This window comes from Epinephelus fuscoguttatus, linkage group LG13, assembly GCF_011397635.1.
Source record: "Epinephelus fuscoguttatus linkage group LG13, E.fuscoguttatus.final_Chr_v1".
Classification (NCBI taxonomy): Eukaryota; Metazoa; Chordata; class Actinopteri; order Perciformes; family Serranidae; genus Epinephelus; species Epinephelus fuscoguttatus.
Genome location: NC_064764.1, coordinates 32,277,523 through 32,408,718, shown reverse-complemented (window position 1 = coordinate 32,408,718; position 131,196 = coordinate 32,277,523). Strand labels below are relative to the sequence as shown.

The 131,196-nt window shown below is 41.9% G+C and overlaps 4 protein-coding genes across 6 annotated transcripts; 3 read left to right on the top strand and 1 right to left on the bottom strand.

Moving 5' to 3' along the window:
- Positions 1-27,096: 27,096 nt before the first annotated feature.
- fhip1b (FHF complex subunit HOOK interacting protein 1B) lies at positions 27,097-53,951 on the bottom strand. Of its 3 annotated transcripts, XM_049593699.1 has the most exons (13): positions 51,194-51,274; positions 50,891-50,946; positions 46,662-47,193; positions 40,955-41,359; positions 40,095-40,325; positions 35,462-35,707; positions 34,119-34,286; positions 32,948-33,027; positions 32,191-32,360; positions 30,523-31,914; positions 28,877-29,055; positions 28,287-28,449; positions 27,097-27,409 (listed from the first exon to the last, which is right to left on the bottom strand). In XM_049593699.1, the coding sequence occupies exons 3-13, from the start codon at positions 46,788-46,790 to the stop codon at positions 27,099-27,101; spliced, it is 3,474 nt and encodes a 1,157-aa protein (XP_049449656.1). In that variant the 5' UTR covers positions 46,791-47,193; positions 50,891-50,946; positions 51,194-51,274; the 3' UTR covers positions 27,097-27,098. The 3 variants fall into 3 exon arrangements, with proteins under 3 accessions (XP_049449656.1, XP_049449653.1, XP_049449654.1); XM_049593696.1 differs by lacking the exons at positions 50,891-50,946; positions 51,194-51,274 and adding an exon at positions 53,629-53,951; XM_049593697.1 differs by lacking the exon at positions 50,891-50,946 and having other exon boundaries at positions 51,194-51,377.
- Positions 53,952-56,414: 2,463 nt separating this feature from the next.
- Positions 56,415-66,158, top strand: cnga4 (cyclic nucleotide gated channel subunit alpha 4). Its single transcript, XM_049593708.1, has 8 exons — positions 56,415-56,447; positions 58,440-58,938; positions 60,379-60,480; positions 60,589-60,695; positions 61,483-62,066; positions 62,174-62,419; positions 62,551-62,716; positions 65,152-66,158. Exons 2-8 carry the CDS (start codon positions 58,787-58,789, stop codon positions 65,976-65,978), a joined length of 2,184 nt encoding a protein of 727 aa, XP_049449665.1. The 5' UTR covers positions 56,415-56,447; positions 58,440-58,786; the 3' UTR covers positions 65,979-66,158.
- Positions 66,159-67,608: 1,450 nt separating this feature from the next.
- On the top strand, positions 67,609-101,623 carry trappc10 (trafficking protein particle complex subunit 10). Its single transcript, XM_049593695.1, has 23 exons — positions 67,609-67,780; positions 73,671-73,752; positions 78,760-78,895; positions 82,920-83,119; positions 83,566-83,761; positions 83,912-84,023; positions 84,146-84,393; positions 84,603-84,749; positions 86,002-86,116; positions 87,076-87,152; positions 87,402-87,493; positions 89,110-89,250; positions 89,709-89,818; positions 90,095-90,627; positions 90,749-90,890; positions 92,311-92,469; positions 92,640-92,869; positions 93,424-93,524; positions 93,751-93,874; positions 95,923-96,087; positions 96,366-96,546; positions 97,039-97,233; positions 97,622-101,623. The coding sequence occupies exons 1-23, from the start codon at positions 67,720-67,722 to the stop codon at positions 97,867-97,869; spliced, it is 3,795 nt and encodes a 1,264-aa protein (XP_049449652.1). The 5' UTR covers positions 67,609-67,719; the 3' UTR covers positions 97,870-101,623.
- Positions 101,624-104,568: 2,945 nt separating this feature from the next.
- On the top strand, positions 104,569-106,892 carry gdf3 (growth differentiation factor 3). The gene is made up of 2 exons (XM_049593718.1): positions 104,569-104,927; positions 105,812-106,892. The coding sequence occupies exons 1-2, from the start codon at positions 104,639-104,641 to the stop codon at positions 106,663-106,665; spliced, it is 1,143 nt and encodes a 380-aa protein (XP_049449675.1). The 5' UTR covers positions 104,569-104,638; the 3' UTR covers positions 106,666-106,892.
- Positions 106,893-131,196: the final 24,304 nt, after the last annotated feature.

Genomic DNA, 131,196 nt, shown 5'->3' with positions numbered 1-131,196 from the left:
GTGAGTAATATGAATGTAAAAAAAAAAAAAAAATTCAAACTCACCAAATAGTACTTGATTTATGTGTTTTTTTTATAGCTCAAGGCCTCAAGCACATAACATGGCTCGTTAAAAACCTCTTACAGGTCTAGCTGAGTTATTTTATTTGAGAGAGAGGATAAAAGTTGTTACCACAGAATTTCCCAAAGGCACCAGTGTGGATGATAGGGGGGAAAAAAGTGAAACTGTTTGATCATAGTTGGTGTGAATCGCTCAGATGTGCCGGAAGTCGACTTAAAATGCAAATAAAGCCCTTTATATTACTCCTCACTTGGCAACAGATATGAAGTAAGTGGGTGTTAAACCCAGGAGATAACTCCTTCAGTTCTGTCTGTGTGCCGGTTCATTTGTGGTTATTAATTTTTCAGCAGCATTCAAACTCTAATTGTGGTTGATGTGCGGCAGGAGTTAACTCGTGATTTGTCATTAGTGCAACAGATGGCTCGCATATTGTGTTCAATAAATTAGAAATGATTTATAATTTGATGTCAAACACTTTTGATTTAGTAAGAAATGTGCACCATGTTCTAAATTATTATTTTTCTGCCATCGACAACAAAAAATTCAAAACAGAAATCTGTTGTATTTGTTGCATGAACAAATATTTTTTCAAAAAGTAAATGCAGTTAAATGATATGAGCCCCTCTTTGATATCACTTTAGCAACTCTCTTGTGCATTGAACTTGTAAATCCACGTACTGCTGCCCACCCTCATAGATCGTCCTTTTAAGGATGCTCCACAGATTCTCACTAGGGTCAGGGGATGATGGTGGCAACACCATGATATTTTTCTCCCTGTTTGCCCACAGCAACCAAGGAGTCAGTGGTGTTTTTTGCAGCACGGGATGGTGCATTAGCCTGCATGAAAATAATTTTACTCTAGAAGGTATGATTCTTCCTTTTACACCATGGCAGGAAATAGTCAGTTAGGAACTCCACATATTTTACAGAGGTCATTTTGACACCCTCAAGGGACCTACCATCTCACTTCCCAATATCCCAGCCCAAAAAAATCAATGCGCCACCTTCTTGCTTACGTCGCAGTCTTGTTGGAACAGGGGTGGCCATTCACCAGCCATCCAGAACGCCATCCATTTTAGCCATTCAGGGTGGCACGGTACTCATCAGTGAATAAAACTGCTCATGTAATTCTGAGCCCACTGAAAACTTTTTTCTTTCTAAGAACTAGTTAGGGACGACCGAGATATAGCTTTATGCAAAACTACAAGCCTCTGGAGGATCCTGGGACTCCACACACACCAGCAACTTCACATACCTGTTTGCTGCCCCTTTAATTGCAGTAAGTTTGCTTGACGTAAACTTTCCTTAATCAGCGTTTATCTGGCCGAATTTGTCTGTGTTCTGTATCAAGCACAGATCTTTTAATAGTTTGAATTGTTTAATTTTGTTCACGAAATATCAATTGTATTCATGCCTTTACAAGACATTGCACCACTTTCTTCATTTCCTTGTTGCATTAGGACTGAGCTTGATAATGTGGAACAGCCTCTTTAGGTAGGTTTTCCCTTAATTAAGATCACCTGGCAAACTTATTGAACCTGTCAGAGATTGATACCAGTAGTCTAAAAAAGAATGGAGAAATAAAACAAGAAAAAAACGAAATGTATTTTTTAATGGAAATCCATCTAAGTCACTTGCATAATCATTTGGAACACAGTGTAGAAAATGGCTGAAGTAATTTATTAAAAAGTAATAAAATTCTCTATTGTGTAAATTAAATAATAGATGCAGTATTTGTTTTGACAATGAACTCCATACACGATTTTCTCATATGAAACAAAACAAGCTGTAGGAGGAAAATATCACAACAAACAGAATAAATTTCAACAAACTTTTTTATTTACTTTTAACAAAGAAATCATCACAACGGTTGATTGATAAATATGTCTAACATCATAATCTCTCTTCATTCTATAGTCATAAAAACAAAACAGATGAGACATGCTTGTCTCTGTGACACATCCACAACTGTCCTGGTAAGATATCAGGTCTGTCCTGATATATCACTAGAGAGCATGGGAACATTTGAGCTGTATCTCCAGATGATAGAAAAGCACTCCAGTGTCTCACTTTAGTAAAAGTAGCAGAACCACATTAGAAAAACTTCATTACAAGTAAAAGCCTTGTTTTCAAAATTTGACTTAAGAAAAAGTAAAAAGTATTAGCAGTAAAAAAAAAAAGTACTGTAGTATAAAAAATGGTCTCTTATATGTAAATATTAAGGCATGAATGTATAAACAGTATTAGAGCTACATCTCGCGACTTCATGATACTGTAGGAGGATTTTAAGTACAGCAACATGCCACAATGAGTGTGTTGGACATGACATGAATTACCCATTTATGATCAGAATTTTTGTAGGGCTGCTCCCAGCTAAGAATTTTCCCTGTCAACCAACAGTTGTCATTTAGGGCCATTAGTCGACTAATCACCCACATGTTTATAATATTAATTTGATAATTATAATATATATTTTGGGCGGGACAACACAATGGGTTGAGTTGAAGGTGTGAGAAAGAATAGTATCAGTAACATTGTTAACACTGTGCTACATTACAGAGAAATACAAAACCGTACTAATGAACCTTCATTAATATAGGCCTATATTTTATCTACAAGTGCACGTCACACACTGAGCGAGCCGCCTGTTAATGACGCTGTGGGCTAATGGGCATGTAGCTACTTCCATGTTTCAGATGATACGTCATGTTTGTAGTCGACCAATGAAGATGAGTTTACATATCACCTTGGGTTCGTCCTTCACCTTCTCAAAATGATCCCACTCTTTGGATTTCCAGTGCCATATTCAGTTTGTGAGAAATCCAAATACGTTAGCTGGGTGTGTATGGGGAATATGAATAAACCAATTTCTTTGTGCTCATGTAAACGCTCTACTCCAAATACGATTATAACCGGGATAAGCCCATTAAATGGGTTATTCACGTCAATATAATCGCACCCATTGTTGCTGTCTGGGGAAAAAAACTCATCTCAAGTTTTGAGAATTGTTCTACTTTTAGATCAGTTAAAGGATTAGAGGCTCCTCCAGGAACTCTCTAACCCTTTTTCCATTTTAAAATTAAATGTAAAATCATAATATAAAATGTAAAGAATAGCGGCTGTCAGACATTTGTAGTGGAGTGAGAGTAGACAGAATTCCAAAAATGTACTATTCTAGTGAGGTACCATTACTGCACATATCTACTTTTGTAAATGTTCCTAATAACTTCACAGCTCTGCCTGATCCTAAATAAGCAATGGTCCCCTGATCTGCTATAAAGAGACACATTTCACAGAGAAGAATTTGGATGACAGTCTGGTTTCACCACTGATGATTCACCCACCCTGTACTTTCTGGCATCAGTGCATCCACATGTTAAAAACAGAATCCATCAAAGAGTGGTGGATATACATGACAGACACTGCCGGTGAAAGAATGGAGTGGGAGGACTGGAAAAAGCTACTGAGCTGCGCTTGTCGTCAGTAAAGATCAGTGACAGCGTGAAAAATTGTACAATTTGCAGGAATTACTGAAGCAAATCATGACAAGATGTCAGTGAAACATTGAAACCATTCTGGTTTAACATCAGAAATAAAAACTCCACACTGGAAAAGAAAATACTGTGGTCGTATTTCTCTTGGATCTTGTTAAATCTCTAAATTCCATATACAGTGAAAACTTCTCAGAGCTGACTTGTCGGCATTAATCTCTGCAGGTTAGCAGCTGTGGGTGAAAACTGACAGAATAGTAAAGGCAGCGCACACAGACATACAGACTGTAATTAAACTCTGATCTATAAACTATATGCGGAAAGCAATCAGCAATTCTATTTGACCCTGAACGGAGTAGAGAGCAGTGAAACCAAACTTCTGCTACGCAGAGCACTGTGTTTGCTCAGTGTGGCACCAGCTAATGTTTGTCTTCAGCATAATCATAACTTACTCTATAGCTTTTGCCTTCATGCTAAATGGAGCCTCTGGCTTACAAATTCAGGTGGACACCTGACTTTGCTCTTATGATACAACTAGACCAAACACCAATGCCATATTTGTCAGTGCACAATATCAGCACAGGAGCTGCATCTGATGGCAGTTCTGCAGTATCTTTATAGTTCTATTAAGAATAAATACACACCAGACTACTAAGTGTGATTAGTTACCTTGACTCTTTATTACAAGGGATGTCAGTTTCAGTTAATTTTGCTTTCAATAGTCTGGCAGCTGTTAACTGGGAACTAACATATTCATTTTTCAGGAAAAAAAATGTCTGGTGCTCCATTGACTCAGTGAGCTTTGCCACATTGGCTCCGCAGCAGTGCCACCATGGGTCGTGAAAAAGTGGTGGGCCAGCTAGCTCCCACCTGACCTGGGTGGTGCACAATACAAAGCAGCAACAACTAGCTAACCTGTTGCATAAATTCCCTATTAGCTTTGTGGTTGTACAGCATAGTGCTAGTACTACTACTAAACTGAAGAGTTTAGATTAATGGTTAACCCTTCCCTATTTTCTACATATTGTATCTTTTAACATCAGCTAACTCTTTCTAGTCCTGGATCGCTTTGTACTGGTATATCTTAATGCAATGGTGCATGCTGTCGGACACCGCTAGTTGGCCCTCAGGTAGCAGGGTCAGTCCTCGTGGACTGCTCAAGCCCTGGGTCACTATCGGCCACCCCATTCCTTGTGCTGGGTATAACAGTATTCTGTGCTGTTCCCCCCAGTCCGCTACCAGTACATTACCATCTGTATCTATAGAGATGCCCCAGGGGCAGGCCAGGACTGGTCCCATACCAGCACATACACCCAGAACTCTAACTGTGTTCCAGCCTGGCTCGAGAACTTTGATGCAAGGCACACGACCTGTTTCATTGCCCCTTTCAGACACAGCTATCATGCCTGAGCTCAAGCAAGCTGCCACTAAGTAGGGCCGATGGAATCCAGTCACCACGGTGCGCTCAAGACGGCAGCCTGTCTTTGTGTCAAGCTTTAAGGCAATGAGGGTACCTTTCCGGATATCAGCTACCAAGAACTCATCCAGCCTGGTTACGGTCACGCCCCTTGGAGCCTCAAGTTCATCTTTTGCAGAGCCCAGCCCTGACCCTCCAAAGGTCTGGAGCAGACGACCATGCCTGCTAAACACGAGCAGGGCTCGCTCTGCGGCACAGCTTAGTGCAATCAAACCCTTAGCATTGACAGCAATGTCAAAGTAGTTCCGACATCGTCTGGCAGAGCTGTCAGAAGTTGGGGAGGTCACTTGCTGGAGGACATTGCCGCGAGGGTCAGTTACCTGTTTCAAAGATTAAGTCTTAACATCGGTGGCAACTTAATTTGCTACAGTGCACATACTGTATGTCTGAAAGAGATTAACATCACATACCTGAATGCGTGCATTCCCGCAGTCCACTATAAAGAGTTGGCCCTGTGGTGTGGCATGGATACCACTTGGCAGAGTAAGGTCAGCCCGACCAGAGCCCTGCTTTCCAAACTGCCTGATCAGATGGACACCTATGGGGTTGAATACTGTACAGGATGGGTCTCCCTCCTCTTCCAACTCTACCAGGGCTGGCTCTCCTTTCTCTCCTCTGCCTCTCTTTGGCTCTTGAGAGGAACCATCTATGAAGGACATGGATAAAGATCTAGCCACAGGGGGTTGTTTTAAGCCAGCCACCATGGTTTTCTTATGTGGCTGGTGCAGCATATTCTGACCTCTGTGTGTAGGATATAAGAGCGTATGTCCCATGTCAGAGCCCCTTGAACTCCTACTGAGAGTTGGTGAGGTTGAGCTTGACATGGAGTTAAAGTTGCCACACTTGACACTCCACCCTCCTACATGCTCTTTCGTCCCATCACTGATCATTGGACGTGTCCTGTGTGTTAAATCCACTGCAGATTTTGATAGGCGGCAATTGTAGTTCAAAGAGCCTCTGTTCATGCTGTAGTCATGAGGTGGGCTAACAATAAAAGTATAGCTGGAGTCAAGGCTGTCTGTTGGGGATGGTGCTCGGCCAGAGTCCCCGTGGGTCCCTAGAGAATATTCATCAGAGGACTGGCTGAGGCGAGAGTGAGATCGTCCCTTGGAGGTGAGGTCCAGGCAGCTTTGGCTGGTCACAGGCTCTCTTGGAATCATCCTGGGAGATGTTAGGGTACTGTTGCTGTACCTTGAAAGTCTACTATTGGAATCATGAATCACTTTTCCTTTATTTCCAACCTGGCTGTCTAAACTCGAGCAGTGACTCAGCTTAGCATGTTCCCGTCTTCGTTCAGGTGAGGGGGACAGCTTCCGACCAGAGACCAGTGTAATTGACTTCCTCTGACTCTTGGGAGAATAGTGTCTCCCATTATTGTTCATCTTGTACACCTGCTCCTTGCCTTCACTATCCATGTTTTTAAGTACCGTAGGGACAGCCAGAAATACGTCCTCCCCTTGTGGCTGAAATGAGGCTGACTCCATCTCGTCATCCTGGGATGACTCCCAGTCAGACTGCACACACTTCGGAAGCCAGCGGCATATCTTTGTTGAAGATAGGTTTTGTTCCTCCTCTAATTCCAGATCACTCCGGGTAGAGAGGCTGATCTTTCTTACAACCCTGCCTGTTGGTGAGGTCCATCCCTGTCCTAGAGTGCTTTTCTCTCCTCCAGTACCTTGATGGTTTTTGTCTGCACACTGCATCTCATGTGAATGGATAGCACACAGCTGCCCCTGTGGCCCACAGCCTCCAACATGCAGGCACAGGCTTTGTTCTTGCTCACGAATATCTCCGAAGGTGACAGCATTGGGTTGGGAGCTGGGTTTGAAGCTCACTTTCTTTATGGAAACTGAGACCTCCCAGGGTTGTAGGAACTCTGCAACATCCTTGTGCAGCTGGCTTGGCCTACTTTCCTCAAGACCTGACTGCTGACCCAACTCTTGTATCTGCTGCTTAAGTTGAGCTAGTTTATGGAGCCTTTGGTCCAACAGGGACTGGCTGATCCGTGCTGCTGCCATGTTCTCCCTCTGGACCTGGTCCAGATGCTGCTGAGTGTCTCGATGGTCCTGCTCCACCCTCTCTAGCAAGCGCCGCTCTTCTCTGCGTGCCCCCAAGATGGCCCGCTCTATACCCCGCTTCACAGATTCAGTCCAAGTTGCATGACGCTCTTGTAGGCGACGCAGCTCTGCCTCTGCCTGGGCAAGGTCACACTGCGCCTGTGTTGCCCAGCATGGAGGTGACTGAGGCAGGAGAGCAGGGGAAGGACTGTCTGACTGATGATCTAGGCTTGGGCTGTGGGCTTGGATAGGGGAGGAGGGATTGCTACCCGAAGGAGTTCCTACAAACATCATGATGGATGGATAGATGGATGAATCTTTACTTATTTTCTAGCATTCAATTTCAGTTCCTACAGAAAGACATAACAAAGGGAAAAGGAAGGTAAATGCACACACAAATGATAAAATCATTAACACAATAAATGCCAAATGAACGATGGTATATTTTAACGTGAAGCATGAGAATTAATCTGTACACTAAAATGATTGTGATTTTATGCTGCTACAATATCTAATGTTTTGTTCAGCCCCAACAAATTTTTCAACAGACAGCCATCAACAAAGCCAAAACTGTGTTACCTCAACATGACACATGCCCAATGAATACTTGGTGAATTATGAATTAATCTTAATTTGTAATATGTATTTTGAAGTTCTTTGAATGGTGAGCCATTTTAAAGCCAGTATGCTTGTGTTCTTAACAGGTATGGAGATAGGTAGAGAGCTAGCCAACATAAGCATCAGCAGATCTGTTATGTGAACCCATATAGTCTAAAATTAAATGCTGTTCATGTCTATAGTTTATATAGATTATTTATATAGTCTAAAAAGTTTGCTAGCAATTTATGCTCTTAATTATATATGTTTTATATTAGCAATAGCCTAGCATGCACCAGTGGCAAGTGTGGCCCATATAGACCAATTAAATGCAGTTAAATATAATTTAGTTCATAATGGGTTCTGTAAACTGGTACTTGATGAGGCTATAACTTTGTGGTGTCGTAGTATTGTATGCAGAATATCAACACAATCAACGGAATAAATGTTGGCATTGAATGTTTCAGCAAAATACGCATATGTTACATTTGTACATTTCATATGTAACAGATATGTTGAAACTGTACATTTCTTAATGTTTCAGTTTTATGTTGTGACAGTGCTGTGGTTAATGTGTGGTTAGGTTTAGGCATAACAAGCACGTGGTTAGCATGAGGAAAACACGACCTGGCTTGGTTGCTAAAGATAGCTGAACATGTCCTGACTTCTCGTAAAAAAAAACAAACCTGTTTTTGTCACTAAAGCCCAGTTGGACAGATCCTGACCTTTCGTTAAAAAATACCCGCTTTTGCCACTACAAACACAGCTGGACATGTTCCAACCTGTAGTTAAAAAACATTCTCACTTCTGTTGCTACAAACACAGCTGGAGATGTTCCGACCTGTCGTTAAAAAAAAAACAAAACGCTTTTGTTGCTACAAACACAGCTAGACATGTTCCATCCTGTTGTTAAAAAAAATCTCGCTTCTGTCGCTACAAACACAGCTGGATGTGTTCCGACCTATCCTTAAAAAAAATACCTGCTTTTGCCGCTACACACAGAGTTGGACATGTCACAAGCTCTATTTAAAAAAAATGCCCGCTAGTGTTGTTATATTCACACCTCGACATTTGCTGAATGGTGTTGAACAGTGATCTGCTGCTGTTTGCTGCTCGGCAGATGTCTTGCCTAGGTTCGCCATCCACCAACCCCTCCACCTCTTAATGAGAAACTCAGCTCATGTATGTAATATGATCTATGTCAAACGTATAAAATGTGCAAAGGAGACTAATCTGAGATATTGACTGGTGTGCCTGTGCTAGCCATTGTTGTAATGACATCTTTATACCATTTCACTGCAGTGAATCTTTTGACTGGATTTTCTTTATTGGCAAATGTTTGACAGAAAGTCAAATAATGTAGTTTACAAAATTTGACACACTCTTAATTGAATCTGGCAAAGGTGACTGAGCAACCAGTCTTTTAACAATTTAAACCAGATGGATCTTTTTATCAGAAGCCATTTCTCTGCTGCCAAGTGAACAGATGCTCATGGAAAGGTGATACAGCCACGGAGGAAGGCCTTGAAAGAGATGAGTCTGTGGGCAGAGAGAACTAGCATAGAGGAGGAAGAAAGTTTTACTCTGAGAAATCTATTAGCATTTCAAATGGTGGCAGACAGCCAGAAGCATCCAGAGTGAGGGCGAGAGTGGGAGGTAAAGAGACAGCCCAAGTGTCAACACAACAATACTTCTCAACTCCCCAGTTCTGCAAACAGACTCCGCTTTGATATTTTATTCATAAGAGGAACAAAGTGATGGAGAGAAATGGCGGTGAAAGATGATGTCCTCCTCATGTGATGTATTGTGTTAATACTGAAACCCCAGGGAGCCATCATATAGAGGAGCATTCCTACTGGGTTTACATCAGGAAGTTTATGGCTGCAAACTATTTTTTCATGTGTAGGAATGGGCATGTTGTCAGTACCGTGCATGAATCCATTTTTTATGCTTTCTTATATTTTGACAAGCATTTCTAAAATTGAAGAAACAAGCTACTTTAACAAATCAGAATTAAACACAGCTTTATATGGCTTTGCCTGTAATAAATGCAGTCTGAAATGAACAAAATTATGACTCAGTTGCAAAATACCAATTTATGTATGCAGCGACAACTTTTGGTACTTCACAATGTTTCATAACTCAGTGGTTTGGACACAGTTGTCACACACAGACCCATTCTTACACTGTAGCTTTGGTTTATCCCGTGCTACTAAGGGCTCATGTTTTTTAATCTGTATGTTGAATCTCAATAAGTAGCTTCCATTACTGAAAGTTAAACAACGTATTGTAATTTATGTTTACTCCCTCATAAAGTAGGATTTCTATTTCTACATTGAATCAATGCCATACCCTAAACCATAGCCTGATGTGCACCTCCCCAGAAATGTAACTACACGTCCCAGTGCCGCAGACCTCCTGTCTGTTTTTGTAAGCTGCAACCATTTCACTCAGTGGAAACAAACCTTTCATTTACTTTCATTTCACAGATAAGAAACTACAAATTGTGAAGACAAAAATGGCATTTTAAGTCTTGTGTGTGATTTATCCTGGCTTAATATGAGTAGAGGAAAAGTCTGCTAGCTGCTAGGCTAATTTATACAGTGTAAAATGCCCTAGGCTTGTGCTAATGACATTAGCATGTTGTATTTGTGGGGAAAATATGCCCAGCTAAAGGCAAGTGCTTTGTTTGTGAATCCTACACATTATACTGAAGCTGATTTGTGTACTTGTGTTTGAAATTGTCACTATTAAGCCATGTTTAATGTGTGATTTAGGTGTGTAGAAATCTCAGAAGGTTTAATTTAAAGACAGTCAAAAATACAGACGCTCTTCTTTTCATCAACCTGACTCGGAGAAGCTGTTTGGAGGCGATGGGTTGTAGTACACAGCACATACCGCCAGAAGTCAGTCTACTGTTGGAATTGGCAGCTGAGCTGAGAAAGATGGCAAATGTGAGCGGTGGGGATAACGTTACAGGACTAATACAAATTTTTAAAAAATGAGTATGGAGTATTGGAGTATTGCCACGTATAACTTCAACATGTTTTTTATTCAACACATCGTCTCTGTTCAGACAACTGATGTGTCGCTATCCACTGTGGCTACAAGTGTCATCAGGTCCTCCAGAACGAAGGGTGCTTAGTCCTATTTAATCGATATTCTATGAATGCGGGCAAGACAATAACGTACATACCACAAGGACTTCAAACACCAAAATCTCAGCGTTTACATTTTTTTTTAACACAAATACCATCATATACCGTATACCCCAGTGAAGTGTCAGGAAGGTATAAACCATAGATACTGCTGAGGCCAATATAGAAGTACACTTAGTGGTTCGTCTATAAAATGAAGTGATATTTCTACAGTTTTCAGTGTCGGGTTATAAATACAGTCAAAGGTTATTTGATGATTATTTTTTGCTTCCCCTCTTTCACTGACTAAATATGAAACTCTTGTAGAAATAGAGTAGCTGTGCAGCTGTGCAGGTTAACACACAGATCAGACTGTGTGAGCTTTGGTACATTTGTTTGAGCGTTTCTTTGTGTTATGGTGCACCCTTTTGGCTGAGAACAGAGTGCTTTCCCACGCATGAAACCATTTTCAACCAAATAGTACCAAATACTGAACAACAGGTCTGAATTAAAACAATAGTGACTTTCAGTAGTTTTGCCAAAAGGAAACGAGTTCAGAGAAGAAGAAAAAAGGTGGGAGGAAGCCATTATTTTCTCTGTAGTTAAAATGCCTTAAATTAGAGTGCAAAAATAGGACACCAGTACAGATGCAAAATACTAGTGGAACCCTTTAATTAGCTGTTAATCCTAAACTTGACCCTGTTTTTAAACTTAAACATAAACTTCAATGGTAGATGCACTCTTAATTGCCATCTTGATCCTGGCTTTATTTCCCATCTGAACCCAACCTTAACCCTAACCCTAATCTAATTGTGCAAGGCTCTAAGGGTAATTATTTTCCTTGGCTTTGTTTCTTGTGCTTTGATTGACATAACCCACGTGCTGCAAATTGTATTAACTTTTCAGTGATATACATCGTAACCCTGATATCCTGAGTTAATTAACTACACCATCACAGAAAATAATGTCGCTGGTGTTGGATAACCTGATGGTGTGACTGTGCTGATGTTGATTACTGAAAGTCTGGACCTTTTAGTGTTTTTCGTTTTTAGCTCATTGTGTAACTCTGTTTTTGTTGATTCAGTTTATAGTTAAGAAGGCTGAAGGGCATTTTAAAAGGGGTAATGGTTGTTTGAAGCGTGGGAAACCTCCCGAGTTGGGTGTGAGCTTGGTTACCTGAATCTTGGGTGTTTCCTGGGAATGTTCAGGGGCGGGATGAGCCATGAGCTCCCCGAGGCTCTGCCTGTACAGACTGGAGCAGTGTCACCGAGTCCAAACTGGTGTGTTTCACTTTGGCGGTGAATAAAGGTTATTTATTTTCCCTCACTAGATTTATGTCATACTAAGAAGCTGTCGATGTAGTTGTTGAGGGAGTGTGCTCAACACATTTGACTCAGTGTGGCATTTGTATCAGGGGTATGAATAGTTTAAGGAGCCTACTGTAAGTTTACTTGCTGTGGTAAATGTTATGTAAAGGAATACTTCACCTCCCCCAAAGACCATTTGTATATCAATTACTCACCCTGTGTTATGTTGAATTTGTGAAGAGAACATTATTTTTCTCACATGCCTCCACAGATAATGAGGAAACCAAGAACTGCGAATATTCTTGATGAACTGAAGTCACAGTCGACCGTGTGTAACAACAGCAGAACTATATTTTAAAACTTAAACTTAAAACTTTAAAACTATATTTTAACTTTTAAAACAAACTGAACTCAGTCCTCTTAAAGTGGACCAAAAAGTCAACCAACAGAAAAGGGACTCAGTTCTTTTTGTGTTCACATTGAGTGCGTTTACATGGACAGTTTAATTCCCTTTTCATTTGGAATGAAAGTTCATTCCTATTAAAAGTGATCTTGTAAACACCTAATTCGGATTGAAAATGGCCAATGTGATTGAAAATTCAATCCGATGTAAGGGGCTGGAATATTCTATTTCTAATTCCGAATTAAAGAATTTCTCGCACTTGTATACACTCATTCCTTTTAAAGTTCATTCCGGTCTTTCTGCACATGCTCGTTTCCTTGCCCTTCTGGCGCGATGACGTATACAGCGTACATAGCAACGGGCTGAGATAGAGCAGTCGGACTCGTTGCACTCACCGGTTTCCGTACGCCACAGCACGGTCATCCATCTCCCTTCTTCGACCTTCTACCTCCCTTCTCCTCCTCAACAGACGAAGCATTAGCAGAACAAGGTAGTTGTCGTACTGCTACTTTAAGAATATAAGAAAAACAAGCCTGAAAAAGAAAAGAACAGCGTCGTCAAGCATCTTGTTATCCGGAGCAAGGACTACAGTGTTTTGTTCCGGTAAATGTAAACACGTAACATCTGCCCCGCCTCCTATCCAATCAGAAACCTTCCCTGCCCCAAACCTTGCGCGGACCCGAATACAGGTGATTAAACTGATCTCCCGTGTAAACCCTCATTCGGAATGAATATTTCTCATGTAAACTACCTGGAAAAACTTTAATTCTGAATCATTTCATTCAGATTTATTTCATTCTGAATGAGAAGCCATGATGTAACCGCACCCATTGTCAGTTCATTTGAAAGAGGACTCAGTTCGATTACTGGTGAACTTGAGCTCCAATGGGGCCTCAGTCCTTTTTCTGTTCACACTATGTATGATATATATTGACATAGTTTTGATTTTACTTTGACGTGGCACTGCAGTGCAGTTATAAAGCTCCTGGCTTTCAGATGAACTTAAAATTGGTGGAGAACATTAGTGTTTCTGTGCTGTAGATGGTTGCTGTTTGATGTATTCTACATTCCACATCTGGGGATGTGCAGTATCTTCCGTGGACCAAACTACTCCTCGTCCTGTGTCCTTGTAAGCGTTAAGGCCAACATGGTTTCATCCGTTTTTTCAAGTGTCCCCGTGCAACAGCATGTGATCTAGAGGGCTAAATACAGTGGCAGAGAGCAGAGTGAACCTGGAGCGCTTTGTGTTGACAAGGCACAGGTTAAGTGAACAGCACTTTTAAAGGGCTAAAAGGAACCTTAGTTCAGTTCAGTTCAGTTGGAACAGGCTGTCTTTTCAGTAAGTACTGAGCATACAGCTGGATGAATGAGACCTGGATTGTACAGCACAACTTGTGAGAGTCTGTAAACAGATGTTTTGATATAGTTCTGCTGTCGTTAAATGTGGTTGCCTATGACTTAAATTCATCAAGAATTTATTCAGATTTTGAATTTTTCATCCCCAGATGGAGCTACTTGCATTTAAGGAATGTATTTTGAGTTTTCCTTCCACCACCAGTGCCAGCAAAGTAATTTATGTTAGGAATAAGTGATGTGTGAGGCACTGTGCCAGTCCCATCTCTTTGTGTCACTAGACCATGTTTCTACTCACATTACCAAACTACATTATTGATGAGGAGGCTCCAGTTGCTCATCTTGTGAGTGCCTTGGGATAACTGGGTCACATTAGCTAAACAGTCAGTCTTAAAACTCGAGTTAATGCTACGTGCTGTCTCAAAAAATAAGACTAAACTTAAGAAGTACTCAGAAGATGTTGTAATATTGTTTAAAAAAACTCCAATCTTTTCATTTTTGCATTTACACACAAAATACAGATGAAATCAATAATGACTCAGTCAAATTGTACTTAATAATAAAACTACTGAAACTAGATTAATGTTAAACAAAAATAATAAACAAGTTGATCACTGTGTCTTACCTGTAGTCAGGTACCAACACTGCTACAACCCCATGCTTTGCTCCTCTTCACCACATCTCCCCACATCCACCTCTGGTCCTCCTTCTGTGCTGCTTCCTCTTTTGTTGCCTGTTGCTAGGAGACCACCAAGCCGACTCCAGTTTCCTCTGTATGCAAAGTCAGTATGTGCATCTTTTCTTGGTCCTCATGCTGTGTACTTTATGGTTTACACGGCGTCCTGCTGTTGTGTTTTAGAGAATACCACTGTGAATAATACAGATTCAGAGCAGGGAGCGAATGTATTTATCACAAACCACTTAAAGAACGAGTACTTCTTTGTAGTGAAACACGAAGATGAGCTTTTGTGTAGATGTGCTGTATGATGAAGTTTTCCAGCGGTGGTTGATTGTAGATGTTTACTTGACCATCCGTATTATAGGTTGAGTTTGTGGGCCTGTTAGTATGCTGTCTTTGTGTTTGGCACAAACTCAGCTCTGGATTTGAGCCAGTTATTTCTGCTCTGACTTCATAAGCTCTCAGCCATGTTTCTGTAATGTTTTGACCAGGGCTGCAACTGACAGTCATTTGCACTATCAGCTAATCTACAGCTTGTTGTCTCAGTTTAACAGTGAAAAATGGCCATCATAAATTCCCAGACTCTGGGTTTTTGGGATATTTTGAGGCATCACGACATCAAGACTTTTAGTTTACCGTCAAAGAACACCAGCAAATATTCACATTTGAGAGGCTGGAAACAGTAAACTTTAAGAATTACTTTTATGATTACCGGATTATCAGAATTGTTGCAGATTAATTTCCATTGACTTGGCTAATTGGTTCATTATTTCAGCTCCACTGGCGACCAGTCCAAGGTGTCTTACTCAGTATGTTTTTGTGCACATTTTCATGCTGATCATGAGTCTTAGGGTGCGTTTGGAATCACATACTTTTTCTTTTTACTGCTAGTAGGTCTTGCAGCTGCCCTTAAAGTACGTACTGTTGCATGCAGTATGCACACAATCAGGACGTAGCCTGCTACCGTCTCATAACATGACACCCTGAACTTTGACCCTCTTGCTTTAGTATCTGTTACCTTGGAGATAAAAGAAAAACGGCATTTACCGAGTTAGTCAGAGAGGGAGATAAACCAGAGGATATTCACCACAGTGAAATTACATCTGCAGTTCTCTTTCATTTTTATAGTTATTTCCTGTTGTTGTTGTTTGTAATATTTATGATTATTTTGTTCATGTAAACGTTTAATATTCCGACTACTATTTGACAGGTTACTTGTGCTTGTGACATGTGCTGTTACCCGTCATTACGACTTCTGACAGCTGTCAGTCAACTGTCATCTGTGTGCGGCGCAGTCGATGTGACGTAGGCTCAGAATGGGTTGTAGGTCAGAATAGCTAAAAATCAGACCGGATATATTAGAACATCCTGGTATTTTTGGCATACTGCATTTGACATATTATGTATTGAAACATACTTAATTCTTCATCTGGCATACTGTCTTGTATAATAGTATTGGTATTGGAATGCACAGTCAGTTTAAATATAATCCTGTAAACATGATTCTGACATGAGGCTACAGATAATGATTATTATTATCAATTAATCTCCTAATTATTACCTTCATTAATCATTTGATCTGTACAGTTTCAGAAAATGAAGAGAAACCCAGTTATGATTTTGCAGTACCCTTGGTGATGATATGAATTTGCTTTTTGTTTTATAAGACCAACAGTCTAAAACACAAAGACATTAAATTTACGATATATAACACAGAAAAGCACCAAATCCTCTCATTGGAGAAGCCGTAATTAAAAATGTCATGAAACGTTTATCAAAGTGGTTGCAAGTTTTTTGGTAATTGGTTTCTCCAGGGTTTCCGTTGTAATTAGTACAAGTAATTAACAGTGTTTGACAGGGGAAAACTGTTAAAGTCAGAAATATTTAAATTTCTCCAGCCAGAAAGTACCGTGAAAATAATTCCAACACAATTTGAATTGTATTAAAATAGGCTGAAATTAAATTTCCACATATCCCTCTGTGAAAAAAAATTAATGTTCATTTGTAGGAGGAAAAGCCTGCAGTGAACAGAACTTATTTCATTTCAAGACAGCAGCAGTACACTGTAATTAAAATGTTATGAGCCAGATAGGTCTACACATTTATTTTTTTTTGTGAATAGTTTTTATTCTATTTTGTCTGAGAATATGTAGGCTGGAAGCGGAAGAAATACACCCTGCCTATCAGTTGTTTTTAAGCTCAATAAAAACACATTCGACCAAAATTGCTTCCATTTGTCCAGGACATTGAAATGCTCCAAGTACATGTGGACCATCATCATTTTTTTTCTAACTCAACCCTGGAGGACTTAGAGTTTCCGTTGTAGACATTCTCCAGGTTTCTGATTGTAAGTGCATGAGTGCAAGTGTGTTTTCTTCGACTCCTCGACATCCAGCATCTCTGACATTTCTGTACAGACTCTCTCAGCAGTTGAGGATGAACTCACTCTGGTTTACCGTTGCCTGGACACTGCTGCAATTTATCACTCTGCTGTTTTCTTCCCCATCTCTTCACCAGTAATGGAAGAGGAGAACAAGAGTGATGAGAATTATTAATTCATCACCACATTACCGGTGTCAAGACGTCATTACATCGTCTATTATTATATATTTTGCTGAATTTGAAAACTGGAGTCAAAAAAAAATCGCCTGCTCATGCAGCAGACAAAGAATGGCAATATGGACTTCTTCTTCAGGGCTCTGAAACCAGGGTGTGTAAATGTATAAACATGATACTACAAAAACCTGAAATTGAGATACTAGTGTGCAGGTAAACATGCACGATACACGCTGGGATGAGCTCCAGCTCCCCAAATGGATAAATAATAAATGTGCACTGCTAAGTGTTTGTGCAGTGAGCATGTCAACAAGCTTACTGGTTAGGAATGTTATCCTGTCTTTTTTCACAGTGGTTCCCAACATCAACAGACAATAAACACAATAAACACAATGATGTTTATTTCTGTTAGACTGTCTATTTTTTCTGTTTTTCTTGTTAAATACTGAATAGTTTCATCTCACTATGCCTCAAAATATCATTAAAATTTAACAATTCAACAAGGATTATCTGTCTTTGTTTGAACTTCTGTCTATGTTAATGCCATACATATTCTGTGGTGAGTGGTCACAAGAAGCCATTATTTACTGCACAAGCCACACAGGTTGGGAACCACTGTTTGACACTACTGGAGTAGTCTTGGGTTGTTTTTTTTTTTGTTTTTTTTTCTATCCTCATACCTTTTGTTCATTAGTCCGCCGTTCCAACAATCACCAACTCTGGTTCGGTTGAAATAAACCCTTAATTGGCTTTTCGCTAAGCCCCGCCCCTTTGTGATGGTCCGACAAGCTGTCAGAGTAAGCATGGAGCCCACACTGTAACTAACTGCACTCCCTGAAATATGATCATGTTTTTGTAAAAGTGAACCAGTGATTCCAGAGAGAAGCAGACAGAGGGATCTACAGTCTGTGTTTGAAGGATATATCCAGGATGTCAAACTGACTCAGCAGCAACAACAGGTTAAAAAGACAAAGATAGTTAGAAGCTAAAGCTGAACTATAGGCTACAGATCACAGTGTAAAAGTGAACCACCACATCACTGCTGATCGCCACACAAGACAATGAATATAAAGGGAAGCTTTGCTGATATTGAACCAGCTGTGTGGCATCGCAGTGGGTGCAGATGAACCGTGTTTGGCTTCACCCCCGTGCTGCTGCCAGCACCTGGACCAGGGATCTCCTGGGGAAGTCAAACAACGTTCATCTGCGCACAATGCGATGATACACAGCTGGTTGAATATCAGCAAAGTTTCCCTGCTTCCCTTCACTGGTTCCTGTACAGCAGGGTCAGTCTTTGTTTCATAATCATTAAAAAACAAAAGCAGCATGTGTATACATTCAGTAGGCTATATCTTCAGTAGCTAGCTAGCTAACCCTACACTTTTCAGGGTCTGATTTTGGTTTTGGAACAGGGAAGAAACGTATATCTTTTTCCAACCTCTCCAGGTAACGAGTATCATTAATACACGACGTGCCCCAGGCACAACATTTAGCTCCAAATCCACAAAACCAGCCTGAAAATGAAGGAAATCTGAAACGACTGCATTAGAGTCAATGGAGCACAGCTGTGGTGTTGTCGGACACTGGTCTGAGCCGGCCTGATGCTACGTTATGATGGGCCAGTCTGCATCCAGGGGCCGGGCTTAGCGAAGGGTCAATTCATAGTCAGATGTGAAAACCTGCTGTTTTCCCTGCTGTATTTTATAGGCCTTTAACTTCATTCCCACTCAGTGCAGTCGCCATGTTTCCCCAGCTCAGCTGCTTGTTTCACCAGGTGACTGACCTCTGGTGGTGCATGATGTGGACTACATACAATAGATCCCCAGCAGAGTATCTCCTAATGAGTTTAATCCAGTTCACACAGTCACAAGATGACAAAGAAAAGACACCAGGACAAATGCAATATTGCTAGGCAAAGAATTTATAAATTAATAAAAACATTCCCTTTGTAGTGTTCTTCTGACAGCTTTTCCCACTTTGTATTTTTGTCCTTTTTTTCTAATGATTTCAAAATATAGAAAAATATTTCTGACAACATTCATCATTACATTATTTTTAGCATGATTTTCATTCTTTCCTGTTGGTTATTTCACATACCTCTGCATTTTTGACCCATTGCTTCTTTTGTACAGTATTTACACATTAAATCAGTCCACATCACCTTTCAGCCTCAAACGGGGGACACCAGAGCATGTTTTGCATAGATCACAGGGGAGAAATCCGTCAGGGAGGAAAAGTCGTAGCTTTTCAAATAAAGAAGTAAGTGTGAGAGTAATAAGCATTACAAATCAACACATGAAAATCAATTTCAAACATGTACAGTTTGTGTTAAGAAATCAGCTGTGAAAACAAATTCTAATCGGCAACCGAGTCCCTTCAGGCGAACAATATATTTTCAAAGCTAAACAGCCAAAAGTGTTTCACGTATTTAAAAGTCGTACAGTACAAATCAATTGCAGAAATAAACTGTTGCCATAGGCGCATCTGAAACTGGAATATGTTGCAAAGTTGTAACCTTGTTCGGGCGAAGAACAGCCAGTCATAACCCATCCTGAAGCAACATAATGTGCTACAACTCCAATTAAAATTAAAGTCTTTGTGACACTTTGGCTTGCTGTTTGCAGTGTGTTTGTATTAACCCTTTAATATATAAAACAGAACATGCTCTGAATTTAACCACAGCTAAACAACAGTGAATTTGAAGCAAAGGAAAGATTCTATTTTAAACTCGTTGACAGATTAATTGTAGTGTTCAAGTACAAATAATAAAAGAAACAAAACAACCAAAAAACAAAAACCCCACAACATGTTCTCAAGCTTAGCTTTGGGTTTACCACTCACCACCGTGTTTGTCAGTTAACATAGTCAGATAATCAAAATTTTTATCAAGCAAATAAACTGAGTAGAGCTGAGGTGAGACGAGGAAACAGCAACCACCACTGCCGAGACCCCTGTTTATCAAGCCAACACATTCACAAGACCTTTACTAATTAACCTAAGCCAGGCTCAGACTACAGGAGTTTTTAAATCCTAACCATTTTTTTTAAAATCAGGTTGTTTCACACCTTCACAACTTTACAATGTTCTTCTCTCTAATCTCACGGGAAAGCAGGTGTAAACAAAATGGCGTGACTTGGTGCGATTGCTTTGCATCGAGAAAAACAAAAGCTGAACATTAAATGAGTCTGGGTGAGAAAAAGGTTTGAGAGACGCGGTCAACATGGATCGTCTATTCTTTAGTGGGAACTGAAGGTGACTGACTTTCAACTGTCAGTTTTAATATCTAACAGTAGTATGTTAGCTAACATTAGCCTCAAGGGTTTCAATGTTTTTTGTTGCTTGGCAACACTGTCAGCCGCTTTTTTAAATCCTAATTATCAAACATGTTACAGATTATTAAGGCGGCCACAATGAGTCTGTGAGCAGTTCAAACTGGATCTCTAAACGTCTCACATCACCAGCTAATCTGAGCTGAGCATCGGTACCGACCAAGGTCCCAGACCAGATTTCTCCTGTGAGTGTCGCGGAGGGTGAATCTGGGATAAATCAGCCCAAACTCCTGCAGTCTGAGCCCTGCTAACTGTTTTTAAGAGAGTTCTTTAATCTCCGTCACTTCATTACAGTCTTTGTTGGCCATTAAAGGAACTGCAGTCAGACACATTTCTGTGTTGGCTTCAGCGTCCAGCCATGGTTGTTGCTGCATATCAAAAACCAAAATCCCTTTCCCAAATGTCAGTTTAAATAATTGAAAACAGTACTGGTGTGTGTCTTTAACAGGCTGTCCCCCTGTCCACGATCCCTACTGGTGCCTGAACAGTTGGAGGGCTCACCTTCCTACCAGCACAGGAAGCCATTTGCTGCCGTTCATTCTCTTGGAGTGTGAAAAACAACTTCCATAAAGCTAGGTTATCCATCACAGAAGAAATAAGCAAAAAGAGCTGCGCACTTAACATCAGTCCAAAAACTTCTTAATTCTGGTGCGGTAGTCAGAGATGAAAGTCAAAAAGTTTCAGTCCTCAAGGGACTATCGTCAGTGCATATGCACTGACGATAGTCCCTTGAGGACTGAAATGTTTGCTGCTTGTTTGTCTGTGAAGATCCCCAGTAAAATGATCTTTCATTAAGACTCTCAGTCTACATTTGTTTTCTGTGTGCGAGTCCTTTTCCATTTTTTGACTATCCATCACAGTAACCACACAGCCTCCATTATATCTGACTAACTCGAGATGTGTTTCTCCAAATCCGTGCTGCACTAAATTAAGCTCTGCTTATGGTCTGTCATCTGACAACGCCAGGAAGAAGTCAAAGTCCCTGGTAGGAAATAATCCCTCATAAAAACGCCCCGTTACAAACTCTGTCACATCTATGTCTTTGTATACTTAAAAATGAAATACAAGTAAATATTGGGGGAAAAAATACGAACACTAAGCAGTGACAAATGACTGCAGGAAGTGTGGACAGGTGCATGGGCTAAAATCCCAGATCAGGAAAAAATGCAGTCACATAGGACCAATGCCAAGTTTTGCATCTCAGGGTTACTGAGCAGCTCCCTTTTTTAATTACAGCTGAGTCTCAGAAACACACCTGGTCCTGTCCAATAAGCTCTAGCTGGTAAACATCTCCAGTTTGCTACAGCCTTGGTCTCATTTTTACAGGTTATCAGGTTTTCTGTTCTTTAACTTTTTCCTTGTATTTCGCTTTTACTGTAACTGTGTTACCATAGGTATTGGCACCTTTTTTGTGGGGTTATTTGCAAGTACTTTCAACATTTAAAAAGTACTATATGAATTAAAATCCCTGACACACCAAACCCATTGTCAGCCGTTGTCAATGTCGAGCTATTGGTGAGTGTCTGTCACCTTGGTGTTTGCAGTGTGTCCAGCGCCATTGGCACTAGTCGGCCCTTGTTGCCTTTTTTTTGTTTGTTTGTTTGTTTTTTTTGTTTGGCAGATTCAGCATGTTGATTCAGTGTCGGACCCATTGGAGCCCAATGGGGAGAGAAATCACTGTGATTGGCAGTTTTGCTCAGTGCACGTGAAGAGAAACTAAGCCAGGAAAGCTAACAGCTAAAGTCAAGATGTTGTAGCGTTTTAGCCATTGAACTCTTTAGCAGGCACTGTTTGTAACTGTTTGTGTAGTTGTTCGCTAGGGCCTGGTAAATATAATTTGTTCCTTCAAGAGGGGTTGTGTTGTTAATGTGCTAACTGGCTAACTAGCGTCTTGAATTCATCGTGTCTGTCTTCCTGTTTCCCTTTTTGAATGACGACTACAGACTACCACTGCCTGCTGGTATGAAGAATTATTTCCTTTCACGCAGGCGCAGACTGTACATACAAGTTGGCTGTAGTCTTTATGGTGTGTTTAAGTGCAGTTTTTTGGCCGAGACACAGGCAACACGAGGTGACGCAACAGTCGGCCTACGTCACCGCTAGTTCTTGGATGTCGGTTTGGTGTGTCCGAGCTTTTATTGTTGTTAATTATAGATTGCGTGCCATGAAACTGCCTGATTGCTTCAACAGAGACACTGGGAGTTTCAGTATTGTCAGAGAGAGATTTTCTTTGGTGTCATGAATGTATCACAGAAATACAGATAACTGACTCAAACTGCTGAGTTACAATGAGACTGACCAAGTAAGTGAACGTACTGAGAAAATACGACCTATCTTCAACTGAACTGTTTATAAAAATAGTTAAAAAACACAATCTTGAGTGTAAAAGCACAGGAACCTGGTGTGGAATGAACCCCTCTGGCCTTTTTTGTTTTTACTGTGCAAGGGAAACATTAATCAGACTAGGTGAACAGAAGGATGGACAGATGGCAGTGGGTAAAATACAGAAGTGCCTTTTCTACCAATTAAATTAACTTAGAGCAAACATTCAGTGTGAAATGTCTTCTTTGCCGTCGCTGACCTCAGGCACCGGGATGACTCACTAACCACTAAAACCTACTGCATGGAAGCTAATTTAAGCTCAGCACTATTGCACAAACCAAAGAAAACTTACTCTACACTATTTATTATTTAATTATAAACCTGGCCTAAATTGGCATGCAGAAACTCTTAACTAATGGTATTAAAAGTGGGGGTGTTACGAAATGTGTCTAGAAATTCCATAGAAAAGTGATTTACAGCAGTGATGACGTACTACATTTACAAATGTGACGACCATGGATATGGCTTTGACAAGTTGAAAAGGCCTTAACTTGTTTGGATGAAACGGTTGTCAAAAAAATGATGTGGTGTTCAATTCCAAAGATTAAGACTTTACAAGATGGCAGGCACTTTTAGCAGCTTCTCCACTGCTAAAAGTTGAGAGAGAATGGCTAGTATGTGCAGAAAACCACATGGATTCACAAAAAGCTGGGTCATAACTTCACAAGCAGTCATACAAGTAGTGCTTCATTTTACGGACTCTTAATTTCCTAATAATTTTCCTCATATTTTCCTGAGGTGTTTACAGAAAAGAACTACAAAATAATTAAGAAACTATGGGCCTGTAAAATAAAGTATTACCATCCTATAAAATAAACTACTAACACGGAACAATTCAGGCCTTGTCCACACAGACACGTGTATTTTTGTGAACAGGGTTTTTCCCTCCTTCATTCTCAAAAAAACGCCAAACAATTAAGGTGGCGTCAAGAGCATGCCAAACCAACAGGCGACAATATTAACGTAACCCTAAAGCCACACAAAGAAGAAAATGAAGAAGATGACAATGAAGAAGAAGGCAACAAAAAACATGACAACAGTGAAGAAGATGACAAAGAGGAGGACAACAAAGAAGACAATGAGGAAGAAGACGATGACAACAAAGAATCTTTGTCCAAATTAAAACGCAAAACAAAATGGAGGCGCTGTCAAGAGCATGCCAAAACCAACAGACAGTGATATAACCATAACTGTAAAGCCATGCAAAGAAGAAAATGAATAAGATGATGAAGGAGACCATAACAACGAAGAAGCAGAAGACAATAACAAACAAGACAACAAAAAAGACCAAGAGGACAACAAAGGAGAAAATGACAAAGAGGAAGACGACAACTAAGAAGATTACATCAAAGATGACAACAAAGAGGATGAGGAAGAAGACACAAACAACAAAGAAGACAATGAAGAAGACGACGACAGCAAAGAAAAAGACAAAGAAGAAAGACAACAACGAGGATAATCAGGAAGAACACAAAGAATATAACGACAACAAAGAAGACGACGACAACAAAGACGACAAAGATGACGACAAAGATGACAACAGGAAAGAAGACAACAAAGTAGACAACGACAACAAAGAAGACAATGAAGAAGACGACAATGAAGAAGACGACAAAGACGACAACAACAACAAAGACAAAGTAGACGACAACAACAAAGAAGACAACAAAGACAACGACAACAAAGAAGACGACGACAACAAAGAAGACAATGAAGAAGACAAAGAAAACGAAGATGAAGAAACTGCGAAGTAGCAAAAGACGAAGAAAACAATTAAGACAATCAGGAAGAAGACAACAAAAAAAAAAAAAACAAAGAAAAAGATACTTCTGGAAGGCCATCCTGAGCAGTGTCCTCCTAGTCCTACTATTTGATCACCCCCGCCATTGAATGAAATACCGCTTCATTTGTGACACCTCACAAAGGCAAAAGCTTACCCTGCTATCTCAAGCCAAAAATTCCCTCCGTTTCCTGTCTACTCGATGACAACGAAAATGACGATTCTGAAAATCTTCACCCTGGACGGAGTTTTGCAAAAGATGAGGTTTCAGACAGTTTGTGTGTGGACACATAGGAAAAGCTACATTTTCAAATATACTGGTGCTGATGTGGACAAGGCCATGAAGCCTCAAAAGGTTGCTGATCATTAAGGAAAAAATCAAAATGTTGAAAGAGAATTTCATCTCGGCAAATGCTTTTAACACTGTGTGGCCATGACTTCATTCAACCTCAGACACAATAAAATAAACAAACGCCGATCACAACACTGGCACTGATTCTGGCACATCCTCACATGCACATTTATACTTGGTACCTAACAATGAAATGAGATAGTAGCTAAGACACTAATAAAAATGGGTGTTAGTGTTATAAAATAGCAGCATGTTAAGTTCCAAGATGAACATTTCTATGTTCAGTTTGGCCTGTCTCACCTGAAAGAGACGATGTTTTGAAGCTAACTAAAACAAAAAAATGGAAAAACTGAAATTGACTTGCTTCCACAAGCTTCAATTTTAGCTCACAAACAAAGGTCTGTTTAAATAAAAGTCAGTGAATGCCTCACGAGGACCTTTCTTCAAAATGTCAGTTCAGAGTAAATGGAAATCATGCCAACGCTCCCTAGGAAAAAAAAAAAATCCTTCCCTTCTTGCCTTTTTCTGGCAGACTCTCAGGTCTTTTAAAGACTAAGTGACACACAAAAGGTATGAATTGTAAAGCAGTGCTGCCTGTTCAATCCCACAGCCTCTTTCATGGCAACAGGTGAATGGCTTACTGATGGCCTAAAGAGTTGGCGTCACCTTTTTGGAAAAGGAGTCATTCGTTAAAATAAACCTCATATACAAATCGACACACCTGCTCCCACGCACTGCTGATATGTCTAGAAAATGGTGCAAATGCAAAACACAAACACGTTTAAAACAAAATATAGTAAAAAAATGGCATTCGTTACCCAAAGTTTCTTCCAGTACGTTTGCGGTGGCCGTGCTGATTCACAGGAGAGAAAGTGGCACGCTCCCTCACCTGTGTGTTCCAGTTTTCATCACGTTCATTGATGACTAGTCTTTGCAGCCTTTTCAAAAATAAAATGGACACTTGAGACGCTCCTCAGAACGCTTACTGTTTCTCTGTGAGCTTTCTCTTTTGGCCAGCCCTTGATAGAGGACTAAACCAACATGAGCTTGTCGTACAGAGGCGACCAAAGCTGATTGGATCACTTGGTAGTTGCCTACACCTTAAAATGTTTTCCTGCCAAACTATTTTTGGTGTTTGTCACGGCTGAAATACACGGGGCACGGATGCCACGTGTCACGTAGGCGGAGCACAGTGGGGTTTCTTACCTGCTACACAGACTCCATTTTTGTGGCGTGTGGTTGCTGCCAGCTTTACTGAGTTTTGCCAAGTGATAATGCAGTTGGTTATGGAGGGTCTGGAAAGCGTAGGCTAAATCAACTGGTGCTGAAAAAATGAACTGGATCGTTTTCATTACAAGATGAATTGATTCGACTTACTTGAATGTGAAATGTAAAAACACCCACAAGGTTGCCCTGCTGGGTCACACTGCCTCAGATACAATGAGGTATGATCATTTTTAAACAGATTGTTTACACAGTTCTGTGTAGTTTTTACCTGTTGGAGGGCCGTGGAGTCGTGCATTGGGGAAAAAAAAAAAAAGACATGCCATGTAAGAATTAAGATGAGCAGCACGTGGTCAGTGTAGCAGCTTCAGTTGATTATAACAGACGCACTTTGCTGCAGCAGACGTGTCACCCTGCGTCCATGCCCCATGTATTTCATCCATTAAAATTTTGTTGGGATAAAACCTTCTTCTCCTCTGTGCCGCCTGAGAGCACCCTTTCAACTTAAAACATAAGAGACTAGCACCAACATGTGCACCTAACTGTGGCTTTACTGTGTCACGTTATACCATGACATGGTATGTGTATGTACAAGCTCCTAAATCTCAAGCGTTTACTGAGATCTTCTGTGTATAGAATGTAAATATAATACATGATATGCACAATATCATATAAGTTTACAGATGAGGAAAATTCTTCCAGTCCTATAGGTATCCTATAATGATTTTGGTACAAAAATGACACCGTTTTCATCTCGCTTGTTGTCTGTGTCATTGCAGACGACACACTTAAGAGACAGAAAAGTCTCAGTGCTCCAGTCTGTCCTCTGGTGATGGGGGAATCCTACAGAACTCTTTTTACAGCCTAATCAAAAAGAAACAGAGGCTAAGAGCTAGATTTGAGGAGTTCGCCGTCTATTCCTCTGCCTCCTGGCTTTGAGGGAAAGGCAGTGAGACAGCGTGCTCTTGAGCCAGCGCAGCCAGCTCCTTGAGGAACTCACAGAAGATAACGGAACAGTAGACGGCGTTCTTCACTCGCAGTGCCTCAGCTTGCTTCTCCAGGCCAGAGGCCCCTCCGCCTCCACCGCCCCTGAACAGAGCGCTGTGCAGTGATTGGCCGCCGTCTCGTACGTGTGCAAGGGCCAGCTGAGCAGCGTGTCGAGCCCGGGTCGGGCTGTTGGTGTGGCGAAGGATCAGGTCTCCGAGAGATGGCTTACGACTCTTCACTGGAAAAAAAAAATGTCAAGTTTACAGGTCAGCACAGTGCTAACAAGAATTATTTCTGAACTCAGGGTCAATTAAGTAGATCTTTCCAGGGTTTAAAAACTTGGCTGACAGTTCTATTAAAATAAAAAAAAAGGGCAACTGAGTGGACCTTAAATTTGAGTTTTAAATAATTTGTTACATGAATATTTTCCAGTGGAAATAAAGAGAGCGAATTATCAAGTCAAATTTTGAGGAGATACTTTGCCAATATCTTAACAATATGGGGTAATGTGTGTAAATTAACTATTTTACATTTCCCACCATCTTGCCAGTGCCCATATCTCCCTGCTCATCTTTCAGCTCACATATTTTTGATGGCTATCCGGCTGTTGCTCAAACTACAGATTGTACTTCTGCAATTTCATATGTATGCCACTGCAGAAGCAGATCAAGAGAGAGAGACCTGTCCTGTCAAACTCCGATCAAATTGTAAAAACTAGCAGTGCTGATCAAATATAAACCGAGATTCTGTGACTGTATTGCCTATTTCTCACCTAAAATGTCTTCAGAAAAATACATTTCAGCTTCCTGTTTAACTGTAATTTTATATCATATTGTTTCCTGCTTGAAACAGACAGTCTCGCATTACGTCACCTGCCAGCGGGCGTGTTTATTGGTCTGGTGTGTCATAGTGCATTCTGGTTGTTGTCAGTTTTCTACCTCTTGAGCAAAAACGATTGCCACAAGCCTTACTCTCCGTTTTCTCTGGTTATAAAGCACCAATTTCAAAAGTATTTCCGTCTTTCTGCTCCACAGACGACCTAGATTTCTGACGAGACCATCTTTCAACCAGTGAAATACTTGTTTCACTAACTCTCCTCCTGTGTCCATGCTCACCTAATGAATCAGAGCGCCGCAGGGGAGGAACTGCCGCAGGCAAGTCTGACCAGTCCACTTTGCCTCGGGCCACCAGGTACTGCTGAGCTTTCTTCAGCATGGCAGGGAAGTCTTCATGAGAGGCTGCAAATGCCTCAATGCGGTTCTTCACAGAACCTAGAACCTGAGGTGACCCGGAGGGTGGAAAGCTTCATTAATCTTCAAAGGCAGCTTGTATTTGTTGATTACTTGATCAGAAAAAGAGGGAAGTGCTGTTACTTGGTAATGCCTAACACAGTATTAGTCATTCATTTACAGTATTTTAGAATGTGGACAGAAATGGAGTATGAAAAAGAAACTATGCAAATGCGCTGTGGGCCTGAAGCTTTTGGAACAGAAGCTATCACAGAAGTGTGGTGGGCTGGAAATGGACAACTATGCCTACAGACAGGAGACGAAAAACTGTCACCACTTCAGTAGAAATACAGACACTGTCTTCTCAAGTATGTGCTGAGCTGCTGGATCAGATTTATAATTCACTTCAGTTCAGGAGAGAGCATTGAGAGCATTCCTGGGTCAACATATGACAAGTTTCGTATGGCGCAGTGTACCTGGATCAGTGACTTGATGCTGGGCTGGAAGACCATGTTGGTGTTGAGCAGGAAGGAGCGTAGGAGCGGCTGAGGATAGCAGGCCAGCTGGGCCACGATGCCCGTGAGCAGGATGTTGACGTACAGCGAGTTTTGGAGCATGTTCTCCAGCTTGGCAAACAGAACCACCATGAACGGACCTGCACAGAGAAAGACTGACGGATCATCGGATGTAAAGATGCAACACACAACTGAAGCTCAGCTGCGTGCGAATGAACCAGGGATGAAATCAGAGGTGTCTTTGACAGCTTTTTTAAATAAGAGATGTGGCGTAGAGGCTGATAAGCTGTGAAAAAATAGGCAGCAGGGTGCTTTAACAGCTTGTAGAGGTTAGATGGGGACAGTAAACCTGCCACTGATGCGAGAATAAACTAACTAATCTATTCCCTATGAACTGAGTACTGATTTATTGAAAAACTGTGCACATACAGAAATGTTATCACAAAGAAGAGCAACTGTTCAGTCTTGGTGTCGATACTGCTGCTAGAGATGTTATTCAGGTGCTTTTGAGGCATGAAGCTGGTACTCAGGAGGACTACCTTTTATAAGTGTAAGCTGCTTAAGCAGTGGGGTGATAAAATCTGCCGGTGGCACCACACTCACCACGACTTATTTAAGAGGTCAACGTGTGTGCTGACAGTTGCCAAGATAAGCAGGTAACCCAAGGCAAGCAGCACTATTGTCAGCAGCTGTTGTTACTTACAACAAGGGCTGCTCAATATATTGTTTTTTATTGACATCGCAATGTCAAGTTGCGTGATAAACACATTGCGAGAGACAGCAATACTGCACTCAGGCATTATTTGAGTCAGCTGAAACAGAGTATAGGTAGTAAACTGCACTGTAAAATAAGCCTGTACCTGACTCAGAATTATGTGAATTGAAACAGATGTTGTCGTTTACTATGCATACAACGTTTTTTAAACCTTTATAGTGTTTTAAAGTTTGAATGCGGCTCAGCAGGACATTCAGTGTGACAGTGGCATTCATGTAGTATAGTGAACAAGCTAACTATGGATTGGAAACGCACAGCATTTCTTGCCGAAATTAGATATCAAACAAAAGTCAGAGACTGTGGCTGTAGTTGCGGTAAGCTGTATGAGAAAAGATAATGTTATGTGAAAGCCTTATGGTGCAAAGTTGGTCCTCCCCCGTGCCACTGCATCAATTCTGCAGCTGTCTGTACCAAGGAGTAGTGTGAAAATTAAGAGTTCCTACTCCACAACAAAATCTGGGGACCAAAACATCCCCAGAAGTACACTAAACAGCACACAGACCAGTGGAGAAAAAAAAAAAGAAAGGTGACTTGAGGGGTCTCCGACTGACAATTAAAATCTTTCAAGGGGAAGCCCTAGTTTAAAATGATACTATCAAGTTTTTGGTGCCTTTTATTATCCCACCTGAGACGAACCTCCACACCACCTGGTCTGTCATCTGCACCAGCCCCTCACCATCACCCACTGCACAGCAACACCCTCATGCGCTTAAAGGTTTTTAAGTTATTTATTATTACTGTTATACCTTCAAGAAAATACAACCAATACAGCCATCGCACTTTTTACACTGCCCCTCTGCAAATAACTGTCTAGCAACAGTGTGAGTCTCACCTGTGTATGGCTGACAGGCGGGCTGATTCAGTGGTCTGGCAGGACTGCAGAGGCCCACCACAGGCCCGTCTCCCTTTGCGTCACCTGTCTGCTTCATCTCCAGGGCCGAGGACAGCTGCTGTTCCTCGTCCTGCTGCTCAGAGGACATGGACTCTCTGGCGGTGTCCTCCTGCTGGCAGGCTGTTCTGCTGCGCTCCTTCACCCGGTCCTCCAGCTCCCTCAGCTCCTGTGTGAAGGCCTCGATGCTGATGCCCTGACCATTGGCGTCTCCGGGGAGCTGTGGCTCTCCTGGCGCCTGCTCCAGTAGCTCCTGGATGAGACTCTCTACAGATTGTTGCGTCTGATTGGCTTCTGGAAGATCTGAGGATGCACTGTGTGGGTTTGAGGTGTCGCTGGTCAGCAGTTTGGTGTCAGACGTTGGCTGGGGGACAGGGCTCTGAGAGGAGATCTGGTTAGAGCAAAGTGATTTTGCATCACTTATTTCACTGTTGCTAAAAATGGACTGTGGGAGAGCGCTGCAGCTTTGGGAAGGACAGGTGACGAGGGATCCATTTTGATTTGCATTTTCATCCAAATACTGCTGCTCCCCCAAGTCTCTCTTTACTTTCTTTACCTCCAGCCCTCTGTCTTGATTGTCTGAGCACCCGTCCCCCTGCCCCATTGTTCCATTGTACATGGCCTGGTAGCTAACAGTGATGGCCGAGGTGGGATTGTGAGGAGCTGGGGACGAGGCGGGGTGGGATGTTGATAAAGGTGTGGCTGAAGAAGAGGAGGAGGGGACGAGATGAGGTACAGGCTTTGGCAGGAGCTCCTCTCTCTGCAGGCTTCGTTTCTTGGAGCGTGGCGTGAGGCTGATGCAGTTGTTTTTGCCGATCGTAACATCCCACTCTCCGCTGTCCCGCTCCGAGCTGCTCCACTCGGATCGTGCCGCAGCCACGATGGCCGCCCTCTGCTGGCCTGGAGGGGTGTTACTGCTTCCTCCCTGCTGGAAAGAGAAGTGCTCAGGGAACATGGCCATGGAAGGGTTGGAGGTAGGGGGAGGTGGGGGTGGAGGGGCCGCGTTTGGGGAGGGGTTTTCTCCATCATAGGGCGCCGACCAGTCGCGGCAGGCCCAGGAGCAAAGCTCGATGCCCCGCCGGGCGTCTTTGAGGTACTCCAGGTAACCCGAATCCCAGTCCAGACACTCTGTGCTAGTCTGCTGCTGGTGCATCGGGCTGTCAGGGGACAGAGGGTGGGAGCCGGAAGGACCCGACTGCAGCGGCTCCATACTGGTGGGGGTAGAGGGACCCCCTCCTCCTGATCCGCTGCTCTGTTGGCGCATGAAGAAGGCTAAGCGGGATGGGGTGCTGGGTCTGGGTGGGGCTGGAGACTCTGTACTGGGACTATTCAGTACTGCAGGATGACAAAATACAGTCGCAAACACTGATTAATTCACATGCTGTCATGATTTACTGGCTTTAGATGTCATAGACAGATAGTCATAGATAGACATGACTATAAAAAACTGGAGCCCAGCAGGTGTCTTGAGGGGAAAAGTGCACTTAAATTGATATTTTTGCTCTTGAATTATTAATTTCTGCCACCCAACAGATTAAGAAGTGTTCACATATCCAAACTGCACGTAATGATTACAAACAGAGTGAATTGTTTACTTGATTTGTTGCTCACCTTTACCCCAGAATGCACCATCCTCGTCCCGCTCAGCAGAGGACGCTGGGTTCAGTCGGCAGCACTCTGGGATCAGAGATAGGAACTTGTCTGCCGACTTTCCGTACAGGTCAGTCTCCCTGATGGCACGACGCTGACTCAGCATTACATGGGTACAGGGCAGTAGATACCTGGGAGCAAACGCGCGCACACACACACACACACACACACACACACACACAAAATTTAAAAATTCAGTCATTGTAAATCTCACAATGTTGACTATTCTATCATGCTGTGACACTTGGCAGTTACAACCATACTGGTTATAAAGTACCAAGAAATACAAAGTTGTCGGCAGCAGAACAAGTTGTTTCAGTCCTGGAGACAAAAAGGCAAAGCTGGCCTTGGAAGTTCACAAAAATGCTTAAAAAATATAAAAATCTGAGCACAACAGGTTCCCTATCTGTATTTGTATGATTTTTCCAACAATCTGAAAGGACACACTGGTGTGTTGCTTTGCCAATATGTTAATGGTCTTCACAGAAAAATAAAATCGCTCATTCGAAGAACCCAATTAGTTAATCTGAAAACAGATGAAGGACAGAAATATAAGACAAACTGTCTTTGTGACACACAAGCTAACCTTCAGTTAACCTGAATAGTGTGTTTGTGAGTATGGAGGAAAATATTTACTACTCAATTAATATTTTGCATTTTAGACAAGCCTATTAAAAATATAACACTTTGGAGGAGACGCTGAGATGTGAAGACAAACCTGAGAATGAGCTGCAGCATGATGTCTTCACAGTTCAGAGACAGAAGAGTCCTGAAGAGACTCAGTGATACCATGCAGAGCTGCAACACACACACAGACACGGAAACTAGTTAGAAAACTGTGATCTGGAGAGACGGTATACATGAAAGCCAATTTGCACAAGATAAAGTCAAGAAGATGGATTTTTTTTTTAAATTAAATAACCAGCAGTGTATTACACCAATTATACATAACTTAAGGGTAAAGTCCACACTTAACGATTCATCAAAACTGCCTCAGATGCAGGTGCGTTGGAAAATATCAGTCAAGTCTTTGAACAGAACACTCTTGTAGGACCGAAACGTTAGTGTTACTAATAAACTGTGAAGCTGAACAAGAGCTGGTGCAAGAAGGACGTTTTTGCTGTTTTGCCGACCGGATACGGCAAGAGTCTAATCTACCAGTTAGCTCCGCTGGTAGCTAAGCGTATACGTCACCCCGTGTATTGTTCTGATTGGTCGTAGTGTTATCCAATTGCGTGCAATGATATTTACAAATGCATGCTTGGTGTTGCCCCTCAAGTTGGGCCATTTTCATTACTCATGGCCAAACCCTAAATCTTTCTAGATTTGGGTCTGGATTTCCAGGCTAACAATCTACCAAAAATGTGACAAATTTAATTTTTCCTCTCATTCTCCAGGTGTGTTCCTGTATTAAAACAGTGCCAAACAATCTTCCAGGACGTGGCAATCCTGTGCTCGGTAGCTTTGTCATATTAAATGTTACCATGTGAGTGAGTGATGGCCAAATTTACAAAAATAAGACTGAAATTGTAAAAAAAAACAACAACACAGCTTTCCTTTAAAACTGAAATCCTATTTTCTGTTTTGTTTCCATTGTTGCCCTCAACAGCAGTAAGGGTTGTCTCTCAGCAACTGAAATTTAAGATTATTTACACTCATTGTTTTCTGAACCACAAACAACACAACACAACACAATACATCAACCGATAGATGCAGCAGACTTAATGACATTTACTCTTCATGTTTGTTCTGGAAAAAACAGATACTTCTGTATTCTGCCGGATTCACTTTCAATCAATTTTTGTTCTCAGCCCACGCACTGCCCACACAACCGAGTTCATACAATGGCCTTGAGGCTCTATCACACGAACACACATATATTTTTATACCCTTGAATTGCTGCTGATGCGTGTGAGCAGCGTGTCCAGGATGGTGTCGTTGTCGTGGCGATGCAGCAGGATGAAGCGCAGGAAGGTTTTAAGGAGGGATGTCTCCGACACACTGCGCAGGAAAAGGTCCAGGTAGGCGGTGCTGGCAATCATCTCGTCCACCGACGACTACAAACACACACGGAAATATATATCAAAACTGCAAAAGAGGACAGTGAGACAACTGTCCTGTGAAGAAGAAGTCTAAGATTAAAAACAGGCGATGAGATCATTTCTTCAAATATTGTGAGACCCTTTTTTTTTTTTTTTTTGCTTTGACTCACACTCTGACTCATCTGTGGAAGAAAGTCCCGCAAACAAGTTCACACAATTGTTCTTTTGCTTATTCACTTAAGACACAATAAAAATGTCTTCCAGTAAGTGAAGAGGAGCCAAAAACAAGTGGTCAGTTTCCATCTGTGCGGTCCAACAATCGTGCTTTTCTTTGAGGGTAAGTTTACCCAAATTACTAAAAACTTTCTTTTACAGCTTTCCCAGATATCCTTAAAGGAATCTGGCCTTGCCAAAGCTTTGAGTTTGTGATGCTCAAAGCTCTGTGAAAAAGAACCGTGGAAACTTTGCAAACTGGGCCCTGTTGTTCAGAAGTATTCTGATGGATTTAACGGCTTGGATAAAACCTCTAAAATGGGTTGTTCAAAACAAACAACAAAGGATTCTGAAATCAGATTAGATCAAAAAATTCAGTTTTGGGTTTAATCTGTATCAAACCATCAGTATGTGGTGTCCAAAACTTTTTCAATAGGACTGAGACTCCTTTGATCCAAAAAAAGGAAATCAGGATTATCCTGATTCCAACAGAAAGCTGGATTCGGGGATGATATCAGGACCAAAATACACCTTTTAAATTGGTCAAATATAAAAGATTTTGTCACACAAATTACAATGAAACGGTCAAATACAGTTTCAAACAACTACATCTTCCATGCTGTTCTCTGTCTCTTTAATTAAAAACATTTAAAGAGACCCCATCTTGTATTCTGCCTGTTGTTCTTCACACAGCTAGGAGCCTACATTGTGACTTGTAGTCCCATTTAGACCACTGCTTATCTGGATTTGGTATCTTGAGAAGTTTGTATCTGGATCAGGGTGATCCAATCCAATATTGCTTTGAAAAACTGGCACCAAACTAAGATGGACAAGCTGATCCTGAATAGTAAAACGTGAGATTCTCAAATCTGGACCACTCTGATTCAGATTCAGTTTTTCTTTAAACAACTGGGCTCAGGTGATTCAGACAGTCTGTGATTATCAGAAATAACGCTAATCTTCTATCCCCTTCCTACCTTATGCAGTGCGGGGCCCATGACGGGTACGAGGAAGCCGTTGTGGAGGTAGTCCAAGAGCTGGCAGCGGACCAGGGGATGAGCGACCTGCACCACAGCGTTGCAGAACTCCAGTGAGTTCATGAACAGCACGAGCGACGACACGCCCATCCAGTCCTCCCGACGCAGGGCATGCCAGTCATCTCCCCGAACCTCAATCTTCCTGGGCAGCGAGGAGTAGAGGGCACTGAGGCCCGTCGCCAACACCTGAGAGGAGATAGAGAGGCTTCAGGTAAGACAGCTGTGGGTCAGAAGGTGACAGAGGTGCTAGACAGCCCTCAGGCACAAATGTGTCTTCCTGTATCTTTACAGCACCGTGTCTTTTTTGCAGGTTCTCACAGACACGTTAGTTGATTTTTTTTTTTTTTTTTTTTTAACAGGACTCAGGGCCCACGTGTACAGTCGTGCTCATACAATTTGAGCTGTGGGACTCAAGCGATTCGTACTTTTCAACACTCTCAGTGCAAGGAATAACAACTAACACTGCGATGTGAAAAGAGGACACTGACGCACTGAACGCACAGACAGACAAGAACACAGCGCTACAGCAGCACTTAAAAGTTCCCCTCCCAGCCCTGAATTTAACTGCTGGGAGCTGACTCAGGGATCATCAATGTACTACTGTTTAAATAACACAAAACCAATGTCTTTTTCAACACCTTCATGCTCTCTTGCCAATATAATATTTAAATAGAAAATAATGGCATTTTTTTTCACTAGCTTGCCAATATTTGTCAAAATTATCATAAAACAATTTACTAAATTAGTCTCATGTAGCACACCTTTCTTTTTGGATTATTAATGTGTAGGTTATTTATTTTATATTAATATTTTGAAATAAAGGCATTTTTTTCAAAAACATCCATGTAATGTGTCCCAGTGACTCAAATTTAATATCAATTTCACTACACAGGACACCCCTTGTCATATGGGATTTTAGTGATTCTTCTTTTTTATATAAATAAATTAAATATTATATTAATTGAAGAAAAAAAAAGTCCTGATTTTTTTTCAATAACTAAAAAAATTTGGTGCATGAAATTAAAAACAACAACAGTATTTTAAACCCTGTGGGGGATAAAAATAACTTGATTACAAACGAGAGCTGAAACAGAAGGACAATTAACTGATGAGCAGACTGACGGAAAATTAATTGGCCTCCATTTGATAATAGACGAATCGCTTCAATCAATTTTCAGCTAAAATATTTTTGGTTTCGGACTGTGTGTCTGACAAAGAAAGTTATTTTAAGATTTCATTTTGGGCTTTGAGAACACATATCACAGCATTTATCACTTCATCGAGAAAATAATCATCTTAGTAAATCACAGATCTGTAATAAATCCTTCAGTCTGCAAACAGAACTATAACTCCTGTTATAATCCCAGAGATGGTGTGTTTATACTGTACACAACACTTGGCAGTGTTCTCTTGTATCTTGGCTGAAACACATCATATTTCCATAACAGCACTAATGACCCTTCGGATATGTACAACAGCTCACCTACCTATTGCTGTGTTGAGAGGGGAGCTTGATAAGCAAAATGAATTCACTGTATGTAAAGGCATTTAGGAAAAGCCCTCATGTAACTTGGTGTTTTGACAACAGCTGATACATTTGCCTGTTACGAAATGTATTGGAGAAACCTCAATCCTTTTGTCTGACTCAGCAAGTGCAAACAATTCACTGATCAAAATGAATCAAAAGGAGCCACGCACTGAGGTTGTAGGATGTGTTTGTAACAGTACCACTTACAGTACCACACAGTAAAGGGCTGATACAGCTGTCACAGAATCTGTCGCCACATCTAAAAATGTCAAACAAAGCTGACTAGGATGTGTGAGCGTGCACAGACAGAAAATAGTGAGACTGAGCGGAGAGGAGCATTTGGTCCTTGATGCCACCTCCACTGGTACTTCTAGCCTGTAAGTAGGTCAGACTGAAGCTGCTGGAAGGAGGGCATGCACAGAGTAGCTGAGGCAGCTCTTTAACAGCAGAGTGAACAGGCAGAGGAAAAGATAAGAACACTGACCACAGCATTAAAATATGATACACATCACGCAACACCGTTGACGCCCATAAAGCAGTTTTGAAGTTGAAATGCAGCTCAGTTGCTGTCACTTGGGACCAGATTTCTAGTCTGTTGATATTCAGAATGATGGTCCTGGTGTTCAAATTAAATCCAGCAAGTCAGTCCACTCTAGTTAAACAGAGTGCAATCAGCAAATATGGCTCTTTATTAACACCTAGTGGCAGCTGGAAGAAACTACAATAACACAGGAAGACAGCTTCTTGTTCTTCCTCCTCACAATCCTCATTTCATGTTCTAAATAATCATGATTCATTTAAAATGTGATCACGAATTGATAAAGGATAATTTATGTTTTCTTCTACATTGTTGAAGTCGAGTTTCAGTTAATTTGTTGATTAGACATCCTGATAGTTTAGACTTTGGTTTACACAAAGCAACAACAGCATTGAGGAGTGTGTGTGTGACACGGAGGATTTATCGATTTATCCGTTACCGCTGGGTGAGCTGGGTATTTTATTTTAAGAGGACCAGAGGAAGCCATTGTAGTCCAGATAAAGCTGATAGGATGTAGATAAGGACCAACAGTCTGTCAGAGTGCAGAGTCACGTCCTTCCCCTTCCACCATTACACACCATCACCGATGCATCAGAATTACACAGCACACGCACACGCACACGCACACGCACACACACACACACACACACACACACACACACACATTCACACACAACTCTTTCTAAAAGCTGTGTCAAAAGGCAAGCCATGATCCTACATTATAAGTGGTCCTCAACTCTCCCATCATTCAAGAGTACTGTAGGTCATATTCATGTGTATATAATACTGATGGGCCTCTTCTCTTAGAGCTGAAGCTGACTATAAATAACAGAGTTCAGTTTGATATCATTGCATGGGAATGTGAACTACGGTTGGGTCAGCTAAGAGTGGAATAAAAAGGCTTTAGACTGTGTACATATAACATAGAATAACATAGAAGAAAATTAAAAACTACATGTTTCTACATTTTCAAGTGTTTCTCCTTAAACGGAACTCGGTGAAATTTTTTACTTAGTGGATAAACTTGATATTCATAAACCATCAAACCCACATGATCGGATCGCTGCCCTACTTTTGGGATTATTAACAATTGAACAAGAGCATTAATGAAGGCTTGAATATGAGTAGAGACTTTCTACCTCGCTGGCTGTCTAAAGGGTTTGGGTTAAAGTTAGATTTGAAGGTTCAGCTATCAACAGTATGCCAAAACAGTGACACCCAAACCAGGTGGGAAATAAGGTTGCAATAATAAATGACATGTTGTGTCGTTTGTCTTAAAAAAGAAAAATAGACAACAACCTTGAACCTCATCACTGTGGCCATGGTAAAGTAGAATCATCCTTAAACTTAACTTCCAAGTTCAGACTGAATATACTATACACTATAGTTACAGCCTGATATCACAGACAATATCTTAAACCCAGCACAAGGCGGGCTGCTAACTGTTATTGCTAGTTTCAGACTGACACAGTTGTCCTTTTCACAGCCAGCGCCCATGTTGTGTAAGCAGCAAATGTACTTGTGCCCATCTGTTTGCCCACGGGTGTGTAGGTCTTAAAATGAGGTGTGGTCAGGCACATTGTTGGTGTGTTGCTATTCTGACACAGCAGAAAGTGACTGCACTATTGACCAACAGAGATCTGGTCAGTATGACACGGTATTTTCCTGCTATTAAAAGGGCTCATTATTTAGATAGTAAGATGCGCCAACAAAGGCGGGTTCACAAACTCTGCTTGTTACACATTCAGGGACAAGCGGATGGGTTGCAGTTGGGCGAAACAGTACATCATTATTGAGGACGAATGGCATTCTCTAAATTGTGAACGTAGCAGAGAGCAGAGAAGAGCTGCTGTACGACTCCCAATTACGAGAGACGCTATTCGCATTTACACTTAAGGAGCTGCATACCTCTATTGATTATTTAGAAGCTGGAGGTTTAGTTCTGTTTCCCCTGTCAAATATACAACTACAGTTTTTAGTTTTGCTGCTTAAATGTCCCACGATATTTTGCTGTAGTGACATAACTGCTCCTACTGTATTACTCTACATAGAAAACTGTATGCTTTTCCAATTTGCTGAATCCACCATGTAAATAGCAATGCGCCAGGATAACACTCACAAAACCAACCAATGATTAATTGAGGGACCCTTGTGCCTTTATTTGCACCCAGATTCTGAACCATTTAGCTGGCAAAATGGAGTTGGACACTCCCTAAATGCGCTTGTGCTATGCACTTTAGATCATGAGCTACAGATCCCATATGTCAACAGTCAGACCCAGAAAACCAACAGATGTGAGTTAGAGTGATAAAAATCCCCCCAAAAACCTTAACACATAACAAAATGTAAGAAACCTCAGGACAGGAAGAAAACCTGCATAAGCACGAGACAGACGCAGGTCCAAATTCAGTACCATCTGTAACCACATCCTCTACCAAAACCCCCCTCAATGTCTAAAACACAACATGTTCCACAATGACATAGTTTTCATGGGCACCATCACTCACCGGGCAGAAGTAGGAGTTCTCAGCGATGTAACGTGCCACGGCCTCGTTGCTCGCCGAGGTCGCCATGACCAGCAGCAGCGCGTCTCGGGCCTGCTGTCCGATGGCTCCGTCTCGGTGGATGAACGGCACGAGGAGGGAGAAGATGAGGAGATTGGTGGAGCCCTGCTGAGCCGGTGCCGCCCGGAACAACATCTCCAGAACCACAGGCTGCCGGGCCATGGACACACAGACCTGGAGGGGAGTAACAGAAATACAAGACAGGATATTAAACATAAACATAGGGCACACATTTCGATTGCTGAGCCAAAGTTGAGTCTTCTCCACTCTGGGCGAGTTAGTTTTAACAGTCAGGAGATAAAACTCATAGAATGAAGTGTTTAATCACTCTAATAGGTTGCCGTCTGTTCTCGGGGATACTTTTCACCCTTAAAAGAATAATTTTACACAAGTTTAATTTTAAGACAGAAACCGGGAAAAAGAAAAATTGTCCAAAACTGACATGCAGACAGTAAAACTGTGTGGTGTGCAGTGAAAGAGAATTATTCCATAATTCAGGTAATGACATTTTACTGCAGAGCTCATATAAAATTAACAACTTATCTACCATTTCATCCAAATTTAAGACGTTCCTTCCTTTTGCCTTTTATATGCATATTGCAGCTAAATTAATAAGGTAAACTTCCTGCCTTGAAAATGTCCCTCTGAAGTGTGCGACGGGAATTTCTGGAGTTGCCTAGCGACACGACTCAAATCAAAGTCGAGCTCCTTTCTGACTGACAAGACAAAAAAATCTGTGTAATGTTGATCTAATCAGATAACTGTACAAATTCGAGAAGTCTACAGACTGCAGGTGACTCTACCTGGTTGAGCAGCAGCACCAGGCTGTTTTCCAGAGCTGAAGGACACCCAAGTTCTGGGTCGGCGCAGGCTCCCAGCAGCCTCAGCAGAGGGTGGAGGACGGCTGTGTGCTGCAGCAGAGGCTGCTGGGACTGGCCGATGAGCATCTCAAACAGCTTGAGCAGCGCCCCCTGGCTGTCTGGGTCCAGGCCGCGGCGGAGGTGCCACTGAACCAGGCACTCCAGAATGTTCTCGGTGACCACCAGCTCCAGTATGGGGCCCATGGGTGCCACGCCTGCGCCACCCTCCGGGCTCTCTGCAGGCCGCTCCTCTGCCAGTAGACATAACATCTGGTCGGTGTGATTCCTCACTGCTGTCAGGTCATCGCTGGAGGATGAAGGCTCGTGCTGCTCCAGCACCCAAGAGACCTGGATGGAAGGGACAGTGTTTTCATGTAATGTTTAACTAACACTCATGTCCTCGTATGAGGGGTTAAAAAGTTACAAAGGTGTGTGTTGGGCTTAATCGGGTTGGTGCAGAGAATCAAAGCTCGACCACCGACAGACATTTCAGCCCATCTCCGAATGAGTTTGGAATTCAGTATGCATATGACAGTGGGGTTATTGGACTGGTTGATTAATCTGGATGTTTTGACATGTCACAGTCGGAAATGCGAAGGTGTAAATAATGGCAGGATTCCACTTAGCTGCTTCAGTTTCAGGGTATCCTTTGTGGCTTACTGTTACATTGGCTGCGTTCAAAACCACTTTATTTACTGTCTGCCATTTTATTCAAGAGTCAAGTGTCTGAGTGTGAAATCTATACTCTATGTAGTGCCCTCACACATTCAAACAGTGGCAGGAAGAAATGATTTCCATGGCATGTGCACTATTTTTGCTAACATACCCATAATGCAATGTGAAAATTACAGTTGTGCCATACTCCACCTGTCAGAGATGACCCCAAAATGATGATTCATAATCTCACTTTAATGCTCACTATTGAGTAAACTCATAAGTGTTTGTTCTACAGCGAGTATGCTTGGGTGGTATCCAGGTATTACAGTATACCAGGGTATTTAGAAATCCCAAAAGGTATGATTTTCACTACTGTCAAAAACACAGGTGCTCCTCTTTCTATTAAACCGATACGGAGATGCTGTCTTGAGGTGTTGTAGTGCACAGCACCTGCCACCAGAGGTCAGTCTCTACTGGTGGACCAGGTAGCTGAGCTTAGAAAGATGGCGACTGCAAGTGGTGGGCATAACGTTACAGGACAGGGTCAAAGAAAAAAAAAAAGTACACCTATTCGGAGTATTATCACAAGATGACTTAAAACTTCAAAAGCAGTTAATTAGCCACGTGATTTTATTCAATATGTCATCTCTGTTCAGCCCACTGATGTGTCGGTATCTGCTGTGGCAACACAAATGCTGTCATATACCGTACACCCTGGTGAAATGTCAAGAAGGTATGCATATAGCAATACTTCCCAAACCTGATAGGGAGGAGTGAATGAGTGAATAAGGGAGTGATTTCTGACACAGTGTCATAGCAAACTGGGCCTCGTGCTGATAATGCAGCCATTGCTAATGTTAATAGTGACACCTGTGTTTTCCTTCCATGACAAGTCAAAATGGTTGCTGTGAAGACAGCCTGTTTTCATGGAGGTTGGACATGATGCACTGTCACGTCTGAAAATATTTACTTCTTTTAATGTGCAGAAGATGTGTTAAATAGGTTTTATATGAACATTTACTGTTAAAATAATTGTATGTAATCTACTAAAATCTAAAATAAGTAAAATAAAAGTAACTCCTGGAACTGCAACACGTATTTCTTGAAGATAAAATGTAACAAAGCTGTAACTGTGGTGTAAAATTTGAACTGACAATTGAGAGGTTTCCCAACATGTATCAGTCAGCATGACTGCTGCAGATCTGTGAGCAGCGTGTGCAGATAAGAGATGTTCTTCTTTGTCTTTCAGTAGCTTGAACTTTGTGGTAAATGTATGAGTTGGAAGTCAGAACCAATTCTGTGAAAGTTGCACAACACATTTGTTTTTTATAAAAACACACTTTCCTACAAAATCACTCGAGATGTAAACCTCTACCCTCGTCTTGAAAACTCTAAAAACATGGAGAATTTATATTGTAGACAATTGTCAGGTGGCTTCAGGTCTCCCTAACCCCAACTTGTGTATGTTATGTACAGTCTAAGAGTCGTGTAGCGGCATGTAGGAGTGCTTTAACATGCTGCAATACAGTTGCAACATATCCACCTATTATACTCCTGTCTGCTTCCTCTATAATGGACTTCTCCTTGATCATTTAGCAAGCCTCGATGCAAAATGCAGAATGTCTAGACAGAGTTCAATTGCAGAGCTTACACACACACACACACACACACACACACACACACACACACACACACACACACACACACACACACACACACACACATCATGAGCCTCCCACAACAAACCAATAAGTATCACTCAGATGTCTAACATTGCCTCCAAGAAAACTCAATGATCAGGCAGTGGCAAGGTTCTGTAACCTATAAAAGGCTCAGTCAGTGATTGGACAGAAGCCAGTCACACTGTTAAAGTACACACACTGACCACTCTCATCAGCAGCACTGGCACAGCCAACTAAACGTGTGAACGTCCACATTTGCTGTCAGATAATCATTCACTGAGACAAAGTAGGAGCCTTGACTTTATAACTGATCTCACCATCGTTTACTGTTAACTACAAGTGAACATTTACTTTGTGTCTGTGCTGATACACACAGAACATGAGAAGGTTCTGCCAACCACTCCTAAGTAACTTACTGATAGTGCAGGGTGTAACCCTAATAATAATAATTGTAAACAGAATATCTTTGGATTGTTGGTTGAAGGAAACAAGCAATTTTAAGAGGTCACATTGAACTCTGGGTTCTGGGATAGATTAAATGATCATTTAAAACAGTAAAATAATGTTAGTTGCAGCCCTAAACAGGTTACATAAGAGGTTCTGAAAGTCTGACACTGTGGACGTGTCTTTTTCCTCAACATCAGATGTGGTGATACCACCGGAAAGTGTCGCACTGAATCTAATCTGTTTATCGTGGCTGTGTTTTCAGATGTAACTGAGTTATGACACAGAGGAGGAGGAGTGAGAAGTGGACGACTCACCCAGAGGAGGTACGCCTCACAGTTTGAAAACATCTAAATTAAATGGACATTCTGTTCATTGTAACCTTAGTGTTATAAAAAAAATCCACTCAAGTCACTTCAGTCTGGGGATACATTTACATAAGTTGTTTAAAAAAAATCTAAACCACCTCAGTACTTTAAAATAAGTGGTTTGGATAATATTGTAATTTGGGACTTGTTAAAAAACCTTCCTGATGGCCTGGGTGTGGTTTTTAATAGGGATGAATCCACTGCAAAATTCTGGGCTGATACCAGGACCAATGTTTAAAATAACAATTTGGCTTACAGCAGATACTGATAGGATTTTATTTGTTTGTTTTTGTTGGTATTTGTCCCCCCTTTTGTAGCAGGGAAACAAAAAAAACTTCATTATAAAAGAATAACTGAACTGTATTAATGTCATTCAGCATGAGACAATCTTAAATGAACACAAATTCAATTTGCTTCAAAAGCTTTTTTACTGTGTATATCATAATTCCCCCTCTAATATTGTTTTAACATATTTTAACCAGGGGTCGCGTTAACTGGATATTCTCCGTCATTGACCGTTTTTTTTTTCAACAATGACCGGAAAATCTGAAGGCTGTCGGTCATTTTGACCGGTTGCAATTACCACCCCTGCCCACTTGGCAGCGGAGTGCACAGTCAGTGGTTTAAGTGGCTGCCTTTTCACACTACAGAGAAAAAGTCATTCATCTGCTTCATGTAGCATTGTTGACATAATGCCCTGGATACACCAGATGCAGGACCGAGGCATGGTGCCCAGCAGCGGAGGCAGTTTTCAGTCAGTGCCCATGTTAACCTATCTGGTAACCTATCCATAGGCCGCTGAGCAGAGCGGAGCGCCTGCGGAGGCAGCACTTCAGTTCGGCGTCTGGTCTATTTTTCACAGGAGCCGCGAGTGCTTCTGTCAAGCTGGATCGAGCAGATCGTACCAAACAGGAAGTCGGACACAGAAAAGACGAGAGAATCCGGCCTATTTTCAAAATAAAATAACAACAGCACGCACTGAGGAACGTGTGGAGAAAATACCGTGTTTATAATTTAAAAAAACACAACAGTGCATAACCGAACACATTTTTCAATACCATAATCACTTCATTACAATTTTAATTTTGTGTCACCGAGCCTACAGGCATAACGCCCTGGACACACTGGACGCGTTAGTGACGCGTTAGTGCCGTCCAGTGTGTCCAAGGTGAAGCCTAATGGCACGGGTGTGTGGATGTTTGTTCATCTTTTCGTTCATGTCCTTATTAATACACACTTTATAACTTGCTTGTTGGATTTATTAAAAACGAATGAATGAAAACTAAATTTCTCTGAATATCTTTATTATCATTTAAAAATGAAAATTAAAATGACGGGTAAAAATAGATTATGACCGGATTTTTATGACCCTGTCGGTCAAAATGACCAGCGACGAAAAAGTCTAGGTCAATGTCTGATTTTAACATATTTTTACTTCACCAAAAATTCAGTTTTACAAGATTACATTTGAACACATCATAAGAAAATTATAATTTACCTCTGCTGAATAGCGCCTGAATGCATAAGGGGCTGTAGACATGTTTTTTGCACCCTCAGATTCATTGTTTTCAATGTAAATGTGTGGCAGGTGCGATCAAACACCAGAGCGACACCGTCATGATAAATATGGAAAAGTTGATCATTTTGTTGCAGGGCTACCCAGAGCACTACATCTGTTACACAGACAATAGGCCTACACCCTTATAAACAGCACCAGGAAGAAGATCAGCTCAGCACTCACTATTTCAGGTACATAGGCTCTGGTACAGTACAATGTTCTTGAAAGCTGGCACAAAAAAAGCACAAGAATAGCGCCCAGTACCCGACCTTGTGTTTTCAAGGTGGTATAAGACATGGCATGTGTACAGGCCCTAATACAGTAACTTCATGCAACCTCTGTCAGTTGTTAGTTGCGGCCACCAGCTGATAACGGCTAACAGCTAGCGTTAACTAGCTGTCATCCTGCTGAGTTCAACACAGATTCACTGTTCACACTGCAGCGGTTTCAGGAAAAAATAGAGTGCATGCCCTGGCACGCCAATAGTGCGTTTACTGCGTCCTTTCATCTGGCCACCTTCCCAGGGAAGATCTCCGTTTAACCACAAACATTTTTTCTATTGTCCCTGGGACATCAAGGCACTGTCAGTCTCAAGCTCTGCTTTTTAGCCTGCCCAAAACTGATGCCAAACAATGGACAAACGTGAGCCACTGCCATCGGTGAGTGTCATTTTATGTGCCAATAGGACGCTGGCAGTCAACAAGGAGAATATCTGCTGATACTGATGTTCGAGCCGATAAATCGGTGCATCCCTACTTTTACAGTAAAGGTGAGTATAGCAAATATGCTGTATCTCCTCACACTTGTGCGGAGTTGGTGGGTAAAATATTACTCGGCGAAACTACTATCCAGGTTGAGGCCACAAAGTGTACAATACATTCATCCAAACAAAATATTTAATGGCATCAAAATTCAAGTAACGAGACGTGTCTCCAGCTCACCTGTCTCCAGTGGTTCTCAAACACCATGAGGCATGTCTCTGGGTCAGCAGTGCAGGGGCTGGAGGGGGCGGCACTCCGGCCGGACCGGCTCCCTGGACCCCGCGGGTTCAACCTGCTCAACCAGCTCATGCTGGACTCAGTGAGAGGCAGGTCACAGGAACTCAAAGACGAGAGAGGAAGTTCCAGTAAAAAAAAAAAAAAAAAGTTGGAGTTTTGAAGCAACCGAGGGCAAAAAGAAATTAAGAGGGAAGAAAAGGAAAAGATGTGGGAGGGAGGAGGTGGAGGAGGAGGAGGAGGAGGAGGGAGAGGGGGGAGAAGAGGGGGAGGAAGGGGAGGGAAAGTGTATCCGAATACAGAGAAGGAGGGGAAGGAGGTCGGCTGAAAATGTGCTGTCACTGCCAGTCAGTGTACATCGAGGAAAAAGCCCACTGCTGCTGCGTTAGAATCTGTGTGACCCTGTCCGCCCTGTAGACCCTGTCATCCAGTCTGAAGCCAACTCCACTCCATAGCCAGTCAGGACGGCCACTCTGCGCTGTGGACACAAACACAACAACGCAACACATACATTAACATGTAAACCAAAAAACAAATGTCACATATTTTCACGACCTTTTAAAACTTTATTTTAAAGCTACAAAATATAAATATGCAGTTGTCTTTTCTCACGTGTATGTATCTTGAATATCTTTATGCATTTATGTTAGTTTGGCTCTGAGAATGTAATGTGCTTAATAGCCTTTACATAATTAATCACATCCTCCAATAACCAAGTCATACTTTGCCACTCATATGTGTGGCCATTACGAACACTGCACAATATTCTTTAGGAAAATATATCTGATTATTACAACAGCATTTACATTGGGTGAACACAGTCGCATAAAATAATATTAATTTTAAGAACAGGATTTCTGGTGCTGACTAGCAAGTGCTGGAATAATTAATCATGTGGTCAACTCATCGGGTGCATCCCTGGGTTGCACAATAAAATGTCGTCTCTTTTAGCAACATGAGAAAAACAAACAGTCATAGATTCCGGTTTTCTCAAAACTTAACAAGGAACATTTCTTCAGATGAAATAACCACCAGTGTTTCAGCTGATCCAGTGAATCATAAGTCAGTGGAGACACAAAGAAAACTGAATTCAGTATTTTCAAAAGGCAGTCCTACTTATTCATTCAGTAATATATCATTCGTGCTGAAGAGCATCTGTATTTTTTTCTGTGTTTTCCCAAACAAACATAAGTCAGCCTCTACAGTATGTTGTTGCCAGGGAAACCATTCAGTCCTCCTGTGGAAAAGCTACAGCCAGTCCACCTCCTGCTTAACATGGGAGTAGCTGTCCGTCCTGAATTATGGATGCAAATGTAAAGCATCGTCCTTGCGTTGACGTTAACGGGAGATTAATCATTGAAGATCATAAAAATACAACATCCATGCTTTTCTTCTGTCACTTTTTGTCCCACAAACATATTAAAATAAGTATTTAAATAGAAAACATGGCCGCCCACTCAAAATTGCAGCTCCGGCTCCAACCAACAAACTGGTCAAAAAACAAGTGAGGTTAAAGAAAACATTTTTCACTGCTCTACATGCACGGTGCCTAAAAAGAAAAGCAATCCATACTTAAAATGTTGCTAACAAACTCTGATATCACATGTAAACATAAAACAGGCTGCCATTATCTCGTGACAACAGATTTCAGTCTTATGAGAGAATTTACATGACCAGAGCAGAGTTGTGTGTAAAGTGAGCTCTGCACCTCGGTTGGTAAAACATCTGGTTGATCAGTTTTGCATATTATTGCACAGGAGCAAAGATTAAAAAGAAAGGAAGCCATCACACTGATGAAGCGTTGCAGGCAACAGGTGCTCACTTCTATTTGGGCACACTCAAACCTCCAACGTGTTATTTTAATCAGTGACAACTTGACAGCAAACACCTGCATGGAGCCAATGTCCAGGGGATGCACAAACCCTCTTGCTCCACCTTTGCACATTGCCAGTTACTGTATTCTTGATCCGATGATCATTATTAACATTCCTAAACCCTTTATGTTAATGCTCTGATGGCTCATCCAATAGCGAGGTGCATCTGTGTTTAAATGCATTTAAACAACGGGGTTACTGTCGTCTTTCTTAACAAGAAATTAAATGAGTATCAAATATTCTTAGGCTGATAAACATTCAGACTGTTTCCATAATATACTGAAGCTAAACACACTAATACCTCTATCACATCCTAAAAGCTCCCAAAATATCTGCCGGAAGTCGTGTATTTAGTGATTTATTGTGAGGATTATTTGGAAAGGACTGAACAGATGGATCAACAGAGGAGAAGTGGATTATGCTGTAGGAGTGGTTTTGATGTTTTGATGCCTTTTTATGCTGTGACCCTCCATCTGATACCTCCCCTTTGAGCCAGCAGGCCTATTTGATACTTAAAAGAAAAGGCTTTTCCTGGAGTATTCCTATCAGAGAAACTCATTTATCAAAGTTAGATTTCTGCTGGAGAAACCTGATTTCACTTTAATTCAGTACTGCGTTTAGTTCAAAGTTGATGTCACAAGCATTGGTTAATGGAGCTTGAAAGATGTTTCTGTGAATGTGTTTGCTTTCATCTCCAAAGTGTTTGAATAAAAGATCATTCGTAAAACCACTATGGTTGGTCTAGCTGGGTTCAAAAGGGGCAAAGGGACAGTCCGGTATTTTTCAACTTGGGCCTTACTTTGCCATGTTTTGTATCCAGGTGACTAATGGGAACAAGAATTTTTGAAACTGGTCCAGTATTGAGCGAGAGAACTGCAGGTTGGGGCTGGTCAGTCCTTCGGCAATTCTCTCGTAAGTCGGCCCATCCTTCACCGTCCCCGTCATCTGATGATTAATGGCCTCTTCGTTTGCGAGGGCAAGGAGGGCGCGCAATTCCTTGTCTCCCCAGTTGCTCATCTTTACAGTGTCTGTCAGGTTTGTGTTTCCCTCTTGCTACTAGCTGCTCGCTAATTCCTGCTATCAGCTGTTTCCTGTTTATCCACCGCCAATAGGTAGCACATGCGGTGTCATCAACAGCCCCTCCCGCTGCGGAAGGCCGCCTCGCTCTGTTTAAACTAAAAGGGTTCCACCAATATGACTACCCTACGAGGCGGAAAACTGGGCACCTTGGATCAACTCACCAATCTGGCTCTGTGTGTCTAAATGCTCGCAGCTTGCCTGCAAAATGGCCCAACATTCGCAGAAAATCTGGCAGTGTAAAAGGGGCTAACGTCTTACTTTTTGCCACTAACTCAGATTGTTACACAGAGTGTCTGACAACATGATGGAATGGATCCCTACAGAGATAGACCTTGTTATTAAAGAGTAAGATCTATTTGTCTAACCAAATACAGCCTTGAAATCACTATTGCCAAACACACCAGACCCCATTTACATAAACAGTAATTTTAGAATCGTAAAACACGCTTCATTCAAAGTTGACAGTAACAAAATAAAAACACAAAAACCACCTTGGCGTGTTTTTCCACTGCTCCAACACTCACCAGCTTTCGTTTTGTTTACATATACCCTTGATTCAACCAGTCAGATGTGACAATATGCCGGCTCTATACATGCTAAAATTACTGTTTATTTAAATGGAGTCTGGTGGCTTTGGCGATGGTGATGTCGGGGCTGCTTCTGGTGAAACAAAAAGGATCTTGCTCTTTAATACCAAAGTCTATCTCTGTAGGGATCCTTTCCATAACAATGTCAGACAGAATGGTAATCGGAGCCTGTCAGTGGCAAAACAAGCACTTACATTACAGCCTGCCAGCTGCAGTGGTCTGGCTCAACACTGGACCAATTCAAAAACTGTAGTCACAATTAGCCACTTAGACACAAAAACATGAAAACACAAACACGAGTAACAAATTTACACTCTTACATACTTTTCCTTATTGAATTTTTCATACAGCAGCTGTATGACTATCTCAACAAAACCAGCATTGAAAAGGCAAGTAAATGTGACATCCACACTTCTTTTAATGATTCACCAGCTCTCAGCAGGTGAGTCAAAGTTAATGATAGTCACGCTGCTTGGAGAAAATCCAATCTTTTCTTTAAATGCACTAAATGAATTTATACGCAGGCATGAAAGCGGAAAGAATGTCAACCCACAAAGAGTCAAAACAGAGCCGTCTACAGCAAAATAAGCGCTGAAATACAGTCTGACCTATGATTCACTAAAAAGACTGTTACCTTAAATGCATATCAGCCAGTCTGTGTCAGCAGTAAAGACCTCTGACCTCTCTGACCTACATACGGAAATTCAAAATGTGTTTTATTTTCATGTCACACACACAGCGCCATAAAGAACACCCATAAAATGAGTTCAAAGTTCAACTAGATTCCACTGAAGGGAGGCTGCCTTGATAAAGACAAGGATTTGCCAATGGTTAGTGATCAAACACAGCTTGTTTATAATCTTACACCACAGTGTCTAAAAGCCAAGATATAGGCTACTCTCTCAAAAGTTCAGATTAAAAAAGGAGAAAAGCTTACTTAGTTTCCAAGACCTACTACAGCAGACAGCCTGACAGCCACGCCTGCTTTCTGTAGGAATTGTCCAGGTGTGCACAAGTGTGAGAACAGGCAGCGCTCCAAGGTCTCTGCAAATTCTCTCCCGCACGTTCCTCGCACTTCTGTCCCCGTCTGTTTTTACTGTTAAACTTCACAGATCACTTCTGTGTTTGCAGTCGCAGAGAGCTTTCATAGCAGCAGCTGCGACAGATACGAGCTGATACAGACTCCCACTTCACCTAATGGCCAAGTCAATAGTAAAGCCGATCTTAAAACACATACCAGGGAATGTAGCTACCTGACTGACGGTGTGCTCCTTGTTAATGCAGTAATGTACTTCCTGCAGCCTGTGTACTGATCTCTTGTACCAACAGATGTTTCCGCTCGGAAAAACCACCTTCAAAAGTTGTCTCTAAACTTGCTTTTTTCTGATGTCATAGACAATTCATAATCCAAATTTACTCTGAGACAAGATTTCAGCCTTAACAGTGAATGGATCAGGTACAACACTGTTTAACATACATTTACACTGAGAAAATGTTTTACTAAAATATTGTCATACTCTGCTTAAAAGGGTCACTCTCAATGAGAGACGACAGTGACTGTGCCCAAGTGAAACAGAACAATCTTCAGATGCATCAGACTGTCATTTTCTCAACTCTCTCTCTTACAAATTATTATGCATCATGTTTTCTAGATTGTTTGGTATATAAAACATCAGAAAATAGTGAAAAATGTCCATCACAGTTCCTTAAATTATATATCTTAATCACTCATTTAGTCTGACCAACACTCTGAAACCCAAAGATATGTAATGTACCATCATCAAGACTTATGAAAATAGCAAATACTCACATTGGAGAAGCTGAAACCAGTGATTCTTTTGGCATTTTTGCTCATAGAGAGACTGAATCAATTATCACATTTGTTGCTGATTAACTTTCTGTTGATCGTTTTATAATACCAGCTCTAATAACCAAACTTTAGCTTCACTATTGACCTTGCTAATGACAGCCGTGAGATGTGGAGAAAGCTCTGAAAAAGCTAGCAAGAGGACCCTGGGTTCAGTTTGTCAAAATAGAAAAATGATTATTTAAAGCAGAAGTGTCAAACATGCGACACATGGGCCAGAACCAGCCCACGAAGGGGTCCAATCTGGCCCACTACATGACTAGACCAAGAGGTGCTACGTTTCAGAAGCAAGTTAAACAATGCGTTGCCAGTTTCACGTAAAATCCTGCTGCAGAGGCTTTGCCACACTGACCAGAATACAGTTCTCTGATATAACAATGAATACATACTGTGACTATGTTTAAAGATATTGAACATTGTGCAAAATGTTGTCAGTCAGCAGCTTAAGTTGAGAGGACTCTGTATCAGGAAATGTGTGGATAAGTAGACTAACTGAATGTGGAAAAACTGAGACCCTGTTGAAACCGCACTTATTTTTCTTAAGACATCTCAGGCTGTTCATCTGTGTTGTACAAAGATGGATGTCTACAGAATATACTTGCAGTTCTTTACACAAAAAAGAGGAAGATATTGGTGCTGATGTAACTTATAGGTTATTGTGCGATGGTTTTATTGCTCTGGCCCATGTGAGATTAAATCGAGCTGTATGCAGCCCCTGAACTAAAATGAGTTTGACACCCCTGATTTAAAGCAAGAATTGTAAAGACTAAGTTAAAACAAATCAAGCATCTGTTGCTCTCCATACCTTAAGTTTTCAACACTGTGTGCAACAGACCCATTTCAATCAATACTTACGGTGTATTGATATCCAAAACCAACTTGAGATGACCCAAATCCATATGATGATATCATCAGTTTAAGTACTGGAGTGCAACTCTATGTAAATGTGCCTTTGATTAAGAGACGTGATCGAGTCAATCTTAAGGTGAATTCACATGCATGAATAATTAAGTGCTTTTGCTATTGTTGACAATGGAACAGCTGACGCCCAAAACAACCCCTCTGATTGAATTTACAGATCCACAGATGTTATCCGTGGAGGTATGATCCTGTCATGCAGAGTCAGCCATCAGTCACTGCAGTGTTTGGGTCATGTGTCCCCTTCAGCCTGACTCTTAGCGCACCTACTTCCCAACCATCAAACAGGACGACCTTGCCTTTAAACTGATTGCTTAATTAACGTTACCGTAATAGCGCTGGGGCTTTACACCTGATCCTGTAGTCATCACCCTGCGCCAGATCTCACATTAGCCAACCGAAGCGGCTTACGCTCGGGTCCGCCGGAAAACAACAATCAATGCATTTCAATAGCGAGATGATGTAGCAGGCTAGTTGGTGCTGCAAAGATAATTAGCTAGCTTAGAAATGACAGCCATGTATGTGCTTAGTTTGTCACGTTAGCGTGTTCGAGCACTGTAGCAGTCAGTAATAAGACAGTTACTCACCTTTGATAGCTGTAGGAGTCTCAACAGTTGTTGCGAGCTCCTGATTTCCACGGATACCTGCTAGCTGGTTGCTAGTAAGTTAGCGCTCGTAGGTTGCTAACGGCTAGCTGCTAATGAATTCCACAATGTCAGAGCAGTAAACGGGTGAACAGCGCGCGAGTTAGCCGGAGACAACTGGCGAGCTAGACCATAGTGAGCCGGGGGAGCTGACACATTAACCACTCCTTCATTCGGGCTGCTGTGCATCCTGTTAGAGACAGATAAACATCCCATTTGATGATTTCTCAAACACTCTTCCCTTTCCCGCAGCCATCTTACTTGGACTCCTCCCACACGACTTCTCTGACTCACACCCACAGCGACGCTGCTCCCCTCCGCGGTATGAGGGGTTTCAAGTGCCAGCAGTCAGGAGACAACTATGTGACCCAGTTCTGGTTTCATGCTGATAAATGGACACTGCGTACTGACCACTCTGTTATAAAGAAACTGATGGAGAATGAGAGATCAGTTCTTAAATTAGCTCATGTTGAAAATAATTAGTTTGACAAACCAACTCAAAGTCCTTTACCTGCTCTTTCAGCCATCCATCTTTTTCCTCAGTTTGCATAGTTGTCATAGTGATTGATACTGACATGTCTTTGCTCATCATATGTTGGCTTAAAGGGGCACTCCATTGTAGTAACCTTCAAATAAAGCTGCATCCTATATTTCGGCTAAGGCAGGGGTCAGCAACCTTTACTATCAAAAGAGCCATTGCGAAAAAAAAATTCTGGCTGGAGCTGCAAAACGTATTTGAATAAAGGTAACAGCCTGTTAAGTCTTAATTAGCCCATCAACATTACGAACCGGTCTAAAGCCCCATTTCCACCAAACACTTTCAATATGGTACCTTTGGAACCAAAATTAACCCTTCAGACATGGTACCTAGACCCAGAGTTTTGACTCTTAAATGTGGGCGGGGTTGTTGTCACTCACTGCTCTGTCCAGCACTCACTGTATTTCCTCCTTTCTATTTTGTCCTGAAAATGTCAATGTGCAGCCTCGTTCTGTGGACGATAAACGAGGTGCACACTGACATTTTCAGGACAAAATAGAACAGGCTGCAGTGAGAGTCTCTACCAGGTTCCTCTCAGGCAAGCTCAGGGTTTTAGTGTTGCTGTAGCCCACAGGAACAAAGCTCCACAATGCTTTTTTTTTTCTCAGAATGAGGATTTGAATATATGCAGTTCACATAATCCATACGAAATTAATATATATTTTTAAACACTTGAAGATCCACTAGGGCATTAACAGAGTCCACTCCGCTAATAGTACGCCCGAGTATGTTCGGGCCTTGAGAGTGACAGACACACATCACATTTGTGGAGATACTTCACTTTCCTCCGCCATGTCAATGTGATGACGTCATCAAATGACTTGTCGACTCGACTTAGACTTTATTGACAGATAAGTTGACCTGAAAAAAATCAAAGTCGTTAATACCCTAAGATCCAGTCATTACTGAGAGTGTCTGTCATATAAAACTAAAGTAATGATCAAAGTTGTCACAGTGAAATTTAAGGTGTGTTGATGGATTCACGTCGTCAACTCACACATTGAGTAACATTCCACCTAAAAGTCACCAGCAGTCGGCCCAGTGAATTAGGTTACTTTTTCTCAGACTCCAGCTGCTGTGAGAGGCAGCAAAACATCCTTTCATTTTATAGTTACAGTTTACTAATAAAATTCTCCACAGTATGAACAGTGGTTACATGAGCCTCAAAACCAGACACAACTCAGCCCTGAGCAGAGTGACCGTCCTCTATTGACCAAATTGTGTCAAGAGACCGTGTCCAACCCTTGTTTGCATAAAGTCGAGTCAAGGCTACTTAATGCAAATCAGCTTCTAAACTAACTGTTGTTGATCTGAAGACAGGTTTAGCAACTGCATGGCTGATCTCTTGCCTCATATGTTTTCAGAAACACATGTCGAGAAAATATTATCTTAATATAAGAGAAAGTTTCCAAATGACCCGACATTTTGGTTTGGTTTTAAAGGGCCAGTGTGTAAAATGGGTTGAAAACAGTGACATCAGTGGTCAAATTCTAGATTGCAGGGCTCACTCGCTCACCCCTTCCGTCGGGTAAATGACAGCAGCCTCGTAGGGACAAAAAGACTTGCGCACGAGTTTTTCAGGAGTAGGTCTATCTTGAGACGAGGTGAATATTTATTTAGAAATCTAAACCATGTTACGATATTGTAATGAATCCCTCACGAGCAGGAGACCAGAGGAGCGTTCGGGAAAAAGGCCCGTTTATTTGAGCACTCCAAAAACTCCGGTAACACTCCAGGGGGTAAAAGACTCCGTCCCAAACTCTGACTCTTCTGGCGTAACAGACACACTTCATACACACATATTCTTTTACTATACAGAGTGGGGACCCCCTCCCCTCTCTGCTCCGCCAATCTCCAGCCCGCACACTGACTGACAGCGTAGCCTGTAAACAGAGCTCAGCTTAGCCTAGCAATATCTCCAGACTATAGTAGCTGCAATGGACGACTTTGAACGCGATTTTGAAGAGTTTCTTGTAGCGGACACAGACCCAGAGCCATACCTGTTTGAGCCGGAGCACACAGATGAGGAACTCCATGTGTTTGATGCTGAGCGGGCGAGAAGAGAGGCTGAATGCACAGAATGGGATTCGGTGCTACTGCTGCCATTGTTGGGGAGATATATCACCAGGAGGAAAAGCGCCGCAGAGAGTGCATCACAAGGAGTGAAGTTGCGTCTTCTTTTCCTCGCAGATGACGGTTTGGGTTCATTCTCTCCTGTTGTGTGGTCCATTCACAAACTTTATAACTAAAAAAACTTTTCACTACTCTATCGACGAACTACTAACACTCTGCTGTTTCCTCCTCCTTCTTCCTTCCTTCCGCTGTCTTCGTTGGTTCATTTATACACGCGAAACGCGTTCTCTGGCTGGCTGGATTGTCCGTTCGGTCTGCCGAACATACATTGCGGCGCAAGATGGCGACCGCTCTAAAGCAAGGCCCTTGCTATATATATATATCTATATATATCTATATATATATATATATATATATATATATATATATATATATATATATATATATATATAAAAGCATAATTATAAGGCTACGAAAACCAAACGAATTTTATTCATTTTTTATTTTATTATACACTTGTATAAACATATTAATGGGTAGAATATTCAGATTCAGACTGACAATAAACCATGCCAAATATTACACACTGGCCATTTACAGAGAGCAGACTGCCCATGTACCTGGTGGCACGCCCATCAAGCATCCAATGCTGGGAAGCAGCGTGACCCCCCATGTCCAGAAACGCCTCTGTGGACAAAAACAAAGACCTCCCTGCCTCCAAAATGCCCTCTCATTAAAGTCAAACCCCACACTCAGTTTATGACACAAGCTTTATGCTAAAAACTTTCCCTTAATATGGCCGATCACAGTGATAAACACAAAAACACTATAGGAAAGGATCCATGTTTGTTATAACATTTTCATTTTAGCATTGAATGACAGCAGCAGATATATACTGTCAAAGGAGTAAAATATGGCAAACTCTTAACTAACTCTAGAGAGCTAAAACACCAAACCAGGGCTAAAACACTACATAATACTGAACTGGGCGAGGGCTAAAACAGCAGCAAATATTGCACCAAAGTAGGGATGAAACACTGGCAAATATTGGATCAAACTCAGCCCAGTCACCAGAATAAATTGTTCATATTGTACATTATTGCAAACTACAAATATGTACACAAATACATGTGCATGTTTCATACATATCATATCAGCACTTCTAAAGTGACATAATACATATGGTGATTTTGTCACTGGGAGGTGACAGTATGTGAAGCAGGCGAGACTCTGCTCAAAACCTACAACACAGGTTTTTTTGGTGACCCTTTGCGGCACTTCCACAGGTGTCTGTGGCACTGAACTTGGGTGCTTTTCACTTTCACATTGCAGCATTTCCCAGCACAATCTGAGCCACCAAACCTGGGCATTGTAAGACAAATATAATCTTTTCCCAACCATTATGAAATGATTTTTGTGCTTAAACCTTACAGGACTTTCACCACAGTGTTGTGGAGAAACATTAAGTTTCAATGTATCCACCACAAAACAATATAACAAACCCTTGGTTTACAAATTGTACAGTATGAACATTTTTTCTACCTATGGGTTCGTCAAAACACCACAAAATGTTGGAGTCTCATACTCAAGCTGAGATAATGACATATGACATCATCTGGGTTACTATTTCAGTTTAAGAAAACTCCCTCCAGAGAAACAAGACGTCACACAGGATGATTCGTAGGCCACTCCTTGTGACAAATTAATTTAACTAATGTGTAAAATAGGTGGAGTGCCCCTTTAAAAGTTTGACATAAAAATTAACTCGACCTCAGAAACAAAAGCGTCTTCGTCAGTTGATGAAGGCTGTGTGATGTGCATGAAAGCTTTCAAAAAATAGCAAGTAGACCTTGAGTTTGGATTGTTCTGTCAAAATGCTGCCAATGGTTTCGTAATGTTCTGTCAGTGTGTGAAACTTCAGTCTTTCTTTGGTCGAGGCAGGTCACCTGGGCAGTCAATAAATAAAAGATTTTCTTTTACTTAATTATCTATATATTTTATTTTATGTTTATACGTTTTATTATTTTATTTTTTGCAACATTTAATTTTGCCCAGATTTTCTGTGGTTAAAAATCTAAGAAGACATACTTAGAGTATCTATAACTCAATACACAGTGCGCTCTGTATTATTTTTTATTTACAGTGAAACATCCTCTGTAGTTCGGACTCTCCACTCCAGTTACTGTTTGTCATCTCTGTCAGTCTCGGGGATGTACAGAGGAAGACCTCTCTGGTTTTCTAGGGGAAGGAAGAATTCCCAGAGGACACGTGACATCTGTTGTGGTTTGTCTTCCATGGAGACCTGCATCACCAAGCAGTGCTCAGGTAGATCTGATCTGTTGTCAGGTGAACCATGTAGTGCTGCTTGATGCAACAAGGTCATTTTAAGTGTTGTTCAAAAAGATGCAGCGCTCATACAGGAGGAGACGAGAGCAAAACAGAAGGCCATGCTTACGAAAAATGTGTTAGTCTGAAGCTTCACTTTTGAGAATGGATAAAACAGGTGATGTTGGTATCAGACGGAACCAATGGCAGAGACTGTTCAGGTGGCAGCGGGGGCAGAAAGTAACTGAGGAAGGAGAAGATGGAGTCAAGGATGAAGGGAAACAGAATGCCAGTGTGGATTCCAAGTTGAAAGTTAAGTGAGTAATTAATGGATCATAATCATGGAGTTAATTAGATATCTGGTTTGAGTAATTTAAGGTAATTAGGATTAATGTGAGGACATTTATTCATTTATTCAGACTTCATCGCCTCTGAGTTGGTCAAAAACTAACAAGCCTCTACGATGAGAAAATAACGTCCTAAACTGTGCATGCTAATGTGCTCTACTAGAGAGCACTAAGAGCATTTTTAAAGAAGTGATTTTGTTGTTGCATCTGTCTTTATCAGTAGATTTTAAAAAGCGTAATCAAATCATAGTTTGAAAATTACAGGCAGATGTTTATGTTTATGTGTATGATGGACAAAATTAAATGTTGTAATAACTACTTTATGATGTACGTAAGAAAGCATTCAGAACCACTTGATGAAAAGTTTAAATCATATTCATCCTATTTATACAGATGTCTTTCACGAACATGGACTATAATTTTTGTGTGTTTGCCTGTGTGTGTGTATGTTGTTTTCTTTTTTAAAGAGACAGTTCACCCCAAAATCAAAAATACATATTTTTCCTTTTACCTGTAGCATTAATTATGAATCTAAATAGTTTTGGTGTGATATCAGCCATAGAGATGTCTGCCTACTCTCCAATATGATGGAACTAGATGGCAAAAAAATTAGGTTTTAAAAGCTCAACAGCAATGTCTCTTTCCAGCAAATCTTGACCTGGTTACTCAAGATAATCCACAGACCTTGTTGTGAGCAGTTTCATGTAGGAACTATTTTCTTTCTACCATAATAAAATCCCCAACCCTTTCACCGAGCAGGGTGAAGCGTGCATGGACAAGAGGCTCGTGCTAGTAACAGGGCGAGATGTAAACATTGATGTCGTCCTCCTCAGCTGAGCTATGACGTTAGCTAGCTCAGTGGTGTTAGGTGAGCTAGCAGTAGATACACGCTTCCTTCTGCATGGTGCTATGGTTGGCGGGTGTCGGTCAGTGGAAAGAAAATAGTTCCTCCATGAAACTGCTCACAACAAGGTCTGTGGATTATTTTGATTAACCAGGTCATGATTTCTGGAAAGAGACATTGCTGTTGAGTTTTTAGGACATACTATTTTGGTGCTTTGAGCACCCGAAGCTGAGTGCCATCTAGTTCCATTATATTGGAGAGAAGGCAGACATCTCTACAGCAGATATCTCCAACATTCAGCAACTCACACCAAAACAGTCTAGATTGATAAATAGCATTTTGGGTAAAATCAAAAACATGTATTTTTGATTTTGGGGTGAACTGTCCCTTTAAGTGTTTAAGATGTCATCCTGTGACCGATTTTGTTCACATTTAGCTTATTATTCATGTAGACATGAGATCTATGAACCACAGTTTCTCTGTCACAGTTCTCCTCATGTCACACCGACACCATTATGACTGATCATCTTCGTTTTCCTCTCCCTTAATCATCATTTCCCTCTCAGCTGGAAAGAGTGGGTGGTTGATCCGGCAGACCAGTTTTATTACGTCTGGCTACAGATTATGATCTTTCCCATCGTGTACAACTGGGTGATCATCATTCTGAGGTACAAACATTATGAACATGATGAATATCAAACAGTCATAAAATATCTGAGCATATAACCTGTAATCATGTGACATACTCTGTCTCATTATTGGCTGTGTTTCCTCAGGACATGTTTCACTACAATTGCAATGAGCTACCTGCCTGTGTGGCTCACACTGGACTATCTGGCAGACCTCATGTATATGATTGACATGGTCATCATTGTTCACACAGGTAACTTTTATTTTGAGACGCTGAAATTAAAATTATGTTTGTCACATATGCAGTCACATAAAATGGAAGTCATAATGAAACTCTAGAACAATCATACCACAGACAATAAAGACTATTCTTTCAGCTCCTCCCTCATGTCTTCATGAAAAGAAAGTCGGAAATCACTCATGTCGCTTTTAAAATCAAATCTTAGCGCCTGAATCTCATTGTACATGGCCTGCATGCTTGAGTTAGCCAAAACTTCATTAGCCTTCCCCCAATGTAGTGCCTTTTAGTTTTTGTGTAACTGTTCAGTAAACTACGTCTTGTCTCACCCAATATACGTCACCTTCACCAGGTAGCTAGATGATGATGTTTTATCAGGCAACAGCAGGTCTTTTTATCAGCTGGGAAGCAAAAGAACAAGCAACGCCCGTTGCCCGTGTGAAGACATCCCGGTACAAAACAAGCAGGCATTGTAGCTTTAGCAAAGAGAAAGTTGTGATTTCACTTATGCAACTTGTGTGGTCTTCTAATTACATATTTTTGCAGTCTTATACTTCAACAGTTTCTTCACAGTCACTTTGACAAACTGAGACTTATTTTGACTTCTCAATTGACAAATATGTGTAATCCATGAAAACATATTTGTCTCTTGCTGTTGACAAGCGTACATATTTTTTCTGACTTCAAGTCCCATGGTGGTCCACCAGAAGGGGAGGGACTCTGCCTCTCAATAGTTGCCAACCTTGCACCTGTGTATGAAGTGTACTCTGTGCATTGTTAAACCTTGTTCTTCCCTCTTCAGGTTACTTGGATCAGGGCATCCTGATCAAGGACCTAACTCAGCTGAAGAAGCACTACCTGCACTCCAAACGTTTCCTAAGGGACCTTGTTTCCTTGCTGCCCACTGACTTCCTCTACTTTGTCTTTGGCATCCAAACTCCGCTGGTAAGGATCAACCGCTTCCTGCGCCTGCCACGACTCAACGAGGCTCTGGATCGCATGGAGACGAGGACCTCCTACCCCAACACCTTCCGCATCTCCAAACTCATGATCTACATCTTTGTGTTGATCCACTGGAACGCCTGTCTTTACTTTGCTCTGTCCAACTACATCGGCTTTGGAAGTGATCGTTGGGTTTACCCCAACATCACCAACCCAAAGTTTGCCTCCATGCGTCGGCAGTACTTTTACTGCTTCTGGTTCTCTGCTCAGATTTTCACCACAGTGGGAGACACCCCTTTGCCAAAAAGGGAAGAGGAGTACTTGTTTATGATTGCAGACCTGCTCATTGCCGTGTTGGTGTTTGCATCGATTGTTGGCAATGTTGGTAATGTCATCACGAGTCTGAGGGACCGTGATAATGTCTTCTTCCCTAATCATGAGCTGGTAAGTGGAAATACCTCAGTTTCTGAAATATATCTCCCTTCTAAGAGTTTCTATAATATATATGATATGATGAAGCAGATGACTCCATGGCTCCTTTCCTCTCTCAGGTGAAGGCTTACCTGCGTAGCCATCACATTAGCAAGGAACTTCGACAGCGTATCGACAACTGGTACCAGCATCTTCACATCAACAAGAAGATCATGCGAGAGAATGAAATCCTGCAGCAGCTGCCCGTACACCTGAGGACAGAGATCGCTGTCAGCGTTCATCTCCCCACACTCTCCAAAGTCACCATCTTCCAGAGCTGTGAGAAGAGTCTGTTGGAGGAGCTGGTGCTCAAACTAACACCTCAGGTCAGGGGGAAGAAGGTGGCAGTCTGAGAATAGAGAGTTAGGCCATGCAATATTATCTAATGCGTCACAAATGCTTTCAGAGAAGAATTGTTTAAGGATAAAGTGGTTTCTGACGCCTTTTGTCTCTGCAGGTGTTCAGTCCAGGAGAGTACGTTTGCAGGAAAGGAGACGTGGGCCATGAAATGTATATCATCAAAGAAGGGAAACTTGCAGTTGTAGCAGATGATGGGGTCACAGAGTATGCTGTGCTGAGTGAATCAAATTTCTTTGGGGAAATTAGTATCCTCAATATCAAAGGTAAGTCAAGCCTCATTGTAATACAGCATTTATTCAAGGAATACTTCACCCCTGCATTTAACGATAATAAAACTATATCAAAACATCAATTTACAAACTCTCACACAACTCGTGCAGGGTAATCCAAGTCTCATTTATCCAGATGTATGTTCAGTACTTCCTAAATGGACAGCCCTCTCCAAAGAGGGAACTGAATAGAACTAAAAGTGAAATTTATCTTCGCTCTCTTCAAAGCCAGACTCTACTGACCAAAACAGAAATTTCTCCTTGCTGATTGGTCTACCACACAGACTGTATAATAAAGATGGACAACCTGACAGCTCCTCAAAGGTGAAGCCAAAACATCTCCATCGCCCCCTGGTGGCTGGCTGCAGTATAGGTCATTAACTCCAGCCCGTCTATGTTAGTGGATGGGACATAAAAGATCAAAGTTGTAGGTCAAATCATTTTTCCAAAGATGGTTTGTAATCAGGTGTTCATTTTTCTTATAGGTTTGGTTGTAAGTAGTTATTTAATGCTATAAAAAGAGGGCTTGGCATCATGACTGACAGCTGTGTGCCACTCCAATGCCAGTTGCTCGTGATTGTTCCGATGGCAGGATGACGTCTACAGACTCTGGCTCCAAATGACGAAGATAGGAGCTAATATATTTGCGATATTTGGACTTTTGTACAGTAGGAGGAAGTGGAGATGTGTTGTCCATGTTTATACAATCATTGATCTACCACTGCCTTGACCGGTAGTTTGTTTGTTTTTAGTACAAGTATTATTATCTAACCAAAGATGACATTAGATGTATCATGTTGAGTTCTGAAATCATAAGTTCACAGATGCAGGAAAACATGAACACGAACATGGAAACAAGACAAAATGTAGGTGCATTAAATGTGCATAATGTTAATAAAGGGGAAAAAAGAAATAAATTAAAAAAAGGAAACTAAGTCTAAGTACAGGATTTCTTTAAACTCTGCTATTTCTCTATCTGTTACCCTTGTCTCACTCATTAACTCATATTCAAAAGAGTGGGTTTCAACTCAACAGCGGACCAAAAAGATGCAACCCAAAGGCACGATACAAAGCTATGAGAAAGGGTAGCTTGACATGGTGGTGACACATTTGGATAGATGTTGTGTACTCTTGCCTTGGAGCAGTGGAGTCTGTGTAGTGTTTTAAAATATACAAGACGGTGTCTGGCGTTAGTTGAGCGTTTGTGTATATGCTCGAGGCTCTCTTCCCATACGTCATCTAGTCAGCTAGTATTTGAATACCTATTTTTTTTCCCTATTATATTTAATTTTCTATTTATTTGTGAGCTATTGAACTTTCAGAAGATGGAGAGACTAATGATATAGATGATATATAGATGATGATAGGTAGGAGATGAAGTTATCTCAGTGTGGTCACGTTTTGAGACAGTTGTCTATTGTTGATTGTCTCAATTTCAAATCCTATTAGATGGTTTAGTGTGTAATCTGTAATCTGTAAGTGCCTGAAAAAAAATATAGTAGTAAAATATGTAGTTGTGCAAAGGTGGCAAATGTACCTTTTATATTGAGATCTTTGACACTATGTATTCCAAAGTCCCTCCATGTACAGAGGGTTTTATAGTTGTTTGTTAATGTGTGACTTTGGTGTTTTAAATGGTTTTAAACTCACACAATAACACTGTAAAATCACTGTTGTTGTCAATGTAGTCTGGCTTTGAAGAAATAGATTCACTTTCAGTTCAGTTCCCCGTCAGAAAGGGCTGTCTGGGATGTACTGAGCATCCGACTGGATATATTAAGACTCGGATTATACTGCACAAGCTGTGTGAGAGCTTGTAAACAGATGTTTTGATTAATTTTTGCTGTTGTTAAATGCGGTCGCCTTTGACTTAAATTCATCACAAATGTTCTCAATTTCTGGATTGTTCGTTCACTGCAGAGACATGCAAGAGAAACATTTTTTTCTCAATTAATTCAACTAAACATGAGGGCAGTAACTTAATGCTCTTCTGGGAGGGTGAATTACTCCTTTAATGCCTGTACAGTAGGTGGTGAATAGACCTTTACTAGACTGGTATAGATGGTTCAAGCAGACTTGAATGATTTGGTACCAAGAGGAAAGACATCTCTCTGTGCTGCTTTTGGACCTTGCTATTGCATTCAGCCCTGCACTCCTGAAGTGAAGGATCCAACGGTCAGGAATGAAGCACTTACTGTGTTAAAACTGCTCAAGACTGGAAAGTTTGATTGTAGTTGAGCTTAAAATTAAAGGTCAGTTGTGTAACTGTGGTTAGAGTTACAGAGAAAGAGCATGGGAAGATTCTGTGGATGGGGCTAATAAAAAAGGAATCTGCAGTGAGGCTGGAAAGCACAGATCAGAGGGACACGACTGTAAAATGTTTATTTTTTTTTATTTTAAATCTCACAGAAATTACATTTTCCTTTCAGGTAACAGGTCAGGCAACCGTCGCACTGCCAACATCCGAAGCATCGGCTACTCTGACCTCTTCAGCCTGTCCAAAGAAGACCTGACAGACGTGTTATCTGAGTTCCCCGCAGCCAAACGTCACCTGGAAGAGAAAGGCAGACAGATCCTCACCAAGATGGGCATGTTGGAGGACAGCGGAGAGGCGGAGGAGGGGGAGGCAGAGGAAGTGGAAATCAAGATAAACAGGCTCGAGAGCAACCTGGAAGTCCTGCAGACAAAACTAGCTCGACTCATGGTGGAATTAGAGTCGAGCCACCGCAAGATGCAGGCCAGGGTGGAGCAGCTGGAGTGGGAGGTGGCAGCACTGGTGACACAGCCGCCAGAGGATGGAGAGGACGGAGAAAGAGCACAGGGAAGAGGTGAAGGGGTGGGAGGGGAGGTCGGATGGGAACGGGAAGAGGCAGAGGGAGAGGAGGAGGAGGGCTCAGATGCAAAGGTGAAAAAACAGGGACAGGGAGAGGATGTTAACGATGTGACCAAAGAGGGAGACGGAGAGAGCACTAAAAGCACAAAGGAAGATGTGGAGAGGATGGTGGAGGGAGATAAATCTGGGCTGAAAGACCCCGATAATCAGGAGAAGAAAAAAGAAGATGGTGGAGAGAAAAACAGAGAGAAAGGAGACGACCGGCCTGGGAAGGGAGACGGGGCTGAGATCGAACCTGAAGATAAGAAAGAAGAGACAAGTGGAGAGAAAGAATCTGGGAGAGAAAAGGCTGAAGAAGACTCAGAGATGAAGCAGAAAGATGAAGGGCAGAAAAACAGCAAAAACAACCAAAAAGGAGAATAATTAAGAAATAAAACTGTGTATTTTTGTCTGTTTAATTATAATAAAAATATTGAAAGCCTCAACATCTCATTGACACACTTTCCACAATCACCTTTGTACCCCTAGATGGCAGCATTGTATCCCCCACTACTGATAGATATGACTCATTCAAACACAACATGGTGTCGAAACTAGAACATTAATATTACATATCAAGACTGGGACAATAACAACAATGAAATCATCACGTATGACATTATCTAACAGAGAAATGTAACAGTAATTAAAACATGAAACAAAAATTATAAAGAACAAAATTACAGGGGACTTCTGGATGAAGCAAACTATGAAAATTTAATACACTGATTAAACGATAATTAGCAAGACACATCCTGAGCAATGACATCTTGCATGTCATAACATTTTTGTTTAATTTTTACAAATTTGAAAGAGTTGATGAATTATCCTATTTAGTTAATAAAAACAAAATGAATTAGGCTTTCTGTTTTTTTCTCCCTTACATACATCACTCTGCCATTAGAATGACTGTATTAATTACAGAGGATATGTGATTGTTAATAGTTTCCATATATCTGTATGACTAAATATGGGAATACTAGGTTTTTTATTTGTTGTTACACACATTTCTTTTATAACATAACACTTAATAGCTTCTTGTTGTAGGTTGAATGCTAATTTATTGAACTTTTATTTTAATGAACAAACTGTCTGTTTTAAGCTTAGAAAAATCTAAGAACATCTAGGCTATGTAGGTCATTGCAGGCAGATTAAATTAGTGTACTACAGTGAAGTAGTAATAGTTTTACTTTTAAGTAAAGGATCTGACTTCTTCCTCCTTAAAGGAATACTTCCCACAAAATTACCTCTTGTGTATCAGTTAGTTGTGCTGTGTTACCTTGAATTAGTGAAGAAAACTTTGCTTTGCATCTCACCATGCAAAACAGCATACGTATAAATGTATTTATTGATTGATTGGGACCAGATTTAACAGCAGCAAAACTATATCAAAACATCTGTTTACAAACCCTCACACAGTTTGTGCAGTATAAACCAGATCTCACACTCAGTACTTCCCAAACACATGCATTTTTGCTCAAAAAATATCATTTAAAACTGAATAGAAAGTGAAATGTGTCTATGCTCTCCTCCAAACCAGATTCCAGTACCATTTGTTTTTCTTCTTTTAATGAAATGCATGTGTCTGGGAAGTACACAGCACATGACTGGATAAATGAGACTTGAATTATCGGCCTACTGCAAGAGTTATGTAATGGTTTTTAAAGGGATGTTTTTCCCAACAGTATTTTTAATGATTTTAACAATAGTAAACACCCAGTGTGTGTATATATACATCCACAATCACACAAAAGAAAAGGACACCTGAACAAAATCTTGGTGTAACTGCTGAGCATTTAAAACACATGTAATCCACTCCCACCATCCCCAACCCCAAATGTATGAATATAAAGGAAAAATAAATAAACAAAGTATTCCTTTAAGTAAATAACACAAACATAGTATCTTACGCTTCACCTCTGAGTCAGTCTCCTAAATAAAACACCTGTGCCGGCTGTCACATAAAAGCACAGGCTGGCCCTTTAATGACGCACAATTACGCACTTCCCGGAAGTGCAGTGGGGACACAGGCCCCATCGATTCAACACAACTGCATACATAAGCATTTACTAATAATAAAGCTCGGTTTGTATATAATTTTCATGGAGTGCTACCGCTAACACATATGGAGTGTCAAGAGGAAAAGCCGATCATCTATACTATGGAAAACAAGCCGATTGTGACATGTGAGTGTTTTTAAAAGGAGACGTGCAGTCTTATTTTTCTGCTCTTGACAGTTAGCCAGGTGGCTACATTCATTAGCTCGTTTAGCTAAGCTAGCTGGTGCCTTCATGTTAACCAGCTCACAGACGCTTCGTGTGTGTGTGTGTGGCGATGTGCGGCTTAATTTGTCACGGCTATAATAGTTTATTTAACATGCTGCAGTGCTGTGTGTGATAAATGTTCACATGGGAAATGGTGTCTCTCTTAGCTAGCTATTAGCTACACTGATTAACAGGCCTGACGTTAGCTAACGATGTAACGTCACGGCTAGTTGCTGCAGTTTTGGGAAGGATATCACCTTGTTCCCCGGTGGACAGCCACGGTCTCCTCCGTTAGCAGCTCACACTGCAGCCGCCTCATGATGTCGAGGCGGTTTGGTCAGTTTGCCATTCATAAATCGCCAGGAATCTTAGGGTAGCTTCTTGGAGGGGTTATTTTAGGAGCCGACTCTGGCAGCGGGAGCCAGGTTCATCTCACACCGCAGGCTGCTCCATTTTTAGGACAGAGACGTCCAAAGGTGTCCAAGTACAGGAGTGGACAGAGGCACAGAGAGGAGGGAATATTAAAGACAGGCATAGGTGTGACCTTTGCCAGGTGGGATTGAGTCGTGGATTCAAAGTCACAGGTTGTCCCAAGTTACCTTAGGGGTTGTCAGGGGTCCTAACTCAGGTGTGTGCCTCAGAGCTCATTCATGTAGCCATGGGCGAATTAGAAGATATTGGGCCCCTGGGTGCAGATATGCAAAAGGCCCCACTGTTTCTGCCACACATGAGTCATACACAGGCTTTGAAGTGGTTTGCCTCCTTTGTGTAGCGGTTTTGTGTCTCTGTGAGGTCATGTTGTGTTTTAGTGGTCATTTTGAGTCTCTCCCTGGTGGGTACGAGTTAATTTTACAGGTGAAGCACTTGCGGCCCCTGGGCTTGTGCACAGTAGGCCTGTTCAGTACTACGGCCATGGTTGTAACATATGTGACTTTTGCATCAGTGATTAGATTCAGAAATAATTCGCAATTATGTCAGATTTACAAGTAACACCTGCGAGTTGCATAACAAAAAAGCGATTTATAGGGCACGCCAAATTCCCCAAAGAATCTGTATCCATGGTGTTCAGTGATGTAGAAGTTTTGTCCATTTCTCCAAATTATCCATAATCTGATCTGAACAAAGATGGTAACCAGAAGCCAACTTCATTTGGTTAAGGAATGAGAAAAATTGTTATTTTGTGGAGAGATTAAAAAAAATAGGATTATGCACATAAACACAAAGTGAGTTTTATGAAAAATCTGCCAGGTCTTTTACACACTGGTTTATTTTTGAGAGTCCGTTGTAATTATTAAAGGATTTAATGTAAAATTAATTACTACACGAGAGACATAATCTAACAGGGTGTCTGCAGGTCCTTAAAACATCTTCAGATGTCTTAAATTCATAAATATCATGCATATTAAATAGTCTTAAATTTGAATTTAGTAGGTCTCAATTGCCACAAACATTTTATCTAATTTAATTCATCTGTCTTTTTATTTCCTTTTTGTCAAAGTGAGCCAAACTCTCCTGAGTAAAAGACCAAATTTCTGAAGTCACAAATCTTTAAACCTACCACTGAGCCTAAAACTGTCTATAAACCTTACACTTGGACTTGTCTTTTGGCAAAATGTAGATTAATCTTACACACTCTAATAACCATATTCTTGCCAAAAAACTACTTCTGCACAGAACCACAAATATACGATATACTTACCTGCAATGCTTGAATAAGAAAAAGATGATTTGCCCAAAAATTCAGTCTTAAATTTAGTTGAAAAAGCATTAGATTTTAGTGTCTGATACATGTAGACACACTCTCTAAGGCTGAGGTAGAAAAGTGCACTTGCAAATCAGAAATATGTAAAAAATATATTGTTTTATTTACTTAATCATTGATATAAATCACCTGCAGAATGTATTGTACGTAACACTCAGACCAAGTGTAGTTTTGTCCTAAAATACGTAGCATGTGCTGAAATATTGATTTATATATCTATGAATTAAACGCTTGCATCTGAGTGTGCAAGTCTGCTCCCTCCTTCTGTTTTTTACTGGTGTCCTCAGCAGGATGAGCAGTTGTACTTTCACTAATATCTGACCCAGTGTGTGTGAGACTGACTCACACAGTCACAGGGATTATACTAGTGTTTGCTCTGCAGGGTTGTATTTGATAACAGTTTTTGATAGGCTTTGTGAACATTCAAAGTTCAGTTTTGTTTGGACTATACTGCTGGAGATTTAATATCCTGGAAAAATGATTGACATCAACTAACGCACACAGACGCATTAGTTAAATGTGTGTACTGCTGCACTTTAAAAATGAGATTTGGCTTCCAGTTTCAGACGTGAACTCTGACTGACATCAAGCTGTAAGATTGAGCAGTTTATAGTTTATGTGTATTGTACATGCAGATATTTTTACATATAGCATATTGCACATAGCAATACTCCACATCCAGTGAGGTCTTGTATCTGTTCAGGTGTTAAACAGTGGGAAAGAACGCTTACTAATTGGTTTACAGTGCAGTCAAACTGTCAGCACAGGGAAATGTGTTGGCTGAACTCCAGCACACTGGATTCACATAGACCTCACTATAAGGTTGAAGTGCTGACGTTCATCTTTCAGGATGTTTGAGCGTGTTTACATTAACACAGGGTGAACAGTGCAGGAGTAGTGCTGTTTCCCGTTGAGGGAGGAGGGATTATAAATAGGGCTTTTTTACGTGGTTCATTGGAAGTGGCCCAGTTCCAGTGTAGCTTGAATTGTTACCTCAGCCCTACGAGTCACTGTTTATCAGAACACACACAGCTAACCATAAATGACAGTTTGGGCTTTTCTGAAATGGGGCAGCAGCGATGACATTGAAGTCACTTTATTGTTGAGCTGACTGAGGATTCTTGCATACACCTTCTCCACCACATTCTTGGAACCTTGCTTGGTGCTATCTTGTGAACCAGCCTGCGTTTCCACCAGTTTTGAGCCCAAATATCATAATCAAGGATGCATCATCAACGGAGGGCTTTGCAAAAGGCAACACTGCTCTGATACACCTGCTGAAGTCATCATGGTTCACCCTTCAGGTCAAGGAATGCCTTGTATTTTTGGGTTTCAGCTGGGAACCAATTTTTCAGGTTCAATACCAATTTATTTTTATTTATTTTTTAAAGATATTTTTAGGGCATTGTTTGCCTTTAATTGACAGGACAGTGAAGTGTGAAGGGGAGAGAGAGGGGGAGAGACATGCAGCAAAGGGCCACAGGGTGAACTCAAACCCGGGCCGCTGCGGCAACAGCCTTGTACATGGGGCGCCTGCTCTACCACTAAGCCACCGACGCCCCAAATACCAGTTTATTTTTGATCAAAATGCTCCAAATGGTTCAAACTTAGGTGTATGAACTGGAGGGGAACTCCTTCCATGTTGGTGGACAAACGGTACCAGTGGTGGTACCTGGTCCACAGGACTGGTGGTGATTTTGAGGATGGACCGACCTGAAAATTGGATCTACACAGCTTAAAGGCTGTATGTCTGTCAGTGGGATTGCTCTACCAACTAGTAACCGCCATGCACCATCACCCACAGAATCGAGAAAAAGATATCAATCTGTCCATCCTTTCCATGTCCGGGCCAAGGACGTTTCCCGTGTTGAGTCGAATTAAGCCACAGGCTGCACTCCTGGTGGTGCCCTCCCATCAGTTCCTTTAAGCTAAGTCTCAGCTTTGCAACCATTCTACCCCCAGAACCCAAAGACTCTTACCCTACTGGATCGGTAGTTGGCATTGTTAATGGTCAGAACTACAACGGTATCAGGTCATCCACTAATCAGGAGATTGGTGGTTCGATCCCCTGGTTCTCCAGTCAGCATGTCAAAGTATCCTTGAGCAAGATCCTGAACCCCAACTTGCTCCCAATGGCTGTTCCATCAGTGTGTGAGGGTGTTAAAAACCGAGTAGCAGGTTGCATCTTGTATGGTAACCTTGGTCACCACTGTGTGAATGTGTGTGTGTGAATGGGTGAATGTGACTCGTGGTGTAAAAAGCGCTTTGAGTGATCACAAGACCAGAAAGGCGCTATACAAGTCCTGGTCCATTTACCATTTAGAAGTTCGACAGCTGAGCTACTACAACGTAAAACCCTCAAACCTCAAATTAAAGCTGAACATCAGCATCTTTATTCTCATCATTGTATTTTCATTTAAAATTCAATACTTGAATGTAGTGCCACATCACAGCTGTTGCAGTACTAATGGATTGCTCCCCATATGGAGAATTAGAAGATGATCTGAGGGGTGGATTTTTACTCAAAAGTCATGATGAGGTGTGAGCAGCTAGTTATGGTAGAAATGACCAAATGTTTATCTTTCCAGTAGGAGTAACTGATGTATTTTATTTGTTGCAGGCTTCTATGTAGGGTAGGCTCAGTCAGACTGTGCACTGATATTACACTGTGATGAAATAGTGTCTAAGGATAGAGCATATTGTAGGCTGTGCAGATTGCAAAGGCCTCTGGGACAAACTGTGACGAACTTGATGGTTTTAAACCGCTCTGCAGAAAACTGTGTTTGTCAGTTCAGCGACACGTTTTCAACTTGAAGCTCCCTAAAGCACAATAACAGTAGAAAGCATGAAATGTGCACGGACGTCTGAATCAAATGTAACACAGACAGAAATGACAGCTTTAAATATGAGTGAATAATCAGTTACACAATTACAATTCTAACTGTATTGTGCTATGATGACAGAAGGAATTGATTCCCCAAAATATGGGCACATGTCCTCACTGTCATTTAGATAGTCAGTCTGGAGCCTTTATTATGTTTTAAATGCCAAAACAAGTACATCAGAAAGTCATATCCATCCATTGCCTTCAAGACATTCACACAAAACAGAAGTAGAAAGTTCAACAGAGTTTAATGGGAAAAGTATCGTGTGTTTTGAAATAGATGAGAATTATGCAAACCCTGACGTAGACCTCCATCAGCCTCCGTCAGACCCTTTTACTGTCGATCCACAGCGCTGTTAAACAGGAGGGAGCAGGTAAAGAGACAGAGAGCACCACAGGACGTTGACCCCTCCAGGGTCTAATGGACTCTGGGCTTGAGATGAGACGTTTGCAGCAAATCAGATCGTCCTGGGAAAAGCTCAAAGTCCTTTATTACATTCTCAAAAGTGAAAATCATACCTCGCCCTCTGCTTGTTTGTGGAGAAGCGGTTCATCTTAACTAAGTGGTACCCAACTGGTGGGTCGCGGTTCAAAAATGGGTCGTGGGTCCGTTCTGAATGGACCGCAAGTGACTCACAAACGTGACTAAAGAACATTATTTTTAAGTGTGGTGAATTTTCGGCACAGAGCTTTCATTTTGAAGTGCCATTTCCTGCTGTGGAGTGAGTGACTAATGGAGAGCTACTCGATAGAGACAGCAAACTAGCTCGACAACATGGCCAAACGCAAGTATGACGCTGACTGAATTAAACTGTGTGGACCTTGAACTTATGACTAAGGAGAAATTTGGACCAGGTGGCTCAACCTGTTGGGAACTGCTGCCTTAACTTGTTCTTGAGAAGGCTGTTGAATAGAAAGATGCCTCACAATCCCATAATTGCTTCAAGGCTCACTGTTATTTTGGAACTTAACTGTGTTGAGTGTGAAAACATCTGGATAAAGATCCCATGTCCCTCGACAGGGCAGCCTTGAGTATTGAGAGTTTGGGGCACCGTATATTTTGCCTGCAGTTATTTTTATAAGTGCATAAGAATGGGTAGATATTAGATATCAATTTCTATGACCCACCATTTTAAATGCTCTCTGATCTGCCCCTTTCTTCACAGGTGCTGGAGACCAGGGCTTGTTTACGTCTCTCTATACCTCATTGGCCCAACAACTTCCCAGGGAGCCAATGGAATGGAGGAGGTGAGTACTGCCCTGCTGAATGGAGAATGCTAAATTATTGTAAAGCTTTAAAGTTTTCTTGACATTGTGTCCGAGAGGTCTATTTGGGAGGATGTGGTTGATGAGCATCTCTTGAATTTCTGTCCGCTCTTGTTAATGTCAGTACTTTCTGTACAGGTGGTCCTTTCTCGCAACAATAACCACACAAGATCACATGCATGAAACATTCACTAAAAAGACAAGAAGTATGTAGGAAGTAATGAGTGCAGGCTGACACAAATATAGAACAGTATGAATAGTAGTGGTAGTGAGCAAGAAATCATGATGTACAGGGCGTTTCACTCGCATTTGCGACTAAAAATAGGAGTGTTCGAACTGTAGAAAATATTTAGGGGCACGTGCGCATAAAAAAATCAGCCGAAGCAGCCTATATTTTTGTCAATAAAAAAATATGATAATCTAACCGCAAATGTTGGATGAACTCCAGCCGCCTTCCCTCTCCCCTCTTCCCCGTGTGACACGGTTATGGGCGGTTTTCCAAGCCACTGTCAGCATAATGAATATAACGGCCGGGGTCCACAGCGTAGCGTCGCAGCGTATTCATATGGGCTCCACTGACTGCGTATGGAAGCGACACGAAGAGAGGCCGAGCCGAGAGGCTGCATGAAATGTTAAAGCATTTTCCATCTAAGTTATTACATATATTCGAGTTATCTACAAGTTTACTGTACTGTTTGTCATCTACTCGCTTTCAAATTTCCGCCACGGACATTTACACAATGTCACGGATAAACGTGGGTAAATGCATGAAAAAAAATCATCACATATCACCTCTGATAATGGTTTATTCATTTAAAAACACATTGTGCTTGTTTAGCACACTATTTCATGTAGTTTTTATCTGCTGGAGGGTCGTGTAGGGGAGCGTAGCGCGACAAAAATAGAAGAGCATCCTAAAATAGAGAGTTGTCGCGCCGCTCGCGTTGCCGGTGGAGTCGCTGTAATTGATTAACGGGGGGATGAAGGGACTGTCAGGGGAGGAGGTTGGCTGGTAGATTTTTATCTTATTTATTTATTTTATTTTGATCCCCCCTATGTTAATCACTTATTGATGCAGTTAGGGACCGTTCTCCACAGCCAGGCTGTCGGCTGGGTGGGAATAAGTCAAAGTGTGGCGGAGAAGAGGGACCGGGAAAAGGGGCTCCGTTCTCCCCATAGTTAGGGACCGTTCGCCACAGTACCGCTGCAGAGTTTCAGAGGACCTGGAGAATGTTTTAGGATAGTAATAACATTATATAAGATAATCATATTGCAAAGATAATATATATAAGATAATAACATTAAAGACAAAATTAAATTGCAATACTTTTTCAAAACTTGACGATTTTACCTTTCTGTACATTTTGTATACAAATTCATTAAATAATTTTGCTTGTAAATGTCTATTTGCATCATGTTTATTACGGATAACACATTATTTGATCAATTTACATTGTGCCCCTAAAGTTCTTTGTGCGCTCCTTACTTTTTCAACTTAGGAGCACATGTGCTCCTTGGGAAAAAAGTTAGCGTCAAGCCCTGATGTACCCGGGTGTGCACAGTCAGAGACTCACTCTCTTCACCATCCTCTTGACTTTATAATAGAGACATTGAATGATAGGATGGGAGCGCAGGTGGTTTTGGATGACTTATTGATAATGTGCCGGAGTTTAATGCAGGTCAGAGAATCCAGGCTGCAATAATACCCTGCTGTGTATGATGTAAGAACGTTTTTTATGAGCAGGAGAAACTGTCCAACCTTGAATTTTATGAGTTGAAATAAGTCAAGTGTTTGAGCTTTTTTATACGATGTCCGTATTGATATTCCATTGAAGGTTATTATTCAGCGCAGTAAGAAATTTGAGTGAGTCAGTGAGGCATATCCGAAATGAATATTAGAGTTTTGATAAATGACATGCTTGAAGGAGATTATTGACCAGGGTCAGGTATAGTTAATTTGGACACTGTTGGTCACCTGTGTTCTGTGATGTGTTTTTTTGAAGAGAAAGATTAACAGCAGTGAGTAAACGCAGCCCCGGGGGTTCTTGTGCTGAAGGTTAAAGTGGACCTATTATGCTCATTTTCAGGTTCATACTTGTATTTTCGGATCCTGCCAGAACACGTTCACACGCTTTTCTTGTCAAAAACACTTTCTTTTCCTCATACTGTCTGTGCTGGAAGGCTCTCTCTGTCTGTGTCTGTGTGACAAGGCTCCTTTTTAGCGCCTGTGTCACTTTAAGCAACCCTCCTGAAAAAGCATGGTCTGCTCTGATAGGTCCTTCAGTACGTTTACATGCACAGTTAAGTCGAGCTATGGTTACAGCTTGACTAGGCCATTTAATGGGACTACTCTCCTTGTCCCAGTGTACAAGCATGGGAGGGGAATCAATTTATTGACCGTAATATGTCCGACTCTGCTACATTCGATGGCGATATACCCCCTCTTAGCTTGTTAGTGTTGGACCTTTTTCTAGTTAAACTATCATGTCAAAAATCAGACAATCGCCATTCCGAAATTTCCTCCCATCCATATATTTTAAAATGCAGCTGACACAGCATGACTTGTCTTCTCGTCTGTCCAAAAATGCACGGCTCTAGATGTCGATTTCACCATGTTGTTACTGTCGTCTTCTTCTTCTTCTTCTTCTTCTTCTGTTACGCATTTAATGCTATTCAACTTCTGGGTCAAAGCCCAGGGCAGACACTGTTGAACATGGGCAGAGCGTCTTTGGGCCTGATTGTCTGTATAATGCAGGATTAATTTGACTTCCAATTGCATTATCTGTGTGTGTTAGTCAGACTTTGAGAAATTCAATTTATCACCACTAGTCCATACCCACTGGTAGCTTTGTCACCTTCTACCTATGCCAATCCTCAATGCCTACTGTATGTGCAGTTTCACATAGATTGACCACGTCAGTGAGTAGAAAAACGTGGGACAGACGGAATGACTGACTGACAGAATGACACACTGACAGTTTCCGTGATTATGTACAGCATACCATACCATGACTTAGTCATACCAAAAATTAGAAAAAACAACAACATTGGTCCACAGGGGGAGCCACAGCGATCTGTCATGTTTTAGCCATTTTTAAGCATTTTTCTGTTGTTTATAGCGCCACCCAGTTGCCAATTAGAGTTACATTTCTCCAGTCACCTTGAGGCGTCCTGTTCTACACATCTACCAAGTTTAGTAAAAATCCATATGGCAGTTAGGCCTAGATAAGAAATTAGCTCTCTAGCGCCCCCATTTTGTTTGATGGGGTCAATAATGGAGGGGTCCCCTCAGATTATGTGTGGTCATATGCCTACAAAGTTGCGTGGTGATGGGTGAAACCCTTGAGATGTTATACACCTTTATGTGATGAGCCACGGCCTCTGCAATATTCATTGCCTTATAGAAGCTCAGTTTTAGTAAGTTTTCCAGCTTTTGCCAAGAGGGAACTTTAGATATTGGTCCCTAGATTATGTTCACCCAGTTTCATGCAGATCGCTCAAACTTCCTAGGAAGAGATCGATTTGAAGTGTTTTTCAAAAAATTCAAAATGGCGGAAAATCTACATTACTGGAAGTTATTGGTTCTTGAGGCAGATTTGTTCCTCGTGAGGAGAGGCATCTCTGTGCAAAGTTTCATGTCTCTGCGACATACGGGGCATGAGATATGCCCATTCAAAGTTTGCAGTTTCAATCGGTTGCTATAGCGCCCCCCTTTGGCCAATTGATGTAATATTGCTTCATTGGCATCCTCCCATGACCCTCTACCACTGTGCCATATTTCACATGGACTGACCAAGTCAGTGAGGAGAAAAACATGGAACAGACACACACACACAGTTTTCATCATTATATAGTAAGATTATGGTTGGGTGCCTCCCTCGTGTAGTGGTTAGAGCACTCATCCTCCATGCGGAAGGTCCCAATCCTGCATGGGTCGACATCAGCAAAGGCATGTGGTTGCAAGAGGTTGCTTCAGGATAAGAAGCAGCTCCGGAATCTGGGCCAAGTCCTCAATGAGGGCATGTCTCAAGCTTAACGTAAAAAGACGTAAAAAGCGGGTTCATTATAGTTGGACAGGACGGAATTTCATGTTTATAGGTATTTTAAAAGTGCGGTTTTAGTCGGACTTACACAACCATTTTTTTTCTAATGTCATGAAAATGTACTCAGTGTTTCCTGGTGTTCCGGATCTTGCCGTCGCTGCATTGTTATTACAGTTGCACAGTGACAGTAATGGAGTGCGGCAGTGTTTTCTACCATGAAAAAAATCACCAGTAAGAGCCTCTAAATGTAACCAGACATGTTTCAGCAGGAATATGATCTGAAATCAGGGGGAAATGAAAAAGAGAATCCCCAGACGTTAGCATGTAGCTACATGTAGCAGTGTGTGTAATGTAAACACTTGCAGTAATGTGTCTGGGGCAGAGGCCTATTTAAAGAAATCTGTCAAGAGCTGATGTCAGCTTGTAGCCAAAGTAGAAAAAAACACTGTAAACAGAGTGTTCAAACAGTCTGAAGCCTGAGGTTGTCACTCACTTTAACATTTGTTTATCTCATTGTTGGAAACTTTGGCCACATTTAAGGAGAACATCCGACATTCTAACATAATATATACGACAGAAAATAAGGAAAAGCAAAATGAGTCCCCTTTAAAATGTGGATATTTACGTTCTGGGTTGTTTTGTCATCGTTTCGCCTGTTTCATGGGGTTAAATGATAAGGAAAAAATCTAGCAAGGAGTCTCCAAAGACATGTAAGATGAAATAAAAAAGACATGGAAATCCCAGTGCCATAGAAGTCTGACAAAGAGCCTGGTGCTTGAAACATCACACACAGCATTAAAATCCTTCGAGCAGGAGCTACTTGGTGTTTCCAATCTATTTGTTTCAACTGTGTTTGCATAGATGTGGCCATGGGGCACTAAATATAATATTCATTGTCAACACCATCTAATTAATCCTGTGAAACTCTGCTGTCTTCTATGTGCAGGACTTACGGCCGTGCGCCAAAAATGATCCACCTTGAAGCTAATTTTGTCCAGTTTAAAGAGGAGCTGCTCCCCAAGGAGGGCAACAAGGCTCTCCTCACCTTCCCCTTCCTCCACATCTATTGGACCGACTGCTGTGTGAGTAGCTGTAAACACACACATACACACTCACAAGCACACAAAGAGCCACTCAGTAATTTAATTAACAATACTGGGAAACATTAATTATCACATTGTGTATTATCAGACTGTGTTTAGATAGAATGGAGGCTTGTTTCAAGATTTGGCAACTCACAAACTTCCTGTTCCAGTGAGACAATAAAGAGCTGCTCTATTAAATTCTATTCAGCTCCGCTCTGCTCTTTCCTGCTGGCAGATCAGGAGCAAAGTGAACTCTCTTGGTTTTTGTTTTCTGTGTTGCATGAATCACGACTTGATTTGCGGTTGTAAAAGCTTCCTGTCAACTAAGACTAATGAAAAATATGCTTCTGCAGTGAGGGTTTGGATTAAATGACTGTTTTATGGTCATTACCATTCAGCTGTCCGACACCATAAATATAAAGACACATGAGTGAGAACACTTTTATTGTGGGATCAGTTACTGAAACTGATCCCACAGTAATCGTAATAAATAATCATAGAGAACAGTGGAAGCAACATGCAGTCTTCTTTTTAATGTTGCTGCTACATGACGTTTTCTGTCCAAGAAATCTCACAGCACAGTTGGTTTATTCCATGAAGAGAGGCAGTGTGTGCTCCTATACCCTCTAAGAATAGATTTATACTTTTGGGTATCCTTTCTGATTAAAAATAGGTTGCAGACAGCTCTGTATGCAAGATATGCAAACTCATAGTGTGTGATATAGATAGATAAGATATCCATCCATGTTCACTGAGATTATTTTGGCAAAACTCCATGTCTGTGGGGGACTGAAATCAGCTTCATGTGAATAGATAAAGACAAGAATATGTTTTCATATGTATCTGCATTACTGTGCACATGGCCTGACGTGATGCACTTTAAGGAGCCTGCTGTCACCAGCCTAAACTGAACTTGACATCCATGGACTGCTGCTGCTGCTCAGGGAGAGCAGACGGGAGAAAAACAAGAAGGGAAGCAGGAACCTGCTGCTGCTGCTGACTGAGCAGCTGGTTAGTTTAAGGAAGTGCTGTCATCAGCGCGTGACTCATGACATTTCCTAAGGACTATGCCTCTAGTGTGGGAGCAGTGAGCCTGCATGTGTCTGCTGCACAATGAACACAGTAACACTTTCACCTGTGCAGCGTTACTAATTCATTACAATAGACCTGACCTGAAAACTACCTTTGTAAAATTTACAGTTACATGGTGAGATAAACCATCAGGTCACAGTCACAGTAGTAGCGTGTCCTCCCTTTTTAAAGGTGGAGAGTGTAAATAAAGAGGTAAACTGTGGCATGAAAACAGGTGCAGGTTGTCCTGCTGGAAGAGGTATAACAAAGCTAAACAGAGATTCAGTCCGTCCACGGCCACACAATATGGACAGTATAATGTCGACTTATAGCCCCGTTTGCACCAAACATTTTCAGTATGGTACCTTTGGAACCAAAAGTAACCCTTCAGATATGGTACCTTTGGAACCAACAGTAACCCTTCAGACATGGTACCTAGACCCTAGTGTTTCCACTGCAAACAGTACTCTTAAATGTGGGCGGGGTTGTTGTCACTCACTGCTCCGTCCAGCACTCACTGTATTTCCTCCTTTATCAGTCTGCACCTCGTTTATCGTCCACAGAACGAGGCTGCACACTGACATTTTCAGAACGAAATAAAACAGGCTGCAGTGAGAGTCTCTCTCCATGGGATATTTAAAGATAGTGGGTTTGTGCATTTAGTCCTTCTCAGGCAAGCTCAGGGGTTTAGTGTTGCTGGAGCCCACAGGAACGACACTGGAGTTCACATAATCCGGTTGAAATTGAAATATATAAACACTTCAAGATCCACTCATTACTAAAAGCATATGTCATATAAAAACTATAGTAATGGTGGAAGTTTAAGGTGTGTTGATGGATTCACGTTGTCAACTCATGCATTGAGTAACATTGCAAGTTAACGTTCCACCTTAAAAGTCGCCGGACAGTGAATGAAGTTATATTTTCTCAGACTCCAGCTGCTGTGAGAGGCAGCAAAACATCCTTTCATTTTATAGTTACAGTTTACTAATAAAACTCTCCACAGTATGAACAGTGGTTACATGAGCCTCAAAACCAGACACAACTCAGCCCTGAGCAGAGTGACTGTCCTCTACTGACCAATCAGACTGCAGTGTTCACAGCTCCACCTTTTAGTACCAGATCTGTGTGCTAGGTACCCCAACAGAGGGGGGACCAAACATGGGGACGGTACGGAACGGTTCCATTGGTACCATCCACAACTTCTCACAGTGGAAACAGAAGAAAAGAGTACCGAACTGATATTAATTGAACTGTACCGTTGGCTCATGCAAATACTGAAGTTAAGTGACGAGAACATTGTCGACCAGTAGCTGAGCTCTCTCCAGCACCAAACAGGAACCAGCAAACCTGGTAGCTGATAAACACGGAGGGGATTCTGGGGAGGCGCAAGAACATGAAAACATGTCGGTTCTCTTGTACTGTGGAAACAGAGGAGAAAGTGGTGGATTTATGGAGTGAACAGGAGTACGTGTTTAATTTCTGTATGTATCTGATCCACCGACCAGCACTTATTTTAGTGAGAAATCTTATTTTTGGATCTGTCTCCTCACGCTAATATAGTCAGCTAACCAGAGGAGGCTTGTGCAAGCTGAGGTGACAAAATCCAAAATGTATATTGATGCCAAATTGACAAGAATACTGTCGACATATGGCACTTTTTATCTTGTGTTTCTAGATTCATGTCTTTTTGCAGACATGTAAGAGATTGCGAAAATGTCATATTTCTTAAAGGGAGTTTGGTGTAATATTTTCATCTAGGTGCAGGATGGGAACTGTGACTTAAAACTCACAGTGTCTTTAGATGTCAGAAGGTGTCAGACTTTACTCTTTCAAAGTCTTTTCAAAGTCTTCTAGTGTATGGTAGTCACAAGCGGACTGAACGTGGCAGAAAGTCGGGGCTGCAGCATCCCCGTCTTATTCTACAAGGAACAGTAAATCCAGTGTGCACACAGCATGACAGTATCGCAGATGGCGAGGACAGGTGGGCTGCGCAGTAAACAAACAGTGAGCTGTGACCTGAACAGACTATGAAATCACGGTGCACCAACTCGTCACATCTGTATTTATATGTAAATAAAGTAAATTACAGGCAATTATTTTACTGCTTAAAGAAAACTGTGCTCAAATGCAGCTTCTGTGCTGACCTGTTTAACTTGTGAACGTAAAGTGCAGTTAAGACCATCAGCTGAGTGTTGTCGGCTGTGGCACTCCTGTCAAGGTCAGTCAGGCTGTCCGTTGAGATGACAGACAGACAGACAGATGGAGCTGATCAGTCAGTGACAACATGTGTGTGAGCGTTCATCGGTGTGCAGGGCGCAGTCTTCGACAAACTTTTAGTTATACAAAAATCACTCCAGACCTTTAGTGGCACAGTTGAATAAGGGCTTTAAAGAAAATACCCTAAAGGTGTTGAGGGCTAATAAGTGATTTCTGTGATCATGAGATTGCATGTGCAGCATCTCTTAACTGATCGCCAAGTTTTACAACCCCCAAATCCTCCAAACTGTAACCACGAGTTCACTTCCAAAACATTGTGAAACACCAGGGCTTCAGTTCCTCTCCCTGTCACTGGACACTGTTACATAATAACTGACTCGTCTTATTATTTCCCTCCTCTACTCAGTCCTAGCCAGCCAGTTTAAAACTGACACTACCCTCCAGTCACGGAGTGAATCCCTGTCACAGCTTTCAGTAGCCCACGAATTATCATAAAATGTTTTTCTTGTAGTTCCGTGCTGATGTGGAAATGTCCTCGTCTGGTGCAACATGCAGGTCGCATAGAGGAGAAAAATCTTTGCCTCTTCCAATGTTTTTACTCTCTCACACAGTATTACATGTGGTATCCCTTCATATGTGTAACTGTCATGTTTTATCATTGTTTCCGGGTGTTCACTAGGCCTGTCACGATAATTACTTTGGTCTGTTCATTGTATCATCTTCATTGCAGGACACAGAAGTGTATAAGAGCACGGTGAAGGAGGACATGATGCGCTGGCAAAACAGCTTGCGGGCGCACGGCTCAGCAGACTGGGTCATCATCGTCGTGGAGACCAACGATACCAAGAAGAAGAACAAGACCAACATCCTGCCTCGGTCGTCCATCGTGGACAAGATCCGCAGCGACTTTTGCAACAAGCAGAACGACAGGTGAGGACACAAGCAGAAGAACAGCTCAAACACTGACTTGAAGTCTTTTCATATGTTCTCACAGGAGGCAACATAATCAGTACCTGCTGAATATAAGAAACTGAGTTGATTCAAACTTGCCTGAGTAGAAGGAAAAGTCCGAAACATCATGCTCATGCTCTCTTCTCCCTTGTTCCATCTAAAAAAAAAAATGTTACCTGAGCATCAAATCACTCACCATCTGTCTCAGTGACAGCTTCCTGTCTCAGGCAGTCAGGTTGCTGAACAGTTGACACATTCCTACGCACCGCACATTGTTGCTGTGATGTATCACTGAATTGTGTGTAGCGTTTTTGTTGTCTGGGGGTGTGTGCCTCCGAGCACAAGCATTTCATTGTTTTTTCTTTTCACGTGACCTTAAATGCGAACTTGCACTTGCGTATAAAGGTCATTTCCCTGTGACGCAGGTGCGTGGTGCTGTCAGATCCTCTGAAGGACTCGTCTCGGTCTCAGGAATCGTGGAATTCCTTGCTGCTCAAGCTGCGAACTCTCCTCCTCATGTCCTTCACCAAGAACCTGGGCCGCTTTGAAGACGACATGCGGACGCTCCGAGAGAAACGCACCCAGCCTGGCTGGAGCTTCTGTGAATACTTCATGGTCCAGGTACGTAGAGAAGGAAGTAGCATGTGTCTGCAAAGACAGAGAGGTAGAGGTTTGTCATACTGAAACTGACTGGAGTGACGGGGCATAAAAATGTGCCTGCCTCTTCATTTAAACTACAGCTTTAATATTTACTTACTCCTGTGTGTGCAGGAGGAGCTGGCCTTTGTTTTTGAGATGCTGCAGCAGTTTGAAGATGCCTTGGTCCAGTATGATGAACTAGATGCTCTTTTTACCCAATATGTCCTTAACTTTGGAGCTGGAGGTGAGTAACCACCACCTGATAAACTACTTGGTCTATTATAATAAAAATTAGCATTTTGTGCATGTATTTTCTGTCCCCAAGATCAAAGGTCCGTTCTAATTGTGGTTTGTTTCTGTCCACAGATACAGCCAACTGGCTCGGCTCATTCTGCGCCCCGGTCCGCAGCTGGAGCGGCCTGCTGCTGCGGCGGCCCATCGACATGGAGAAGAGGGACGGGATCCAGCGTGGAGAGGCCAGCCTGTTAGATCTGAGGAGCTACCTGTTCTCCCGCCAGTGCACCTTACTCATCTTCCTCCTGAGGCCCTGGGAGGTCACGCAGAGAGCCCTGGAGCTGCTGCACAACTGTGTCCAGGAGCTACGCCTGCTGGAGGTAAACAGACTCCTACTGTGATAGTTTCTCATGTGCTTTGTACTTTAGACTCTAGAATGTAAGCTCTTCAAATTTTGTAGCCATTTATAGAAAAAACAAAATGAAAAAGGATTGAAATATGGACTGCTCTACATCCTACACAAACCTGTATTGGAAACCTAAACTCCTGGAATGTGTCTCTCATCGTAATACTGTATGTTGCTCTTCAGGTGTCAGTGCTGGAGGGGGCGCTGGACTGCTGGGTGTTTCTCAGCTGCTTGGAGGTTCTGCACAGGATCGAAGGCTGCTGTGATCAGGCCCAGTTAGCTGCAAACTGCTCCCATACTGTTGGGCTGTGGGCCTATGCAACTGACAAGGTAATGAAATATACTGATTATGTAGCTTTGGCTTTTATCAGTTGTGTAACTTCCAGGATGTGTCACTATATCGTAAGTGGACCAGGGCCCTGTTCTTCACATAGCAGGAATACATTTCTGACTGACATTTCAGAAGAGGAAATTACGTGCCTATTCTTTTTTAAACCTTTTTTATTGGCTTTTACAGGATTATACAACATTTGTATCGAAGACAAATACAATCACCTTTTATAGTGTGCCATCAGGGAACAAATACATGTATTTTTATATAGAAGTGGGTACCAGCCCCGCTAGATCCAAAACAATAGCACACGTACATAATGAGGATGTTCAATATGACATTAAGGTTGTGCCTCTACCCAGGTTTGAATATCCAAACACGTAGCATTCTTTATATATGTTAGACCATTAGACCTTCCATGGAGAGACTGTCCAAAAGAAAATATAACATGTTTCGAATCCAGTGAGTGTATGACAGAGGTGTAGAGGACTTTCACTTTATCCGGATCAGTCTCCTAACCAGTTAAGTGGTGAAAATGGTTACGTTCTTTTGGGATAAAGAGAAAGAGGGTCAAGAGGTTGACACGCCAAAGAGAGAGCACTGGAAGTGTAAGGGTCAAGCTTTCAGCCAAGTAAGTCAGACACAGTATTAAAAATCTTTTTAGATAGATAGGTGAGACTTGGTAAGATAAGCATGGTGCACCGCTTTACATTGAATCAAACCATGCTTTGCACAAATAAAAGAGCTGTGCACCCTTCTCAGAATCTCGCCCCAGACGTCACGCTGTATTTCCTGCCACAAATCTGTTTCTCATGATGACTTAATTAAATCAAATGAGTCTATATTTAAGTTATGAATCTGGGTGTAGACTCCAGAAATAGCCCCTTTCAGAGATGGAGATGGAATCAAAAAATCACTAAGAGGTGAATCCCTCTGGCAGATTTGGAATATCTCAAGGTAGTATATGAAAAAGTGTTCTTAAGGAAGTGAGAAAAGATTCAAAAACATTATCAATGTTTAAAGGACTTTACATCTGCATTGGACCATACAAAAAATGCACCATATCCTAGAGAAGAGGGAAAATTCATGGTTAGAAATTAAAGGGGCATTAAAAGAGAAAATTGTAAACTAAAGTTACGCCTAAAATTTCTCATTCTTTTACTCATTCATTTAAATAGCGAACCGTCAAAATCTGATTTTTTTTAAAAAAAGTGTTGTCTTTATTTTATTTTTCCTGTCTGCCTCTTGTAGCTGAAGTCCTTGGGGGAACTTTGTGGCCTGGTGTCAGAGAAGGGACCCACGTCTGAGGACCTGAACAGGACTGTGGATCTGCTGGCCGGACTGGGGGATGAGAGGCCCGAGACTGGTGAGTTTATAGATTCTGCTGTGAAATCAAACCAGTGTCATTTTCAAAAACATGATCACATCCTGCAAGGTGGTAATGAAAAGCTAATTATAAGTTTACAGGTACTCCCAAAGTCCCAGCCCTTTGTATTGCTGACACAACATGGATTGTGATTCAGGGCCCTGACTAGTGTCAAAAATATTGATTTACGGATACTTATTGATACCAGATATTTAAAATGATTTCAATGCTAACTTGATGCAGTATCGAGCTTCGCTTGTAGCTCTCTCACTGTTTATGTGTGCTACCGTTATTCTGCTGTTCTCTGCCACGAACCAAGAAAAGAAACATGTTGTCATTTTATAAAAATATAAAAAAGGTTTTGAATACTGATATCTTTAGAGTGAGAAATTCCAGTATCATGACAACACCAGCCCAGAGACACCAAGTCGGGCATCTTGAGCCATGTGAGGTCATCTTTTATCTATAGTGTGCTGCTCTGCTGACCCTGCTCAGCTCTGATTGGCCCTCATCAGCAGCAGTTCAGCTGATTCAATACTGACTGTACACCCTGATTGATTCATGACTTCACCCGTTTAGTGCAGCTTCTCTGAAGTTTTTTGTGTCTTTCTTTTCTTTCTTCTTCCTCAAACAGATGACCATCGGCTAAAAATACCAGTAAAGTAAAACAGCACTAGTTCCAGTTTTTAATCAGACACATGTAGGGGTATTTCATTTGATAGCTTTTCTTCCGACTTCATTTGATACCTGTCATCTCAGTGGAAGCTTTCAGTTGTGTAAAACACCAGCAGACGCCACAGGAGTGTGGTATCGCCATATTTTCTACTGCATCTTGGCATGCTGAACTGCCAGCACTGTCAAATACATCACGCTCCACAGTCGTGTTGATGAAGGTGTAATGAAGACTCTAAATAAGCAGTCTGTGCTTTGTGTTAATCCCCCTTTGTCTCTCTCCACAGTTAGCAGTTTGCAGAGCCCATATAAAAAGCTGAAAGAAGCCTTGTCGTCTGTGGAAGCTTTTGAAAGGCACTATCTTGTAAGTCAGTCTCTCGCCGCAGCTTGGTGTTGTGTTTCAGTAGTTGGCAGAGCAGGAAGTTAACAGACATTCTCTGAATTCCTGTCCAAAAACTTAAATCATTTTTATTTCTGATGTAATCTCCTGGAAACCTCAGCGGAGACAGTTCAGTTGATTATCTGTCTCCTCTCTTCTTCCCTTCCCTCTCCGTCCCTCCTCCTCCTCCTCCTCCTCCTCCTCCTTCATCTTGTTGGCCACTTCTTGCATCAGGAACTCTCTCATGCTGCTATGGAGATGTACAGAGCCATCGGGAGGCTGAGGTCTGCCAGGCTGGTGGGAAAAAGCCTGGCTGAGTTCTACATGTGAGGAAACCTGCTATTTCCCTTGGGGTACACACACGGGTCTGGAAATGATCTTAAAGCCCCCCTGCACATCCACACTGGTGTTTTCAGCTGCTCTGGCTGATTAGCCCTCCTCTCCACAACTGTCAATCAGTCACTGCTTGTAAACACCCACACACTCCTGAGGAGAGGGCTAATCAGGCAGAATAAATGAAAACACTAATGTGGTACGACGGGGTGTGACAGGGTTTTAAATAAATGGGAAGCCATAAAAGTGCAGTTAAAGTAACATTTCGAACACATTCATTAGAGTCATCACGCGGTGACGGGTTTCTTTTTGCTGCATTTAGACAAACTGTAGATTGGAATGGCTTTAAAGAGGAATCAGACCCTTAAAATGAGTCTGACAGCTTATGATAGAGAAGACAAAGTGAACTGGGTCTCTGCTGTTTCTATGCTGCTGGTAATGCTCTTTTTAAATACAGATTTTAACATCACCTGATGCCAAACACCAGCCAGAAGCTGAAGCATAGTTCATCAGTCTAGCCTTTAAATATGTTGTGATTTACAAAATGGGACCTTTGAAAAGACTTTAATCAAAAAAGAGTAAAGTTTGTTTATGCTCAGTGACAGTACAGCCTCGTACATGCACGAATGATAGAGACAAAATACACTTCAGTAATTACCATTTTTTGTCTGTCCTGACTTTGGGTCTTATATAAGGGTTGTTTCACTTCTAAGTAGCATTAAAGGAGCAGCACTTTTTGACCTTGGTCCAGCTTTGAGCGAGACCAGCAAAATAAGCTGCAGTGTAACCACTTATTCATTTACATCTATTAAAAGTGTTTGTTTTGCCACTGACAGGCTCAGATTGTTATTCTGAATGTCTGAAAATGTATAGAAGTAGTCCCTACAGACATAGACCTTTTGTTAAGGAGTAAGATCCTTTTTATTTAACCTTAAACAGCCCCGAAATCACTATTGTCAAACCCACCAGACTCCATTTAAATAAGCTGTAATTTTAGTATGTATTGAGTCAGCATATTTTCACATCTAACTCTGTGATTTAAGGGTTTGTTTTAACCAAACAAGAGATGGTGAATGTTGGAAAAGTGGAAAGACACACCAAGTTGCTTTTTTTTTTTAAGTTTTATTTGTTTCTGAAGTGTGTTTTACGATGATAAAATTACTGTTTTTTAAATGGAGTGTGGTGGGTGTGACGGTAGCAATTTCAGGGCTGTTTATGGTTAAACAAAAAATATCTTACTCTTTAACAAAAAGGATCTTATCTCTGTAGGGATAATTTCCTTAATATTGTCAGACACTTAGAATAATAATCTGAGCCTGTCCGTGGCAAAAACAACCACTTTTAATATTTGTACATTAGTGGTTAGTGGTTGTAAACATGGCAGAACCGATTACATTGCAGCCTCTTTCGCTGCTGCCAGCTGGCTCAGTTTCAGAAATGTTCTTCCTTTTAGTAACCTTGAGAAAATAACTTGGAAAAACAGGATCCAGGTTGTAAAATACTGAACTCACCCCCTTAGAAATATTTGTGGACAAGCACACACTCTGTCAGTAATTTCTATGCTTTTGTTTCATTATTAAAACCAACCTGATGTGTTTGTGTTTCTCAGGAGGAAGGGCGACCCTGAGCGGGCAGAAACCTTCTTACAGGAAGCTCTGAAGTCATATGTGTCAGAGGGATGGAGCCTCCCCGTCACTCACACCAGGAAACAGATTGCTGAGTGTCAGAAACTGCTGGGCAGAACTGAAGAGTATCCTTCAAATCACCAACACTAAGAATAGCCATTAGACCAGTGAAGGGCCAAATATGTCAGCTTCACAGTAGTGCCAAGATAAAGGAATAACCTTAAGGATGCAGGATGTTATATGGAGCTGTGTGCATTTAGTTTTTACTACCAAATAGATATATAGCCTGATGGTTCAGGTGCTGTTTAATAAAGAAATGCACACTTGCAATTCAGATAGATATGCAAACACATTTAAATCCATTGTATAACTGCACACACTATGTTTTATTTGCATTTTTATTAACTTCCGTCACACTGTGTCATCTTTTCAGTCAGGGTTGAGTAAGTTAAAGAAGAAAAGATCTTGTCCAACATGCTCGGGCACTTTAAGGTTACCAGCAGGTTCCTGTGCTGACCTGATAAAGGTGATGTTCATGCACCTATGCACTGCAGTGTTTGGTTTCCTTAACATCCCGCTGCAGCTACTTGCAAACCAGTGCCTTGTTGGCTGGTGATGTGAACCTGACCACAGAGGAGAGGAAGCACTTTTGTCAAGAAATCCTGACGTTTGCCGGCAAGTCTGGAGATCAGTGTAAGTGATGGTGTTCGTTACAAGTTTACCTCTCCGACAAAACTACTTATCTGACCACGAAAAATCTGATTTGTTCAAAAAACAGTCTTGAATTTGGTTTAAAATTATCTTGAAAAGCTTCTTAAAAAGCATTGAATTTAAGTGTCGGACACCTGTAGGCGTCCTGTAATAGTTAATCCACTGTTTTGAATTGTTAGAAAACATCTACAGTGTTTTTCTTGTCGTCATGAACTGCAGTATTCCATTAATACCAAATGTTGTTGTCTTCCTCCTCAGCTCATAAAGTGACTCTCAGCATGGGTGTCTTCTGTCAGCTCACACGGCTCCAGTTCCACCCAGCCACAGCCTCGGTGCACTCTGGTGCCGTCCTGCAGGTGGAGCTCACTCTGCGATGTTTGATGCCCATGTCGGTGCGCATGCAGCAACTCGCCGCGAGCATTCACTTTGACCTAGAGCGTGCGGGGACTAACGGAAGGTCTAAGGGCGCTCAGAGACAAACAAACCCAGGGACAGTAGAGTTTAGCCAGGGTAGCTCGTCAGCAGGTCCGCCCTCCTCCTCGGCTGCCGGCCCCCCTTTAGAGCTGGATGAGATTCAGGACAGGAGTCCTTCGGACAATTCTCTCAACTCCACAGGAGTGGTGTGTAAAAACACTCATCTGGTCATGCGCCGTCATGACAGCAGCTCGCCGCCAGACACGCCCAACTGTGTCAGCCCTCCTACTGTCACCATGAAGGAAGGAGCACAGATGCTGAAGGTGCAGGATGTGACGTTAGAGCCTGGGAATAACAGCATCATATTCACAGCACCAGTAAGGAACACTTTTGTCACTCTCCCACTCTCTAAACATTTGCTCTCCTGTTTGATAAAACTTTCGTCTTGTTTTCTTACATTCCACCTTTTGCTCTGCCACTCGTGTGTTTTCTCCGTAGAGTGGGCAACCAGGTACTTACACACTGCGCCAGCTGTTTGCCACCGTGGGTCAGGTGCAGTTTGTGCTGCCTCACATCTACCCCTCGGTCCAGTATGAAGTCTATTCTCAGGAGCCCCAACTCACAGTGGAGCCTCTCTCAGGTCTCTGTTTTTATATAATTGGTGACATGAATGCCTAAAATGAGGGTGTGGTGTTGGTCGCAAGTTCCAAGTCTGTTTGCTCGTACAACATTGAGTAGATTACATAAAAGAATAAAGGTCGGCACGGTGGAGTCTGCATGTTCTCCAGGTGCTCCAGCTTCCTCCCACAGTTCAAAGACATGCAGGTTAATTGGTGACTCTAAATTGTCCGTAGGTGTGAATGTGAGTGTGAATGGTTGTCTGTCTCTATGTGTCAGCCCTGTGATAGTCTGGTGACCTGTCCAGGGTGTACCCTGCCTCTCGCCCAGTGTCAGCTGGGATAGGCTCCAGCCCCTTGTGACTCTTCACAGGATAAGCAGTGTCGGAAAATGAATGAATCAATCAAGCAAACTGATTTCTCATGACAACGATATATCACTTAATTTCATCAGGAGCTGCTCTCACAGATTTCTTTTATTGGACGAACATTACAACAAAGTCCCTGACCCCTCTTCAGTTTACTATGTTCTGAGCATTTATATGGCTGTTTAGAGTAAGTTGCTCATGTAGCAGCTCTTGAGCCTTGACAGTACCGTATGGCATACTACTGAACTAGGGATGCACCGATTGTGAAATTATAAATAATAGCATCATAAAAACAACTGAATTGCTTTAAAGCCATTCAGCCTTCATTACACTATCTTAATGAGCATAAATACACTCATACACATTTATAAAACGACCTTTAATATAAGCTTTTACATGAAAAATATCCTTAAAGCCCTTAAAAATAAGTGCTGTGAAAACATCAACACATTTCTTCTTTAAACAGCTGTATTTATCAAGTTTCTCACCAAAAACTACATTTTACTAGATTTGAACACATCGTGAAAATGTTCTAATTTATCTTTGCCCAATAGACCTTGAATGCTTCATAATGTAACATGATTCAGCCTCTGTTAGCTGTCATTTCTGGTGCGTTAACTTGCTCTCCTGCTGCCGATGTCAACACAGATTTGTTGTTCACAGTGTAGCAGTATCAGAGAGTGTATCACCTGACACGTCCATGATAAGTTTACTGCGTCCCTCTGTCCTGAGGATGACCTGGGGAAATTTTCTTTTAATCCCAATCATGTTTCCTTTTATGTGGGGACAAAGGGATGCTGTTAGTCTAAAGCTCTGCTTTTTAGCCTGCACAGAATTGATGCGACACAACAGAAAAGCATCAGCCACTTACTTGCCGATAGGCCGATGCCAGTCAACGGTGCGAACATCAGCCGATACCGATTGTGCGGCCGATAAATTGGTGCATCTCTAGTTTCTGCTGCCCTCATTACTATGATATCATGTTTATGACTATTTACAAACCAGATTGCAGCATGTGTCAGTGTGTGTGTGTGTGTGTGGGCGGTGCTCACTGTAGGTGTGTTTGTGCTTTCAGAGCCGCTGCTGGCCGGTCTGCCTCAGATGGTGAAGTTCACTCTGTTGACGGGTCACTACGCTGTAAAGAAAGGAGACGCTCTGCAGCTCAGCAACACAGACACTATGCCCATCCTGCCCTCCACCAGCTGCACCGCCCGCATCAGCAACCCCACAGCTGGTCAGTGCACTGCTTCCTCCAGAATAGATCCCCCTTTGTTCCCTGATTTTCCTTTCGTCACCTGCATGAAGTTGTGTTTTCCTTAGTACATACTGTTTACTAACTAACTGACAAAAAACACAGCTTTAAAGTTCTCACAGCTTCCCTCTCTGTCCCCTCGCTGCGTTCAGAGCTAGTGGGTGAGAACACTCTGTCCATCCAGTCCTCTGAGAAGGTGACCAGCATCAGCCTGCCTGCTACCCCTCCGTACCACACTCTGGAGTTCCACCTGGAGGTTCTGTGCGTCATCCCGTCCGGGTCAGACCGGCCCGCCAACGAGAGGCTGACCAACGGGGAGGTCCGCCACCGACCACGCAGCTACAGCCATCCCGACACGCCCATGACCGCCATCGACCAGAGGGTGAGTGTGAAATGAGTCACAGCTGATAGAAGATGTCACATTTCTGTCGGTTTAAAGGCTTGGGTGGTATCTATACAGTAATCTAGAGCTGCAGCGATCTGTTGATTAACGATAAGTTGATTCCCAATGAATTAATCAGCAAATATTTTCAAAATCAATTAATCGTTTGTCATTTTTCAAGCAAAAATGTAAAAAAAAATTGATATTTCTAGGTTCTTAAATGTCAAAGTTTGATGCTTTTCTTGGTCTTTCATTAAGTCAATTGAATAGTTTTCAGTTCAGGACAAAATAAGACATTTGTTGAATGATTTGTTGTTTGTTTTCTAATGTTTTAATAAAAATTAGATATACATTTTAGACCAATCAATAAATTAAGAAAATATTGTCCAGATTGAGTTGGTAATGAAAATAATCATTAGCTGCAGCCCTAAAAGTGTCAGAAAGATAACAATCATTAACCAGATAAATATTCCCTCCTTGTACTTGGACTTGTGAGCTGTTACAAGATACTTCAAGAGATTTGATAGTTAATTTTTGTGCCCGTCTGTCCGCAGATGTCCATCGACTGTCCGTGGTCCATCTACTCTACGCTGCTCGCCCTCACTTTCTACATCCCTTTCAAAACCAAACACTCACTGCTTTCTGCTGGTAACAGGTGAGCCGCTCTTCTCACTGAAATATCTGTACGTGTCACTAATGAAAAAAAAAATCACACTACTGTTTTTTGTTGTTGAACAAATCGTTTATCCATAGAAATCTTTGGCAGATGTGCGCTTTCACATAAAATCCTCAAAATACAAGAAACTATAGTTTACTTATTTAATTAACCCCAACTCATTTATACACACGTCTGACCTGTGACCTTTGACCTGACCCCACAGGAAGTACATCCAGGTGTGTGTGCAGAACATGTCAGATGTGAACTTCACACTGGCAGAAGTGAAGCTGACAGAGAAGCAGCATGCGTCGCTGGAGCTGCAGTCCCTCAACACTAAAACTCAACAGGTGAGCTGAAAAAACACGACCAAACAAATGTCAGGGACGACAGGATGGATCAGTGGGTAGTGTCCAGGTTTAGGGTTTGTAAAAAAAAAAAAAAAATAGATTCAGGTTATAATATGTATTGGAAAATATGGGGGAATATAAAAAATAGAAAGATCACACTAATGAGGATACATATTTTTACTCCTTAGTTTCAGCCTTCCCCTCCAGAGGGGGCTGAGCCTGATAATTGAAGCTCTTGGTCCACCATTTGTTCTCTGCTGGGTAGTGACAGAAATAATGATTGTGTTAACAAGCAGCACAAATTAGTTTCCTCATGTGTGCTGAACCACAGAGAGGTTGAGGAGCTCAGATATGTGGAGGGAACTATTTATGGTTTCAAGGGACAGTTCACCCCAAAATCAGAAACACATATTTTCCTCAAACTTGAAGTGCTCTTTATCAGTGTAGATTGTTTCGGTGTGGGTTGCAGAGTGTTGGAGATATCAGCTGTAGAGATGTCTGCCTTCTCTCCAGTATAATGGAACTAGATGGCACTCAGCTTGTGGTGCTCAGAGTGCCAAAAAATTACATTTAAAAAAACTCAACAGCAATGTCTCTTTACAGAAATCATGACTCAGTTACTCAAGATAATCCACAGACCTTGTTGTGAGCAGTTTCATGTAGGGACTATTTTCTTTCTACCAAATTACACTTGCCAACCATATCACTACACAGAAGGAAGCGTGCATCTACTGTTAGCTCACTAGTATCAGAGAGCTAGCTAATGTTACAGCTCAGCCGAGGAGGACGCCACCAAGCGGGATTTATACTCCAGCGTTGTAGCCTGACGTGCACCTCCCCAGAAATGTAACTACACGCTGTGGCGACGCAGACCTCCTGTCTTTAAGCTGAAACCATTTCCCTCAGTGGAAACAAAGCTTTTATTTACTTTAATTTCACAGATAAGAAACTATAAATTGTGAAGACAATAAAGCCTCCACAAAAATAGAATTTTAAGTCTTGTGTGTGATTTATCCTGGCTTCATATGAGCAGAGGAAATCTCTGCTCGTCGCTAGGCTAATTTATACAATGTAAAATACCATAGGCTTGTGCTAATGACGTTAGCATGTTGTATTTGTTTGGAAAACATGTTTAGTATAAGACAGTTGTTTTGTCAGTGAACCTTGTGAGTTGTAATAGAGCTGAATTTTGTAACGTTACCTTTGTTAAATGTTGCCGTTGTCCCTGGTTTCATGTGAGCAGAGGAAATGTATACAATATAAAATCATTAGTGTTTACATCACTGTCACTAGCATGACCCTTTCATCCATGAGTAGATGGACACTACCTTTTTGTGGTGATACAGTTGGTCGGTGTAGTTCGGTAGAAGGAAAATAGTTCTGGGGTGCTGGTGGCTTAGTGGTAGAGCAGGCGTCCCATGTACAAGGCTGTTGTCGCAGCGGCCCAGGTTCGACTCCAGCCTGTGGCCCTTTGCTGCATGTCACTCCCTCTCTCTCTCCCCCTTTCACGCTTGTCTGTCCTATCCATTAAAGTTTAGTTTTAAGTTTAAGTTTATTTCCTTTATTAATCCCCTGAGGAGAAATTCAATGTTTTCACTCTTGCTTGTCAATTACACACAGGTCCGAAAGACACACACATGCACAAACAGGACCTATACAAAGGCTAAAAAGCCCCAAAAAAATATCTTTAGAAAGAAAATAGTTCCTACATGAAACTGCTCACAACAAGGTCTGTGGATTATCTTGAGTAACCACGGCACAATTTCTGTAAAGAGACATTGCTGCTGAGTTTTTCAAATGTATTTTTTGACACTTTGAGCACCACAAGCTGAGTGCCATCTAGCTCCATTATATTAGAGAGAAGGCAGACATCTCTACAGCTGATATCTCCAACACTCTGCAACTCACACCAAAACAATCTAGAGTGATAAAAAGCACTACAGGTATGTCTGTCAAAAGGATCTATCCATTCTTTACCACGTGCCTCTTGTGTTGGTTTCATTTAAAATAACACCAAAACTAATTCATATTGATGTCTTTTTGTGTAGCTGTTGTGCAGTAAGCACAGCGTGTTCTGCCTGTGGGAGGTGAGGTGGAAGGACGACCTGCCCTCGTGTCTCCAGTGTGTTTTCTCTGCCAACTTCGCTCCGCTCAAGCAAGACGTCTCTGCCTTCAAACCCTTCCACTACCAGTTCCAGCTCGAGAGAGTCACTGTGAGTCCACTTCAGCGTTTATTCTGCTCTTTGATAAGTGGAGCTGTAATCCTGTCGTCAGCAGCTTAAATATCTAGATGTTTTTGAAACATGTGGACAGACAAAACAAACATGTCTCAAACAAGGGTCAGCTGTCTGTTGTGTTCCTGGTTTGCATAATAATAATAATGTTACAAAACAAACACACTCGTACTATTTTGGGAGATGTAGATTGTAAAGCACTCCCACTACAATGAGAGACTTCCCCTCCATAAATAACCACTGTTTGTCATTGTCAGACACTGTACAGTGTGAAAGCTGAGATCCTGCCTCCTGCTGGGGAGCAGCACTGTCGCTCCGGTCTGCTCTGTGGGCTGGAGGTGTGTATAACACGACTGACTGAACCTGCAGAGGGAGAGATGGCAGAGGAGAGCAAGACCGACACTGATGGCCTCAAAACCACCAAACTCATGTATGAAGGTATGTCGGGACAACGGGTCATCACCTGGGTTTCTAAAAGGATGTATAAACAAAAGCAGAGAGAATGGGGATTATATATATATATTATTGTGATAAATGTGAATAAAAACATCAAATTTAAGCTCTTTTTTATTTATTTATATATTTGTTTAATTTTTTTGGACCCCCAGTGGGTAGCATCTACTTTTCCTGGGGTCCACACTAGCAGACATTACATCATAGAGTAAAAAATAAACAATTAAAATTAGTTCATTAGTTGCAAACAAGATTGAGTGTAAAAAAAAAAAAGAGTGTTTATGTCAGCTGTTTGCTGTAAGCACAGATACGCCTCATCGTCAGTTTTAGCAGTTTTCTCAGACACATATTTCTAGACACAATAGATCGATCACTTTGTGCAGACATACTCATATTTAGAGTCGTGACTTTAGAGTTAACAGACGAAACATCAGTGACTCTACCCTTTACCTCGTGTGTCTGTGTGTGTGTCTGCAGTGGCCGACAGCAGCAGTAACTGGGCCGTGTGTGGGAAGAGCTCAGGGATGGTGTCGATGCCGATGGCGGCCGGCGCGACCCACAAGGTGCAGATCGAGGTGATGCCTCTGTTCGCTGGACACCTGCCCTTCCCCAAGATCAAAGTGCTGAAGTACCTTCCTCACACTGCAGCTGTGGCCATTCAGCCAGACCCTGGTAAGACCTCTCACGTAGAACTAGGGCTGTCGCAGTGAAAGAATTTCCTCTGTGATGAGTAAGCGTCGCTCAACAGTGTAATATGTGGTGTTACCACCATGTTTTTGTTGCAGTTGGGGCGCAGCGAGGAAGTTTGTGTCGATAGTTGGTTGTCGTGTTGAGAATAGTCGAGCCAAAACAGAACACAGCACATTTTCTTATTTAACAGCTAAACAGTACACTAAAATATTTTCTGAAAACATTTAAGAGAGAGAAATAGACAGTACAGTGACAGAATATTGATGCGTATTTGATCAGCGCTGCCTAGTTTGACAGTTTGACTGCAGTTCATGAGCAGCAGTATTTTTCTTTCTTCTGCTGACGTCAGTTTGTTTCTTGCCGTCCTCAGACAGCTGCGTAGAGAACGACAGTCTCTCCCTGCTGGACAAGACGCTGGACGACCAGGCGGACACGGCGAGCATCCGCAGCCGGGGTAGCGTGCACTCCGTGGGCAGCGGAGACCAGCAGCAGAAGGGCGTGGCCATGCCGCGTCTGGAGCCCTTCAGCCCCGGACAGGTGTTCAATCACACCCACACGCGGCAGGTGCTGGTGCTGCCCGCCACCGACGACCACATCATGGAGGTCAACGCTACATGACCCTGGTGGCAAGAGTGCCCGCCCCCTTCTTACAGAACTGAACCCCGGCCCTGGACGGACTCTGCTGAGCTTTTACTCTGGGGCAGACCGGGTCCATGAGTCCATGTCGAAGACCGCTCGCTGCAGGTTGCCGGCATGGACTCACCCCTACGCATGAAACGTTCACATCACTGGAGACATTACGGACTAGACGCAGTGAAGAGCCGATGACATCTGCTGATAAAATTTAAATAAAGATTTTTCTTTGCCATACTTTGTACATAGCTCATTGGATGGATTTATAGTTATAAATATATAAATATATATATGGACTGATCGATCAGATCGGCGCCTGTCGTGCTCCTTCGAACTGAAGAATAACAGTCCTGATTGTCCCATGATGCACCAAAGCCCTAGATGTGTGTACGCCTCGATCAGCTACTCAAGTACTGTAACTTTGACTGAGTGTGTCCTGCTGTACGTGCTGTTCTGAGCCTCTCCACAAGTCATCGCTTTTACATTTGAGACTTTTGCCTTTTGTGACAGTCAAGACGTCAAAACTCATCCTTGGAGAAATATCCACGATCCTAAACAGACTCTTCTGTCCTGTCATACTGGTAGGGTTGGGCACCGTTACCCAGTGGTACCTTTTTCCAGTATTTTACTCTCTATACAACAAATATGTAATTTCAGGTATAAAAAATAAGCCCAACCTTCTCAATCTATACATTGTTATTCAACCACACACGATATAACCTGTCCCTAGAACTTCCAGCCTGTCAGTCTGTCACCAGGGCATAACTTGAGAAAGAGATACAAGCCAGCATGAAACTCGTGCAGACAAGAATAAGAGCGTGTAGTTAAGACCAGCTCTGCATTTCGCATTACAAATATTCATTCTGACTCTGTAACTTGAGCGAGCTGCAGGCTCTTTGTTTTCCCCTCTCAACCATGCGCTCCCAGGTACCAAAATTTGGCACCAATTGAGTAAAGCCATACTCAGTAGTAACCTTAAAAAAAGAGTTCGATACCCAACCTGAGACACTAGGCCTGTCATGATAAGTACTTTTGTTGGACGACATCTTCAACCAGAAATAATAGTGATAAACTAAATTACTGTCATTTTCAGACCATTTTATGCCACATCTTAACGATATATGGACATGACCTTGGTCAGTTTTTGCTGATCTTGATCAGACAGTACGGAAATTATCATGACAGGCCTTTGTGATAAAAACAATATTAATGTTGAAGTAGAATATTAATGCTGGGGTCAAACTACATAATATCAGCCTGGTAATGGTCCTAAAATGACCACAAGCATTTAGACAGTCGTAAGGTTGTCGTGTGAAATCAAGCATTCATCTTTGTATTTTCTTAACAACGACATAAAAACAGTTCCAAATGGATAAAATAAGAATTTGGCCACATTTTAAAAATAATGCTGCCATGTTTTAACTCATTTAGTTCTTGTTAATCGTTCACTGATGAATAGAAACTCAGTCAATCATAACTGCTTTTTAGGCTGCATTTTTTTGCCTAAAAAGACAGAAATAAAAATAATTCTAGAAAATGTTCGTAAACTATTTCCTGCGATGAGGTTAATTTGGATAAAGCAGTGAAACACTTACAGAATGTTGCTCCCCTTTCACAGCAGGGTTCTGGTGAACATTTGGGAAAAAAATCGCACACTTTCATCAACAAATTGATAAAAATTTGTTGATGAAAGTGTGTATACTACACTAATAAAAAATGTCAGCTTTATTACAAGTCTACAGCAAAGAGAATCGTTCCTGTACCTGCAGGATGGAAGCGTCTGGTTGTCATGGATACATCTTTAAAATGACTTTATTTTTAACTAAACAGTGACTTCATTCTCTGACTCAAACACAAACATCAGCACAAAACTCTCAGATGGGAATCACTGGTGACGGGAGAGTCTCAGACTCAGTCTAGCGGTGTGTGTCGTGTGTATCTGTTGAGCTGTAGTTGTGTGTACGTGTGGGGGTCTACTTGTATGTGTCTGTACGAATGTGTGTGTGTGCGTGTGTGTGATCAGGTGAGATCAAGCAGTGCACATTATTGTCTATCTATTGTCTTACCTTATCAGTGGATTGTTCATATACAGTGTGTGTATATTTATTCTGTGTGTGTGTGTGTGTGTGTGTGTGAGAGTGTGTGTGATTGGGAGGTGTGTGTGCGTCGCCAAATCTGTGTCGAGCTATGCACACATACCGTTCAGTGTTGAATAGATGAATGAAGTCAGTCGGTGTTGGATTGATTCGCTCGTTTATTTGAAAGGATGAATGTCTTATTCACCCCTCCTCCTCCTCCTCTTCCTCTTCTTCCTCCTCCTCCTCTCCTCCCCCCGGCGCACACACACAGTGTAACTACAGCCTCCTGCTCCTCTTTGACCACTGTACATACTGATCTGTAAATAATGATTCAAATCAAAATCATCTTTGATTGCCAACTATATTAAAAAATCACTGGAACTGACCTGATGTTTGGTGTTTGTGACAACGTGTTAGCTACAACGCCGTCGTTAAAGGAGGTCTCCTTACACAGAGGTGATTGTTAAATATACTCAAACCCAGGAGAATGAATCTGCTGCTGTAAAAGCCTCCTCTTCTGGTTTTAGGTGTACCACCAAACTGTGGAAACTGGCTTCAAAATATTGTCCCATTCAACCCAGTCGCCAAAGTAAATGTTGGTACTGTACTTTTCTGCAAACCACAAATACATTTGTTGATTCGTTGATTTGTTGGTTATATTTAGGCTCAAAAATCACTTCATTATGGTTTAAAAAAGATCATGTTTTGGCGTCAAACTCCCAGTTTTGCCACTAAAACCACAGCTTGAAATGCTGCAATGTCTTACTCAAAAAACAACTGCTTTTGGTGTTACTATCGCGGCTGGAAATGCCACAATGTCTTGCTAAAAAGTGCCAGAATCGCCACTGCAAATGCCTCGATGTCTCGTTAAAAGTCAGCCAGTTTTGGTGCCATAATCATGGCTGGAAATGCCACAATGTCTGGCTAAAAACACACGGTGTAGGTGCCACAGTCGCAGCTACAAATGCCTTGATGTCTTGCTAAAAAACACCCGTTTTCTGGTGCCACAAATGCCACAATGCCTCATTAAAATACGCCCACTTTTGGTTCCACAATTGCGGCTGGAAACGCTGCCATGTCTCTCTGAAATACAGTGTTGGTGCCACAATCATAGCTAGAAATGCCCCGATGTTTTGCGATCAAACATATTAAAATTGTGGCTGGAAATGCCACGATGTCTCGTTATGAAACACCTGGATTTGGTGCCACAAATGAGGCGTGTGTCTTGCTTAAAAACTTGGTGTCACAATTGCGCTGGAATTGCTGCAACATCTTGCTAAAAAAACACCAGGGCTTGGGGCCACAATTAGCGCTTGGCAACTGTTTCATGCCATCCACTATCTCCTCCACCTGTCGATGACAAAGTCAGCTCATACACATCTAATCTGAACTACGTCACATTAGATATGTTGATATGCCATGTTTAAAACGTACAAATGTTGCATATTTGTGGTTTGAAGAAATGAACAGTGCCAACATTTCCTCTGGGGACCAGATGGGAGCATTACTGAGGTCCAGCACAGCTTGTGTTCCAGTTCATCCCACAGGTGTTGGATGGGGTTCAGGTCAGGGCTTTGTGCAGGTCAGTCAAGTTCTTCCACACCAAGCTCAGAAAAGAATTCATTTTACAGATCTGACTTTGTGCACGGAGACTCTGTTATATTGAAACAGAGAAGGGACAGTGAGGATAACTGTAGTCTCCAGTCATCAAAAAATCCTTCAAACAACACTGAATGGGATGTTGAACTATAACCTATGATGAGTTTTCACAAGCCAAAAATGCTGGATACCAAAAAGTGAAACACACACTGGATCAGTTGTTGGCTGGGGCTGAGTGGTTGTTGGGCGCTCTCAGTTTGTGTAATTACAGTATGAAGTACCTAACATGGACACTAGATGGCGTAACAAACTTAAGAAGTGTTGTTCCTCAAACACACTGCAGATTCACAGCTCAGACTCAAGCATCAGACAGACTCTGCTGCTCTAGCTGTTAGATTTGGTGTGTGTCCAGCAACAGTCTCCTCATCTCATGTGAGAGCTCTGTACATTATGGTTGTGGACAGACAGCAGGTAGAGACGTTGATACAGTCGTGTGCAGTGGTGCTTGCAACAGTGTCATGCTTTAGCCCACCACTGAGGGGAGCCAAAGTCTTTTTTTTTTTCTATTTTCTAAGTTGCAGACAAATGATTTTAAATATAAAATGCAGGTGGAAAAGAGGAAAAGACAGATTCCAGACACACTCTGGCAGTGTGTGTTGTCGCCATGTGTTCATCATTTTTAGTCACATCAGCTGGGAGGCTGAAATTGTTCAAATGACGTGATTGTCTCCAAATTTGAGAGTGACATTTGTGGTGTGGTGGCAGTTTCTACCAGACAGAACACATGGAGTCAGGAGACGTCAGATACTCATACTCAGTGACAGCAGCTGAGGTCAGGGGTCTTTAACGGGCATCGTCAGAGAGGTGACAGAGCAGTTTGGGCCAATTTATCCAGTCATAAAGTGAAGCACTCACAGCTGGTGACACACTGGCAGATTAAACGTCATGTAGGCACTTGTGACATCCTGACAAGACATGAAATGCAAGATTACGTCTCATTCTTTCAAAGTGTTTTCATAAGTGTTTAACTTTTATTTAACGTCATTAATCCCTGAAGAGAAAGTCAGTTTATATTCACTCTGTTGTCATACACACACACAGGCCCCAAATACACACACTCATGCACACACAGGACCTTTACATGTGTTAAATGGAGAGATATCAGGGCGAGGGGGCTGCTTCGGACGGACGCCTTGCTCAAGGGCACATCAGTGGTGCCCAGGAGGCAAACTGGCACCTCTCCAGCTACCAGTCCACACTCCATGCTTGGCCCACACAGGGACTTGAACGGCGACACTCTGGCTCCAATGCCAGGTCCCTATGGACTGAGCTACTGCTGCTACTGCCACCCAACACAAGCACAAGTTCACACAAGCTCAAGAGACTTCCTGTTTTGTTCTACGACGTTAGATAAGTCAGTAAACACCCCACCTGTAAAATCTGAAACCTTAACCTGTCTTTAAAAGCTGCAGTTGCTAACAAGTGGCTCAGTGATACTACACAATGTCATCATGCTGAACACGGCTTTGAAGCCATGTTGTGGTGGTGACGCTGATTTCCTGCGACTGTTGTGTGCCTTTTGCTTCTGGCGACTGCACTTATGCTTCAAATATCATTAAAGTGGTGTCCCTTTGTAAAGATTATCTTGCTGAACAAAATATGTAAGTATCATTTTTGGTGTTGTCATATTGTGTCTGCATTTTGGGGTGAGGTTCAAAAAATGAGTTCAGATATGTGTGTACACCTGGAGCTGGATCTGTTCTCTGTGATGTTGGAGGATGTCACAGGAACAAAGACTTAACTACTGTAATACTGTTAATTTAATTATATTCTTAGGGAAAAAGTTCATTTATGAGGCAACTCTTGCAGAATCTTTAAACATCTACAGACTTAAGAGCTTCCTTAAACACCAGTTTATTTTGGAAGGATATACAAATAACAAAGGTTATTCAGACAGATGAGAAAAGTTTATTGAAGCTGAGGGTGGTGAGAAAAGATATGTGGCCTCACTTTTTTTTGTCAACTTGTTTTTGTTGCAGTTGAACCAGTCTGGAATATTATTATGCCAGTATGAAATTTCTGTTGTATGACTATTTGCCCCAGTGTTGGGTGAGGTACACTGTTTATTTTTTGTCTTTTATAGTTTGTTTTTTCTGTTTTTATGATGATGGAGTGATGCTGTTTGTTTGTGTATTGGTTGTGTTTTATGGAATCGCTGCCCGCATACACTGAACTCCACTACTACATGGAAAAAAAAAAAGTTTAAAAAAAGTGAAAAAAAGAAAAGAAAAATAAAAAGATGAATAATTATAATTAATAATGAGAAGAAAAGAGAAAGAAAAAAAAATAAAATGAAACAAATGTGAGGAAAAATGTCCCCACTGGGAGCTGGGTTAATAAATAAAATAAAATAAAATTAAATAAAACTGAATTGAATTGAAATAAAATAAAATAAAAATGTGTAAACATCATAAACCTTTGTTTACTCCGTAATTATTTTCTGCAATAATCCGAAATGGAAAAACCCAATTACTTTGTGCTGAAGGAACCAGGGTGACGCTAACTTCGGAGTTGGCCTCCAAAAACACGTCATCCCTGCAGAACTCTCTTGTGGTGTCTTATAACCTGCTCCAGCAAAACTGTCTTTGGGTGAAGTGAGCTTTTAATGAATTAAACATCATCATCTCTAACTGATCTGGGCCTTTAAGGGTTAAACTGGGGTCATTTCAGGGCAGGTGAGGGAACACTAACACAGCTAATAACTGGAGGAGAAACTCTGTGATACAACAAATATTTATTTATTTACAACATTATTCAGCACTCTTAAAGTCTGTTAAAGTTTTACAGACTGTTTGTTGTGTTTGGAGCCTCTTTCTGTCTGTTGCTGAGGACCTGACCTGAGATCAGCCTCCATGTGACCCCGCCCCCTCACCTTATCTCCGGCATGTCTGCCGGCTCCTCATTAACATAATTAAGCAGCCGCACACCGGGAGGTCTCACACTTTAAAACAAACGCACCGCTGTCCGCAGGAGAAACCTTACAGGTGAGGAGCAGTCAGAGCTGGAGCATATCCAACATGAGGCCACACGTGTCTCCTGTGCTGCTGTTAGCGGTGTGTGTCCTCGGTGTGTGTGCCCTCTCACATGTGGAGGAGTTGAAGAGCCAGGAGCGGCTCTTCCTCAGCTCCCTGGGGCTCTCCGGGAGGCCTCGGCCGGCGGGGAGCCAGCAGACCCGGCGCCGCGTCCCCTCCGCGCTCTGGAGGATGTTCCGGAGGTCAGAGAACATCCAGGCCGAGGAGAGCGACCCCTGCACGGTGTCTGAGTACGGAGTGCGCGGCAACATCATCCGATACGTGCAGGACCAAGGTGGGTCATCATTATTATTCAGAGTGTGTGTGTGTGTGTGTGTGTGTGTGTGTGTGTGTGTGTGTGTGTGTGTTGAATGGCTGCAAGACCCAGTGTGCTCATGAGTCCAGCAATTAGACCTTACCAGATGGAGACAGATGAGATGTATATTCTGTCTTTTAAAGTTCTGATTAAAAGGCCCTGCAGACACCACTGTCCTAACTTTAACTTTAACTTTAAAGGGCAGCACCACCTAAAATTAAGAATTACAATATGTCATTTCCATAGAAAGTTCAATCAATATTTGTAAACATGGAAAGTAACTCTCAAACTTGTGATGTCATCAAGCAGAAGGCGCATCTGGGGTGCTTTGCTCGGCCTGCTGCCCCTGTGACCTGACTCTGGATACGCAGTTGAAAATGAATGGTTTTAATTATCATAAGATCTGTAACTAAAAAGTACAACTGGCCCTACAGTGCTTCTTCTTGTGTGCAAAACTTGGCACATCTTTGTTTGTAAGAAGCAGGTTCAGCCAACGTTTACACACAGTTACGTGAGAGAGAGAGTACACACTATTATTTATTGAACAAAGTGTTACTCAGTACTCGAACAATCAAAACACGTCAGCCTAATTGTTTTGGTCAACGTCTCTTTTAAAGCAGACAACAAAAGGCTTGTTATTTTAAGGTGTTCGCACTAAATCATGCTGCAAATGTGCCTCAGTGAGACCTGCTCAAAATGCAGACTGAGTGCGACCACAGTGTGAGTCTGAGAGAAAAGTAATTGGTCATGACAAATGATTCTTCTCTGTGATTTAGGTTATCACGCACCTCATCTCCACTTAAATAAAGAAGCCAAATAAACCCCTGTTGTTAAAGGCTGGTCTCCCTGCTGATGTTTTGCAGGCAGGCTGGTGTCTGGCTGGAGCAGCAGCTGTCAGGCCTGTCTGGAGAAGCAGCTTTTCTTCAACATGTCCGTCCTGCAGCCTGTGGAGCTGCTGTCTCTTGCTCAGCTGGATATCAAGTTCCACTGGAAGCCTGTCAGATCGGCGGAGCTCCTGCAGGGGCCCCGGGCCCTCAGCGTGTCCCTGTATAAAGTGATTCGAGCCACGCTGAGGGGAGCCAATCCCCAAGCTAACCGCAGGCTCCTGCTGTCCCAGTCGGTCCAGCTGCAGCCCGAGCCCACCTCCGTCACCATGGACCTCACCTCGCTGGCAGAGAGCTGGCGCAAACCAGGACGCAACTACGGTTTGGTTTTAGAGCTGCTGCCTCTCAGCGCAGATCCACAAGAGCTTCTTCCTTTTCACCCGGGGAACTCCCTCCCGTTAGACCCGGCCTTCACCCTGCCGCTGATCCAGGCCTCGCTGGTCGCAGTGTCCCTCAACCCACACCAGTGTCGCTCCAGGCAGAGAAGAAGCGCCATCCACCTCCCTGTGACACCCAGCAACGTGTGCAAGGCCCGCCGCCTCTACATCGACTTCAAGGACGTGGGCTGGCAGGACTGGATCATCGCACCGCAGGGATACATGGCCAACTACTGCCACGGAGAGTGCCCGTTTCCGCTCAGCGAGAGTCTGAACGGCACCAACCATGCCATCCTGCAGACGCTGGTGCACTCCCTGGACCCACACGGCACACCGCAACCCTGCTGCGTGCCCATCCGCCTCTCCCCAATCTCCATGCTCTACTACGACAACAACGACAACGTGGTGCTGCGACATTACCAGGACATGGTGGTGGACGAGTGCGGGTGCCGATGAGGTCGGTGGAAAATTCTGACTATCGCATATCCACCAAGTCGTTTTTAAGCTTCTTGCTCCAAAGTCTTATTTTCTTACTGTGATTAAATGTTTTCTGATTTTTAGATTAGGTTTTCTTGTACAATATTTCTACAATTGATGCTTTTAAAGAATTTGTAATTGTTCGTTCTCACAGAAATTTTGACATATTTTTAATATGACAGCTGATGTTAATAAAAAATGTAATAAAGCCACACTGAAGGACTGAAGTTTTCTTCAGTAGGGGTCGGCGATATGGCCCTAAAATAATATCACGATATTTTGCAATAACGATATTCTTGACGATATGACAGATTAGTAAAAAAAAGTATTATTAATTCAAGAAAACAGAATTGCAACAAGTAAGTGATATAGTTTTACAGTTTGCCTTCAGATATTCAGTAAAAACTAAACAGAAATCGGGGCGTCGGTGGTTTAGTGGATAGAGCAGGTGCCCCATGTACAAGGCTGTTGCTGCGGTGGCCCGGGTTCGATACCAGCCCGTGGCCCTTTGCTGCATGTCACTCCCTCTCTCTCTCCCCACCTCACACTTAACTTTCCTATTGATTAAAGGCAAAAAATGCCCCCCAAAAAATCATAAAAAAAACTATACAGAAATGTTTCTCATTTCTTTAGTTTGTGAACACCAACAGTAACTCAGAGTGAGATACAGATTCTGTCACAATATTAATAGTTCAACAAAATAGAGAGTGACGCTGTGCTGCTGCCAGAGGAGCCGCTGAATGAGTTCCCTCTGAGCGGTAAGTCACTAAAAGAGTCTGAGAAGTCCGGGGCTGTTCATGAAACATTCAGGACGCCACAGTTTATTCCACACTACTGAAGATGCTCCTCTTTCTGGAACCACCGCGGAGTCGGTAATAATGTCACTTTCAGCAATGCTCACTAATTTTGTTCCTTTTTAGTCCACACTTAAGAGCATGGGTCTAAATATGGCCAAGTTATTCTCTCCTGTGTGCCCATGAAAGACTCGGTGGAGGAGATTCAACTGTTCTCCTTCAAGAATTTCAACTGTGTAACGTCTCTGAGCGCTCTGCTTTTGAGCAGCAATTCCAGTTGTTGAGTGAGGAAGAAATCCTGCATCATTTATACATGGCTTGTGCCGACTTTAATGACCTCATTCTGTGCTTTTTGTTACCACAAAAAATGCCTAGTATCTATTGAGTTCATATTTTCAGCATTCTTTCCTTGAAAAAAAATAAAAATCATGATGTTGAAGTTCTGTTAGACAGCTATCCATAGATACAGAGTCTCTATATCAGGGCAAATCTAAAACTGAGTAAGGCCAGAAAGCTTTTTAGTAGCTGGAGGCGGCTTTTTTGAAATTGTTTTTAATGAGACTGAAGCTTTTCGCTTGCTGTTTTAGCGTTTCAACAAGCCTCGCATTTCTGTGCTCTAGGTGCATGGCGTTTTTGCCTGAAGACTTTGAACTCATCAAAGAGTGCAAAACCACCCACGTCATCTCTTTTTTTTCACATTGTCCAGTTGGAAGATTTGAGAGGAGGGCCTTGTGTGGTATTACGGTGAATATTCTCAGTCATCCAGGTCATGGTAATCTTGGTGTTATATCATAGGCAACTGGACTTGCTTGAGTTTCTTGAAGTGGTTTCACCTCTCATCCACTCCTGGAGAACTAACAAAGGATCATTTGTCCTTTTAATACACTCCTCATTCAAGCATATTTTCCTTAGCAGATTATTACATCGTGGAATGTAGTATTTAGTGCTTATTGTAGACTGTTGCGTAAAAACAAAAATCAATACTGACAGAAATATTCACATCAGCAAATATTCAGTAAGTCTCGGTCTTTACATGTCGCCGCTGGTTTCAATGTTTCACCGACGCAGACCAGCCGCTCTTTTATCTACTAAAGGAGAAATTAACTCTCTTATCTCACCTTCCTGCCTGATAACACCCCCACCTCCCCTCCCTCCCTCCCTCCCTCACCCAGCCAGACAGACCACTGGGGTTGCCATGACAACGGCCGGTCGCCACAGCAACCGGGAGAGGCTGACAGGTTGTAGTAATTAGTGGCAGAGAAATGGAGACAGGGTTTGGGGTGTGAAGGAGGAGGGAGGAGGAGAAGTACAGAGCAGTTTTTTTGGCTCCCAGAAGGTTCCCCTAACGTTCCCAATACGTTTTGTTTATGCTCACTTTAAAATCCTGTTTTGTTGTTGTGTTTTGTCTTTCTGTCCCACCTCATGAGAACATTATTGACCAGGTAAACTTAATTTTCTCCTTAAATTTTATTATTTTGCTGGGTTTTTAACACTCAAATTCTGACATAAATATTCAAACCCAACATGGGAGGAAACCTTTTTATTGCTACAAAATTATGGCAAATGGAAATATTGTTGACGACACAAGCATCATTCATACAAATGTCCCAGGTTGTGAGGTTTCCAAGACACATATAAATGTGGGGTAGACCAAAATCTCAAAAAGACAAAAAAGAAAAAAACAAACAAACATCCCGCTTCTCCCACCAGACCACAGACATACGCAAGGGCTTCATACAGTAACCATTTATTTACCATACATTGTTTTATTTAGTTTAAATTTTAATTTTTTATGTAATGTTTGAGTCGCACAGCTCATTCATTCAACCCCTTCTTTTCCTGCACTCTTTTCTGTTTATCAGACTACAAATGAGACAAGAATTAGCTAGCCACCCCACGGTCCCTCCACCTTGTTCCCCGCCACTGTGGACTTCTTTGCCTGGAGGAGAGGAGGCGGCAGCACTGGAGCTTCAACTGGAGGCTGTAGCGGCTCGAATTCAGCCAGTGCAAACGCCCCGGCACTGGGTGTCACAGTGGGCTGGTGCCCAGTGACAGTGCTGGGTCTAACCTGTGTAACGGCAGCAACAGAAAGTTTGCTGATCAGGTGGGGAGTTGAGGCTGTCCGGTCCTGGTGTTTGTGCAGGCTGGATTTGGGTTGCTGCGGTTGTTGACTTGTGGCCCATCTCTGGAACTGCTGCACACTCTCCTTTGGCGAGGTGGTCTGTAGCGACACGGAAAAAGGTGGAGGACACACTGTGATTCAAGGCTCAAGCTAACGTTAGCTACATAAACATGAACTGGAAGCTGCAGCTGTGAGCTTTTGGCTCCGGTTAGTAGGGCTAACCCCGTGATTAAGAATTTTCTTAGTCGACCAATAGTCGTCATTTAGGTCCATTAGTCGACTAGTCACCTGCATGTTTACGATATTAATTTAAATATTAAATGATATATTTTGGTGGTTTGTGTTGAAGGTGTGAGAAAGAATAGTATCAGTAACATTGTTAACACTGTGCTACATTACAGAGAAATACAAAACCGTACTAATGAACCTTCATTAATATAGGCCTATATTTTATCTACAAGTGCACGTCACACACTGAGCGAGCCGCCTGTTAATGACGCTGTGGGCTAATGGGCATGTAGCTGCAGCTATTAATAGAGCTTCATGTTTGTTTGTGTGCAACAGTCAAAGTCTGTAAAGCAGAGGGTGAGATATTCTAACATCTAGTCCCTAGTATGGGTCAAGCTCCAAACACACTGGATCCCACATTTCCCATAATGCAACCAATAGGGTCATTAACTCTAAACCATGACCAGTAAACTGACCTACATGTGTAAAATCAGTGGAGTGCTTCTTTTAAGCATGTTTTTTTTTACATGTGTAGCCTTCATTACATGTTGTTGTTTCATGTAGTTTGGACCCACTTCACACTGAAATAAAGTCATGTAAGTGACTCACATTTTTATTTTATTTGTCTTTAATTTTCCATTTAATTAGCTAAAACACTGTGGGACATTTTCCAAACTGGGAGCTGTCCAGTGCAACCAGTGGCCACAAACTAAAACCAATCCAAACATCTTTAAATCTTGGAAGACGTTTGATCTGAGCACAGTGAAGTGTTTTTTTGCATCCTTCCTTTATCCCTTCCTGTTTATTGCTCTGCCAGTTTTCTTAATCAGACTGTTTTCTTATTTTCCTCTGATGTGTAACAAAACTGAAGCGAGACAGAAGATGAATGAAAGAGAGGGAGCGCGGAGCAGCAGAGAGATAGACGGGAAAAGGAAGAAGCCTCGGGCTGTTCAACAGTACTTTGCTGTCAAAGACAAAGTCATTTCCACTCTACCCTCTGGGGCCCACAATACACACTCTATCTCTAACAGTCAGACTCACAGAAGTGTTTTCTTCCTGTCTCTAAAACTAAAACACTCGCTCACTCTCCACCTCCCAAATGAATCTTCACTCAGTTACAGACGAGCCACAGAGTCAAATTATCTTTAAGCTTTACGCCAGTGGTGAAACCTGGGGACGCCCTGAGCTGCGTCAACACTCTCAGAAAAGAAGATACAGAGTGAAATCTTTTGTCGCTGGGTCTGCGGCAAAGGGTAAAATTCTGTTTTTAACCATGCTGGCAGCGTGGCTCTGTGGATGGCTTGTATGATTGATTGGTTGGTTGGTTGGTTGGTCTGCCACTTTGGTCTAAACTGAAGTATCTCAACAACTGTCGGATTGTCAGTCATGAGAGTTAGGATGTATAATCGTGGTCCCCAGAGGATGAATTCCACTGACTTTAGTGATCCTCTGACCTCTCCTCTAGCGCCACCATGAGGTTGGTTTTTGTGGTTTTGAGTGAAACAACTAGAAGATGTCATGAACTCTGGTTCAAATATTCATGTCTCCCTCAGGATGAATCAAAGTGACTTCCTTGATCCCTTAACTTTTCATCCGTACCGGAGGATTATTAATGTGCGCCTCCTCCTGTGCATCTGATGAAGAGACAGACTTGTTGCATTCCAACAAATGGCAGGACCTGCAGTTCAGTTTTTGACAGCCCACGCCTACCTGTGACAAAGTTAAAACCAACCACCCCTGTGAGATTTGTGTTGGGTCCCACAGGACCCCAGTCAAGACTGTTATTCTTGCTGTTCTAGCTATGGAATTTCTGACTTTGGCATTATCTGGTGATAATATAGCAACAAATGGAGACATATCAGTAAATTATGTGATTACAAATAAACTTAAATATGGCTCCTACACATCCTCTCCACCTCTGAAATGTTCCTATCAATCTGTTCATCATGACTCTCTGATGTCTCTTTCATCCTTTCTGTCCTTCACTGTCCTCTTTCTTTCCTTCCTCGGCTACACTCTTTGTTTTCTGTCGTTCTCTTTTGATCCCTTTGCTCTCCTTTGGTATAGTAGAAAGTAATGCCGTCAGTCACGTGGAAGACTGGGGTTCGATTTTCGGACGGGAGTCAGAAAATATATGGGCTGAGAGTTGAGTGTTGTTCAATCAGTTGCACCAGTTTTCACCTGGATTGTGTCATTTATCTACAAACGAAACAAAAAAATGCCGCTGTAATAATTTCAGATGATGGAATCAAATAAAAGTAGATGCTCTAGCTAGAAATGATTTCAGTTATTCAAATATGGGATGCATCAGATCACTGATATGAAACCAAGCTGCAGGGACAGGAAACAAGGTGCTCACCAGGTTTTATTGTTGAAGGAAACCTCTTCTAACTCAATCTTCAGTTACAGATTGTAGCTTCCACTTAAGCAGGATACTGACCCAGCTAGCAAACCTAGAAACTAGTTGATTGGAAATGAGGTGATTATGTTAGGATGACTAAGTTTAGCATATCCACTTGGCAAAATGCATGTATCATTCAAACCTGTTGACTACAAATAATACACACTGATACATACACATGCATACTTTTGTTAAATCTGCTTTCATTAACTGGCGTCAGCACGTCAGGAGTTCATGATACTCAATGGATGATAGATTTCTCTCTGTCGTCAGGCCTCTGCAGTTTCACTCTCCAACATGTGCACAGTCAATGAGAAATGTATAATCAATACCAGTTGAGATGGAGCCTGTGGAGCCAGTATGACTCAGCTATCCTCACTGGATGTGGCTTCTTCTGTTGGTCTGTATTTCTGTCTCCAGTCGCTCCATTACTGTGAAATGGAGGAGAAATCTTTATGCTAGAGCAGTGGTTCCCAACTGCTCCAGCCAAAGGGTCTAGATATCTCATTAGTCATTAGTTTAAGATCCACACAGTTTAATATATTCATTGTCATACTTGCGTTTGGCCATGTCCTTGAGCTAGTTTGCTGTCTGTTATTCACTCACTCCACAGCAGGAAACATCCCTTCAAAATAAAAGCTCTGTGCCAGAAATTTGCTGCACTTCAAAATTAAGTGTTTTTTACAAACTTGACATGTTTGCGAGCCATTTGTGACTGATTTAGAATGGACCAAGACCCACTTCTGTACTGCGACCCACTAGTTGGGAACCACTGTGCTAGAGCGTACGATTATATTTCAGAAAAAAGTTGGCCTCTGACTTTGTGGCAGCAGTTTGGAAAAGACTGGATCTTGACTGACCTGCAGAATTATTAACACAAAACTGTAGAAATGTAAGAATGCAACAGCTTTGTAGCTCGTGTGTGCTGTTACTCAGCTTTCCTGATTTATCATACAGAACAAAATTGAAGACACATCAGATAGTTGGAGCGACTGGGAGCTGCTGCTGCTTTTTTTTTTTTTACAGCTGTATATAACATTTATACACATTATATTCAGAAATTACCCAAACAAGTGTTTATAGTCAAACCTATTGGTGAGAAAAAGCTACATTTAAAAAGAAAAAATAGTAATTGAAAAAAGGAATGAAAAGTAGTAGTGATAATTGTCCCCTCCACATTAAGATCACACAGATAAAGTACAGGTGTAAAATTTGTTCTATAGACAATGACATATAATGTATGCACATGACATGTGTATGAGGGGAATATAAAAGTAAGTTTGGCAGAACCCTGAAATTACTTTGTTTTCTTAGAGAGTTAAGCAAATCCTTATGGTGGGAGATTTTAAAAAGCAATCACACAAAAGAAATCAAGCGAGACACCAGTAAACAACAGTGGAAAGTAACTGCATTTACTGAAGCAACTGTGATTAAATTAAATTCAGAGATGCTTGTACTTTTATTGTTAATGTATGAATGTAAATTTGCTTCAACTTCACAACATTTCAGAGGAGAGTATCTTATATTTTATTTAGCTACATTATTCTAAGAGTTATTTTTATTTTAGTAAAGGTTCTAAGTACCTCTGATGCTGAGAGGAAATGTTCTTGTATCAACCAGCAGGGGGCAATGTGGCTTCAGCTCAGAGTCCAGAGCTGACTGGCTGCTGTAGCTGTCTTTGTGTGTGTGTGTGTGTGTGTGTGTGTGTGTGTGTGTGTGTGTGTGTGTGTGTGAGAGAGAGAGAGAGTGAATGATCTCAGCAGGAGGTGGCTGGTTAGCAGTGGGTAGGTGCTGAGCTGACCACTGCAGAGCCGATCAGTAGTCAGTGGACTGGATGTGTGTGTGCGTGTAGCACTCACTGGTGAATTTTTATATTTCATAATTTTATTTAAAAGTGAGAGAGTCATTCAAAACACAGTCAGACCTCAGATTTGTTCAAATAACCAATCCAGTCCCGCAGTAATGAAAATCAGAACACAGGAAGCAACGTGCCGTCATTTCCAAATTGATTGACAGGTGTTTAAACACAAAGACTCACACATATAAACATCATAATTAATGTTTCCTGGTGCTGTACAAAGATGTTTTTTTCATACCAAGTGTGTATGTAAATACATATTTTCAAATTACATATTATTATATGCTGATTTTTCCATTTCATGCGCAGACACTTTAGTTATGTCAATTAGGCCTGAAATGTCTGTGGAAAAATATTAAAATACAGATCAGGCCTTTAATAAAACACTACATACAAGTATGGTCTCTTAACATTTTAAGACAATCATAAAAAAAGCCAAACTTAACCAATGTCTACCCATTAGGCATGTACGTACATTTTTTGCTATGGCATACTTTAAAAAAAGATGATGCAAAAATTTTTAGTTTAAAAATTCAAGTGGCTGTAATCAATATTTTTATATTAACAATGGATAACATTACTACTGGTATTTGACAGGTGTTGCTTATGGTGATAAAACAACAGTCAAACAACAGTTCATATGATTTCCTACGAATTAGCACCCCTCAAATGACATCATGAAATTGACGTAACATTTAGGAGAAACATGGTGATGATAGATGTTAAAATAACTCAAAGATCACACTGTTTTGAACACCAGTCTCTTGGTTATGTGGGATTTGTACAAATTTTGATGCATTACTTTTTATAAAAAAAAAAAACAACAACATACAAACAGTGCAGGAGAACAGCCTGGGTGGCTAAAGACATTTTTCCTTTAGCAGTTGGTGGACACCAAAATCAGAGCTAAAAGGAGCTGATATCAAACTTACAGTCATATGGTTGTCCATCCCGGTCTCACTCCGAAGGTGTTGAAATCCAGCACTTGAACAGTGACTTGCAGCGACACCAACAAACAAAGTCAGCATGATGGCCGGTTGTAGGACAGCAGGACAAGAACAAAAGTTAAGGCGGCAGAAGTCTGAGTGGGGCAGGCAGGAGGGGTGGTGGATAGGTCCAACAAACACAGACTTTCACCCAAGAGATCCTGTAAGTTTATAAAGCCAAACCCTGTTCTTTTATCCTAAACCCAACCATGTGCTTAGTTCTTGAAGGAAAAAACATCAATTTGCAGTGTTGTAAAAAGGTAGTTCTTTTATTTTGAAAGAGACTGTATGTAAACGTCCCAGAACATCAACAACCGACACACACAGGGTACCTTGCACGTTGTATCTGGACGTGAAAAGCCCATGAGCAAATGTTGATGTGTGACGAAATTTGAGTGAGAATGTGATGGGTTGTCCTAAAATCGACTCCAAATGAATGCCAATTTCACTCTGTGACATATAAACTTTGTTTCTGCTGCCTCCAAGTGGCCAGAATGTCTGTTCCTCCAGGTTAAAAATCATAATTTAGAGGCCAACAAGCATGAAGGAAACATGGCCTGGTCCTGTATATTTAAACTGCATTATGTGGCGGCAATATGAAGTTCAGAGAATCCAAACTTTAAAATAAGAGCTGAACACTGTTTAGTGAATCTGACTTTCATGTTTGCCATGTTTCTGGTGAGTGTAGACGTGCTTGTTTTTAGGCTGTTTCGACATCCAATCCTTATAGGCTATAAAGCCTCCTACAGACTGTGAGATTTAAGCAATCTTAAAAGTTTAGTGCAGCTACACTGTGTGACATGGATCGGATAAACTTCGATACGACATCGAGTTTGATGTGTCCAAACTGTGCGATGACAGCGCCTACTGAGTCACAGGCTACGACATATGATACTACACTGGTTATTACTTCTCCAACTGTGAAGCAACATAGAGGGTCACATTATGTGTATGTGTGTTTGCTAGCTGCTAGCTTGCTAACCCAGCTGCAACTCCACCTCTATTTCCTTCCATGCTTCGTCTTTCTTTACGTGATCAATGGTAAGAGGTGGAGGACACATCATACAGGCAAGGCTTCTGCTGCCACAACTCGATCAGGTTTTCCTCTTTGCTGGAATCCCACACATTTCTTTTAGCGCATTTTGCCTCCATGGCGAGCTGCTGTCCGTCTCTTTGTTTGGGTTTAGCGGCAGTGCATCATTTCATGTAGCATTTCTATAGGTTGGTTCATAGACGTAGATCGTAACAGCAGTCACACAATGAGATGGTCATCCAAAATTTTATCCCAGGCTGTCTTTGATCACAAGACCGTAACAACAGCCGTCAGTGTTTCTTACTGCACAAAGAAGGACCAACCACAAGCAAAGATATCACTGTGTTTCTTTCATGGTCTGAGACAGCCCAAAATCGCACAGTGTATACCGGGCTTAAAGTAAACTGAAGTGTTGGATTAATGAATCGACACCCTAATGAACATTAATACTGGTCAAATCCCAGTTAGGTCTGGCGTGATATCAGATTTTCACTACATGATTATCATGAGCAAAAGAGCCCATGATAATGATATTATGGCAGTATCTATGAACAACAGTCACCTTTAACTTTGTTTTTTGTGTGTTTTGTCTCTTTTTGTTGACTGAATTAAGCTCAAAATCAGAGTGTAGGGAGGTGGAGACAGAGTCTGTGACCATAACTGCACAGAAGCCACAATAAGAGCAATTACGCTTAATGGTTAATGAAAAGGCAACCAGATGGCGTTGGGGGAGGGAGACAAAGTGACAACAGAAAGACAAGGAAATGATTTAAGAGGCGCTGGATTATTTGCATGATATTATCATATGTCTATTAATAACATGATATCAGTATTTCATTGTTTAATATCACGGTTATAGCCAGTACCGGTATATTGGGACACCTCTAATCCCAGTGTAGAGTACAGTGTGTCAGTGTAGTTGTAGCTCACAGCTTCCATTAGACGTGGTCACATTTTACTGCACCTTTAATATGAGCAGATGATCATATGAGTGGCGAAGATGACAGTGAGGCACTTTACTTACAAACACACACAGACTCATCGTTCCATTGACCTCCATCGTGAGTACAGTAATACCCCATCTGATAGGACAAGCACTCTGACTAATGTTCTGTCATCACACACAGACACACACACACACACACACATATACACACAAGCAAACACACACTTCTTGGCTCCCATATTTCTAATCCTTTTACAGTGTGTGTCACACCGACATGCATTTGGCACACACACTCTGTCACCTAATCAATGATAATGGAATCACTGTGTATCCTGCCTAGTAACACGAGCTTCTGTGTCATTAACATGTTCACCTACACTTTCGGTCACACACAAACACATGTTTGCACGCCGGAACATGTATGTACAATCAACAGCACACTAACCCAGTTGTTACACAATAGATCACTAAATCCCAAAAGGGTTGGGTGAGAATTTACACAGTTTAAAGCCCCAAAAATCTATATTTTTATATAAAGAATGAATGAAATTACAATTGGAACTGATTGCCCAAGTTTTTCAATCATTTATTTGTCACATGGAATTATAGAACGTGCACCTCCAGTGATCCCATCAGCTGCTTTAACTTGTGCGTTTCAATTTAGACCCCTTTTTTTGCATCTTCTTAGGATGCTTTCACACCTGCCCTGTTTGGTTTGGATCAATCAAACTCAAGTTCATTTTCCCCCTAAGTGCGGTTCATTTGGGCAGGTGTGAACACAGCAATCACACTCAGGTTCACACCAGAACAACCGGACCAAGACCTTCTTGAAGAGGTGGTCTCGGTCCGGTTATAAATGAACTCTGGTGCGGTTTATTTGTGGTGAGAACGTGTTCCGACCTGCAGTCACGTGACACATTGTTTGGGTTAAACATGAACATGTTACAGTCCTGAAGGATTATTAATGTGCACCTCCTCCTGTACTGCCTTAATATGCACATTCAGCACATCCAATGCATCAAAACATTGTTTTCTAGTTGGAGCCGCAGGAACAGGACAGCATCTCACATTCCCACCGACACACCAGGATTTAGCTAAGTTTGGTGAAACGAGGCGTAATACAGTTCCTGATGTCCAACGCCTGCACAATGGTTTTTCATTACGAGGAGGACAAAAATGCAACCCAACTGAATGCTAATTTTGTACTCAGTCTGCTGGATATGTAAGATGGCAGCTGTTTGCTAACGCGTTAACATATTAACTGGCAGTTAACCATTTATGACTGAGTGAAACTGATACGTGGACAGATCATAGTGTTGGGAAGGATTTGATGAAACTGTTCAGGAGTTTGATTGATTGCTCAAATGTGGGCATAAATTATCAAGTCTCCAGAGAACCACAGCTGTTTTGGTATTCGCCTCCAGCCACACCTCCCTCAGCCATGTTGTTGGATCAGGACGTGGTGCAGAAGGAAGACATGAATAAATCCAGTATTTTTGGCTTTGTCACGCCGACACTGAAAACAGCAACATTTTGTGCCAGAATCTATTAATTTCAATGGAATTACAATGATCAGTATATTTGCTTAAGGTAAAGTATACTCACACTCTGCCTCTGCGTAGAGTTCAACTTTGGTTAATAGTAAGAAACAAATCTGCACCACTGACAAGTCAAGCTGCCTTGACAGTGCTGACCTTTAAGGGCAGTGAGAGAACTGGAGGGCAAAGAATGGAGACAGATATCATATTAGTCGTGTTGTGCAACACAAGTAGTCACTATATCACTAAGCTTCCAGCTTCACTCTGCCGCTTTGTGGTGTGACGGGGCATTCTGCTGTGCATCCACAACACTTTAGGAAATGCACACAAGGTCTACATGGTCCCAAAATATTGGACCTGATCCGACTGGAACCTAAGGAAAACCTACCCAAACCTGACGTGCAAACACTGATATTAATAAAACCCACTTGATCTGGCAGCAGCATGATGATCAATAAATGAACAGCTGCAGTTAAAACAGCAGCAATACATGTCCTCAATCCTGAACATTAAAATTCACATGCATTCAGGCTGGATCCTTTCTGACCTAATTAGACTGATTATGGTGATGACCTGCTCTGCTTGTGAGGAGGTTGTTAGTGAGAGTAGGTTCACCTGGGCTGCTGAGCTGGGAAGCCTTTAAAAGCTGGCCTCTGCAGTCCCTTGCTTTCTCAGCTCCTGCATGGTGCTCTTTGTTTGGTTTGCTTTTTAGTTTCTGGCATATAACACTCTTCATTTGTCCATGCATGTGTTGCACACAGAATATTGCTTTAAGTAATTAGTGATCTTTTACTTTTGTTTGAAACCACATGTGTGCTCTTCCTCCTTCTTTGTGAAGGAGGAAGCCACGTAAGCCATTTCATGACAATATAAACTGGATCAGGCCTGAATCAGGTCTGGGTTGGGGTTTGGTTCCTTGGTTTCTGGGAACCAAGTGGACCCATGACAGCCTTATCACCCGAAAAAATGTTTGCATTGTACATTTCTGCAAACCACTGATTTGTCACATTTGTAAATGATTTTATAGCGGATATGTTGAAACTTAACATATTTTAAAAATGCTGTGGCGAAGCTGTGGTTAGGTTTAGGCACAAACCCCACTTGGTTATGGTTTAAAAAAGATCATGTTTCATCTTTAAACACCCAAGTTTGATGGCACAAAAGCCGCTATTAAAACAGGAGTGGGTCAGTGAAAAACACCCAGGTCCGGTGGCTCAAATGCTGTGGTGAAACGCTGTGATATGTCGCTGAAACATACCCAGATTTTATGTCTTAAATGACTCTGGGAAATGCAGTAATGTGTCAGTGAAAAACATGCATGTTTGGTGCCACAAACACCAGTGGAACATCTTAAAGTGTTGGCAACAAGCAACTAGTGTTGTTGTTTGTTGATTTCTAACAGTTTGCTTAGGTGTCCCACCTCCACCATGCTCTCCACCCCCTGATGACAAATTCAGCTCATGTACTACGTCACCTCAGATACTGTCATGATATGAATGAAGCATACAAGTGTAACATGTATGTGTTTTGCAGAAACGTTCAATGCAAACATTTCCCTCTGGTGACTGGGTTGCCCATGAAGACTGGGCTTTAACCATGCAAGAGGTTACCTTGTCCACAATCAGATTGATCTGATTAATTCGATAATAAATTTATTAAACTTTATACAGGAAGTGAAAAGAAGGGAAAGAGGGACTTTACTATTTAAAGGCCCAGTTTTAGGGGATATATTGGCAGAAAGGGAATATAATATAAGTGTTTTCTTTGGTGTATAATCACACGAAATTAAGAATCATTACCTTCAAATAAATTATATCTACCTAGGGAGTGCGTCCTTGTTCATGGACGTTGACATGTTGCACCACCGTGTCTCTAGTACTCCGAAATGGAGACAAACTAAACTCTGGCTCTAGATTGGGCCATTCACATTTCGTGTTGACCTCTGTAGTTAGCAGCCCCTCTGTGACGAGCTGAACAGCATCAGAAAAACACAGATTTTTAACTTGAAACTGCTTTATTAGGTGATTTTACTGGTTTTAATCACCTAGAGTCTCATTAATTAACATTGCATATGGATTAAGGAAGGCCTGACAGAACTGCCCATTGGTCCGACAGCCCATTGGTTCGACATCCCATTGTTCTGACCATATTAAACCAATTGTTCCAAAGTCCTGTTGTTCCGAAATCATCATGACACCCTGTGGTTAAGGTCTAGGCTAGGTTAGGTTAAGGTTAGGTTTAGGCACAAAAACCACTTGGTTAGGGTCAGGAAAAGATCATGGTGTGGGTTAAAATGAAAAAGAAAGTGGCAAACACATAAGCCGTGAGCCTGCTCCGCCTCAAGCCTTTCCCAGCTGACCCAGAGCCGGTCGCAGCGCACCATCAAGGCAGAAATACGCCCACCGGGAGCCGTTCAGCACCGTGGACCGTCAGACTAATGGGATGTCAGACCAATGACATGGACCAACGCCACTTCCCATGCAAAACTTGTGATGTTTTAAAACAGACTTCATAGGAGAGTCATGCTTACAAACATTTTGGAGACCAGAAACTGGCGATACAGATGTTGAGGTGCAAGCCTGATTGTAGAAATTGTCAGATCTTTTTTGGCACGCACCATTTTTTGGCTTTTGTTTGTACGTACATTTTCAGTATGGCTCCTACACATTGTTTTATAAATGAGACCCCAGGTCTGTTTGTTTTGGAGAGGAGAAGACCTCTGCGGATAATACCACTCCCAGTAAAAACCTCCTGAACAACAAACACTGAACGAATTCTAACCAGGAGCTCATGCTTGGCACACGAGAGAAGTTTCAACTGGTTGTAATCTGCAATCCTCACCACTAGATGCCACTAAATCCTGCACAATGCTCCTTTAAATACTCAGAAATTGCTTTTTGAGAGAGTAGAGATAAAAACATGGTGAAGTTATTTTTTTCTTTAATAGCTTTCTCCATTCCTCAGTAAAAGTTGCTCCCAGCAGCTTTGTGAATGGGTCTTAAGAGGAAAAACTCTTAGCTCAGAACTTTTCGGTGCCATTTAGAAGAACTCCTGGTGGTGAAATAAAATACTCTGTGAATACGGCCCCCAGATGTCAGCGTGAGTTGTTGCCGGCGGTGTCCTGTAATGAGGTGACAGCAGGTTCCACCAACACACACTTTAACACCTCACCTGGACACACACACAGACAGAGGTGACACCATTACCCCTGACCCTACAGCATGCGTCTGTGTATGTGTGTGTCCAGGTGTGAATGTGTGTGTGTCCGCAGTGGGAGGGGCCATGGCAGTTGGAGTATTTAATTACAAACCATACGGCTGAGCTGCTGCTTCACGCCGATACAGTTCAACACATTCACATTAATTCTTACACAAATCTGATTTTAATGAGCATCTAATAACAGTGTCACACAGTCAGACACAGGTCACTGACCCTCCTCAGGTTAATGCGTCCTTTTGCCATATTTATGAAGAATGGTTTTTAGTCAGCGAGACAGATCCATGACAGGAAGTGTAAAGTCCGTCTTGACCTCCATTTATATAATTGTAGGAGAATGAATCGGCTCAGTTCATTTCCTGTTGCTATGGATTCATTCAGCGAGTCGGTAAGGGAAGCGACCTGAGGTTATTTGGGCTTTTGTTAACTTAGAATTGAAAGGAGACTGTGAAATCTTGCAGTGCTTATAGTGTGATTCATTGTGTGCGTTTTCATTCTGCCCTGTAAAGTACTCTGTAAAATTTGTGCTTCATTTTCTTTTAAATGGATGTTAAAGAAAAGACTTAATATTCTGTGCTGCTGCAGGAGATGGTTCTGCGAGAGACAAGGGCACTCTGCTGGAAAACACTCAGTACGTTCACATGCACAGCTTAATCGAGCTATGCTCAAAATTCGATTTTGGCGTCTAATTGGACTTCTGTCCTTGTCCCAGTTTACATGCAACTGAGAAAATCGAATTACTGACGGGAACGTGTCCTCCTCATCACTAGGTGGCGATATGCGTAGTTGCAGCGGGTTAATACGGCCCCCTTTCCAGTTGACCTATTACGTCACTTAATAATAAATAACTGCAGTCAGGCGGCAGACCGGCATTTTCGAACAACAGCAAGATGGATAATCGTACAGCTTTGTTCATCTCGTACACAATGTACGCGTTACTGATTGTGCAGATAAGGTGCACGCTATCCCTCGTGGTCATGAGAGGCAGACAAGAACACTGTATGCTGTTGGAGGGCTACAAAAATAGCATGTCTTGTCTGTTCTGGGGTCATACGCCAGCGCGGGGGGTGTGGAGCATGCGCACATGCATTGTCTAGTTTAACTCTGATTAAGGCGTATACATGCCGGAGAAAATCGAATTCCAATCGCATTATCTGGGTGTCTTAATCGGAGTTGGAGAACTCCGATATTAGTCGGACTAACGCGTTTACATGCACTTCAGTTGTCCAGTTATAGTCGGATTAAGGCAATAATTCGTTTTTTTCAAGTGTCATGTAAACATACTGACTGTTCAGGTTTGCATCCACATCCACATCTCAAATTTTCCAAATAATTCCCAAATATCAGGAAAAAACAAAGCAAATGAATGCACGTCCTTATCTGATATCAATATTTGGTCAGGTGCCGTTAAACACCCAGACACTCCTAACTGGAATCAAAGAACTAGTAGCGATGAAGGCTGACTGTTGCATCAGTCGCCTTCGATCTCACGCCCTCTTGACTTAAGCTTTTTGTTTACGTTCCTCATTTCTGTTTGTCTTCTTGTGCATCGAGCTATGCTGCCAGTTAGACTGATTTCAGTCAATGACTAACTCGGTCTCACTCCGAAGTCGTCGAATACCGGCGCTAGGGCAGTGACATTCGTTGTCAGACACTGATGAAAAAAGACATCCTTTCACGTCGGTATGATATATGGCAGTGCCGTTTTTGTTTAATGGTGTCCTGTGGTGTCAAGGGGAAACACAGCTGGACAACAATTTAAGTTAAGAGGGTGGAAGTCCAAGTAGGGTGTGATGGATGGGTCCAACAACCACCAACTTTCGACTGGGAGGTCAGGATTCGCTTCCTGTATGATTGTATGCCAATCCCTGTTTTAGCCTGGATGGGCGGAAACAAAGACTTTTGAATACCTCGACGCAGACATCCACATGTGCTACCTGATAGGGTCTTATCAGTCATGATGTGTCAAGTCATAACATTACAGCTGTCCTTTTTGTGTGGGTACTCCTTTGCCATTGTCATGCTAATCTGTTTTCCACCACCTTGACAACCTTATACTTACTGTAGGTGTAACTTTCAGAAACATTTCGTCGTTGGTCCAAGCAAAGAAATCTCTGGTCTTACTTTTTATCATATCCGTAGAGTTTTCTGAAACTAGGCAACCAACGATAGACAATCTGCTTATTGATTATACTAGGGCGCACATGCCCAGTGTAAGTGAATGGTCACGTGATATGAGCTTTTAGGTGTGACAGTTAGCCAGCTCAGCTATCGATCTATCTATCTATCTATCTATCTATCTATCTATGATCTAAAACATAACAGCATACTTTACAAACTGGTGATTAGCTGCAGTATTTGTGAGTTTTTAAATAAATGGGCTAAAAAATGCAGAATCACTGCTGGTGCTTAAAATTTTGGTAGACCTTGCAAAAAAATTATTTACATATTTTGGACTCTAATCAGCACTGGAGTAAGGGGAGAAAAATCCCACACACATGTGCGCTTCCTGTCCGAAGCACACATGTGCTTCGGACAGGATTAAAATCAGCGATCAGCACATGCAATATTAAATCACAACCTCCCCTGGAGAAATAAATCCTGTCTGAATGAGGCTTTAGTCTGTCTGAGTCTGAGGTGATGGAGGAGACTCGCTGCCAGGAAACCTTTTCACATCTTCACACACACACAGCAACAACGTGAACCAGAGAGACAACAGATATAGGAGACGGGAAGACCTATATATAGATCTGATAGCGGCTGAACTTTGAATGTGTGTGTGTGTGTGTGTGTGTGTGTGTGTGTTGAACACACTACTTCTGTGTTTTTTTCCCCCCGCTGGGACTCTCAGACCAGCATGAGTAAGCACCCAGTCGGATTTACAGCATATTGATTAAATTAGCATTCGTTCCACAACCTGAATATTAACTCATCCAACACACACACACACACACACACACACACACACACACACACACACACACACACACACACCCTGTTATGAAAGTCTGCACACAGGCTTATTACACACACACAAGCATACAGTAGGCATACACACCAAGAGGTGATTAATTTCTCCTCAGAGAAAGAAAATTGACTCTAGCGGGGGAAAAAAAAGTCTGTCACGAGGCCCGAGGTGCGTTTGGTTTGTAGGTCGGTGAAAAATGGCAGCAGGCGATGATCATCTGTCCACTCCCCGTGGAAGAAAACCTTCTTATTTCTCCGGGGAATATTGACAAAGCTGATTAACAGAAACACCCGGCAGCACGTTTATGCACGGGCTGTCCAGTCTGCTTTTAAAGTAGTACTACCAAACATGGCGCAGCGTTCACATCAAGCAGCAACGTCTTGGGCTGGCAAATGAAGCCAACGTGTAAGTGGCAAAAACTGCAGTTCCTTGAATGGCCACTTGAGGCTGGCTCAAAAGCGAGTCAGTCTTCACAGACCCTCATGTTAAATGCCTAGCCGAAATAAAGACGTTTACTTCCTGGTAGAAAAACAGAATTGAATTTGGATAATTTGTTGTGGAAACTCGACTGATGAAGCAGTAAAACAAAGAACGACCTGCTCACTTGTCCTTTATCTCCTCTGTCCTTTTACTCAATGAGCTCAGCTGTGGAGGAAATGTTCACATCCATATAAATGATTGTATCACCGCCCTGTGAGATACAGTTTTATGAGTGGGTGTTAAATGTAATAAGCCTGACTCTCTGACAGAGTCGCAGGTAAATAATTAATAAGGGATGTCAGGTAATGTATGAGGACGGACGGCCTGGTGAATGAGGTAGGAGAAACTATCCTGATGCTCTAAGAGTCAAAGGCAAATAAGACATTACATCTACAAGCCTATAATTTCACCAACACTGTTTTGTACAAATGTTGTCACCATGCTGAGCCACTTGTAACAGGTTTAAACAAAATGAGTGTTTGAAAAGTGATACTGATTTTTAGTTATTAAAGCAGCCTCTGACCATATTTACTGTATCTTTGCTGATATTATTCGACAATTTGCCAATTTTCATGACACAAAAAAGGCCAATTCAACTACTAGTTGCACAATTGCACAAATAATGTAAAATAGGGATGCTTGATAATATTGGCACGTCATCGTTATATAATAATGAGTTTAAAATGAAATATAGGAATCGACCAACATGCCAATTTTTGCCGATGTGACAACCCAAAAGAGAGACGGCTGGTTGCTCTGTATGATCAAACATAGCCTAAAACCTTGTGTCAGGTGCTCATGGAGAACGGGAAACAACAGGATACACAAGAAGGCGATCCAGGAACTATTAAAAATCCTTTACTGTAGTGGCTAAATCATCAGAGCCAACACTGCAGGTGTTCGTCTCAGCTTTAAAACCAGGTTTTAAATTCTGCTGCCCTAATTTTTTAAATCACCACAAAGTAAAACAACACCCTTAGAAATGAAAAAAGGCTTTGACAGGTAAAGTAAATCCAGGGTCCTGAGTCTTGACCGTCTATAAAGGCTGCAGACCTGATGAAAGTAATACCATTAGCTGACACTTTCTCATACACGTACATATATACAGAACAACACTCTATAAACGTGTCATTTTTACCTCACCTATATACACGTGAAGACTTCTCACTATTGAAACACCCTCATTAACATTCATGAAATACCTTTATATACCAGCAGGGAACTAATGATGTGCTCTAATGAGGCTTTCAGGATCTCTCTTTGCTCCTTTTGCTGTCGACAGTTTTCATTCATTAATTCCCTGTGTCTGTCATTTATGGTTTTCCATGCTGTCATTCACAATGTTGTCATATTTTCTTTACCATAATTCTCCATTTGTAATGAGTAACCAGTCAACTCTCGTCTCCAGTCATTTAGTGGAAACTGAACTTTAAAGCAGCATTTTATGTTTCTTTTGCCACATGGGGGCAGTAGAACAAGTTGTTAATGCAACATTGATAAATTGTCAGTGTGTTTGCAGAAAGTTGTCTATTTACACATCCAGGAGAGAGTCAGCAACATTAGCATTTAGAGTCCTTTTTCTGTCCAGTATAGACCCTTTTAGGGCTGACACCACAATGATGTCAGTTTGTTAGCTGGAGGCAAAACACCTCTCCCCCACAGGGCTGTAGGCTCCATAGGAGTCTTAAAATGTCGTCTTGTTGTGTTATTGGGAGCCAGAATAGAAGGAGTCAAGGCTCAAAGCTAAGACCAAGACCAAAGGACTGGACGGAGGCCATCATCAAAAATGCTCACATGTGCAGCGCACACTTCATATCAGGTTAGGGGAAAAGTATTTCCTGTTGTAGGGATGAATAACGTTATGTGTATTAAGGGTTATCATGTCCACCTCATCAGAAACTGGGGAGGGATTAAGAGGAATATTGGATTTCTCTGGAACGCTAACTTTTTAGCACATTAGCTAACGTTAGCTTCAATAGCAAAACAAACTGGAGGAAACTGTTCAAGTCTCGTCTTCCTTTGTAAGATTGGCTTCCTGTGACATCATCCATCCACTGTGTGAGAGCACACGGGTCGGCCAGTCTGGTCCTGTTGGTCAGTGTTTACTTTTTGGAGTAAAGCTCGTGGTCCTGGAGAGTGAGTGACCTGACGTGGCGCTCTACACTAAAATGAGAGCCCTGTTGGTCGAAGAAACTGAACGTTAAATTTCTATATAAATTAACAACCAATTAAGTTAATCATACATTCACTCTGCTCGGCGCTCTGTTGTTCCGTCTCCCCAGACAGAGTGTCCAGAGTGCACTCCAAATTTACGAACGGTCCAGTTTTGTACCAGAGTGCGCCCCTGCACTCAGAATGAATATTTCTGAACGCACCACTCGCATTATCTTCCTCTATTGTCCAAAACAAGCCAACAGAACTTGCGAGCTAATGCTGGTTAATGTCCGTGGAGAATTGTTTTGCCTACAGCTAAGCCCCACCCACCAAAAACGTCATACTGTTTACTAACAGTAAAAGGGTCTATTAACTCTCCTTTTAACTTTAATGTAACCATGTGTGTTTGTTACTGAAGGAAAAAAGTCAGTTCGCAGTGTCACACTGGTGTAGTGCGTTTAATTTGAGAGAGAATGTATGTAAACTGTAAATTTCCTGTGCACTGTATTTTAACTTGTATTTTAGGCAAAAGCTGACACAGCGTCCCAGTGTGTCAACAACCAACATACCCAGGGTACCTTGCATGTCGTATTTCAACATGGAAAGTCCGTGACCAAATATCTATGTGATGAAGTCGGAGTGAGAATGTCTTGTTCACAGCGTTTGCTCTGGCGTTCGTGGCACTGAACTTATGTTTTTCTTACTGACACACTGCGGAATTTCGCAGCAGAGTTTCAGCCGTTAATCTGCATGTTTTCACCAAACGTGATCTTTTCCAAATGATTTTTGTGTCTAAACCTAAGCACACCCTCACCACAGCGAGTTTCAACGTATCTGCTAATATATCCATGGATTTTTTCTGGCAGTTAGATTGTGTATACAACAGACAGTGACATGGGGAAGACTGCATGCATTCTCACACTACGCGTTTTCTTGCCTTCTCGTCTTCTCCTGCAAGTGAATTTCAGTTCACACTTTTGTTAAACAAAGGGATGATTTGCACCTGTTCCCTTGTTTTTCCTTCCTTCTACACGGATAACAGAATGCAACCCTTCACCATAAATTATATCCCACTGTCACTCTGCGCTTGTTGAATGTGGACTGATGATTTAACTTCACCGGCTGCACTGCTGGGACTCACACCTCCGAGACTTTCACTTTATCCACATGCACAGCGTGTAGAAAACATTTTCTCACTTACTTTTCTGGGATCGACTGAATTTTCCCAAGGCAACATGAAAGTTCAAGCAGACTATCTTGAAATCAGTTATCCCTGCCCATCTGCTACTGCTGGCAGCTTTAAAGCGAACAATCAAACTGAACATGATTGTTTGTGAAACCTGTGAAGCCGTATGCCAGAGAGAAGCGGATGATTTCAGAGAACAGCGGAGCTTCAACCAGAGAGGGCGGAATTAATCACATGTCTCACCCCGACTGAGATTCAAATGGTTCAACACTTGTGTCTGAGCGGGTGGATTGGAATCACTTTGCTTGTTGTGCTCGTATTGAAATTTAGTTTCTCCAATTTAGTCTGTTCGCTCTTTGACAAACCAGCGAGTGAAGCAGCTCCCACACAGCAGCATGGACAGATTCAGACTCAAGGTTGAAGTAAAAGTAGATGTGTGTTAAGACTGAATGTGAAACAAATTTTACAGTTGGTTCAACTACATACAAAGTCAGCAGTAAGATGCAAGTGGACAGAGACAGACCTGCTCCTGGTGGGATGAATAGCCTAAGGGTGAACATTCATGCATATGGGGAGTTGAACACTCTTCAACTTCAAAACCTCATTTAAACTTTTGTTTGACATTTGTTGCAACCCTACAAAACTAAAAAAACAGTGTTAGAGCAACAACATGTGGCACACTTCATATTTTTAGATAGCAAGTCCCTCCAGAATTTAAGAGGCTGTTTCTGGGATACTTGCAGCCTGAAATGTTTGATTTCACGCCAGCTTTTCTAAAAAAAACTGCAGTGAATGTTGCGATGTTTATGGGCGTTTTTTTATTTCAGTGAAATTGTGGAGGGGCAAGTGAAAATTGCAAAAATAGTTGTGATGCTGTCTGAGATCCGAAGCTTATTATCATGAGCGTTCAGTGTCTGGGGGTTGGTGGCTGATGGCTGACAGATGATCACCGACAACCAGCTGTTGCTGCCGTACAAAGTGGCTCCGAAGGACCATCCCAGTGAGCAGCTCTCCTCCTGCTCTCTTTGCTGGTTTTTACAAGTTGACACAGCAGCAGTGGCTAACAACTGACACTGAGCCATTAAACTGTCCCATCAAACTTACACCAACACTGAAATGGCTCAACTCTGTTGTTAAACCAGTAAACACACATTAGGTAACGTTAGCTGTGTGAAGCTAACACTTAGCCCTGTCACTGTGTGTCCAACTGTGTCCCAGGCACAGAGCCCACACTCCTGAAAAGAGAGGGGCAAGAAGGAGCTCAGTGAATCAATATGCTGCATAAACCTCTACGATAAAAAGAGATTTTACCTGTTTTAAGTCATCAGATTTGCGGTAAAGTTGCAGCGATCAGACAAAATTGCATATGCAAATGAAATGAATTTGTGCTGATTGTTGTGATCACAACATCATAACATCATGGAGGGACTGAAATCTCATATCTCTATTTATTTATTGTTTTTGTTCTTTAGTGTCATTTAACAAAGCCCATTTCCCTGGAAGCCTGAGACTTTTGCAGGCTACGTGTAAATCTAACATCTCCAATCAAACATCACCATCAGACAGCAGAGATTACAACTGAAAAGTTAGAAAAATGACATTTAAAACAAGAAAGTTTTGGTGAGTTTTATGTGTATGGATGAAACTGTGAGCTACAGTGACATTAGTTTTTGTGCTGTCCTTTTTTTCTATACTCACAAAATAATTGTTAAACTTTGCTGCTGCAGAGGAGACCTGTCACCTCAACTACACAGGCTAAATAAATTGTGTTGACTATAAGGTTCATATTTTCAAGGGAAAAAAATATCAAGATAACAGCTTTCATTACAGATCAGTCAACTACTATCAGGGCTTCACATCTGTACGCATGTTATTTTAAGAATCCTCACATCCCACAGTCCAGTGTTAATATACAGTAGACTCTGTATAGTTTATGATGAATGTATTCAGTCTCTGATGACTAAGCTTCACCATCAGTCACACAACATGTCTTCTGTTCACAGAATAAACCTTCAAATCAGACAAATAAAGCTTAATCTCTGAAATTCAACAAAAATGAAAAGGTTATATTCGATCAGGTGAGAGCCAGGCGTTTCCCATCATGCCCTGGGTCTTCAGTCGATGGAGAGCAACTGCAGCGCCTGACTCTGAAACCTGCGGCCGCCTTGCTCTTACAAGATTATACTATCCACTTTTGTATGACATCAGACCAAGTTGGGATGAAGTTGGACACAAAACTAACCAGTATGCATTGTGCGGGGATTGCTGGTGATTGAATCTGCGCAGGCCCGGCTCATCTCGAACGAGCCTAAAGTCAAGGTGTATTTGAGTTAGTCTTTTTAATTGTTTGTAGCTGCCTGTTTTTCTTGTTTCTATGGTTCACTTTAGTGTTGTGTCCTTCGCGAACGAATCGCTCAAAAGAACGAATCTGTTGAGTGAGCGTACTGAACTGAATCACTCCCGGAACTGATTTGTTCATTTCTCAGTTCAGTTGAGCTCAGCAGTGAGCGTGCAGGCCGGGAGTGGAATTGCCAATTCGGTCCGTGCGAACGATGAATCACTCGCGAGTCGCGAGGCAGCCAGGATGCAGGGAGGGACTG

Bases quoted from the DNA above. Each gene is read 5' to 3' on its own strand.
- fhip1b (XM_049593696.1), bottom strand. From the start codon at position 46,790: ATGAGCTGGTTGAGCAGGTTGAACCCGCGGGGTCCAGGGAGCCGGTCC. The intron at 31,915-32,190 runs GTGAGCAACAAA...GTCATCCTGCAG, and splicing joins TGGTGCATTCTGGGGTAAAG to TACTGAATAGTCCCAGTACA. The intron at 28,450-28,876 runs GTACACTGCGCC...GGGTCACCTCAG, and splicing joins GCATCAAGTCACTGATCCAG to GTTCTAGGTTCTGTGAAGAA.
- cnga4 (XM_049593708.1), top strand. From the start codon at position 58,787: ATGGATAAAACAGGTGATGTTGGTATCAGACGGAACCAATGGCAGAGA. The intron at 60,481-60,588 runs GTACAAACATTA...GTGTTTCCTCAG, and splicing joins TGGGTGATCATCATTCTGAG to GACATGTTTCACTACAATTG. The intron at 62,717-65,151 runs GTAAGTCAAGCC...TTTTCCTTTCAG, and splicing joins TAGTATCCTCAATATCAAAG to GTAACAGGTCAGGCAACCGT.
- trappc10 (XM_049593695.1), top strand. From the start codon at position 67,720: ATGGAGTGTCAAGAGGAAAAGCCGATCATCTATACTATGGAAAACAAG. The intron at 67,781-73,670 runs GTGAGTGTTTTT...CTTTCTTCACAG, and splicing joins AAACAAGCCGATTGTGACAT to GTGCTGGAGACCAGGGCTTG. The intron at 84,750-86,001 runs GTAATGAAATAT...TGCCTCTTGTAG, and splicing joins GGGCCTATGCAACTGACAAG to CTGAAGTCCTTGGGGGAACT.
- gdf3 (XM_049593718.1), top strand. From the start codon at position 104,639: ATGAGGCCACACGTGTCTCCTGTGCTGCTGTTAGCGGTGTGTGTCCTC. The intron at 104,928-105,811 runs GTGGGTCATCAT...GATGTTTTGCAG, and splicing joins CCGATACGTGCAGGACCAAG to GCAGGCTGGTGTCTGGCTGG.